The sequence below is a fragment of the Orbicella faveolata genome, unplaced genomic scaffold, assembly GCF_042242905.1.
Source record: "Orbicella faveolata isolate gen_17 unplaced genomic scaffold, um_ofav_v1 contig_3, whole genome shotgun sequence".
In the NCBI taxonomy this organism is placed as follows: Eukaryota; Metazoa; Cnidaria; class Anthozoa; order Scleractinia; family Merulinidae; genus Orbicella; species Orbicella faveolata.
This window is the reverse complement of record NW_028301558.1, coordinates 1,510,866-1,655,044: the sequence shown is the minus strand read 5'-3', so window position 1 is coordinate 1,655,044 and position 144,179 is coordinate 1,510,866. Positions and strand designations below refer to the sequence as shown.

Sequence of the window (144,179 nt, the reverse complement as noted above, 5' to 3'; positions counted from 1 at the left end):
TATCGATATCTTCACTAGTAAGGATATGGAAAATAAGCCACCCTAGTCCTGGATGTGATTTCGTAAGAATTTTACGAGTGGTATATTTTCCAGCAAAACACTCGTGTTTATGTATATAATAAACGGTCGTACTAAAGTACTAAAGGAACGTCAAGTATACGGTCGTACTAACGTTTTGAAGGAACGTAGAATATTTATACGGTCGTACAAACGTACCTAGAAGGAAAGTAAAATATGCAGTCGTACTAACGCTCTGAAGGAATGAAAGTTAGTAAAATATACGGTCGTGCTAACGTAACTATGGGTACCTGACAACAGCCTCTGTTTCAAATTGAGGCTCTTGACAACGTGGACTATTGCGACACTTAACTACCATGCCTGTTTCATTTGAATCACGGGCAAGCTTAATAATTATTTGTAATAGTAAGATTGGAGTACAATTCGTGTAGGTAATCATGCGGCTTCCAGTTTAATTTGGAATTAATTTGCACGAGTGAGCAAAGCACAAAGCTGAAATTGCACGAGCCGCTTCTTGAAACCATTTTTTTCTCTTTCGAGAAAACGTTTTTCAAAGTTTCCGCACAAAATTTTCGTCATCATTTTATGTGATATCATTGGCTTAGAAAATTTGCTATTGTCTTTCAGCCAATCATAATCCAGAATTACGATGTGTAATTGTACTGGTGTTACACTTGAACTGCATTGCTCTCAGCCAATCAGAATCGAAGGAGTAATCGTATCTATAACAAAATTCTCGATCGTGATTGGTTCTCAGCGCGCCTATTTGTCACGTATCAGCGCTTGATCACGTGGGTGTCCAATTTCCTCTAGTATGTTGATTGGACCATACATTTGACTTTCCTCCTTCAGAACGTTAGTACGACAATTTATTATATAAACACAAGCCTTACATACGGTGGCTACGCCCACAGTACGAGCGGCATTAAAAACCAAGCTGTCCTACCGAAACGACACGATAATAGTTTTTCTCTTCACAGCTGACAAAAAAAATTAGATAATTATAATTTGCTTTGGTTTCTTCTAATGCTTAACTCGAGAAATCTGGGTTTAATTTTACGAGGAACAGCAAATTTTGTTCGAAATGACACAACTAATAGACACCCACAAAATCACAGCTGCTGAACACCAGGAGTTTACAAGGTTGCACGAAGACTTGGTAGTTGACAACTGCACCTTGTTATGGTGGAGTTTTCCTTTCATAACACTGTTTAAAAGATACGCCATGGAAGAAACACGTGTCAATTTTGCAGAAGTTTTAAGTTGATTTACATGTGCTATGCTCGCCTGTTGGTTGTTCGTTAATTTCTTGGACAATTTGAAAGATTTTGTTTCTTTGAAACTTGCATTAATATGTTTTTCTAGGCCAAAGTCACCTGGACTGGAGTTTTAGCCCGCACTGATCGGTGTTGGAATTTGCGTCAAGAGGATGCAAGGGAAATTACCCATCAACCTCTCGTGTAAAAATCAGGTTTATTTTCACCTTTTTAAATTTCATATTACATGTTAAATTTATACCAAAATACTTCAAATTATGTCACGAGTTTAACAAGGTTTAAAACATAGTACCTCAAAAAAGATTTATAGATACCGTTACACAAGACAGCTCCGTGTGTTCCTCCTCTGCAACTTACATTGTATTGGACACAAGCGAGCCGCCATTACGAAACAGCAGTATTCTTGCTACATGTGGAGTTTGGGGAGTTTGCAAGGTTGAACGATGTTTGTTGCACTGAGGGATAATTCAGAAGGAAAGAATTGGCAGATAGATACAGGAAGTTTGACAGACAGACAGACAGATTTATTTCCCTCGGTAGAAATTCAAACTTCTATCTACTGTTAGAACTGAAAAGGAAGACTACCAGGACTCGAAAAAATATTTGAATTCTAGCTTTCCCTTCGAAAAGCTCTGAAATTTGGCTTGTCCTGGGCAATGGCAAGCTTGTTTTTGCTCTCCTTTTCATGACTTGACTGACAATCAACTTACCGTAAGTCCTTTAAAAAAAAGGTTAAATGTTGAATGTTTATAGTGGTCGATGTACTTAGCTACAACTAGCTAGTTTTCAGGTATGCCACTTAAATTGAAATATTGCAAATAAACATAATAGGCTTTTAAGTCCCAGCTGGCGGGAGGCAGAGCCAGTTGGTTATTTACAAGCACGACAAAGGAGTTGAATTGCGGTCTACCGAGAAACAACTCCAGCTTCGGAAAGCCGGAGGGCAGTTTTCGTGAGCCTTTTTACGGCTCGGGCGCCAAATGACACACACAATAAAGAATGCTAAACCAAATTGACTGAAATAACTTTAATTATAACTTGTGTCCTCTACTCAGATAATTTATTTCTCAGTAATCAAAGGCGAGCTGGTTTCTTTCTCTTCCTCAGCCCAACTTGGCAGTCCTGTCTTAAACTCCCAGTCTGGGCCCTGCAGTTGACAACAGAAACAGAAATAAAGCGTAAAAAGAATTAGGTGAGCAGTGTCAAAGCTTCTTTATTCTCACTTAATTCCGCGAGTAAATACTTCTTGCGACAGTGATGTTATACCATTTGAATCCATTTTTTCTGAGAAATCGCAGAAGTTTAAAATTCTCGAAATTTACGTACGCGCGATTATTAGTGAGAGAAAGGCATCTAAAGATTGAAGGTCTAATTGAACGAAAGAGCCAGACAAGATGACTGAGCAAGTATGAAGCGAACATTACTTGTGCCATTTCCCCTAAATGTGATCCTAGGCAGAAAAAAAAAATGACCAAAAGACACGTGTTCCAATTCCCCTGTTACTGCTGTTGGTGGACACTTCAGTCTATCATATATAACAGTTTCTGCAAGTGCGTACTTCAACATGAGCCAGCAGCATTTCAGTGACTAACCTTGTATGAGACAGCATGGAGACACATGATGAGTTCAGAACGTGTTGGATCTCTTCTTATGATCTGGCATTCACTACAGTCTTTATCGTAATACTGCTCAGTTGTGTCCGTACAAGATTGACTATCCTGATTTAAACAATCTCCATTGTCACGGCTGTTCATAACTTGGACAACACAAGACTGCTGCTCCACAGATTCGTCTTTGTTGCTGCTGTTTGTTTCCTCAAACTCAGACGATCCTGCTTGATCAATTAAGTCGCAGGTAGATGTTTGTGAATATTGTTCCTTTTGACGCTCAGCGTCATTACAGTTAGTGCTGTTAATGGTCGTGATGGTGGAAGATTTCGCCAGTTCAGAGATCACCTGTACAAAGCAATGCCCAAAAGTCAAAGTGTTTTTTTTTTTTTAACAGATCTGATGGGTCCTACTTGAGACTTGTATGATTTGCTGGGACAGTCTAGGCTAATACTACCAAAGAAAGGTTGATCATTAGTTTTTCAAAACAGAACGGACAACAGAGAGACCACAGAAAGCGTTTGTATTAAAAAGAACACGTGAGCTTGTATCCAAACTGATGGGAGCCAAGTTCACTGGCCTTAATCAGTAGAGTATCGTCAATGTCTCAGCGATAAGCAAGAACAGATAAGAGATTTGTTGAGAGCGTTTAAACAGAGGGCGAGGCACAAATGGTATCTGGAAATCGGTATAATAGGTCTTTTGCAACGGACAGTCACATGGTACAAAATCCGCCATGCTGGAAGGCAAGCTGTGCGCTGGAACAAAAAAAAAAACAAACAAAAAAATTCAAGCTTGACTGGTTGGAATCGCTTTGTTTTGAAGGCTGTCACAATCATTTGTCCTCCAGCATGGTGGACTTTATACCATGTGACCGTTTGTTGCAAAAGGCCAATTGATGTACAATCCTTTCGGTCATTCATGGCAATGTTCCAGAATACGTGTTGTTCCTTTTACACCTTTTCATCGGCAGCCAAAGATATGCTCAACACGTGTCCACTTAATACGGGTTCATATTACAGAAAATAAAGGGAAAACGTTAGAGATTTCCTGAGGTCCTTGTCCGTTTAATAGAAGGTGTCCTCAATATGGATTCCGTTTAAAACAGGTTTCAAGTTACCAGCTAAAGGCCAGTTTAATAAGTGAACTTATTATACATTGAACTCACTATCTCTTTTCTGATTGGCCGAAAGCGTACGGTGAATTTTCGAAATAAGCGCTTGTGACATCATCTAGCTGCAGATTATACAATAATCATGTCAAGGACGCTCAAGGTCACGGGTAATCATGTCATGTATGACCGCGGTGCATGATTTCTAAGGGTAATCATGTCAAGTTCGCGCGCTTTGTGTTGCTTGCCGTCGGTGAAGAAGCAAAAACATGACCTCCATTTTTTTTCGTTGAATGTATAATAAACAATTATTAGACGAGGTTTTTGCCCTGCGGCCTCGTCCAATTTTGGCAGTCCTCGAGTTTTTCTTTTTTTTTTCATCCAATTATTTCCAAATAAGACAACACACAGTCCTGTTACAAATAAGATAAAACAGTCCATTGCTCATACCTTATATACCAATTGGTCTGACACTCCATGTTTACCCCTGAGGGGTCCCCATGACTCATGGTTGTATATGGGATCATTTATGATTGGATAACCGAGCCACTGCAAGTGAACACGGATCTGATGCATTCGTCCAGTGTGTGGAACACCTACAAAACAAAACCAACTCCGCAACATTGCAGGAACGACAGATGAATTAGTGAGCCACATTTTAATGAGGACTGTTTATAACAGCAGATTCCGCCGGCTTCATCTTCTAACACTAAAAGCCGTTTTTAATGGCGTCAGCCATTCAACACTTCATTGCACTCAGACTTTCTGTTTTCAGCATCAGTTCTGAGAAAACTTTCCACGCGCAGAAACGCAGCGCGTCGAGCTCATTTTCTACAATTTAGTATTTCTTTGCAAGTGAATATAAGAAAGATCATATATTTGAACTGCAGAGAAAGATGTGAAGACATCAATGATTATCGCAGTTGTATACACAACCTTAGCTGGGCTGTGAAATTAAAGCCTGGAAAAAATTCAGGGGAACAGGACTAGATCCCATGACCTCTCCGATATCGGCGCAGGGCTCTACCAACTGAGCTATCAAGCCAACTGGGAGCTGATCACATTGTGAGTTCGAAAAAACACAAAATAACACGGAAGTGTCGCACATTTCCAGACGTGTTCTTTTTTTATACCACATGTAAGAATAACGTGTTCTATTTTTTATGCCACATGTACGGATAACGTGTCGAGATATAGGCCATAGCTAGAGTTCAATCATGTACTGTCAAACAGAATGAGTGTTGATCAAGTATTTAGCAATGCAACACCTTTCTGGCATTCTTTATCACAACACAATTTATTGACGGTATACAAAGTTAAAAGACCGTCAACTGATTCTATGTCGAGCACTGACACATTTGCTGTTGCTGTTACAGTGCTGTAAAAATGAATAATTGAAATTTTATGAGCCATTCGATAACTCACTGAATAAAATACATGTAGTACAACTGGTTCCAACTGGGTGTTGTCATCATTTTGTTAGTACTGCCTAGAATAAATGTTCCAATACTATTTGTAACTATTAGCAAATTATTCTTTGCGACTTTCCATCAGTACATGTATTTACACATCATGAAGGCTGGTATTGTTTCCAAAAGCCCCATGAATACTGCGGCGCCCTACACCATCTACAAGGTTCCCCACAATAAGCTGGCTAAACGACACCACAGACACAGAACACAACCAATGCCCCGAGCAAAAAGAGGTACAGATTAAAAAGAACGAATCAAAATAGAGGTTTTATAAGTAGTGCAGACCAACAGGAGGGGCATCGGGAAATATTGATATATTGACTATTGAGTAACAGCTATAATGCAATCACTTACATTTCACAATACTTGAGTTTCCATCGTAGCTAATCTTTTTAAAGAGCGTTTTACATGGCTTTCCGTCTCTACTCACTCGACAAACACCAATCTTGTGGGACACCACGACAATTGGCTCCTCACAGAGAACTTCCTCACTATAATGATAGCATTGAGTCAAAGGTATGGATGGTTAGATCTCCACTACCACGTTAACCTTCAATGGTAACAGATTGAATGTACACTATGTTTGAGCAATGGCTCTCTGGTCATAGTTGTTCACATGTTTTTCACAATGCGCCATGTGCTCCCATAATCCTGATGTTTGGGTTTGTAAGTCAGCTCTAAATGTCTTAGATTAAGAAGTTTTAAGACAGGTTAAAATGTTAACAAGCACAACATGTTTACCTTGGAAATTCCCCTTGTACTTTACAAACATATTCTTTCTCTATTTGTCTGTTTCTCACTTGGCTTTCAAGTTCCTGTGCCTTGGACAGTATTCTGCTGATACACAATGGATTTCATATGTAACTGCTGGCCCTGATGTCAGCCTTACAAATAGATTCCACGTTGCCGTGCGTCTGTTAAGTAATTGATCACAGATGACGTCAAAATGTATTAAGAACAAAAAAGTGGCACAGGAGCCGTTAGGTGAGTGTGTCACAGATGTTTTTACCACATTTTGATGTCTTCTGTAATCTATTACTGAATAGATGCAAGGCAACATTATTTAAGAAGTACTTTATCTCGTTCTGTCATTTCAGCTCAAAAATTAGTATCCAAGGCATAAATCTGTGGACAACTGAGAACATATGAGGACAAGAAAAGAGAGCAAAGGACACCCATAGTCGACTGAGACACATGAAGATAACTGGGGACAACTGACGAGGGAGGTGCTGTTAGTCTTAACAGTGAATCATTCTGATTTACAGGACACAAACCTTGCAAACATTAAAATTCCAGACGTGAGCCGATCTATACGGTGAATTGCTTCAAGGAAGAAAATGGTTATACAGAGTTAGCAATTTCAACAGTGTCAAATTTGTACAATTGTTATCTCTTAGCATAGCTAATCACACGCATGTGACGACAATTAAGGATTTATATTATGAGTGATGTTTGAAAGTTCTCTCAAATTACATTTCCCTCGGAGTGAGTTCAATTTGAATGAATTTTCAGATATCACGAGTAGTGTAAATCTTAATAGTCTCTGATACAGGTGGGGGGGGGGGGGGGGAACTGCAACACAGGCTATGTAAATCCTTAATTATCAATGGAGCTTTCATATTATTACTCGTTTATTATATGACTAAGAAAATTCCGAATGCATCTGCACCACTCACTCCTACTTTCATTCAAGTGATTACCTGTCTAATTGTTGAAGAAAGATTTTACAAACAGCTAAGAGAAATTTTTTGTGACAAAGCTATTTGTTTTCACAGAAGCCGTCACACTGTTGTATGTTAGTGACAAAGTACATGAATCAATAACATTGAGGAATATATACAATAGTAGTACAATTTTTAAACCCCCCAAAATTACATAATGTAGCAGACCTGTAGTAAACTTTGTTTCAAAATAATTTTACAATTTTGAGCAGTTTTCAATGATTCCAGTGTAGTTTTTTTGGAGAAAAATTTATATTATTTTTTATTATGATAATTCTCATCAAAGTATGGTAAAGTGTATAACTTATAGTAGACAACTTGTTTTAGATTTTGTTGTAGAACTATTGTTGGATGTTTCGATGTCATTGGCCTGTTTACAAAAAAGGTTTGCCATCCATTGTTCTCTATTAAGGTTTTGATTGGTTGGCTAGTTGCAATGTAACGTTTTCTCTAGTTGGTAACTTAATTATACAGTGCAAGCTTAATTTGCTTAAGTTTACAAGCACCCCATTAGTATAGACAAATGTTTCAGTCTGAGCAAAAACACAGTTAATTGTTTTTCATGAGACCGTCTGGTGAAAGTGGCCAATAAATACCTTTTGGAGTACATTGTACACACTCTTTATTCCCTCGATTAGAAATTCATGCCTCATCAGGTTTGTAATGAAAAGCAAGTAGAAACTAAATGATATTGTATTCAATTACAACTATAAATTTTGTCAGTTGTGTTTACTTCACTGTGAACAGGAGCCATTGGGGTAGTAAGAGTTAAATTATACTTGTCACAACATCATTTAACAGGGACAGGAATTATGATTCGAACGACTGCCCTCATCAGTTAATACAAGCAAGTGTTCATGTCCCCATTGTAGTTCTTAGCAATGTTTGTCTCTATTGCAGTAAGATGGAATCCACCAGAAGTTCGAGCAGCAAGTGGACAAAAACCTAGTACCAAGATTATTTACATCGTATTGCAAACTTCGGTGTGACTGTTTTAAATATCTTCTCAAAAAAAATCATTTCTAGCGACACCAAACGTGGAAAACGAATGTTGAACTTCATATGAAACACTTGAAAGTACTGGTGAAATGAAACTGATGATGAAATTTTGCCTGTGTTTGCACAAGTTCTCTGAACTTTGAAATTTATTTTCTCTTGTTCCCATGGGAAATTGTTTTTGGTGTTATTTGAGGCAATTATTTATGTATTTAGCTTTAAGAAAATGTAAAAATGCCTGTAAAATACTTAAAATTATTCTGGTACCAGATTTTTGTCCACTAAAACCTGAAATTGCTTGATTTTCTGTCGGATTTCATCTTAAATTGTCACTAGAAACCTTGAGAAACCAATTTAGTACTAAAATTCATTTGAAGGCCTACACTTAAACTCAACTCATTAACATCTGAGATTGATGTTTTTGAGATTGTTTTATGAATTGATTTAATAATCCATAAATACCAAAAGCCACTTTTCTGTGCACAAACTTAATAAAGTTACACTACAAGTGAAATACTCACTAAAGAGATTTGTTAATCCATGTTCTTTTCCAAGAAGGAACACAATAGTATTATGCCTGTATCTTCCACAAGGATGAACCTGACAGTAATACAAAAGATCTTACTGTCAAAATCCATAACGGTTTGGTTTTGTAAGCTGGAATTCAAAAATTTCCTAAATCATCTGGAGTGAAAAGGAGGTTACAACTACTTTCTACTTACAATAAGATTGCAACTTTTAACAACAGTAAATTCCTGGCAGATCTAAGTGGAAGGTGCAGTAGCCTAATGATTAGTGCTCTGGACTCCAGATTCTGTGGTCCAAGTCCTGGCCAGGGTCATTATGTCTTGTTCTCAGGCAAGACACTGTACTCTTACAGGTCTCTTTCCACCCAGGTGTATAGGTTACTGGTCAGCTAATTTAATGTAGGGGGGTAACCCTGCAATGTACTAGAATCCCTTCCAGGGTGGGGGAGGGGGGATTAGAAATACAGAGACAGGCCACTTCATACTACAGATTCAGTACCAGCCTGATAGACCAGTAGTCCTCATGTAGACTTGACCTACCCTAGATCTAAATACACATTCCAATGATTAGTAATAGTAATTGGACCAAGTGCAGTACAATTCAGGGAGTAATCGCGCGAGTAATTTCAAAATCGGACGAGCGTGAAGCACAAGGCCAATTTGAAAGTATGAGCACAATTACTCCCTGAATTGTACGACAAGAGGTCCAATTACTAATTAATTGTATCTATAAAAAATTTCGGAATTAAAATGCCTCGTGAGAACTTCTTTCGAGCGAAAATGTCTGTAGCGCTTTTCCTAAGTTTTGAAAACTGAACGAAACATTGCGAAAAAAGCCATTAAAGCACGCGTAATTGATGTGTGAATCATGTGGGTATCCAATTACAAAAAGTTCAAATCGGACACTGAAATTGGACACCCACGGATCACGCGCCGATTATGTGACAAATAGGCGTGCTGAGAACCAATCATGATCAAGAATTTTGTTATAGATACGATTAGTAATAAAATAATTATTGTAATTGGTAACAATTGAGCCATACTGGTTCACTTGAGGCAGCTGCAGTTCAAGGCAAATGAACACTGCTACCTCTTTCTTTTCAGGAAAAATAAAAAAATTCACATTCCTTCTTGCCATGGTCTGAGAAATTACATTTCTAATGTTACAGTAAGGAGCCCACAAGTGTGAGCACTTTTAATTTCTTCACATTCTTTCATGTGCTCAAGAAAAGCCATCTTTGGCTTGTGATTGCATGGTCCGCACTTAAGCGTACTCTTAAAACCGATCAGGCTCCCAGCCCCAACAATAGACCCTGGTAGGCTATTCCAGTCCCATACAATTTGGATAGGAAAAGAATATTCATATGGATTACACTTTGTTGGCTTAGCATAGAGCTTATACGGGTGGTTAGTGTGGGTTAAATTGCACTTGGTGAATTCAAAGATATTGTCAAAGTTTAGTTTATTTATGACAAAAACAATTTTATAGCACTCAACTAAAGAAAGAAACAGTCTATGTGTTTCGAGTGTAGGCCACATCAGCTTCCTTTAACGATCTTTGAGATCAAGCCAAGAGCTGAACTAAGAAATAATGGCATTTGTAGGGACGGCTTATGTCTTTAAGGTTCTTAAAACATCTTGACTTTTCAGATTTCCTGATTACGATGGGGTGCACTTTTCCACCAGCAGCATTGAGGAAAAACGCCCATGTGTTTGGCTGCTTTGATTTTTTCCCGCCAGTGCAACAACCTCCCTTTTTGTTAAGGCCCGCTTCTGGAAGAGCTTTCCAAAACCAGCCAGTTTCGTCCATATTCCAGATGTTTTCTGGCTTCTAGCCTTGTGATGGCTCTCTGGATCTTTCTTTCCAGCTCTCAAAAGTTTCAGAATATACGTCTCCTGCTTCCCCAGCCATGCTCATTGTGGTTATATTACAGTTTTTCTTGAATGATTCTAGCCAGCCATTTGAAGCTGCGAAATCTTTAATTCCTAATCTATCAGCCATGATCAGAGCCTCTTCTTCATTGTTCCAGAGACCTGCACAGCATGTACCAGTCCCATGGTGACTGATTGACATCTGCAAACTTTCCACAATGTTCTCTTGTCTGTTTTTGGCCTTAACTTAGATTAATATGGTAAGCAGCTAAATTTCCTCTTTCTTCCTGTATCCCACATTTTGATTTTTCTCCGCAAACTTGATAATTTCCACTCTTTTCTCCAGTGTGAGACCTGATCTTGCACTCTGTGAAGAAAGCTTGGAGGCTGAAGTTTTGCCAGATGAGGAGGGTTTGATTGTCAGTGCATCAGCTCTTCTGTCAAGTTAACTGACTGATCTGTATATTAAAATGTGCACTTAACACATGCAACCTATTTTCAGTATACTGGTAGACTAAAAAGTCGTTGCTGATGCGTGACACTTGGTTAAAAATGATTGAAGCAATACTGGATGTATAAATATTGGAAAGTGTCAAAAATGTTCATGAAAACACAGACGTTTTGGGTATATGACCCTTCTTCAGTGTTAAAAAACCGTTAAAATACGCAGTAGATTTGTAACTACGTTAGATGGGTGCGCGCACGTAGAAAAATTGCGTGTGCATTGTTTAAATGTAGCTGAAGTTTATGTTTAGTCCATGCGGCTGCACTGTTCCTAGCTGAAAAATCAGCCTCATCTCCTGTTGTTTTCGCTGGATGTTGGTGCCACTACACAAACGCATACTACGCACCTGGACATCTGTGATACTGTGGCCCGTAGAGTTGAAATGTTGCCACAGGAAATCCAGGAGTGTTCTTGCATATGCTTCGCAAATGCTTGACTTCTGAGGCTTCGCCCGGTTTCACTGATGTAGAGATGGGAGCATCTGTGGCAGGATATGCAATACATGAGATTTTCCGACATACATGTAAAATGTTCTCGGATAGTTAAGGTGCATTTAGGACCTGGTATCATGGTGAGAGGATTGATGTACTCACAGGTGTTGCAATGAGAGCGTTGACATGCACATGACCCAGGCTGCTCAGTCGAGGAGTTGTTGGTGGAGCGTACCAGCATGTTTCGTAGGCTGAGGTTGTGTTTGTATGCCACAAAAGGTGCTCGTGGGAAAATGTCATGCGTTTGCAGATCTGTTGATAGAATGCAAAAGTTCTGAATTAGATACCGTTTAATTTGGGTGTTAAAGGGGTGGTATGTGAGGACCACAGGCACTCTATCAACTGTTCTTTCACCACGTTCGGACCCACTCAGAGCGTCTGGACGACGGATGGTTGTTACCCTACACAGATCATGCTCGAGGGAATTACACGGATAACCACACTGTGTAAAAAATGTAGTCATGTCCCGAGATTTAACCAGGAAGTCATCATCGTCGGAGCAAAGTTGACACCGACAGAGGAACTGGCTGTAAGGGATAGCACGCTTGCAGTGGTCAGGATGAAAAGAAGAGAAATGGAGTATCTGTTTCCTTGTAGAAGACAGAGGTTTGAATCTTATCATCAGAAATGCGTAGGTTGATGACCAGGAAGGGTAGTTCCGTGTCAGTAATACTGGATGTGAATTGAAGTGCTGGGTGGAAGTTAGAAACGAAGTCAATGAAGGCTTCGAGTTCCTCTCTCCGGCATGACGCCGTTCCAACAATGTCATTGATGTACCTTTTGTGCAGCTGAGGTATGAATCCGCTGTACTGCTCACGAATTTGTTGTTCTACATGTCCAATGAACAAGCAGGCATAGTTTGGCCCCATTTTGCTCCCCATTGCAGCTCTACCAAGTTGACGATAGTATTCGTTGTTGAAAGAGAATGAGTTTAAGGTTAGCACCAGCTTGGCTAGTCTTGTGAGGGTGGACGTTGAAGGTTCTTTGACATCACGCTTGTCAAGGAAGTAGGCCAGCGCTTGCAGTCCAGAGTTGTTAGGAATAACCGTGTACAGTGATTTGACGTCCATAGTAAACAGAAAGTGATGATCTGGTGAAGCGGTGTCGAATCTGAATGAATCGAAAATGTGGAGTGCATGGTTAGTGCATGGTTAGTGTCCTTAACATAGGTTGGGAGACTTTTCACATATGGAGCCAAAACTTCATCAAGATAGGCGGAAATGTTCTCCGTAGGACAACTGCAAGCAGACACTATCAGCCGTCAAGGATTGTTGGGTTTATGTATCTTCGGTAGAAGATAAAATCGAGGTGTGCACGGTGTGGTGACGATGAGGTTCTTAGCTGAGGGTGGTAGTGTACACATAGAAATCAATTCATTAACCGTGGTCTTTACTTTGTGTTGGTACTCTTGAAGCGGATCAGCGGTAAGTTCTTCGTAGAATCTTTGGTCAGACAGTTGTTTTTGAGCCTCTTGAATGTAAAGAGGGCATGACCAAACAACAACAGCTCCTCCTTTATCCACTGGCTTTATTTACCACGTCAGTGCGTCGTCTGAGGTCACACAAAGCTTTCTTCTCAGCGTCCGACAGGTTGTCGTAATGGCGTGTAAGGGATCTCTTAAAATCAAGTGTGTTGACAAATCTACGACAGCGGTCAATGTAATGATCGACAGCAGAGAATTGGCCATCGGGAGGTGTCCATTTAGATACCTTGGCATCAAAATTAGCAAAAGGATCCGTCTCTGCAGGTGGTGTATTGGCTATAAGATCATTGTCAGCTTCACCATCAAAGTAAGCCTTTAGTTGAAGGCGGCGGAAGTATTTCTCACAATCGGCCTTGACCTGGTATTCGTCAATCCTTTTGTTCACAGGAACAAACGTTAGGCTTTTACTGAGGACTGAAGTTTCAGCTTCCGTAAGTTCAAGGTCTTCAGGGATGGTGACAACAATCTTTTTGTCCTTCACATTTGCATTTGTTATGGTGGAATGTTGGGTGGATGAAAACTTATTCGGAGAGAATGAAGTTTCCTGTCTTTGAGCAACTTCATTTCAGAATATAAATGAGAGTTCATTTCAGAGATTAATTGTCTAGTCATTTGGTAATGGGCTGTTGTGCAGGTGTCGCATAAATGATTAGAAAAACACGTTAATTCGATGGAAATGTGTCTTTGACTAACCTTCAAGCTCTGGATTGTGGTTTGCATCGAACGTTGAAAGCATGAGTTGGTAATCATGCTTAAACGCTTATTGTGACGGTCGGCACTAGTAGGGTGAAACTTGATTCTGAAACCCTTCGGAATCGATCGTCCACGCAAACAATGGCCAATGAAGACAATGTGGCCTGCGACTTTAGTCCTGGATTTCCTGTGGCCCAACATTTCAACTCTATGGGCCACAGTATCACAGATGTCCAGGTGCGTGGTATGCGTTTGTGTAGTGGCACCAACATCCAGCAAAAACAACAGGAGATGAGGCTGATTTTTCGGCTAGGAACAGTACAGCCACATGGACTAAACATAAACTTCAGTTACATTTAAACAATGCACGCGCATTTTTTCTACGTGCGCCCACCCATCTAACGTAGTTACAAATCTACAGCGTATTTTAATGGTTTTTAAACACTGAAGAAGGGTCACATACCCGAAATGTCTGTGTTTTCATGAACATTTTTGACACTTTCCGAAATTTATACATCCAGTATCGCTTCAACCTATTTTCAGTGTCCATTAATACAGGTTTTTAACAAAAGACATGACCATAAAAGTCAAGTTTAAGGTGTCCACGTCCGCTTTTAAAATAGGTGTCTGTTGAGTACAGGAATTTTTTACAGTGGGTGAGAAAAAAAATGGGACTTGTACTGCTGTCCGCTTACTATGGGGTCCGCTTAAAGCAGGTTTGACGGTAATCTGAAAACAATTTACTTAATTAAGTTTCAACTTACTGGAATTGAAGATGGTTTATTGAGGACAACTAGTTCATCAGTCAATTCAATAATTTCTAGAGGATTTCCCACCACAGGAGGTTCATGTCTGAAAAAAAGATACCAGTAAGTTCTTACTGTATACATGGGTAGAAGAGATAAAAAGGTGAGTTGGAACTTTCCAATATTTGTATGAAGTATGAAATAAGCATATCTGTAGACGTAAATTGAGAGTACAAAAGTGGAGACATCTCATACCATTTGCTGAGTTGTGAAAGTTTGAAAACCTACGATCAACAACCTCTGTAGATTTGATGATGATTGCACAGCACAAAATAAATTTGGGAAAAACAGCATTGATCAGGAATCCACTTCTTACTTCTGTTGAAATCTCCCACACTCAAAAGTCTTTGTCTATATTTACTTGATTTCCACAGTACAAGTTCTTTTTGAGAGGAAATAACTGAACCTGTTTTGGGTTTTGAAGGCAAAGGATAACCCTAACAATTAGCAATTTCATAATTTAATTAATTGATAATTTAGGGCCACCTTTCAAACAGTGCCCCCTGTCAAACAATTGAGTGCCCATATTCAACTGAATATCCCTCCTATAACATAAAATAAGCACCATATATGACACCTTACACTTGTCTCTCCTCTCGTATTAACATAAAGAATCCTGACCTTAGTTTAGTCTTGAGAAGCATGAAGGTACATTGGCAAGTTAAAATAAAAGAAAACACCCAATAATTTTGATTAAGTACTCTCACTGTCTCTTATAAGCATCCTTAAATTACTGTAAGTTCCAGTCATGCTCAATGGCAACTTCAATGATGTAATACTTTTCTGATTTTTTTCAAACAAAAAATAAGCGAAAAAAGAAACCCAAAACCAAGCAATCCCTTTCACCCTAGTATACATTTCTTTGCAAAAAAAAAAAAAACACAAAAAAAAACATGGGGTCCCATATTTCCATGCATTTGCAATGGATTCTTATGAAAGTTCACATATTTGTACATGAAAAATGTGAAAAATTGTTGATATTGTCATTGTGACATCATCAAAGTGGTCCATTGAATCATCAGATGAACTGAGAACTAAAGAGTGTTAATCAAACCTGTGAACTTTATTGCAAATGATGTCATTGTCTTTAAGTATTGTTTTGCAGGAAGCCACATCACCATTCACTGCAAGAAGACAACATCACTGACATTCAGTATGGAATATTCAGTACGAAATTGTTGACACATAAACATGTGTCAAATGTTAGAGCAGTTTTCACTACTTTCATGCCCTTCTCATCCCCAGGATTTTGCATTTTCTTTCTCACAGTTTTCTTTCACGTCACGCATAACAAATTTAGAGAAAAAGGAGTACTCAAGACATATATATAAATATAGTCTCTGGGTTTTCAATCGAGTGTCGTAAAATTAAAATCAAACCAATTACTTACCAATTAGACTACTCAACCAATGTCAAACCATAGTAAAACCAAAACCAAAACCACTTACCTCCCTGATTACTTTTGACACTCAATTGAAAACTGCTCTAACTAACCTTGTTATTCATGTGCATGTTATTTTATCACAAATAAAGTATTGCCATTAGCCACTTATATTCAAAACTTACATTCATTTTTATGTGGTTTTCAGTGAAAAATGTCAGCAGAAAAATGTAATCTATTGTTACATAAACCTTTCAAGTTATTTTCTTTACAATATTGAGTGTCACAAACAATTTCCCTAGAAAGTCTCTGACTACATCCTAATGTTAAAAAAAAAACCATGGTTTATACTACAGAGATCTTGAGTTATTTTGTGATATTCTTATCTTTCATAATTTCTCTTAACTATTCTTCTGTTAGACAGCCATAATACACTGTCCACATGTTAGCATATTTCTGTTGTTTCTTTCTGTGAATTGAAGTCTATTAACAGACTTCTTCAAAAGAACACCAAATGCAAACACTAACTTGATAATTAGGCTAACATGCACCTTAGTCTATCATTTGATTGGCACCTGTTATTTTTCCAGCCGTTATTGCTTTCTCCTGTGGGAAAAATATTTAACAGCAAGTTAGAGCCTAACATTGATCACTAGTAAGATTAGTTTGGAATAGAAGTTATGCATTTGAAAACAAACTCAAACTGTATAACTCGTGCTATTACCAAGCATCTGCTAAAATATATACCACAATTAATTCTTGTCAGTGTTTGGTTTATTAGCATTCATAAAGGTACAGCTGTAAGGTATACAACTAAACTTCATGCAACTTACAAAGGAAGAGATTGAGACCAGGTAGGATTCAAAGCCAAATCTCTATGATGACTAGTTATGTGGGGTGAACAGTATAACATCACATCAGTGAGCAAAGGTTTACAGTTGAAAGCAATATTTAGTTGACTATATTTTTGCAGTTTTAATTTGTTCTCAGAAGCTAGTGAGTGTTGTAAAAAAATATTTAAAATAAACCACTCAAGTGAACTTTGTCAAAAGTCCCTGACTTGTAAGAGGCCATTTAATAGTAAGCTTTTTTACACACTCAGAAGAACCTGAACTTCGACAGGGATGGAACCCCAGATTTAGCAATGCAGTCCCCTTGATATTATATACAAGGAGACTTTGATTTATCTCCAAGACATTCATGTACTGTAGCTAGATACAAGTTAACGCTATAACTATACTGACGTAATACTCCTGTGTCTCAGATTGAAACTCTTCCTTAAACACATCAATCAAGCTGCGTCCCACCCAGCGTCCTTTGCAGTAGGTGGTGAATGTGAAGTAATATGGATGAACACATCGCAAACCTGTAAACATCCAGACACCAAAACTTTAGAAATTGTATGTAAAATTATTGTAATTAAATATCTTAACATTAAAGAAATGACAAATGAAATACATCAAAAAACTTGCCATGCAAAAAAGGTGCACTTTTTTTTTTAGCAGATTATAAAGAAGAGATGTGACATCAGATCATCCCACACTCAACTCAGTTATGTACGGCTGGTTAAATGAATATTTATTTACAGCTTCAATTGTATAACTTACTGACTCATACATTGGAAGTGTAGCAGCTCTCATAAACTTGTAATTCCGTTTGTTGTTATAGTGTAGCAGCTGTCTTGTTTTGCTTCTTTTGTTTGCTTTCTTAAAGGGCTTCAAGCCACTGATGGCAGACTTTGTGAGAGCTGCTACCCAATTACCAAAAATCTAAGATATTGGACAAAGGTTGAGGCATTGGTGGTTTAATAAAAACTAAATAATTTTAAGGTGGAGGAGTTTGATTCATTCCTAACTAGAAAACCTTATCAGCCACATGCGATGTTTTCCAGTGAATAGCTGTGCTCTTACTGAGTAAAGCCAGACTTACAAGCGAATCAGCGTAGCAGTAGCACTGTCTGGGTGAGAAGCTCACCGGACTTTACAGTGTAGCCCTGTTAATCAGGCCACAATGGAGCTGTCAAAATCTAGTTGTATATTAAACAGGTTGGTAGTATTATAAACAAAGTGATTCCTGAGCTTTAATTTGGGCTAAGAAAAGCGGGAACTGGTAAATCAAACTCCCAACCCTTAACTCCAACTTTCACCTACTCACAACTAGTAACTACAATTTGCATTGACATGGTGACCCCAAACTTGGCAATTTTTACATTTCTTTGTAGATTGGAAATTATTGTCAGAAAAAAACTTCCAATGGATCCTTATGAAACCCTACATTTACTAAATTCAGCATGATAAAACGAGACATGAGGCTTTTTCTTGTTTGAATGAAAAGAGAAAAAAAATGGAAAAGCATGGCATCGGTAAAAAGTTCATTGATCACTAACAAGATGGTTCAAATATTGCACATGTTCTCTTTTCTATGATTCAATTGAATGATCTGATTTGAACCTGGTTGCAGCTACTGTACAATGTTTCTTATGTATTATATATTTTATTTTTCATGTATTTTAAAGATCTCTATAAATATTTTTGCTTTTGTATTATTTTATAACTTAGGCTTTGGGAAGAAATACTTTTCCAGTCTTTTAGAAGTAAACTAGTATATCTGAAAAATTCTTGGCTGGTCCACAGTTTTCTTTTTGGATTTCAACAGCTCTTGCTGAAATCTTCTTCATCCACAAAGTCCTAATTTGACTTTAATTTTTACTTGGCAGGCACCATCCTTAAATAGAAAGTTTGGGACAACAATGCTGTGGAAACAACTCCTACAGCTTGTGTGCCCACATCATTACTCATTATCCCAAATTTCAACATGTGTCACTATAACTTGTGATAGTTCACCACTAAATTTTCTCTGATTCTTATTGGTTTCAATCAGTCGTGTGATGTGATAGTGTTCATCAGCAGAGAGACACTATCAGCCCATAGTGGCTGTCTGAAGAAAATATCCAGATGGACAGTACTTGTCCGTAAAATTTTTGCTGTTAACCGACTATATACATGAATAAAAATTTAATTGATCTGCGTTTAGTGGGTTTTTGTCTATTTTCTTTCTCAAATTTTACATTTGGCTTTCCTGCCTTTCATAAAAAAAGTTGAAAACAATGCAATGTATGTAATATGATTTTTGAACTGATGCACAGAAGAAAAATTTAGTGGTTAACAATAAAGAAAATAGAGTGTTTATGTCTCAGAACTATCGGTCTGCTAGTTGCCCCTTGGAAATTTGATGTTCTTAAAGTAGTATATTTGCCCTCGAAGCTTCACTTTTTGGGCAAATATTTGTTAAATTAAGAGCGTCAAATTTCTATGGGAAACTATCAACTGATGGTTCCTCCTCAACAGAGACACTCTATTGATTCAATAGAACCACCAGGAATGTTCTCTGTTTCTTAAATAATATACCATACCCTCACCATTTCTTAGGTAGCATGTGGTTTCTTTTAAAAGTTCATTATCAAATCCTGGGTTTTTGATATTTTTCACCTTTGGAACTTTCTGAAATAATACAAGAAATGCAAACAACATTGACAAGAATTAAATACCTGAACAAATATCTGCAACACTTTAACAATTGAATTAACAATTTCAGTTTGTTTTGTACCAGCACAATCAAATACAGTTGAACCTGTATACAATGGCGACCCTTGGGACTTGAGGAACTGGCTGGTTAATACAGGATCACTAAAAATACTCACTGGGCGTGGTCTAATGATGTAGAACTGTACTTCAGCACATTACAGACATGTGGAAATCGTTAACGATACTAAACGGCTGATTATTAGCTTACAGTAACTTTGTACATGCTATTTCTTTATAGTGATGATGGATAGCATTTTAAATGCAATAAAATACCGCATAAAATGACATGTGGCTTAGTTTCTGTTCAAGGGTGGCTGCTCAACACAGGTGAATATAACAAAGAAAGACAAACATAGGACTGCTACAGGGTAGCTGCGGCCACCTAATAGGGGTGGCCGCCTAATGCAGGTAACAAATACAACGTTGCATGGGCAAAAGATCTGAACTTTGAAAACTGGCCACTTAAGGTAATTCCCCTGAAATAAAACTGCACATAGATTTTTGTCCAATGAATATTTATCATATGAGAACTTTAATTATAAAATAAAAAAGGGGGGTGCCCATGCTCATTAAGGAGCAGTGAGACATTGAAAATGTCCCATTTTAGCGTTATTTAATGTTTATTACAAGAACGCATTCCAAGTTATTGTAAACTCTTTATGAGCCCAGACTCATGAAAACACGCCTCAAACGACAGTCAATACTTGTGTCGGACACAAATAACCTTTTTAAGTTTGATTTTGACAGACAGCTTCAGGAATCCTTGTTAAAATATTGGAACCAAATTGCTTGCTACGGCTATCGAACTGCAAAATAGAAAAGACTACAGTGGAGCTGCTATTTTCCTTATTTATTCAATTTTCAACAATAGAAATCAGATCAGTCTTTTCTCACGCAAAGCTAATGATTAGTTGATTAAAATGACTGGAAAAAAATTTGGGGTGCCTGAGCTCGTTAGTGGGCTATAGCCATTTTTCAACTGACAGAACTCAATATCAAGGCAAATCCACCATGTTTTCAATGTGCGCGTGCACGAACGCAATCCTCAATAGGATGCCCATGAAGATCCTCAAAGGTCCTTGAAGGATTTCACCAGGGCTACATGTTGGTTATATATATGTAGAAATACTAACAATATAGCACACATGATCCTTAAAGGGGGGGAGGTCCATCTTCACTTCCAAATGGTCATGAATTTGTTGCTAAGGAAGGTTTCTAATCCTCGTATTTTGAAAACCAGACCTCCCAACAGTACGCTTTAACGTGCACAGTTTGTTCAATAATTTGAGGAGTCTTGCAAAAGTTCCAAATCACGGCCATATTTGACCAGTCATTATAATAGAAAAAACTTAAAACTAAAAAGGCATCTAAATCTGAAAATATAATCAGAGTCAATAAGTTAAGAATGTCCATGTGCTCAATGCTATGTATGGGTCTTATGGAACTTGCATTATTATAAAAGTTATGAGCTAATAAACACCCGTATTAACAGACTTTCTACAGTAGCTTTCCTCTTTTATGTGCATATGATTAAAAAAAAGGCCAAGTTATTTCTGAGTCATAAAAAAATTGGAACTCTTCCTCTTTTCTTTCAAGTTTTAAGGATTTAAAATTCTAAAGTGCAGCTTAGGACTGGCATTAGTTACGCACGAGAAACCATGTTTTTTTCAAAGCAAACACTCCCTCAAACAAAATTCACCATCTAGCACTACAAAACACTCCAAATTAGCTTTTCCCTAAAGATCGCCTTCAGCAATCTCTTAGCAACTGTTCTTAACTGTGACATCTGCAGTGGCCTCATGGTTAGTGCACTGGACTCTGTATCAAGTGGTCTGGATTCCAGCCCTGCCAGGGATTATTAAGTTGCGTTCTTGAGCAAGACACTTAACTCTCACAGTGCCTCTCTCCATCCAGGTTGATAAATGGGTACCGGTATATTTAATTTTTAACTTAAGGTAATGATGTAAATAGCCATGTATTATTACAGTATTTTTTTAGCCTATTTTTACAAATTGATGTGAGCTGTTGAATTGAAAATAAAGTTGCTGCGGGTAACCCTGCGATGGACTAACATCCCATCCGGGGGGAGTAGAAATACTCGTAGTCTCTTCATACTACAGAAACCAACGCCTGGGTGGAGTATGGGGTTTGGACGTCTGGATGTTGCTTATACAAGGTAGACGTGTTAATAAACCGCTGTACATGTTTACCTTGCTTGCTTGCAGTTAGCACGGTTAGGTTTGCTCGCGGTTAGTGTCACTCCATTTTGCTTGCGGTTAGCGTAACTCCATTTTGCTTGCAGTTAGTGTCATTCAATTTTGCTTGCGGTTAGCTTTCATTTGTATGTTAGGGTCACTCTATATTAATTTATATTACTGTTCATTATATGTAGTTTAAATTTTGGGCATATCGGCAGCTAGCAGCACGGTGGTACAGTGGTAAGAAAGGTCATAGTGGCCCTGGTTCGGCTCCCAGTGAGTGCAAAATTATGTAGTTCTTTTTCGCCATAAAATAGTTACAAGACTTAAAATTTTAAGTCATATTTAGTTGACATAGTGTTTCTTCGTTTAGGAACCCGAGAGGAAGTCACCCTCAATCTACGCCCGTGAGGTAGAAACATCCGAGATAAGCACTAGCATGATGGGCCAGTGGGAGCGAAGGCAGAATTGACTATTTAATGTTAGACATCAGACTCTTGATAAGCTGGTCTATTGTAGAGCCATAGTCAGATGATAAAAAATATAATGCCAACCTCATGTTGTTTTCTTGATTCCGTTTTGGCTTTACGTTTTCTTGCCCGCTTGCTTTCAACGACCTTCTTCCCTTCTATGTCGGCCATCTTGGATATCGTGCGTAGGACGGAGAGGACTGGAGCTGAGAATCAGACATAGCCGTCATGTAAGCAATGCACGAAAGAAATACGTACTAAGCAGAAACATGGCTGAAGAGGTGAAAGAGAGTCAAGCCGTCCTTCTAATTTGGTCAGGAAGTACTCCTCCTAAAAAGATAGAAGAGATGGTGGTTCAACTTAACTCTAAAGTTGGGAGAGCGGGGAAAGTTTCCGTGGAACACGAGGAAAGACTCCAATTGTGTTAGTATGATGTTCAAGCCATATATAAGCTAGTAATTGAGCGAGTAAATTAACGAAGTGACGTAAAAATGTGGCACGAATAAGACATTGATCATGAGAAGAAGTTTACTGGATCGCTAATGTTTGTGCCACATTTTAATGTCCACTGTGCGTCTGTAGCTGAAAAGAAAAAAAGTAAAATGCAATCTATTGGTTTTAGGATTAACCGCACCAAACCTGGCCAGACGTGACATGAGATTACCCTGCCCAAATTTCCAACGGGGTATGACATTTGCCGACTGCAGAATAATTTTTTAGTTAATGTAGTATTACCATTTTCATTACCGAGAGCTAACCATAAAAATGCTAATCTGAACACTGTTTAGGGTGACCTGAGTGATATTCAGGCTAACTGGAGTGCAATTTAGGACGAAATGTTGTCTGCAGTCAGCAAATGTCATACCCCATTGCTTATATGGCACGGGTAATCTCAGTCATTGAGAGGGAATTAACACTTAGTCAATAATATTGTTAGGAGACATCTCTACTGACCAGATAAGCTCCAATAGCAAGTCACTTACCTGATTTGGCCAGATTTATGGCTGCATTGGGTGGGTTCAATTGCACCTTTTTGATCCAGTTCAGTGACATATTAGGCTCATCTGGTCTCACCACAGGTATTTTGACTTGGCAGTTTCTCGCCAAAATACAAACAATGGCTCAGCCAATCTTACCTAGTATGCAGCTAAAATATTTAAAAAAGGTACAATAAGGTTAAATTAAAATTTTGTTGAGGGTATTGATCAAGAGCATAATGGTTGATGAGAGTAAAAGACATGAGAAATTATGATCATGGCTCCCCTAGGTGTACTCCCTTACATGGGCTATATATGTATGTGCGGCCCCAAAGGATAGGATTTTTCAGTGGTTTGGTCAGAAATAGTGTATCGATTTAGTCCATTTTGGTCTCAAATAAGGTATGGTTTTTGTACGCTAGTCTTGAATTGGGCATGTTTTTTAGAAGAAGCTACTTTTTCATTGTTATCGATAAGACCATCAACAAAAACCCTTCACAATGCCTTTATCATCAGTCTGAACTAGGGAACTAATAATTATAAGGCATGTCTGAAACAGGGTATTGATTCGAGGGTAAGGTATTAAACAGGGTATCAAATTTTTTGTCAGCTCATATATAGGGTAGGGAAAGTCACAGAGTTTGTTCTTAAATAGGGTAAGGGTTTTGGTAAGCAGGCAGCACACCCCTACCCAATTTTTTGGGAGTAACCCCTGGTGTCACACATGTATCACGTGACTTAATTTATGCCATGAGGCATTCTGTTGTTGTTATTATGCTGTCCGCCATATTGGACGTGCCAGTTTAACTTACTGACAAGTTGACAATAATAAAGCGTGTTACGCATACTTCAAGGCATCCTGAACAGCTGTAGTCATATCACACCTGGGTCATGGTTTTTGCAGTAAATTAAACTGAAACCACTTTTACCAAGTCCCTGATGATAAAGAACAGCTTTTTAATCAAAGAACATTGCTTCTTGGAGTTTGAAATGAAAAGAGAGTTTGTCCATTTTTGAGATGATTCAACATTACTTACATTTTGATGGTTAAATGCAATATCTAATGTAATTGTAAGTCAAACTGCACCTAAGACAAACTGCCCAAGTCCAAATGCCCCTGTGACTTTTATGTACACTTTTAAACTTTTTTATGGCACAGTTAAAAAACAACAAATTAATATATATAGCCAGAAAAGGGTGTTTTGTCTTGGGAAAGTTTTGACTGGTAACCCTTTTAAGGTATTTCAACCACCTCATTACCTAAGGGAGTCACGGATAACTTAAACAGAAGTGTTTCATTTATTTCACAGCCTCTCATCCTGCCTCATCATTTGATGCTGTGTTATCTGGAGTGATATTGCCATCTCAGCTGGTTCACAGTCTTGATCTTCTGGCAGAAATTGCCAGGATCTTAAAACCAAGGGGAAAATTAACTGTTACAGAACCTACAGGTAAGATTCTAACATTTAATTTCATCAAATTTAGGGAACACACCCAATTTTGTCACTGGGTGTAAATGTTTAAAAGGGACCCTGGTTACTGTAAACTTCCAAAAGTAACAAGCCTCATCACTTTTGGACTTAGCAGCCTTTGGGGCTTGTTACTTTCGGGGGTCCCTACTTTTGAGAAGTCATTACTTTGAGGGAGCAAAAAATGTTATATAAAGTTGGTGCGACTAGGCTGTTCTTCCAGTTTAAGTTTATGTTACTGTCACATGGGTGAGCTCTTCATGTCTAGACCCTGTTGTCAGTGGTCAGTAGGAAAGCTAGTTAGATACCATAAACTGTTTGTACTTCATGACGCACTCCTACATTAGTCTGATGTAACAATATCTCAGCGTGCAGGTCAAGTTTTAAATTAAAATTTGAGGAAATGTTCCTTTTAATATGCTCCTGTCGAAAATGATGTTAATTTGAATCAGAATTTCTTGAATTACATTCCTGTTACTTGATGAAAATTCCACGTGTTTTGTTTTAACATGGCACAACATCGACTGATGAAGCACAAGTTAACATGCATTTCACAACACTTTGTGACATAAGTGATACCTTTCCTTGTTGTAGAGTGCCTTTAATCAAGTTACCATACGTTACTTTCACCTGACTATTGATTGGAAATAAATATACAGTCTATTGAACGTGGGTCTCACTTTTTTGAGGAGTGGTGGGAGGTGGTTGAGGGTGGGTTTGCTGCTTTCAGAGGGCTTGCTACTTTTGAGTTTCACTACTTTCGGGATTTAGTAGCGGCCACTACTTTTTTACCTTTCTCTCAAGGGGTTGCTACTTTCAGGGGGTTCTGAATATCAAATATCAAATTGTGCTTCACATGTAAGCTTACTGAACACAATAAAAGCAAGTAAAAGAATCAGGATATTAACACAAGAGTTACTCTTGGATATTTATATAACGTAGTGTATTATAATCAAATTTCCATTTCTGTCCAGCCATTTCGAAGAAGCTGGCTGAAAGACAATTCAAGCTCATTCTAGCTCTCAACGATATCTGGGGCTCGAATTTTAAGAGTCTGAACGAAAGAGTCAAAATGTCTCGGACTCGCAGAGAAAAACGCTTGTCTCGCCGTCTCACGAAGTCTCGCGTTTACCATTTGCCACCTGATAGAAATCCACACATATGAGGACTTCACAATCTTTATTTCCTTCAATCTGAGGACTGTATATCTTCACAATCTCGGTACAATCTTGAACTATCAAGGTAAACAATCTTTTTGAAACACTCGTGCTTTTCTCTCTCATTCACAATCAACATCTCCCACATTCTCACTCTCAAGCACATGACTCATCTGTCAATTAACTTGAAGCTAAGCATGTGACCAGATACGTAACTCTACGCGTAACGCAACGCGTAACGCCAACTACGGATTTCGGACACTCTCCCCCCTCTTGACTTGTATGAGTCAAGAATACAGCCACAAGGTCAGTCGTTTTCCTGATTTGCCAGGCTGCTTATCCTTCTAGCCGCATCCAAAGCTGCCACTCTGCGAGGCCGACTGCTCCATTGCAAATTTGCTGGTTGCGCTTGATTTGTGTCTTGTCTCTTACCTGCATTTGGCCCAGCATGAACTTCAATCGGATACAATTTCTGAACAGGCCTAGTTATATGAACATCCCTCCCCTTGGTGATTACCCTCACATGTGCCCCTCTTACCTCTTTGTCGCGTCCACAAATCAACCCTTCTACCACTCCCATCTTCCAGAGGCCTCTCTTCACTCCATCTTCATGTACTACCACGACATCTCCTTCCTTAGGCGATCTTCCTTTCCCAGCAGTTTTGCTTTCATGACTCTCCCGTAAGGCAGTTAAATATTCCCGTTGCCACCTCTTCCAAAAATGTTGCAGCTTCTTAGTCAGGTACTTGTGCCTCCTGGTATATGTTGCACTACTTTCTCCAAACTCTTCTTCTGACTCTAGTACCTCTGGCAATGACTGAATCCTTCTTCCATGTATCAAATGGGATGGGGTAAGAACCTCCTCTGATGGGTTGTTGTCATCGTAAGTCAGGGGCCTTGAATTAAGGGTACCTTCAACCTCCACATGGACTGTCAACATCTCGTCAAAGGAAAGTCTTGCATTTCCAATGACCTTTCTCAAGCATCGTTTAACGCTTTTCACCATCCTTTCGAAGAACCCTCCCCACCATGGGGCCTTTGCTACGTTGAAACGCCACTCAATACCTTTGTTTTCTAGTTCTGCTCTTACCTCAGGATGTCGAAAAAGTGTGCGTATCTCTCTCTCTGCTCCTTTGAACGTCTTTGCATTATCAGACACGATCAAGGTGGGAGTTCCTTTTTGCGCGGTGAACTTTCTCAGACACCTCAGAAATGTAGGAGTCGAGAGATCTTCCACTAAGTCCAAGTGCAGTGCCCGAGTAACACAGCATGAGAATAAGCAGACATAAACCTTCTTTAACTGCTTACCTCGTCCTTTGACATACATTGGCCCAGCAAAATCTACCCCAACCTTTGAGAAGGGCGGGGCCGGATTGACCCTAAATTCTGGTAAACTCGCAGTCGCTGGTTGGGCAAATGCTGTACCCTCCCACTTCTTGCATGTCACGCACCGGGACAATATCTTCTTCACAACTTGTCTCCCCTTGGGAACCCAGAATTTGGTGCGCAGTTCTGCAAGAGTACTCTTCACTCCACAGTGAAGGACCTTCTTGTGACATCTTTGAATTTCTAGGAATGTCAGGTGGTGGTCTTTGGGTAAAATTATTGGTTCCTTCGCTTCCGCAGGCAAATCAGCATACTCTAGCCGTCCCTTGCATCTTATCACACCCTTACTGTCTTCAGTAAGACCAAACTTGTTAGAAAGCTGCTTGTAGTTCTCTTGACACTTTAACTCTCTTTGTGCTGCTTTTATCCAGTCAATCTCTGCCTCCGTCAGCTCTTGCAAGGATAGCGGTCCATGCTTCCTCTCTGACTTTGTCTTCTTGGCCACATTGAAGCAAAACCGTTTAAGCCACGCTGTCACTCTCGAAACCATCCTTATGCAACTGTACTTGTCAATTTCAATGACTTTGTCTATCCCCACAACCAGGTCAGTTCGGGTCACAAGGATGCTGGTCGTCCTCTCTTGTTCTTGACTTTCAGTGGTAGGTGACACTGATCCCTCTGAAGGCCAACTCTCTTCTGACTCTGTTAACCAAGCAGGACCTTGCCACCACAATACATTCTGCTTTAAACCGGATGCAGACATTCCTCTCGACCCAATGTCCGCTGGGTTCTCTCGACTTGGACAGTACCTCCAATCTCCATTGTCACTCAGCTTCAAAATTTCGTTCACACGGTGCTTGACAAATTGTTTCCATTCCCCTCTGTTCATAATCCAGAACAAGGCAGTCTGACTGTCCAGCCACAGTTTCGAACGCTTAACACTCTGCTGCAAGGCAAGAGCACCTTCAACATTGACCATAAGTTTCACTAGTATAAGTGCTGCCATAAGCTCTAGCCTTGGAATTGACAGCTCCTTCAAGGGTGCCACTCTTGTCTTTGAAGTCAACATTCGTACATATCTACCTACCTGGGTTCTATAAACAAGGTACACCACACCACAGTAGGCCTTCTTACTTGCATCTGCGAACCCATGCAGTGAGCATTCCTCCACCTCCTCATGAGGGTGGTCATAAACACAGCGTTTTACATCAATCCTATGACAGTCAATGAGGCCCTTAATCCAATCTTCCACGCCCTTCTTGACCCCTCCCTCCAGCTGTTCGTCCCATCCACACTTCTGACGACAGATCTCTTGGAATATAACCTTGACACTCACTGTAACCGGACTAATAAGTCCCAAGGGGTCATAGACTCCTGCTAGTAGCCTTAATGTATTCCACTTAGTGGCAGGTAAGCCTTCGGCACGCTGCGCAATCAACGTCAGATCAAGAGTGATGACATCAGCTTCGTAATCCCACTCGCATCCTAACACCTTCTGGCCCTTGCTTCCCAACTTCATGCCCACAGAAGACTTAGCATAACTGATGTCTTCCTCTGTCACCACATCTTGTTTATCGTCAATCTGGGTTTTTGTTGCCATTTTGGCCCTTACCTGTGAATCATTTGTCAGCCATTTCCTGAGTTTGAAACCTCCTTCGGCCATTCGACTCTGAGTCTTCTGGTACAACTCCATACCTTCCTGTGATGTCGCTCCACCACCAACAAAATCATCAACATAAAACGAATCCAACAACTTAGCTACAAACCTTGGGTCCGAAATTTCATACCTTTTGACATGATGTCGGAGTGTAGCATTCAATAAAAAGGATGATGCATTCAGTCCAAATACAACCCTACAAAACCTGTAGACAACAACTTGCGACAAATCAGGGGGTTTCTCCACCCACAAGAAACGCAGACAATCTCTATCCTCTGGGTCAACTTCCACATTTAAAAAAGCCTTTTCAATATCCCCTACCAGGACCACTCTATTTTCCCTGAATTGAAGTAAAATGTTGTAAAGCAAGGGGGTCAGAGGGGGTCCAACATGCAAACAATCATTCAAACATGCGACACTCTTACTTTCTTTCGAGGAAGCATCATATACCACTCTTACCTTGGTAGTAGCTGACTCTTGGCGAACAACTGCTTGGTGAGGCAAGTAATGAATCCTGGGGGCCTTTTCCAACTCTGCTACCTTTTCTATCACCCCCACTCGTAGCTGGTCTTCTATGATGTTCCCATACTCCTTGAGAATCTCAGGATCCTTCTCTAGTCTTCGCATCTGAGTTTTAAGACGATACAGACTGGTTCCATAATTACTGGGAAGTTCCGGGTGCCCCTCCTTCCAAGGTAAGCGAACAGAGTATCTGGTCCCATTGAATGAGATGCTATTTTCAAATGACTCATGAACCTGGTCAGTAATCTCTCTAATACCCAGTGTCTCCAGATCCCACAATCTTCTAACATCATCTAGACTTTCATGCTCTTCAACAGAGCTTGGAATGAAATTTATCTGGGTGAAGTGTACATCACTACATGTGTCTTGGCCCTTCATGGGCCCTGACAAGACCCACCCCAACTCCGTTTCTACAGCAACGGGCTCGTCAAACTTACCCCTAATTGTGCACCCTTTCTGAAAATGCCACAAGTAGTCTGCCCCAATCAATACATCTATAACCATCTCATCCCTCCCCTTATTTACATCAGAGAACCAAATCCCTTTCAAGTGGGGGTAATCAGATTTTACTAATTCTACATGGGTATTTGGTATACTAGAAATTTCTGGAACTACGTATGCCTCCATGTTAATGAAACTCTCCCCCCCTATAGGACTCACCTTGACTTGGACGACGTCCCTTAGCTTCATATCCCTTGAGCGTTGCCCAAATGTACTTATTGCAAGCCAGTCTTGCCTGGTTACAGGAAGCCGCGCAAGCCGAGCAACTCCAGCTGTGACAAAGGAACGATGACTGCCGGCATCAAACAAAACTCTAACCCTCAGTGGCTGACCCTCCCCGGTGATGACTGCACGGGCAGTCTGTAGGGCTACACGATCTCCTGCATCAACATGAAAACTACTGGGGCTAGTAGTGGTAGGGTTAGCCTCTGGTCTAACTTCAAATTCACTGACTGCTGGCTTATCCTGCTTATCACAAATTGAAATGTGGTGGGACCGCCCACACTTGTTACATAATTCAATCGACTTACAATCTCGGGCTCGGTGCCCCCTGTGCAAACATTTGAAACATCTACCGTACTTAACTAAAATAGTCTTACGTGCATTCACGTCGCTCACTTTCTTACAGTTCGCTGGTGCGTGTCTCCCAAGGCAAAACGCACAGTTCTCAACTTCCTGCTTTGTGTGAAATGTGTTGCTGTCCTTCCTGTTCTGCGTATTTCCACCCGAGGACACTGCATAGTAATGGTCTTCCCTCAGTTCCAACTCCTTTAAAAACGCGCTCAACAATTCCTCCATCGACCAGTTCAGAAAGTCGGCTCCCCTCGTGATGGTCAGGTGAAATGCTTTGGGCAACTTTTGCAAAACGGCGGGGACTACCACTGCTGCGAAGGTAGTTTCATCCACTCCGAGCGCCTTGAGACCTCTAAAATGAGCGCCGCAACTGTCGTATAGTTTCCTCAAACGAGTTGTATCTTTATCTCTGAACACCAGCGCTAAATTTAGCAAGTCATTCACATGAGCACGCTGTATGGCAGTTTCCTTTCTGTACTTCTTCTTCAAAACATCAACAGCGGCCGCATAGTTCGCTGCTGTCAAGGAGAATCCCGCGATGGTTGATCTGGCCGGTTCAGTGACTAAACTTCGCAAGTAGGAGAATTTGTCAACGGCCGTGAGGCCTTCGTTTTGGTCGATGGCGCTTTCGAAAGCGTCCCAAAATTCTTGCCACTCTTGGATCTTCCCGTGAAATTTCCTTACTTCAAGTTTGGGGAGTCTTGCTTTCGCCTTGCTTTGCTGAGGGATTCCTGACGCCATGCTTGAATGAACTTGAGCGGGCGGTGACAAAGCACTCGGCTGAACTATCGGCGGTGGCGGATCAAATTTACTCATCATTTCTTCCATTCTCATCACGATTTCGTTCAACTCTGCTCTCACTCCATCACTGTTCTCAATTTCTTTCTCGATACGCTCTTCGACATCCTCGGCCGTTCCACTTGCAATAAGGTCAATTATTTGGTCATCTAATGTTTTGAGTGACTCTATCTTCAGTCGCATCGACTGAATTGATTCTTTCAACCAGAATTTATCCACTGGATTTTCTTCATCACTCAGCCTGTCTTTCAAACGATTAAGAAGTTTCGTCGCAGATCCTCTATGAGCAGCTCTGATTTTAACTTTCTTCGCTATGGCGTCGGTGACCGACATATTTTCAGTCCACGCACATGGTCAATCTTGTCGACGTCTTCAAGCTCGATAATCCGGCTCGAAGGACCACTGTGATAGAAATCCACACATATGAGGACTTCACAATCTTTATTTCCTTCAATCTGAGGACTGTATATCTTCACAATCTCGGTACAATCTTGAACTATCAAGGTAAACAATCTTTTTGAAACACTCGTGCTTTTCTCTCTCATTCACAATCAACATCTCCCACATTCTCACTCTCAAGCACATGACTCATCTGTCAATTAACTTGAAGCTAAGCACGTGACCAGATACGTAACTCTACGCGTAACGCAACGCGTAACGCCAACTACGGATTTCGGACACCACCCCTAGAAGGCTGGGTTAACACTAGAAAGTTGTTTCTTGTACCTTTCTTTTTCTTTACCTTTAACGTTAGACTTATTTTGCCAAATTTCTTCAAGAGAATCCTTAGCTTTGGGGAAATTATTCTGTCTTAGTTAAATTTGTGTACGGCTACCCAGGACGGCTACAAGTGGGTAGTCCACTCCTTACAAGCGGGTAGATCTACCTGCTACTCAGCTGTTATTGAAACCCCTACAAGTGAGTTGTTATCTTGCGAGTTAAGGTTAGTAGCCATAAGGGTTAATGGTCCTGATATTCCAGGAGCATTGATGACTCAGAACAGAGTATGATGGTGAGACAAGAAGAATGTCTGAAACATTGTTTAGTGTTTTAATAGAGTCAGTGTCAAACAAAACTTCCAATGAACACTACAGTCTATCCCTGACTGCAATTTTAGCATTTTTAATGTTTATTTAGTTTCAATGTTTTGTTTTACTCAGAAGTGAATACTTGCTTTTGTGACTGCAATTTTAGCATTTTTAATGTTTACTTAGTTTCAATGTTTTGTTTTACTCTGAAGTGAATATTTATTTTTGTGGTGTTTGAACAAATAATTATATTAATATTTATGTAATTTATTGTTGATGGATTTTGATGCCCAGCCTAACCAATCAATGAAAATCAATACTGGAAATTAATTAATCAGTCAATATCAACCAATGTTAATCTATATTGATTTGAGTTAACTTCCTTAATTTTATCATGTTTTTAAGAGTTATCCTCTGGCATACATAGTTAAGGAAACAGTATACTGGTTGTATGTGATTACTGATGTTGACATCTGTTATTCCAAAGAAACAAATACCCTCAGATGGCATCTCTCTTTCCTGTGTTTGTAAGCCTTTTCACCATGTCTGGAAAGACCACAGGCAAATAAAGGTCTGCCACAAAGTCGAACAAGACACCTGCTACTTAGACACCTACTTAGACAGGGTTATCAATTTCCAGTTTAATCAATTAATTATCATCAACTGATATTGATTTGTATTGGTTAGTGATACAAAATAGATTTATCAATAACATTAGTCAGGCAGGGTTTGATGTACAGTGTGCCAGATGACCTTCCTGTGTTTGAATGAATATGTAACGTTATATATCAGGAACCACTGGAAATCTAAGGCTTCCTGGTAAAGTGGCTTCTGCACTCAAACTGTCTGGTTTTGTGGACATTTCTGCTGTAAGTATGTGCTAATTGAATTGTATTAACTGTCTACAGTATGTTAGCAATCTCTCTGTTTTTGATACCTTTGTTAATATAATTCCTCAATAAATTATAAGCTGTTTTCAAACTTTAAATGAATGCTCCTTCTTACCAGTACATGTTATTCAGGGAGCTGACTAGAGGTGGACACCTGTCTACCTTCCCTTTGCCTGATTCTGGGGCCAAAAACCTCTGGAACATTCATTTTTGTAATCCCATTTCTGTAGGTCAGATGAATTAATGTTACTGTTACTTTCTCCTTTAACTTCCTACTTTAGCCAAAAGAACTGGAGTTGAATGCGGATGAGAGTAAAACCTTAAAGGAGGAATCAGGAGATGTGACTATGATTCAGGTATATTAAATTACTAGCGGAACTCTCTAATGGCCCTTTGAGTACCTTGCTCATATAGGAAAGAAAAAGAAACCCATGAATAATTATTAATGAAGTTGTGTAACATGGCGGCCTTACTCCAATGAATACATTGCATTGACTGAGACATGCAGCCTTGGTTTGCAGTGTAAATCTTTGACATTGAGCATCCATTTTATGGCCAATTGACACCTGTCAAAACAAGGTATCTGCTGACAAGTATTATGTGACCATATTATGGGCTCAAGTTTAGAGCCCATCAAAGTCACATGTTTTTTTTAATTTGAGGGCTGCCTAGGTACTGGTTTTTGATCAGGTTGCAGGCTCAAGTCAGGCTAACTTATTGCAATCAGGAGCTCTGCTCTTAGGCTTGGCTAAATCTATATATTATAGATGTCAAGTGGTTCTAAATTGCTTTAACTTATTATTATTGTAACTAGTGACTTGTTATACTAACAATTATTCCATGAGCGTGCATTGGATATGAGTTGGCTATAACCATCTCATATCCAACAAGTGTGAGTGGAATAGTTCTTTTATAAAAAACGCCCTCAAAATCTAGAAAACTAATAAAAGTGAATCTATAAAGAGGAATTCATACAGAGGATTTAACTGCCAACTGCTAGGCATCACCTTCGTCAGCCGTTGACCAGGAACTATGGTAGTTTCGGCGGCTAGCAACAGAACTACAGTTCCTGGTGCCGCCAGCGGCAGATGCCACTGGGTGATGCCTGGTCAGGCGTAATAGCAGCAAGTATGTGGTGTATGCACAAGGAGAGTCCAGGCAGCAGAGAGCTTTACTGGATGCAGTTTATTGTGATATTGTGATCAGCGCAGATTTAGGCACTGCGCGATGACTGCCAGATCCAGTTGGATGCTGCCTCTGCTTCTTCTTGAAGAGTCTTGATTGTTGCTCGGAGAGCTTTCGTTGGGAGTCCGATGTTTGACAGGAAGGACCTGGTCGATCTTGCAATGAAGCCGTGGCAACCGACTTCGACGGGTATAACGCTGCAGGCCCAGCCACGATCTTCACAGCTAGCACGGAGAGGCTCGTAACGGGTTCTCTTGCGTTCGTTAGCAAAGTCAAAGTTCCCTTCCCAAGGCACAGTTAGTTCGACCAGATGCACGCATTTATGGGAGTCGGACCAGATTACGATGTCTGGGTGCACAGTTGTGATGGCAATGTGACATGGAAAATGCAGGGCTTTAGATGGATCAGCCAGCATTTGCCAGTCTTGGGCACCCTTAAGTAGCCTCGACTGTTTCGCTCTCTTCACAGTGGCTGGTTGGGGCTGCTCACCTTCCCTGATAAAAATGCACCAAAGAGTTACTCACATGCTTACATGTAGAGCATGGTATAATGGCTCATATACCGTGATGGCTAAACCAATAAAAACTGTTGAATTGCATTATCTAATGATCCAGTTTTTAATACCATCTATTGTATTGTACATTTAAGGTAACTTGGTGGTGCCTGATGGGTGATAAATGAAACTTACAGTAAGATAATCAAAATGGAGTGGGTCTAGTAATCAATCCCCCCCGCCCCCAACCTCCAGCCCAAGCCCAAGTCACCAGAACTCAGAAAGTTTCACCATGGCTCATTTGGCTTTGTGCTGTCAAAACACTGGTATCAATGACATAAAAACATTCAATTACTGATGATTAAAGTCAAGTGTGCTTGAAAATAATATTAGGCATTGGTCAGCCAGCATCACTGAGTGAAAAACATTTCTAGAAAACTGAAACAAAATTACTATGAAAAGATGTCCATAAAAATCATGTTTCATGATTGTGTAAAACAACAGACTGTGTGAAGATACTTGTGATTTTTTTGCAGATCTCTGCTTTCAAGCCGAGTTTTGAGGTGGGAAAAGTTTCACAACTGCCACTTTCTTTTGCACCAAAATCAGGTTAGTTTAGTGATATGCACGGTTAATAAGCTTGCTACATGATGAAGTTTAATTATAAATTGACACATGCTTCTCAAATGCTGGGTTTCATTATCATTTTCAGCAGGAGGGTGACTGGTTTTCACAGGCTGGCAAAACTATGACAACTGCTCAAATGTCTTTGTAAGAAAAACTTTCCACTGCATGGTCAAACTGGCTGGGCAAAATTGTACCCACAGTCAGTCAATTTGCCTGGTGCTTGGCCCTTAATGAAACCCCTGCAAATGGAATTCAGATAATCTCATGGAAAATTGTTCATGACAAACTATATTCACTTTCAAATTGGCAGACAAAATTGAACTGTGAAGCAAGAAAAGTGTGGGCCTGTTTATATATAGGGAAACATTGTCACTGGAAGTAGGCAAGCGCTTTGTAGAAACCATCTGGGGTGAGAAAAGTTTTTAACCACTTGATTTTAAATCACTGGAAACTGTTTCCATAGAAAATCACAAACATGGCATGCACATATTTAATGATCCTCGGAGGAGGGTAGCAGGCTTACTGCAAGGAGTAAGTGCAGAAACAGCCAATTTTGGGGCTTGAGTAATTTATGTGTGCATTGCTAAGATAGTTCAGTTTCACTTCCTGTTAACTGCGTCAGCCTGAGCATGGGGAATTTATTTTAAACAATTTGAACAGACAATAGCTCGCAAAATTGGTTAAGGTTACCGTAAACCTTTGCGGGTGTCCTTAGCGAAAAAAAATATTACCGCGCTGTCTTAAAGACAACCACTATAAATTATATATCAATGCAAAGGTTATAGAATGCTCTATTTGATAAAAATTGTTTTGCCTCAATTTTTTAATCATAAGGCGAGCGCGACCTAAAAACGCGAAACGACCGACGTTCCATTGAGTGAATTTATCAGGTATCAAACTCGACCGCATCAACAAAGCTACTGCATTATATCATTCAGGAGGCATCAATCATCAAAACTGTGTGAGGGTTTGTCGATATTCCTATTGGTTGTTTTGGAAAATTTCTGTCAAGTCTGATGTCCAAAAATAAAGCGACACGTTTTACGATGAAGGCCATTGCAGGAGATCAATTTTGAAAAACGCAAATCCCCCACACGGTTTTGATGATTGATGCCTCGTGAATGATATAATGCAGTAGCTTTGTTGATGCGGTCGAGTTTGATACCCGATAAATTCGCTCAATGGAACGTCGGTCGTTTCGCGCTTTTAGGTTGCGCTCGCCTTATGATTTAAAAAAATTGAGGCAAAACAATTTTTATTGAATAGAGCATTCTATAACCTTTGCATTGATATATAATTTGTAGTGGTTATCTTTAAGACAGCGCGGTAATATTTTTTTCATTAAGAACACCCGCGAAGGTTTACGGTAACCTTAAATTTAAGATGTTTTTCCTTTGTTTTGCAAAATTCGGGGTAAAAAGGTTCAAGCAAAAACAGTATAAGAGAACAAAAAGAAAAACAGGGGCAAAAGGAAAACTATCTTTGTGTGCTTTGTTTGATTTTATTGAAGTGCAGCTGGTCATGTGAACTGCATATTCTCTGATAGGGTAACTTCCCTTACACTGTAGATATTGGGGACACTTCGGGTTTCTTTAAATGCTAGAGTAAATGCGGTTTTTCATTACTTCCAGCTCTTTTCAATGAGACATGATTTAAACCAACATTGGAAGTATAGCTGCTATGCATTCCTTTTTGTGAAATCATGCCATTTTCAGAAATTTACAAACTTTTTGAATATCTCAAAATCAGTGACCTTTGGAAATGAAGCAAAATCTGTGCATAGCAAAATGAGGATTTGGCTTAAAAATTTAATATCAAATCAATGAAAAAATTGTGATATTAAAGTAGGTTATGTAAAATGCCTTAGAGCCTTTAGATTTTTTCAGAATTTGTCACATGACCATGGGCGTGGCCTGATGATGTCATTATTGGGGTTACTGGTCATGAAAAAGCTAAAACTCATGAAATAACTCTGAACCAACGAAATGTGACGGGGTTATATGACAATAAATTTTCCTGCACAACAGCCCTAAACATCTTGGTTTATAATGGTTTGTTCACAGCTTCCAAGCCCACGGTCAAAGATGAAAATGTTGCAAAAATTTGGACATTATCAGCACAGGATATTGACGACGATGAAATTGTAAGAACAATGGATCACAGTCGTTCCACTGTTATGTACATTACATTATGTCCAGTATTTGGTGCTACTCATCACATTCTGTTCTGGTGTTAGTGTGAAATTTGGTCTGAGCTAGACGCAAATCTATTTTAAACAGCAATGTTGTGTATTACTGTTGAACTTTCAGGCATTTCATGATTTTTTGTTCCTGCTGCACTGATCATGTTTCCTCCCAAAATGAGACCCATCAAGTTATTATCAAGACTCTAATCTGTTTGTTTGAAATCTTTCTTGTTTGGTATTTTCTAGAACACTTTGGACATCTGGGTGAAACCATATTGGTGTGCAGTTTTTTCAAAACTGCATTAAATTTTTTATGTATTTCTACATCTTTACAACATTATGAACACATCTACAAGACATTGTGTATAAAAGATGTTTGTCTGCTGGACAGTAATCTCACAAAGCATGGCTTAACAGTGAAACGACTGCTTGTGAACACCAGTCCATAATAAATAAATTACATACATTTTACTTGGTCCCAGAGATACCAAACTCAGGTAAACTCTATCTGGCCTTTGTGGTGACATCCTTTATACCACAATATTCTTATCATGAAGATAACCTACACGTACTAGTATTGTTGATACTATAAATTTCAATTAATTTTTATAGCAATGTGAATTAATTTTGTAGGATATTCTTGACTCAGACACTCTACTTGATGAGGAAGATTTGATAAAACCTGATCCTGCTTCACTAAAAAGTATGTTTTATTGTTAGTAACCACTCAAAACAGAACACAGGCTAATACAAATTCCTTGTTCATGTCACAAGTTTATTGCTCCAAAGTCCAAATATTACTAAGATCCTAATTGCTTCTTGCTCCACAAAAACAAAACAGTCAGTGACTGCATACATTTAACTTTCTTTGCCCAAGAATCCAGCTTTTAAAAAACCTACAATTTTCTGCGTAATTGTTAAGTTGTGCTCCAGTTGGATTTCAGATAAATAATACATGTACATAAGTTTGGTTCACATTATTATCTGTAGCAATTTTTTATTAAAGCAATTTTCATACAGTTTTTGACCACATTGTGCCATTTTTGCCATCTAAATGACAACTTTCAATGATGTTTGCACAAATAACTAATGTATTCTAGCTCTAGAAGCGGAGTCCAGCTCCATTTGACTATTTTGGTGTTGTTTGTGATAATCTCAGGTGACTGTAGCACAAACAAGGCAGGCAAGAAGAAGGCTTGTAAGAATTGGTAAGGGCTAACAGTGAGTCATTTCAATTTGGACCCCCTGCAGTGCTAGAAGTCCAAGTGATTTCATCCATTTTATTTGACTTTGCCAAGTAAATTTCTGATGACTGATAATGAGATAACAGTTATGATATGAATATATCCATAGCTACACTAAACTTTGAAACTAATTTTATTATTATTTGTCCACTGACAGTACATGTGGTTTAGCTGAGGAACTTGATCAAGGAAAGACACCACAAAAGAAGACTGTGACATCATCATGTGGAAGTGTGAGTTATTATCAAGAATTTGTCTCTTAAAGTAAACTTTGATTTGAGTGCTACCGGTAATTGTTTCCAATGCTGATGAGAGTTAGTGCATGGTTTAGGGTTGTACATTTTTGAGGTGAATGAACCTCACAATTCTGTTGTTGTGGGAATTGCTGACAAGCAGGAACAACTGCCTGCTGTTTGCAGTAGTGCGCCTCTCCCAGGCATTTTTGTCAGGTTGAACTGACAATTTGCCTTTAACCACTCATAATGCTGGCTGGAGAGAAGCACTGCAAGACTGAAGACACAACACTTTGACCCTGGCAAAGGCTTAAAAGAGGGTCCAATACAACTGAGAGGTTTTTTATTTGTTGTTTTGTAGTGCTATTTAGGAGATGCATTCCGTTGTGCAAGCTGTCCTTACTTGGGAATGCCGGCCTTTAAACCAGGAGAAAAGGTGGCCCTCACAAGTCGGCAGCTGAAAGGGGATTTGTAGTACAAAGTAGAACAATAACTAAAATTTTCAAGCCCTCAGATCAACTGAAGGGAAGTTTATTTAATTTCAAATATGGGATGAGCTGTAATTACAGGATGTATGTAGGAGAACATCTCTGTTGTCACTGCTGAAAATGAGTTTGGTTATTGCTTCATCACACTTTAGATCCCTATTCCTTATCTTCGATGCCCTAAAAAAATACCTGTGAATGCTCTAGACTGCTGTTAGTGATGCTAGGGAGCTAGGGAGACATCCGTTTTTATACTACATTGTACAATTTGCCTTAAGAAATGCACTTGTAAATAAAAATAAACTGACATAGATTACTGAACTGTTTCTGATTGAAAAAGTGGATGTGAAAAGTCTTCTACAATCACTGAGTTAAACTTCATCATTAAATGGGGCCTGTATGCTCACCAATCACGTGTAGTGAGCTAATGTAGATAACAGTCAGATCTGTTAACACGCAGAGCTAATAAACTGTCCCAGCCATAAGAGAGCAACGTGGCTTGGTATAGAATGAGTCTGTGCCTGAGGACTATTCAGTTCAAGTTGAGTTACATGGGTATTAGCATAAAAGCTAGAAACTGGACATTTCAGTTACTTTCATAAGGAAAAAATACTTTGAAAAAATGGGTGCTTACCGTTTAGCCCAAAAAAGCCTGAATTTTTATTGAAAGGGGTACTCCTCTTTTTTTTTTTCTTGGAACAGAACAGAATAATGGAAGTACATTAAGGGAAAGCAATAATTGGAAACTGAATTGTAAATGGAATGTACCATCTCTTTTGGTTGGTTTGTAGCCTGCTCAAATGCATGGGGAAAAAATCCTTGCTCGGTGCAAGAATCTCTCCACATAATAAATTAGCATATAAAACACAAATCAAGTCCTTCGGTCGATATTTACACTCCAGTCTCTAAGCATACTGTTAGCACAAAATACATACACGTTCTCCAAAAGGAGGCCTTTTATTGTGCTCAGAAGTAGTTGGGTCCCAGTATTATTAGGGCTTGTTGCACAAGCTGGCAAGATGAACCAAGATATAGCCTGCAGAACAGGTGGTTGGTTCTGAAGGCTAGCCAGATGTCGCTATCTTATCCGCTCTTTCCTGATGAAAATCTGGTGTTCTTTATGGTGTTAACAAATCCTCTACCGACCAAGATCACTGGATATTGGTCTAATTTGCGTCTATTAAATCTTGGCCAAGACATTCAAAACACAACTATACCCAGGACTGTAATTAAGTTTTTATTCGACTGTAGCCCTGATCTTCACACCCGTAACGGAATTGTTACCTTTTAGGTGAATTGTATCGACTATAGTTCGGTTCGACCGCAGACATGTTTCGGCAGAAACATCTGCCTTGATCGGTGTGTTGTAATATGTGCAAAGAGCATAGAATGTAAACAATGGAAAATGCTGATGACTGCAATAGTGGGATGAAGAGGAAAAACATTTTACAATAAAGAAAAGCGTGAGAATTAAAACAACAAGTTTAGATTAGCGTATATGATTGTGAGAAGGGCTTTCCCACCGGATGTGCAGAGCTTCTTTGAAGGTGGTGCTAGCTTGATCAATCACGTGAAAGCAATCCTTGGAGCTTAGGGCTTGGCAGCTCTCAGCAGGTATATACCCACGTGTGAGTTTTATCCGTTATGACGTGTTCACGGACACGTGTAGAAAAATATTGGGTAGTTTCCCCGACATAGCAGGCGTTACAGCCTGCACAAGAAAATGTATACACGACACCTGAACGAAATCCTTTGGTGTCGTATACGAAACTGAAGGAGTCCTTAAACACTTATGCCGTCTCTTAACACCCCAGATGCCATCTGAGCCCAGTGCAAAGAACTCCTTCAGGTTCGCATGCGACATCAAAGGATTATCAATGCACAACCAATTCATGGCATCTTTCGATGTTGAAAGCCTTGTCACAGGACAACTTGCATGAGTTTGTAACTTTTATTTCAAATTTTTAAATACCGGTAAATGACGTGTTTGCTGTGATTTTGGGTTTTAATGATTAGGATTTAACGATTGTGGTGTTTCCGCATGTACAGAAATAAGTTAAGAAATTAGGACGTTATTGACAAATTGAATCTCGATAAAAGCCCGCATGAATAATGATTGAGACTGGAATGCAGGTGAAATGCCTGACAATTATATAGTATCTTAGTCTAAAGTATTTTGTCATCTCTCGAGTAAGGTTCTTTGCCTGTGCTTTTTAGTTCAGAATTCTTTAAAAGGTTATTTGACTTCTCGATTCTACATATAAAGTTTCCGGGTTGCTCTAAGAGGAGACGTGATGTCTCCCGGGACTGACAGTATAAGAGATTTGTCCCATCTCCAGATTTTTGTGGAATTGGTATATGGTTTTACTTCCTTGATAATCAGACCTATTCCTTATCAGAGAGAATCAAATTGAATGATTGTAAAACTGATTATTGACGAGAAAACCCCGGAGAAAACATACACAAGTAAACGCTGGAAGAGAGTTTAAATATGAAATCCTAAAGAAATAATTGAAGAAGAGGAAGGAAGCTGAGACTGAAATAAGATGATGTATGTAAAGTAAACTTATTAGTTCAACTGCTCTGGCTGTTGTCGACACGGAGTACCTCGCTCGCTGAACTAGTTCCCCCAAGAGGCGCGCTACACCCGCCGCTCTCTTCTAAAGCCTCTTCACTGACATTCCCCAAGATGAAAGCATTGAACTAGCGATCTCTTATATTAACTTTTAGTATAAATCTTCTAGCGTTCTATCAAGAATGTCCCTCTCTGATTGGCTACGCTACCCACTCTCTATTCTGTGATAGATAGTGAGTAGCGTAGCAGCGTGCCCTTGTTAACAAAATGACGGCCGCTTCTTGGCGTTTTCGACGTGTCTGAAGAAATTTAGATAAAGTTTTGAACGACTAGTAGATTTATACTAAAACAATTAGATTATTCGCTCTCGATTTCTATGCGTGCTAGAAATCTCGAGCTCATAATCTAATTGCTTATTAGAAAACAGTCCTAAGAAAATCACGCGCTGATTGGTTAAAAATCGTGTTTCTATAACTCGATGGAAACAGAACTAGCACTAGCTGTTGACGTAATGATGGCGCGAGGAAAGAGAATTTACATTTTGATGATCAAAGTAAACAAGTTGTTTTCTTTTTCTCGTCGTGGTGTTTTCTAAAAGAAACAGAAAACATGTTTTCCGTGTTTCCATCGAGTTTTATCAGAAGTCTACTAGTATACTAATGTAAATGCTGTAATCTGATTGGCTGAGCCATTTAACACTATTTAAACAATAGTGTTTCTGTCCAGGAACTATCGGTTGATAGTTGCCCCGCGGAAATTTGATGTTCTTAAAACAAATATTTGCCCGAGAAGCGAAGCTTCGAGAGCAAATATGCTAGTTTTAAGAACATCAAATTTCCAAGGGACAACTATCAGACCGATAGTTCCGAGACATAAACACTCTATTGTCTTTATTGTTTACCACTAAATTTTCTTCCGCGCGCCAGTTCAAAATTCATATTGAATTATTTTCAACTTTTTTAGATGAAAGCCGTGAAAGGTCGTTAAAGCCAAATGTAAATTTTGAAAAAGAAAACAGACAAAAACCCACTTAATACATTTCAATTGTTTACTTTCTGTAAGCCCGCTTCCTTACAGAAACATTCACACGGACGAGTACTATCCATCCGGGTATTTTCTTCGGACGGGCACCATGGGCTGATAGTGTCTCTCCACGGATGAACACTATCGCGTCACGTGATCAATTTAAACCAATAAGAATCGGAGAAAACTTAGTGGTGAACTTTTAGCTCTGATAGTGTGTCCGCGGACGAACACCATCGCACCTCGTGATCAATTTAAACCAATAAGAATCGGAGAAAATTTAGTGGTGAACTATAATGGCTGCCAATGAGCTCATTGTTGTTCTAGGCTATTCCATCATAGGCAGTCAGTTATTCTGCTCGCAAATATTAACTACTTACAACTTCAGGTAGTTTTCACTACAAGGTGTTACACGATAATACAGACAGACAGATGGTGACTATCGCTATGAATTTCGGCAAATTCTCCCATCACATAATACAGGTTTGACTGTATCATGAATTCATAAAACGCGTAATTGCTTTCGATCCGACGATTTTCCCGAAGCATGCTAAAATATCCCGAGCTAGCATTACAATAACAACAAAATGTCACACTCTTTTCGCGTTAACGTGGCCACGGCGAGGGGAAGCGTTGAACACAAGCGGAACAGTCACGTCTTGGATATCTTGTTTCTGTTTAGCATAGTGCAAAGCGAGCGGCGCACACTGTTAATGTGCCAAAGAAATGTTGAAGTGCACGCCATTGTGTAAATGTGACTGCCCAGAGAGCAAATCCTAAAGCGAGGGGCATTTGTGGGGGTTTTGCAATGAGCATAAGCATTTCTCATATGATCAGTTTTGATGTATGAAAAGAGGCGGTTAATTCCGCCCCCCTTTTTTTTTGCTTTTCTGCTAAAACGTATTTTGCCCGTGTTACCGAGCGATGACTGGGTACTAGTACTGTGATGTGGCTTTTAAATGCAATCTTTAATAAAATAGCAATATACATGTACATAAATAACTAATTAAATCACAATAAAAATGCAAAATTCTTTTTAAATAGTGGTTAAGTAACTCAGAGGAAAATCACACCACAGGTAGCTCAAATCTTGATTTTGGTCAAAAACTAAGATCTCCTTAAAACGGAAGCGTGAGCATATTGACATGGGCATCCCTTCAAATTTGATCTGGAAGGGTATAAGAAAACTGTGTGCCAAATTTCATGCTTTTATCACCCTTGTTACGATCATTAAACCACCTGACTAAAGCCTGGTTCTCATATCCCGCCGACCTACCTGCGACGTAGTCGCCGGTTGGAACTGACAACGTTCGGCGATCTATTCCAGTGGGTCCCTGGCGCATCTGCCGAATGTAAATCGAATTGCGCAATTTTTAACCATTTTACTTGTAAATATGGATCGAATCGTCTTATTGGAGTACGTTGCACCCCCAGATGATGTTCACATAAAACATTTTCATCGCCGACAACCACCGGCCTGCCTGCGAAGTTGAACTCTGCTCAACTTCGCTGGCAAGCCGGCGGTCAATGCTTAGGAGCCTGGGATAGATTATGATTCGGCGATTGATGTTCACACACACCGTAACGGTGTGCCAGGCCGTGCCGGCGTAACGGTGTCCCAGGTATTTTGGTGGCATATGAGAACCAGGCTTAATGTGCCCAATCCGGGCCCATGCCTCATCATCTTTGAGTGTGTTCGGTTGTGTAGGGAAGGCAAATTAAGGAAAATGAAAAAAGGTCGAAAAGAGAACTCAAACAAAGTACAGTCTCATTAATTTTATTTAAATTGCTTGTCTCGGTCATTTTAACCTAAACATGCTTCTGGAGCAGTTCACTGTAATTTCGTTTTCAATAAAAGATCGTTATCTTTTGTTACATTTACGATAATTATAGACTGCGTCATGTTTCAATCTTTCCCCAATTGAGCCTGTGGCTGTAGCGAGTCACAACCACATTGCAGGTAAACAGTGTTCAAGCAAGTTCAAGTTAAAACATCTACAGATTTGGTCGAGCCATAACAGCCTACACATAGCTGTAATCACCCTGGTCTGCAAATGTATGGCATGAATTGTGTCACGTGATATCATAGGTTCTACATGAAATTATGCAATGGTTTCTTGAACGACTGAAAACCATTAAAAATGATATCGAAAGAATGAGGCATCAAAATTCAATACATTGCAAGGGCTTTCTTGAGATACTTGAAATTATGACAAATGCAAGCTGAATGGAGAAAGGTAATTTCTTTGTGAAAGATGAAATGTTCAACATGCCGCGAATGTGGGACAAAGAAAGATCTGAGCTCCAGAAGGGATTCAAGCGTATGACCTGAGTCTGACCTCCCAGACGCCAGTCAGGTGCTCAAACCACTGAGCTATATTGAGAATCGGGTGCACTCGGCCATTTACTAGGTTCTAATATGTAGCTATCATCCTGCGTACTGCTAGGATCAGCAATATTGAAAAAGTCTTTTGGATGTTGGAGACATTCAAAGAAGATCTGTCTGGCTTTGCATTATTTACTGTGACATGTCAACTCTAGAGACACGCACCTCCCCTCCCTCCCTCCCACAATCTTTGCCCCGGTATGATGGGTATGGCTACCAGCAGATTAAAACATGGACAAAGATTTAAAATGCCAAGTTACCAAGTCAATAACAAGCATGTCAAGAATTACCACGGTACTAACACAATTGCAACACCGTTGTCGATGGAGTTGAGGTGTGATCATTTTGTTGAATTCCATGCAATGATACTGTGATCAAAAAATGCAATGGCGTGTGTTCAGATGAATCCAACATCAAATGACCCTTGAGGAGCTTCCACGTCCAAAATATCACCAACAAAACCCGTTTGTTGTTGGTCGTCATCTGGTTCAGTCACCTCATTATCTTCTCTACACTCTGGTTCTTTTCCTGGTTCCAGATGTCTTTTCTTTCCTATCAATGAGCAACATATGGCCTTAAATATTATATGGGAATTGGCATTTACCAGTGAAGTCTTGAGAGACTAGTTAGCTTTGGAACAAAGACAGTACATTACTTATTGTTACCCACAATCCTTAAGCATGGTCATGGTTATCTATTTCCTCGAAAACCAACCATTTTGATATTTCTTACACATTTGGCTAGGAGGAGTTTTCTCTGATCCTCAAATCAATCCAACACATTTACAGTGAAAATAATCTCCCATTCACAGAGAAAATAAATATTCTCGATTAAGTGTACAAATGGTAAAGCTAGATGGCAAAATTTGAAGTTTTGTGCGGTAAACATCACTATTAACCTCTACATGATCTCCTACAACAAACTTTATAACTACATACACTCCAGAACAAGGATAAAATGTTAACAGCCTCTCTACTTTCTCAGATCAATGAACTTAATAAAGCGGCACAAAAAAAAAAAAAAAAAAATGGAGGCGAGTGCAAATGGGGAGGGAGAAGGAGAGGGTGGAGGGGATGGATAAGAAAAATGTCATCCTATCTTTCCTCTGTCTCACACCTCCAGTGTCTTCACCATATGCACTCCCTTTGACTGAGGTTCTTTTGTATACAACTTTTGCACGGAGAAAATAGCGGTCGTGAATGGCATAAAAGTGTCCCTGACATGGCTAGTTTTCAGTAAAAACCTTAGCACTAGTTACGCAACATTTCTTTTCATTCCTATAGTGTAGTTAGATATTTCTTTCTTGAATACTAGATAAGTTAACAATCACAACAACGTTTTACCCTTCGGCTAAAGATATCACGACCAGAAATTTGGGTATGCAGACTTTGACCAATTAGTGCTGTGATTGGTTGATTTTTGCTGAGCAAATTTGGTTAAAAAGCTGAATGGGCTTGTTGGTATGACAAAAGCATCACAGAATGGACATGATCAGGAAAAAGCACAGTGAAGCTGTAACAAACTGGGCATGATCACGCAAATAGCACAGTCTGGAAACAGTAATCTGAGATGAGTGGCTGAAACACCTGCTGCATCTACGAAATGGCTTCACAAAACCTAGTTAGGTGGCATCAATGACTTTGTAACAGCTGTTGAGATTCATGCAACGATGTCTGTCCTATGATTTTCTACCATAAGAAGTGAGTACCTTTGTCTTTTTCCGCAGGTGGTATGCCACACAGAACTTGGTAGTGTGTCTTGTCAAACTTACTGATCTGTACTCGAGTTGATACTTTAGCTTTCCAGCCACAGAATACAATTCTACAACCAATGGTATCTTCTGGAGTACTAGGAAAGAAGTATAAAGTACTGTCAGTGGAAAGAAACATAGTACTGTCATATTTGAGATTAAGGCAGGTTTTGTTCTCACTGGATGAGTCAAATTAGTCACGCAATTTAGCATTATCTGTCATGGAGTTATGATTATGTGGTTAAAAAACTTGGCTTTTCCTATTAGTATAACAAATAAGAATGTTAACAGAACTTTAAAATTAGCTGGTGATTAGGTAAAAACTTTTCCTCTGGGGTTACTAAGTCGAAATCCTCATCAGCCATATTTGCATAACTGAATCACCACAGTTGGTGACTTGGTTGATCAGCGCGTTTGATCGTCAGTACGTGAATACAGTCCAGCATTGCTAATACAGCCACTTCTCTAGATCAACAAGATTATGAATTGGATGCGGCAATTCTTAAAGTTTGGAAGTGCAAAAAATTATCCTAGGTAAAAGTGCGAGGGTGGTGAACCCTTCAAGTCTCTTTCTGATAGTGATGCCCTCCTCTCAACTAAAAAAGCTCGTTTGATACTAGCAGAAAAGTCTTTGTCTCCTCCATTGTTGAAATCAGTCTAAGCAATTAAGCGTCAAATGTCAAGGACGTCCACGAACTTCCTTTTAAAGTCACCGTTGAAAACGAATTGAGAAGCTTTCAGTTTAAAATTACACATAACGAAATCAAATAAAAAATTTTAATTTAAAATAAAATAATAAAATCTCCCTCTATATAAAATGAACATAAAAGAAACAACAATGCGAACACTGCCTCTTCCAAAATGAAACACTTGTTCATATGTCTCTCGAACGCCCTTTAGTTGAAACCTTTTGGAGAGACGTATAACGTGGTGGAATAAGAAGCGTTTTGACAATATTAATCCTAATTACACTGAAATCCTTTATGGCTACAAGCCTGAAACTAATTAAGAGCTTTTACGCGTTAAATCATTATCTTCTTATTGCTAAATATCACACATATCTCGCAGAAAATCAGTCAGCGACTCCAATCTTAAAAGTCTTTCCTGCCTTACTGGATACGAAGCTCAGTAGACCACTCTCTGCATTTGCGACGCGTGAAGTTTTTTCCTTTTCTTTGTATATAGTCAAGCCTGTTACAATGTTCCAATAATGAAAGCTACGGTGCCGCGTTTCTTACTTTCTTCATGTTGTATTTTTTTTCCTTCTGTGTAGTGTATCCTAAAAGCGCTAGCGATATATAATGGTAATCCTGTAATCAGCATGAGTTTTTAGTGCTAGTTGTGTGTGTGCTCCAAAGAGGGGGAGCGTTGCGTGACATCCCTAAAAACGGCCGCGGAGGAGACTAGTGGTGTGCTTGTAAATTATTTTTTGGTTTGTGCAGTGTACTATCAAGTGTTGAACTAGCCTTAATTTTGCAAGTAAGTACGGTAAATGAAAATATTGTAAGTAATGATAGAACAAAATGGATGGATGGATCATGAACAGATGGGTTAAAACCTAGCGATAAACGTTGGGTTAGTTGTCTTTACATTCTTTGCTGTATCCTATTTGTTAGGTTGTGCTGTCAGATAAGACATGAGATTGTACTCGTAAGACACCAGGGGGCACGTCTCACTGATATTTACACCATCATTTTGGTTACACAAAACAAATATTATTGCAAAAAGAGAGTTGAATATCTCTACAATAGTCCCCTAGGCAACATAATTCATTGGCCATTGTAGAAAGTTTTCTGTTGTAAGGAAGTTTCAGTAATAGTAAAGCATGCTATTGATCAACTAGTCAGGATGAAATATTCTGTCAATCATTACACTTGAGCCTTGGCTGGCTCTTGTTTCGCTGTACTGTAATGGCTGAACAGGGCACTGCAACTCTGGACACAAGAAATAACAGACTTGTTTCAACTTGAACATTCAACCTTGTGATCAGACCGGAATGAAAGAGCAATGTATTCATTTCCACACTGTCTGCAATGCCACATGACTAGTGCTTAATCTTCAAGTTTAATGCACTGTGTTTAGTTATAAAACGACAAGAAAAACAGCTCTAAAAGAAGAGGAAACTAACCAACCTGTATGGTCCATTGGGTTCATAAATGTACACAATACATCCTTGTTCTATAAAGAAACAACAAAGATGATAAGTATTAACACTGGATAGTTTTTATACTCTGCATCGTCTGGGGATATAGCCTGAATTATTTATAAGTCTTCAAAGAAGTTAACTGTAACAGCGACAGCGACAGCGACAGTGACAGCAACAGCGACAGCAACAGTAACAGCAAACAGTGACAGTAATTTTTATTGATGTATAATAAGTTTGTAAGCTTTAGTAGCTCGCAGCTAGCAAAACTATTCTGGGAGAGCTACTGTTACTTTAAGAGTATTATATAGTTTAAAAGAGAGAATAAGAAAAATAAAGAAATTAAAAAAATTTGAGTAAATAAACAAAATTAAACCAAAATATTATACATAACACATAATGTAAAAAGTTATTTTCTCCAAAGTCACCACACTGGACAAAAAAGAATTATAAATCAGAGTCTGGAATTGTTACCAACCAATGAAACAGCACTGCTGCAGTGCAGAATTTAAGGGTGAACAAAATCAAATACTTCTAATACAGCAACTAATACTTGAAATAAAGGTTTTGAGAAGTATCTTCATGATCAGCCAGGTAAGGCTGTGTTAAGTTTAAGAGTAGCCTGATGCAAACATGAAATCATAAGGGTTCCATACAAACATGAAGCTCTTAAGTATTTTTTTTTGGGGGGGAGGGGTGCAAACCTCTGTCAACTTAGCATTGAACAACACACCGCAAGTGGGTCAAAAAAAATTTGTGAGTAGTTCATTATGCTCTTATAAACCAAGTGGCATCAGAAAAGAAAGAATTTCTAAAGAGTATAATTTTCCACATCGTATTCTCATGCAAACATTCCCTTTCTCTAGGAACACCAATATGGATATCTGAACAAAATTAAATTGGTTTTTTATCTTCCTGTGAATTGTTTGCTGCCTTTCAACTTCACTCAATCACTTTTGTTGTACATTTACGGCCATTTTCAATTGATCATTGATTTTTGTATCTAACTCTAATTTGTGTATATTTTACAGAAATGTGTCATATTTTGACAGGCAAAATGATCCAAGTATTTTAGCCACCTGAGAAAATTAGGGATCCTGGCTTGCATGCAAGGCATGCCTTACTGGCTTGCATATTAGCAACATGCAATAGAAGCACTCTCTACTCATTGTTACAATTACTAGTCAAACATAGTCATGTTTATAAACCCTTAGACACCCCATCATTTGTCTTTCCTTGTATCCAAAACACTTGATACAATTTGCAGCACTGAATTGGAATCGTAGTAGGACATGTAGCGCATATTCAGTAGACTTTTACAGAAACAGCATACACTGATAAAGTGTATCCACAGCAGCAAGTAGTAAAGTTAAGCCTGCATATGAGTCAAGTGGCTCATCAGGCCGGATCTTATCCCAGTTTCAGTAGCATGGAGCAACTAGGAGTATTTCTACTCCCCCCTGGATGGTATGCTTATCCATCGCAGGGTTACCCCCAGTATTAAGTTTGCCGGTACCCATTTATACACCTGGGTGGAGAGAGGCACTGTGAAATTAGAAGTGTCTTGCCCAAGAACACAATGCAATGTCTCCGGCCAGGGCTCAAACCCGGACTGCTCGCTTCAGAGTCAAGTGCACTAACCATGACGCCATCACCCCTCCCACACAGCAGCAAGTGATAACAGAGAAATACCAGTGTTTTATCTAGACATTAGAGGATCAAACCTTCAATATTATTCAACTGCTCCTGCGTTCCAGTTGAAAATTCATTACAAAAAGGCCTGTCACTTGTCAACAGGATCACAACATCCTTCTGAGTAATTATCACTTTACGCTTGCTTATGAATGGTAGCATTGCTTCAATACCCTGCCAAATTAAAAGAAAATAAAAACATTCGGAGATAAACATCATTGGAATAACACAAGTACATGGCAATATACATTGGTATCATGTAAATAATGTTAAGTACTATGTACAAGCACATAATCCACATGATACCAATGTATGGCATAATGTCATTGACAAGTGCTTCACATAGCACTTACCGGTTAACATACATAACAAGGTATGTTACCATGTACTTGCTAAAAATAAATGAAACATAACCATCCCAGTGATTTCAGATTAACTATGTACACATGCCATCACATTTGCTTAGCAATTCTTTGAAGACATGGTCACCGCCAAAATCAAATTTCACCACATTTGCAAGCAAAATTAATTTATTCACGAATGGAGAAAGGCACTGTGGGAAAAAGAGAATCTTCCCAAACCACCCCAGTCCACCCTGGTCAGGGTTTGAACCCAGACAAACCATTCAAAGCAACTATCACCTTCCACTCACCCCCTCCCCCATCTCCACCTCCCACAGTTGTAGTTGGATAATGATTTCTGTTGCAAGAAAATTTTCTTTCTTAAATATACTGAATAAAAGCTACTATAACAATCTGTTTGCATACCTCCTGCATCAGCCTGAAATAGCATCCCACATTGTCAGCCTCTGCACGTGCAATGACCTTCATCCCTGTGTTTATAACCTGTCAATACAGTGATAATCATATCCAATCCTGATGACTTATTGTTTCTTTATGCATTTGACATGCGTTTTATTGAACATGTCTATTGTTTCAAACTTTTCAGGCTCCTAATGATCAAATTAACTTAATTAAAATCTTATTACGATCTCAGTATCCATAGAGCCAAAGATAAATTGTGTCTACATGAGCCTGCCAACCTAAGACTCCTACTGACACATGACAGTTCAAGGTAGTGATAACGATGGCTATATAAGGTTACAACTGAATTTTGGTAGAATGGCTTGTGTTGTAATTTGTAAAAGTGAATTTCCATGGCCAAGTGTAATGCAACAAACCTTATGATTGTCATCAATCAATTTCATGACATCTTTCACTGTTTTTGACACAAGATAGATGTTCCTTTTCTTTCCACCAACAGATCTCACCAGAAGTTGATCAGCAGGAAAACTGTCATCAATTCCATAGAATTTCCTTTGAAAGTGATAAAATGAGTAATGTTGATTTCAGAAGCAATGTGCCAACCAGATAATTGGTTGCTTTTTGTGTGGTGAGAAAAACCTAATTAACTTAATTACTACAAAGTGCTCACTCCGGTGTATCATACTGTCCAATTCTGTACAATGTATTTTTATTGCACTCACTTTATTTCAGGCCAATGTTCATCGTCTTCCTTAAGAAAAACAAATGGGTCCTCTTTAAAACCTTTCATTTCGACTTTAGCTTTTTTCCTTGGAGGTTGAATGTTAACCCTACAATAACAGTCAAATAAATCACAGTTAAGTAACTACCAATGAAATTAAACATGCAACATGACAATTAAAAATTATTAAAACCTCCACAGTAAAATTGTAAGTGCAATTGGGACAAAAACCACAACAAATCCCAAGTTGCATTGTAAATAGACTTAATACCATTTGTGAGTTCTTTCATCTTTATTATCCCATCAAGAAATATTACAATATAAAAGCTTCTGACAAAAAAGAATAATAGCAGGTTTACCTGCAGGTATATACATCTAGAAGCCCGTCACAGGGTTCCCATTGATTTAGGCATTAGAGAGCTTGTTTCATGAAGAAAACAGCTGACACCAATTCAAGTGCCAAAAGGACAAGCCTCTAGGGAGGTCTAGGGGCATGCTCACTCACAAAACTTTGAAATTGACAGGCTCTGAAATGCAATTTTACACATTCTATTCCAAGGACCTATTTCTTAAAAAAAAATCAATTTTGAAAAAGGTCAAACTGTTACAAACATTAAGAGATTACAAATATATTTTTTTCAATTTTTATCCTTCATTGCTAGGGTAACTGACAACGTATACCACACCCTGACCACATGCTCTCTCTCTAGCTACATCCTTGACAGACCTGAGACAAGGACAATCAAGGTTCAGTCATGTTCCAAAAAAACCCTGTATTTCCCATATATTACTCTTTACAACTTACACACATATTATTTCATGAAAAGTAGGTGGCTCTCACCGATAAACCAATTCAATACTGTTCAGTGGGCTAAATAGCATATTTTGAGTTTGAAATTGATCAAAGTACTAGACGAATTCTTGAATGAATTAAAGCTCCATTTTTTTAAAACACAAACATCGGAAAGCCAAAGCTACCTTTTGGTAGTTTTTTTTTGGATATAAATGCATGTGTTAATAAGAAAAAACTAAATAAATGAAAATTAAAAGAAAACAACTCCGAGAGAATTGAGGCGACAACCTCCTGCACGTGGAGCAAACACCGTCTCCACTGAACAACATCTACACCTGTTATTATGGTGTAAAAAGTATTATTAATAAAGGTTTGTACAGAAACACTGGGTGATTAGAACGTCAGGCTCAAGTGAGTTCCAAGCATGAATGATTAACCAAGTTGTATGAGTTGCTGAGCTGGCTGGTACGGTTTCAACTGTTCCTGCAAATAAGTTGTTGCTGAGCTTATCCAAGTGAAGGTGACACAATGTACTTGCCAAGTGAATTGTTTGGATGGAAATGTTCAACATTTGTGGATCTGTTATACTCATATAAAACAGACTTTTAACTCTTTTAATGGATCTTTAAACAATGTCACTCTTTTTCAATATTTTCATTCAAACGAAAAACAGGTCTCACTGCTTGATTTAATATTATAGCAAATTTAGTAAATATGTGACATTAAATAAGAATCTGCTGTAAACTCATGAAATAAGGGACCCCAATGTTGAAATTGTTTAAAAATAAATGTATGCCAGGGGCACTTGCCCTTGGTATTACAGTTTTCCACACTATTTTGAAAACTGCTTTACCAGACCAACTATAGTGAAAAGACGAATAAATATTGTAGACTCATGGACAGACTAGTAAAACAATTGAGCTGCTGCAACAACTTACAGCTGCAGCGGTTCATCTGTTTTATCCCCAATGGTGTTATTATCCTCTGCACTCTGACTTGGTGATGAACCACTCTGCTGTTGGCCTGCACGGAACTTGGTAGCTTCATCATCTTCATCATTGTGCTCACTGTCGTATACTGTATCTAGTTCATCACACTCATCATCATCCACATGTGCACTGCTTGTGATCACTGGATTGCTGGTGCCCTCTTTGTATGTTGCATTTCCTTTTGAATTTGCTGCAGCAGATGCATCAACTGCTTTGCTTTCTTCCTCTAATTTGCACTGATTATTGTCCATTTCAGTATTCTCACCTCCTGTCATAAAGCTGACCTCTGTGTCTTGTTTTTCAAACTTGTCGACTTTTCTCCGCTGTTAAATGCAATCAGTTAGTGAGTTAATGTAATTTTGTTAAGTATTACACTAGGCTGCACTGCACTGCACTACAACACAATAAAATAAAATATACTACACTACACTATAAAAAGATCTCATTCTCTTTCTTTCAATAACCTGTTCTGTTCACAGCTAACCTGCATTGCAGACATAAACAGGGAAAAAAATTTAATTTAAGACAAACTTACAAAAAATACTTGATTCTGATTGGCTAGAGGGAGAGCAGTTTTCAAGTAACACCAATAGTGCAAATTTGAAACACAATTGCTAATTTGAAACACCAGTGCAATAACAATGAGGATTTCTGACAGTCATAGGTTTGATTGTACTCTAGGCCCAAATACTGAGTGGAAAATGCTGAAGGGAATTTCCAAGAGTCTAAATTGCAAACTTTCCTGAGGGACCACGCCCCCGGACCCCTGTGAGAAGCTATCAACTTCAGTGCTTGAAAAGTAGCCTACCACTTACTTTAAAATTTGTGACATCTACTTCAAAATTCGTTGACAGCCCTCTCAGAACTCACTTATTATTATTGTTTAGTTTTTAGGGGGGGAAATATGGCTAGAACAGACCACTTCTTTCAAACTTTGATTGATTTTTTTTCTCCTGATGTTTGCCTTCATATTGTCAGTTTTTTTTAAAATAAACAAAGGTGTTACGATGTAGCTCTGTTGCAATCGAACTAGGTCAAATTCGCCGACACAACTCCTCCGAGACAAAATTCCAACAAGCGACATAAGAACCTTGCAAAATACTGACATAGCCGCTTGCGAAATTCAGACAGGGGACATGGGTCCCCCCCCTAACAGGGCCTCAAAACATATCTTGCTGATGTACAGGAAGACTGTTTGATAGCCTGTTTAAAAGAAAACATCTGAGAGAGCACCTGTGTGTTGCAGTTGATAATCACAATCTTTACAAAAATTATCCATGTGTTAAAACCATTTCAGTATCACAACATCTAGCAAGCAGAGACAAGCAGAGACAATAAAGGAACTTGAATGATCTTTCTGTGCGACAACAGTTATGACCTTTAAAGTTTAAAAAAAAAAGACTACTCACGGAATAACTTTGTCGCTAATAAATTTGTTGATCTCACAAGCTTTTAAATGCCAAAATTTTAAATCTAAATTTCAGTCACAGAGTGTAATAAATTGTCATTGTGATTGCTATTATAGCCACCTCTAGAGGGATTTTGTCAGCATGACTGATAGAATACAACATGCTGATTGTGAGTTATTAATAAAGTGCAAACAATAAATGAACCAATCAATATTTCAAAACATTCAAGAAAAAATCATGTGGCCTTGAATACGTTTATCAACGGTAACAAACACATGTTCTCTCCAATTGTTTCTTTGTGGGAGAATACCTGTCACAAAGGTTAACTGTTTGAATATTTTATAAACAAAGAGTAACTACTATGAAATAAGTAACTATTAAACCACAAAATTTCATAACTGAAGACCTCAATATTTATGTCAATAAATGTTCTTCTTTTCATAATTTTTGCAACAGCAGTCATTACCATATAACGACATCAGTATCCTACCTGCAAGTCTGAAACACTTTCCCATGGCAAGAGTCTTGGGTTATCACTGCATCTTTTCCCATTTTCCCAAGGTGCTGGACACTTCTTTTCAAGAACAGCAATAAAAAATCCACCAGTATCCTGCTGATGGGGATATATTCTCATACTGCAGAGTAAACAGTCATCTCTGTGAGTTCAAATCATTGACCTGATCAAACCCAACACTTTTACAAATTTAATGTTTAATTAACCCAACTATAACAAAACCAAGAGACAATATAACACATATTTCCACATATGTTCACGAAAGGTTGGTGTTCTCTTAGGCTTACCCTACCCAGAGAGCTGTGGTAACAGGAATACTCTTCAGTCTAGCACAAGTGATTGATCCATACTACATTTGTCGAGAAAAATTTAATGCGTTCTTATTCATGTGCACAGATGAATATATCAGGGATCAGCCCACACAGCTACATGGGAATTTGTGTGTGTATGCACTGTTGCTGGTCATGGTCAGAGCCACCAATCAGCTTCACAAGTACCACAAGATACCAAGTCATGCCATGAGGTCAGATATAAAACAAAAAGGTCTTTGCCAAAATAATATTGCAGTTTATAATAGCTTGTTCCTTGTTTCTGCTGCTTGACCCTTTTTAAAAGGGCAAGAAATTTTGTATTTTGTTATGCCTGAACTGTCTTAAGAATTCATCAGCCTGTATTTTATTCACTGGTTCTTTCTTAAACGTAGTTAACAGATTTGATGGAAAGTGTACTGATCACCCTCAGCAACAATGAGAAGTAAAAATTGAAAAGCACTAATCAGTCTACAGGAGTTATGACTGCACAGGACTATTAAAATTTACCAGTGTCTAAAAAGTGTGCATGGATAGCTGTGTCAAGCAATACTGACAATACATAAAACATTCACAAGAATAAACATTATAGAAAGTTTTCTGCAACAGTCAATTACAAAAATCTGTTGTGGTGCATTAGCAATTAGGTACCATTAAAATAAATAAATAAATAAATAAATAAATAAAAAATGAATAAAAATAAAAGAGGATAGTTCACAAAAAATTAAATTATTTCTTGTTTATTTTAATAAAGCTTCAAAGAAAATGCTTAGAGCACAGTTCATGGAGAATGATGTTCTAGGCCCCCACTGGGTCGTCACTGTTTACATTATGTGTAATAATTGAATGTAACGCAACAGATCCTTTTGTCTCTCGTCTCCAAAGAACAGTGTACACTAAGCCGTTCATGAATATATGTCGTAAAATAATTATTGTCTACCTGTTGTACACTTATATTTGATACATTTTGTATGATTTTGTACAGTTATTGTTCTCATTTATTATATTAAGTGATTGAAGAATAACACTCTAGGAATGGTAATATTAACAGAAAATTACTGATCCACAAAAAAATATAGCAAATATAATTTCCAAGGAAAAAATAAGACCAATTTATGAATAACTAAAACAACTTATTTGATCACCCTCATGAAATTAAGAGATAAAATTAATCATAAATTGCTTTAAATATATATTCTTATTTTTAGTTTCTCCCTATTTTACTCTTCTATTTGATTCATGTAATTCCAGGTTTCTCGATCCGTTATCCTTGATTTTCCATAATCCCATTCCTAATTTTTCCAAACGTCACGTGACCATCTGTGCGTAGCGTTGCGTGACGAGAAGCGTTTCATACCCTTTGAGGACGCCCTTCATTGCAATAATAGAGTTTTCTTGACGGATCACTGAAGCACAAAATGATGAAGCTGTCATTTCCACGACTCCATGTCGATACTTCGGCCACTAAAGTCCTTATCGATTGGTACTGTCAACGACTGGGAATGAATGTTCTGAAAACAATGCACAACGATACAGAGCTAATACATTGGCTCGGTTATGAAAATATGCCGAGCTCTTCATTTGTAGAGTTTCGGTCTGACATACACCAAGCTAATCCGCCCAAGTCTTACCTACATCAGCCATCCTCGGACGTTTACTGGAAAATAGGATTGTCTTTGATCGATGTGGACACCGCTCGTTCACAGCTTGTGAGGCAAGGTGTAGATGTTACTTCACCGAAGCAGTTCCGTGACATTGGTTACATGTGTCACTTGAAGGATCCATTTGGTTACTCCATAGAATTATTACAGCACGATTTCCAGTCCAACTTCCGCTCGGAGCGAATACAAAGCTCACTGCAACCAAACCTGGCACTTGGTCAGCAAACACATCTGGGGCAAATCACTCTTCGGGTCTCGAACATTGAAAAATCCCTCAGGTTTTACCAGTCTGCACTGGGTATGAAGCTTCTTTCACGACAGACCATTCCAGACATGTTTGACCTATACTTTTTGGCTTGTACAGACGAGAAGCCACCTTCAGATGACTTGAATGCGGTGGAAATTCGGGAGTGGCTCTGGAGAAGACCGTACACAACACTTGAGCTGCAACATTGGCCGCAGGAAGATCGTAAATACACCTCTGCAGATTTGGACCAAGAAAGCGGATTTAGCGCGCTTGCGTTCACAGTCGATGCAAAACGTTTTGAAGGGCTAAAAATAAACCTTAATGTGCAAGACGTAAGCCAAAAATACCCGGAATACGGCACCCGTGTACTGCAATGCAAGGATCCTGATGAAACAAGCGTCCTGTTCATTCAAAAATGACACATTCTTGAAGAACATCAAGTGTTAATATTTGTAAGTCTGGAGTGAATAATTACTAGTCTGTGTGTTTCTCCATTAACAATTTGTTTATACACAAGTACGTATATATTTTTTGGGATGCATAATGTAAATTTAGTTATCAGGTGAAGTCTTGACTATTTTACAGGTCATCCTCGTGGCTTTTTTCTTGTGTTCTCTAAGATAATATGACTTCAGGCGCAGTGTTTATTCATGGCGGGTTTTCAAGTTTACGTGAGAGGAAAAAATATGTGTTATGTGTAAAAGGAATAAAAGATAATGAATCTGAACATCTGTAGATGTCATTCACATAAATAAAAAAAAAACTATGGCTGGGGAAAAATTATTAGCCCTTGGGAACTCTCCCCCTGGGGAGACTGCTTATTGGGAACTTTGAATAAAACCCCTAAGAGACCAACCTGGGCATAGCAAAAGCATTATTTGACCCCTAAATGAAAGACAGCATTTGTTTCTCATTAATTTGAGTGCAACCCCATGACAGATAAAAATAGTGGCATTTTGTCCTGAACATCCTAAGTGAGTCCAAAATCTGTGATTTGCACCTCTAAATGAGACAAGACCATCCCTGGCCTTTTCACAAGGAAGTACCCCCCCCCCCCCCCACTTGGGGCAACTTCACATGGAATTTGTTCTTCGTTTGATGTACTATCACGAAATCTGACCATTTTAACAAAATTAAAAAGTTTGTTTTCTCTGTTAATTTCATTGCATTCATTGACACTGCTGTAAGATGGGCGATATACAGTACCAATCACTAGTTGAACTCTTTTCTACTGTTAGATCATTGGGTTGTTAAATGCAAACATTTCAGCAATGTACATACCTACCACCAAGTTTACTCTTACAATTTGCTGTAACATATATTTGCACAGTTATCTGTTCATGGATGGGGCGTGGCCAAGTGGTTTAGGGTGCTGGATTTGAAATCTGGAGTCCCTGGTTCAAATCCTCCACCCTACCACTATATCGATGTGTTTCTGGTAGTCCCGAGTTCAACTCCTTAACTGTGTTGTGTAAATAGCCAACTGGTCAGCCTACGACCAGTTGGTATTCTTAATTGTTTTACATTGTATTTGAAATATTTGTTTCTTTTTTACTTACAGTGTCCCCAATTAACGCAACAGTGCTAAATACATTTGACACTTAAGGATGTTCATGTTACTGTGCATCCTTTCTGCTCACGAAATTTCTGTAATTTCTGAAAAAAAATTTTGATAAAGGCTAAATATTGGCGGAGAAATGGCGGTTTTACCTTTTCGCTGGAAGTAAAAGTTCACCTCTTGATTGACAGCCCTATGGCGTGTATGCAATCAACCGAGACTATTTTCGCAGTATGGATGTCACAAATTGACTGCTCAGTTGATCAGCATTGTTGTTAACATTTTTGGTATTAGGTGTAACTCTGTTAAGTTATAAGTAAACATAGATCACATTAAAAACATGGACCAGTTCGAAAAAGCAAAAACAGCAAAGAACGAATTTCACCACACGGATGAAGCTATAGCTATTGTATAAGGCGGGAAAAAAATTTGTGGTAAGAGAAAAGAAAGGTTCTGTAAAAATTTCGGAACTTGACAGCAATAACAGGGATGTTGACAGAGACTCTTCTGATGGGTCTGATATCGATGAATCATCGCACTCATTGAGACCATTTGAAATATTATCCATGCGCAGTTGACCACACACAGTTGCTGCGCCACACTTTCTTTCTTTTGTTTGTTTTCTTTGCCCAGCCACTCCAGCGTTTGTATCCTTTTTAGTCTTCCCCATTTTGCTAGAGAAGCTTCAAGAAAAACCCAGCTACAGAAAAATTATCTCTCCGCCTTCAGCGCCTTGAGCACATTACAAAACACAAGGGTTTTTTGGAGATTCGTGCATAAATTTCACCAGGAGGTTAATGGTAGTAAACTTTCCCTGCACTGATTGGCTCTGAGAACCCAGTTGAAGGCATTTGTGGGCGGAGTTTGTTTGCAAAGCAGAAGATTTTCTTAGCGCTGTTTTCTCGAATAAATTTTTCACTTGAAGTAGACACTTTAAAGAGTTATAACTCAAAGGGAATTTGTTCAATTGCCCTCAGATTTGGACAGTAGCTAGTTTAACATATAAACTACAAAAAGGTGTCTGCAAATTATTAATTTCGAAATACTTTTTCTTCGAGAGCGATTTTTGCACGATCACTTCACATTTTTTCAATCCTATATCGAAAATGTTCTGTAACTTTTTACTGCAATTGAATATGCCAAAACGCAGACATATTTTTTAAGCGCATTGGGCCCTGAAACAGAAGAAAAATTTAAATTGGCAAAAAACAAAGTTCGCTTTGACTTGTAGCTTTCGAAAGGTGATTCGGGCACTCGCATTTAGTGGTTGTGAAAAATTGGACAATTCATTTTATTTCAAAATTCTTGGTATAGTTTGATAGCCAGCTCTATAAGCTTTAATTTGATATGGAGGTTAAGGTACCTACATCTTAAACTGCACGTGCCACGTCCCTTGCACACAAGACACCCCTGAAGGTATACTGTAACCTTAACAACTGAGCTATAGCCTATAGTAGCATGGTACAAAAACATGATGCAAATTATTATTTACAATAGACTTTAATGTGCTACTATGACGAAAATCGCATCTTTCCTATCTAGGCCACTTTAAAACATAAACAAGTAGTTTGTATGAGAAGAAAAATGCTGTTTATTATTTTCAAACATCTCTTTTTGTTCCAGAGATTTTAACATAAATATGCAAATTAGCCAAGTGACGATGTCATACACTACCAAATTTTGATCAATATGATGAAGATATCTCAGCCAATTTGTATCAGAAATGCTTGATTCTTTTTTTTTTTGAAAAATGAAATTGATTCTTTGCAGTGAGATTCTACTAAATGTGCTCCACAATACGAGCTGAACAGTTTTGTTACCATGGCAACATACTGGGTTACAGACCTTTCCAATATTAAAGCCCTTTCTGGCCACCTTTGGTGTTCCATTTTGATATTTGCTAAAGGTACCTCATCTGCATGATCCAGCCGGCATATAAATATGTTAGCTGGAGTTTGTGGCCTCATTTAATGTTTTCGAGCTGAAAATCACTAACATATTGAAATCAAGTGGGTCGGGACTGGAAAAGAATGAGTTGCCATGGGAACAGCATTTTTTATAGGACTATTAGCCTACCAAGTTTCAATGGTTTCTGTTGCAAATTGATCGAGATGGCTCTATTTATATACTTGATATAATATTGGGTTGAGTGTATGACGTCATCAGTCATCTCATTTGAATATGTTACACATTTTTCAAACTGAAATATCTCCAGAGCTAACGAGGTCATCTAGCTCACTAACACTGAGGCATGCAAAGCGTGAGGTTCTTCTTTCTTTTGCTTTTTTTCCGCGGGCTCAGAGCCAAATCAAAACCTGGAAAAGTTTTCTTCATTTGAATTCCTTAATATTTGTACTTGAGAGTTAGATTATATCAAGAGTCCTGCAACAGCTTTGAAATGGTTTCAAATTGTGACGTCACAACCATGTTTGCACAGGGTTTGTACCTTTTTCAGAAACAAATTTCCAGGACTTTTCCAGGACTTTTCAAGGACTCAGATTGATTTTTCCAGGACTCTGAAATTCACATTAACCCTTTCACTCCCATTATCTTAATGTTAATTCTCTTTACTGTCAGCCATGCATTTCATGTTTTTTTACTTGAGTTTAACAGATTCCCAGAACTTTCCAGGACCAGTAGCCCTTTTCCAGGACTTTCCAGTCCTGGAAAATGCCACAATAAAATTCCAGGACTTTTCAGGTTTTCCAGGACCCGTATGAACCCTGTTTGCATATTTTCATCTAAACAAACCTATTGAACAATGAGAATGCACGTACTGTCTTAAATATTTTATAATTGTACATAGAGATGCTTTGCAAAACTGCAAATTGCTCAGCTATAAACAATTCAATCCAAAAACAAAAAAAGACAGTTTTAAAGTCAATGATGCAGGGATGATGTTTGTTAAATTACAGATCAGTTCATAGCTTCAATACTCCAGCTAGAAAAAGGTATTTGTTAAATTACAGAGTTTGTATGGGAACAGTATTACAGAGAACGTATGGGCCTGTTCACATAATTGCAAATTACTCAGCTAAAAAATTAAATCCAAAAACTAAATGGACAGATTTAAAGTCAATGATGCAAAGATCATGATGATGTCTGCTACATTTCAGATCTACAGCTTTAATACTCAAGCTCACAAAAAGTAATTGCTTAATTACAGAGCATGTATGGAAATGCCATTACAGAGAATGTATCACATCACATAATTGCGAATCTCTTGGCTATAAATGATTCAATCCAAAAACAAAAATGATAGCTTTAATACCATTCATATAGGAAATCAATACTTTTCACCAAATATCAGGAGAAAAGGTCTGATATTGAAGCTATACAAATAATTTAATAATTTAACGACTTAATTTTATTTATGTTATATCTTGTTTGTACAATAATTATTATTATCTCAGTTACCAGTATACATGCCAATAATCAAAAAGTTATTTTTGAATGCAGTCAACAAGTAGATTAATTCATTATGTTTGTTTGTCATACTTGTCACATTTCACATTTCAACTTTGATTCCTTCACTGCATATCAAATTGTTAAAACAGAGGGGGTGGGCGCATGTGTATGTTTTAAGGAGACCCCAAAAACTAGTTTGAAAAATTTAACCTAGGTTGAAAACAAATTAATTTAGGTTAAAATCATTCTGACCTCAAAATACATTTTAAACTACATATATCTAATCATTAAGTTATGCATACCATCTTTCTACATGTAATCTGTTCACAACCTCTTCTGGTGGAGCCAGCATTTCTGGTTTGAAGTTTTTTGAAAAGTATTCAGTCCCAGGATCACAATTATCAACAATTTTCATATCTCTTGTCATTACCTGCAAAACCAAACATTAATATTATTATTTTTAACAAATATGCAAAAATTTATTTACATGGAGCTCACTCTTGGTAAGCTAATTTGCCAATAACTGGTATGTTATAGCCAAAGCCCCCCATAGTACAGCAGACTTTTTTTCTGATCTTATAGTGTTAAAGTCAGTAGAGTGAGACTGACCCCATCAAGGTCAAAAGAATGTTCCTTTGCCTTAAGGGGTTGGAATTCATTTCAAGGGCTATTAATAATGTTCAGAAGGAATTTTACAAGTTATTAATAACCGAAGAATCAATTCCCTAATTTACAGCTTGTCTTGCAGCTCAGTTGACTTAGAAGATCAATGTCGATCTAACCTTAGGTGGTGGGCTCACATCCTACTGATATCACTCCTTAATACAAGCATTTGACTTAAGGTGATTAACAACAGTTTCCAGGATTTTTTCAGCACTTTTACTTTGACTGATCAATACTACCCTTCCTCTTCAGGTTACAATACTACAATAGGCCATTTGCAACAGCTGGTCATGTGACGTGGTTTTCAAGAATTTAATGATTTATTCACTGGAAATGCATAATGTTATCAGAAATAAATTTACAAATAAGCTTACATGCAAATTTTCAGGTTTATATCGTATAAGAGGGAATTCCTATGGGCCTTAGAAATTAAAAGGATTTGTATGGGAAGACGATGCTTTGCCAGTCATGCTGCAGTTGTTTTCCACTTCCTCTCACCATGATTAACAATGGGAAATGTTTCTGGAGGGCAAAGCTTCCTCGCTACAATACTAAACCTTCTTATTTTTACAATATTCAAATTCTTGTTGAATCTCAACCTCGCACTGCATTGGTCTGGAAATTGGTGTTCTGACTATTTAGAACATGTTCTTTCCAGTTCAGTCTGAAATTCACATAGTTGTAGCAAAAGTTAAGAAATTATTGGTCACTTGACCAACTGCTGCTCACAATGGTTTCCAGCATTTATCAGAACTTCTTCTTTGATGACTCAATACTATCACTCTCTTTAAGTTGATGCCATATTAACTGGCAATATATAGATTTAGCCAAGCCCAAAAGCAGAGTTCCTGATTACAATAAGTTAACAATTATCTTGAGCCTGTGATCCAATCAAAAACTTGTACATGGGCAGTAGCCAACTTCAAAAAAAACACAGGACCACAATGGGCTCTAAAAACATGAGCCTGATGGTCACATGTTACTGGTCAGTGGATACCTTGTTTTGACAGGTGTCAATTGAACATAACATGGATGCTCAATATCACAGATGTACGCTGTAAACCCGCCCTCCCGATCTTTCAGGGAAAAACCCCATGAATGAGGTTGTTGCAGAGTGACATTTTACATTGATTTACATGAAGTGGCATACAGACGGATAGATGGACAATCACATGACAACCAAAATCTTTTAGTGTGATGAGTTACCAAATTTTCTAAGCAACGGGCCTCTGCTCACGACCAGGAGCTGTGCTACCAAACAAATGCCCAATCATTGGTGAACAAATTATGGCCGTTTTATGGCTTTTTTTCTTACGGCCAGGGATGTGCACTAGAGAAGTAAGAACTGTCACTAACACGAAATAGCTCAATGTGTCTTTGGTTTGTAGTTGAAATTATGCCACTATACCCAAACCAGCTGCTGTAATTCATAGTTCATTCCCCTGAAGAATAATCTATACTGTATAGGGCAAGGGTGCCTGCTGGTCACAACAGGTCCACAGGTGCAAAAAGATTTTATTAATTACCTTCCAAGTCTTTAAGCCTGGGGATCTCTTCAAGTTTGGAAGATGTGATGAGATATCAACAAGTTCTACTGCACCTAAAACACACAACAATATATCCTCAATCTCGATCTTTAATCCTCAATTATACAGGACCATATACAAAAGTCAGCACATTTTGTTGAACACTAAGGTCAAATAGAGCTCTACAGACCTAAAGCCATATTTTAGGATCTACATCTAAGGATAGTAATGTGGGCTTACGCCCAAAATTCTGTTTTCTTTCCTAATATTTTTACTGTTTTAACCTTAAAACTATTAATATCTCAATCTTGAATGTAAAAATGGCAAACAAAAACAGCTTTTCAGGACTGACAACTACCAGGACTTTTGAGAAATGGGCTGTTCAAAGGGTAGAAAATACCACCGACATTAATCACTATGCAGTTGATAAATATTAAAAGAATATAATTCATATATATTGCTGCACAGATTTTCCATTTAATATTGACTAAAATCACATATTAATTTTCCTAATGAAGTATTATTTACACTATAATGATATTACATGCTCTGTATCAGGTCTGGGAAAGTCTAAAAATGCACATACATACAAACATACATACATACTTTATTTGCAACTCCCCAAAGGGGCTTTTCAGTTACAAAAGGAATAAAAAAGATAAAAATATGTCAATTAAAATGAATAAACAAAATGGGAAAGGAGTCTAAAATTAATTACAGTATTAAAGATTTAAAAATTTACAAAGTCTAAAATTGAATATTATTTACATTATTAACATTTAAAATATGTTTGATCAAGTGTCCCTTAAAAGCTTTCACAGAGGGTAAACTTTTCAAATCATCACTCAGCTCATTCCAGATTTTTGCTCCGCGATATGCAAATGATCTTTGTCCGGTAGCCAGTCGGCAACGTGGAATGTTTAAGTCATTACTCTGTCTAGTGTTTCTTGCACTAGATAAAAGCTAATGGATATATCTGATCTAGCACTAGATAAAAGCTAATGGATATATCTGATCACAACATCTTACAGACAGAGCAATTATAAGAAATCGTACGAGAGATAAAATTACTAACAGCTGTCCATTACAAAATTATTCTTATTCATAGAGCGATTCCTTGATATTTCTGCACTTCAGTTCTTGCAACATTCTGTAACGTACAGAGGTTCAACCCTGTGGAATACCTTATAGCCTGGGCTGGGTTGTTCAAAGGCCGATTAAGCTAACCCAGGATTAGCACGAAATTTGATGTTAGTTTTTTAGGTACTAAAATAGAATAGGGGCCTGGGAACAAACTTATCACTCTGTGTTGTTCAACATTACACACGTTTAGTTCTCTCATCATTCAGTGATGAGAATTGGAGATTTAAACATGATTGTTCTTGTGAAATGGATGGACTCCTATCTAAACTCAACATTAAAATTAATTTGATGACTATATCAAGCTAATGCATTGACCCAATAACTTGGATCTGGGTATAATTGGAAATATCTTTTTCTCCTACAGAACTTAAGTGTAACTCAGGATTTTCATTAATTTTTCAAGTACAGTCGAACCTCAATTATCTGTACCTCAATTATCCGGATTTCTAGATCATCTGGACTTTTTCTCTAGTCCTAATTTTGTCATGAATGTTTATTAGTCATGATCAAGATCCATAGCAATATTCTTTTTAACACTATAGCATTGAAAAGTACAGTCAAAAGAGAGTTTGTTTTGCTTTTAAAGAGCAAAAGCAGCACTCACATGTGTCATAACTAATGAAGAACACTCGGATGAGTTCTGATTAGCTCAGAGTTGAGTGGTTCAAGATATACAGTAGACCATATTGTTTTCCAAACGATTTGTAAAAGTGTTGTTTCATGATTAAATGTTCCTTTATTTAAACAGTTTTGTTCTTCATTGATATTCATATTTTCAATTATCTGGACCCTCGATTATCCGGACCATTTCGTCTAGTCCCAATGAGTCCGGATAATCGAGGTTCTACTGTAGAAGGGCATCTGGTATAAAGTAGGCAGGTACCTGAATTAGTTGAGGGCCAAAGGCCCAAGTACCTAGGTGGGGTCTGGGTGAAAATTTTGAAAAAGAGAACTCCCAGGAATGCATTTTCCTTGATTCTGAGAGGGAAATTCTCATTTTGTCATTAGTCCTCATTTACACAATTCTACTAGAATTAAACAGTGCTAGACATAAAGCAATCACTCGCTAAAAGTAATGCGTTACGCATTCCATTTTGGTTTTATTCTCTGGCGCTTTTAGTTTTAGCACAGCCCATAAGTCCTGAATTTATGTTTGCCTATTCAGCAGACAGAAAAATGATTTTTAAGCCTGTGTTGAGAAACATTTAGCTCTTTATAGGCTATTCAAATAAAGCAATTGTGTTATGTGTAAATTTCACGTTCAGGTTCAATTTAATGTGCTGTGATCAAATAATTAATGAAAAATAGTGCTTATGTAAGCTACTGTTACTGATATACTGGCATGTAAAACTTCAAATGTATTAAATTACTAAAAACAAACCTTTTGACCTTTTGGACAGAACTGAAAAAATTTATCCAGGATGCCTTGAGATCTGCGTTTGCTCGCCATGTTGAATTTGACCGTTTTAATGCACAGAATTGTGAGAATGCACGTGCTTACAAACATGCGGCATGTCACTTGCAAGAGTTGTGTAACAGCAAAGGCACTTCACAGGAGAAAGACCTGATGAACGCAAAGTGCAACTGCCAAAAGGCACTTTTCTCGCAAAAGAAAAGGATGCAAGGTAATTGACAAAAAAGGGTTTTCAAAGGTAATATTCAACTCACAAAGAACAGTTAATTTTTATTTGAGGCTGACGTGTATTTTTTTTAACTTTCTAAGCCAGGTACTCCTTTCAAAGTAGACAGGTGCCGGTACCCAGGTCCCGGCTTCTAATAACAACCCTGATAACTGATACTAATTTTGGTCAAAGCTGATGATGTCAGAAGTGAAACAAAGGCCAACACTTGTCACAGCCAGTTACAGCAGGCTTTTTTAAACTTCAGAAAATTGATAGCTGATGTTTATGCCACACTAAGTTCCTTATTTTCACATACTATGTTTTAAAATTATAATTAACATGGACTCTTTAACATAGTAAACTAACTGACAAACTAACAGATAATTTATCAGACATCATGTGACTAATTAATGACTGAGTGAATTTTTCAGCAGCTATCTGACAAGACACTTCTGTTACCAATAGTCTCACTTGTTTTACAACTAGCAAGGAAACCTGGACAAGTATACTAAGACATTCTTTCATGTAACAGTAATTGAGTTCACATTATACCTTCAGCTTTCTGAAGTAAAGTACAAATGACTGCCTCATCTTCTACTGGATTAAGAGTACAAGTGGAATAGACTATGCGACCTCCAGTGGCTAACATTTCTACTGCACGTGCTAAAATGCGCAACTGGATCCTGAAAAGAAAACGAAATAGCTGAAAATACAAACCTGCTTAGTTCATTAAAAATAATTAAGATGGATTCCGCTCATAGTTCAAGCAATAAGTGCAAAAATTATTTACTAAAAATCTACTCACAGCACGGTAACTTTTGGAATACTATTTAAAACAACTCACTTTAGTTCATTTCTCTAAGTGACCCCGCACTTAAATTCTCAAGCATTCTTGAGGAAAGTTAATGTCAAACCTCGTAAGAATGCTTAAAGCTTGTGATATTGTGTTTTTAACTAATGCGAAATGTCTGTTTTAATTGAGATATGGATAACTTCAAATTCAATTTCCCCTCGCACAGTCAGCTTGAGAGCTTAAGTCTCAATAAGTTCTTTTCAACTGTATTCAAAATATTACCATGCTATGAGGTTTTTTTGGTAAAGTTTTGTTTTTTAGGTAAATTTTTGCCATTATTGCTTGAATGTTCTGTGGAAATCACCTTAAACAGCAAACTAAAAGTAGAAACCAGCTCAACTGGGCTCTTTACATAATGAGTAAGACCTGAAAGGAGGAAAAATCACACACATTACATATTAGGGTAAAAAAAATATAGAATTATAACCAAATCTGCATTGTCTGGAGAATGTGAACCATGGCCGCTAATTTTTTTATTTTTATTTCAAATGCTTTGCCCTGTCCCAGATTCAGGTTTGTGGTAGTTTTGACACTGAGAAACAAGGGAAAATGACTTTAGTGTATCCCAAGATTCATAGGTAAAATATAAAATCAGTTTTTAAATGACATTGTTGTCAGTGTCACATCCTGGTTTCTTAAACTCCCTATTGGAGAGAGGTGTGCGTCATTCTCACCACCACCAGGCCAGCATCCAATCTAGTTATCAATTGACACAGAATGTCTGAATAAATAAAAGTGGGTCTTCATGCCATGATAATACATGTATTAGCATCAACCTGATCAGTTCTCCACACAAACAAACAAAAGTTAGAGAATGCTGCACTTGTTTAAAACAAAACCAAAGAAGAAATGTTGTTCCATCTATTTTTGTCTGGCCGTCTGTCTGTCAGTCTTTGGGTTACAGTGCATTCCAAATGGTTAGTAGTGACATTACTGGGCCTGGTCACACCATATGTTCATGTGATCCAAGATCTGTTCAACATCTGTTTTCTCTGTCATAACTTTAGCATTAGCTGGGAATGTACCAAAATTATTCTTTGATCAAGAAAGGCAACACACTATACAGTCAATCATCACATTATCATGTTTTCTTTGTGTGACATATATAAAAAATACACAACCTGAATAAACTTAAGCCAAGCTGTGGATTCCACTTCCTCCAGATCACTGGATTCTTTCTAAGGGTACCATCTCCACTACAAAAGAAAGCAATTCCAGGTGCAATGATTGATATCAAAAAATGTTAGTAGTACATTTGCATTACTTGTGTTAAAGCATTGCATTTGGTAAAACAAGATAAACCAATACTTAAGATATTTATCGCAACTGACCTACATGGGACATCACAGAGGATTCTGTCAAATATTAAAGGAATCTTCTTATCATCTTCCTAATTGAAAGAAACATATCACACAAAGCTGTTGCAACTAAATACGAATTGTAAAAAAAGTAACTTTGTGTTCAACATCCAAATGGCAACACCTTCACCTGGGGCATATGTTTCTCAATTTTGTACATGCATTGTATTTGACTGGAAAATTGTTCATTCCATTTTTTACATTCAAAGTTACAGTACAAAAATGCCAAGAGAAGAGAAAAGAGAAACAATAAGATAATGGCAAATTATTACATTGAATTTGCATGTAGAGCTTCATGTATATTAAAGAAAATGTCTATGATCAAAATAGCTTCCCAAGATGTGTCTGGAAATGACACCTTAAGTCAAACTTCACTCTGTGTGTGTTTATAAGCTATAGGATTAACTTTACCCTGATGGCGACATAACAATTTCTCACACACCTCAGAGAGCCATTGTCAAGCTGACAGCCACCAACTGACTCTTTTATTTCTCAAACCAAGTCAGCCTAACATTATACAAAATGTAGGCAAAAACAGAGTAATATGAAAAAACAGATATACATGACTGTAAGCTTAGTAAGACTCTATGCTGACAATCTTAATAAAGAATATCTACCTAGCTTATTGAGAGTGTATGTTATCAGCTCAAACGAAGGGTTGGGTGAGAACTGGGGCTCTGAAATATTCAACAGCAATGGCGAACAGCAAAAAAAAAACAACTGACCAACAACACTGAGCACGTGACTCAAAAAACAATCCCTGGAGCCCAGGCCCCAGCGGTGTGTGAGAAAACATTTTCCACTTATTTCATACCTCAGTCAGTGAAAAATACAACTTATTACAGATATGTAATCATTCGAAGTGTTAACTTGAGCTTGAGATACAGTTCTGACTGGATGAATAAGAATGATCATATGGATTTCATGTCTTTTTGCAGGATTTCACCCAGGGGGTGGGGGTTACTTTAGGAATTTCTGGGTGGGGATGTGCGGCTGGGACCCTGGAACCCTTAGCCTATACCAAAGCTAGTTCAGCTGAATTTTGCTCCCCTATATTAGAGTAATCAGTATTAAAACCACCAATTTCTGTCTGAATCCAGACTTTTGACAGTTATATCCAGTAGGGTTTTATGATAGTCATCTATCGATGCTGTTGAGAATGCGTAGCAAAAATTTAAAGTTGCCGATTTCATTTTTTTATATTTTTGAGTGGCAATTCCTGGTTTCCTTAGTCTAGATAAAATCTTCCACCAACTGGTCAGTTTCGTGAAAAATAATACCCTATTCTAGACCCAAATGCTCTAACTTATATACCCTATCCTAGAGTAAACTGCTTGAAAACCATACCCTTCACAGCGGCACATACCTATATAGCCCATATATGGCAGTACCCCTCCCCTGGGGATTTCACAAGGAATTCATACAGAGGCTTTAACTGCCAACTGCTAGGCATCACCCTTGTCAGCCGTTGACCAGGAACTATGGTAGTTTTGGCAGCTAGCAATGGGACTACAGTTCCTGGTGCCACCAGCGGCAGATGCCACTGGGTGATACCTGGTCAGGCGTAATAGCCGCAAGCGTGTGGTGTATGCACAAGGAGAGTCCAGGCAGCAGAGAGCTTTACTGGATGCAGTTTAATAAGATCAGATTTAGGCACTGCGCGATGACTGCCAGATCCAGTTGGATGCTGCCTCAGCTTCTTCTTGAAGAGCCTTGATTGTTGCTCGGAGAGCTTTCTTTGGGAGTCCGATGTTTGACAGGAAGGACCTGGTTGATCTTGGAATGAAGCCGTGGCAACCGACTTCGACGGGTATAACACTGCAGGCCCAGCCACGATCTTTACAGCTAGCATGGAGAGGCTTGTAACGGGTTCTCTTGCGTTCGTTAGCAAAGTCAAAGTTCCCTTCCCAAGGCACAGTTAGTTCGACCAGATGTACGCATTTACGGGAGTCAGACCAGATTACGATGTCTGGGCGCACAGTTGTGATGGCAATGTGACATGGAAAATGCAGGGCTTTAGATAGATCAGCCAGCATTTGCCAGTCTTGGGCACCCTTAAGTAGCCTCGACTGTTTCGCTCTCTTCACAGTGGCTGGTTGGGGCTGCTCACCTTCCCTGTGGAACTTGATGCCTTGATTTGTTACCTCCTTAACTGGTGCCTTATTAGTGCTGGCGCATTGGTCCTGTGTGGCTTCGGCTATAACCCGCAACACTTTGTTGTGCCTCCAGGTGTACTTCTGAAGTGACTTATTGCAAGCCGTTAACACATGCTCTAGAGTGGCACGCGTTTGGTTGCATGCGCGGCAAATGTCGTCGTCGATAATACCCCACTGTTTGAGGTTTGTAGGCATAGGAAGGAGGTCGTACGTAGACCTCAGTAGGAAGCTGATCCTCAGTGGCTCCATCTGGGCAAGGGTGGGCCAGCTGAGTTTTCTCTGTTCTGCCTCTTCCCAGCACGACCAAGCACACTGTTTAGCGAACCCAGCTGCTGTAGCTGATCTTCTTTCTTTGTCGATGGCGCGTACCTCCTTGATGACCATCTCACGACGGCCTTTTGGACCCTGCGCAGAGAACCAGCGATGTACGTTATTACCCAGACCAGCTCTACTATCTTGCACCGCACCTACGATGTCCTTAGTTCGAAGGCTGGCTTCTGCTTCAGCTATGGCCTGTTCAGCAGTCCATTTCCGGCCAGATTTCATCACGGGTTGTACCTCGCGGAATATTTGGTCAGGCGAATCCCGGAGCATCATGTGGAGATGCACCTTGCCAGCCTTAAATTCATCCACAATGGAAGAAAGTGGTAGCTGTACCTTTGCCGAGCGGCTGTACAGCCTGACAGTTGTAAAGCTGGGAGGGACCCCTAGCCATTTTCTGAGGCATTTGCTGACGTGCCGTTGGATTGCCTCAACATGAGTGAGTGTTACCTCGTAAATCTGTAGTGGCCAAAGCAGACGAGGAAGGAGGCCATGCTGGAAAATCCATGCCTTCAGCTTTCCAGGGAGATCTGTCTCATTGATGGCTATTAAACCTTCCTTTGCCGTTTTCTCAATTTCGGTACCGCGATGGCGGTCAGTAAGTGGGATGCTACACCACCGGCCAAGACTCTTTACGGGTTGCTCTTTAACGGTTGGAATCTGGTCGCCACCAATGGAGAAGTGGATTTCTTTGACTTGTCCTGGCACGATGGAGAGACTGCGGCATTTCTTGGGCTTGGCTTTCATACGGCACCATGCAAAAAGCTCATTCAGGCACTGAAGGAGGAGCTCTGTCTCAGTCCTGGATTCAGTGAGAGTTGTAACATCGTCCATAAACGCTTTCATTGGTGGTAGCACTATGCCTCCATCCACTATCTCCCCCTCAGTTGCATCTTTGGCTCCCCGTAACAGCATCTCCATACACATGATGAACAAGAGTGGAGAGATGACGCAGCCCATCATGTTGCCAATCTCCAACAATTGCCAGTTGGTTGTGTAGCGCTGGGTAGTAAAGCGCATGAAGGCTGAGTCGAAGTACTTTTGCTGGAGCACTTTGATATTAGAATTCTCCATCCCTCTTCTTCTTCACCTACTGCTGGGTAGGAAACTTATCAATTTCATAAACATACTGCAGACATCATACCATGTAATGTGATGGAATAGTGAATGTCTCCAGAATGTTCTATGTTGGGGCCCTTGGTTAGCATGGTATTCTCTTAAAAATGAAAATCAAATTTTGATTTAACTGAACAGCAGATTTCTATGAAATTCCCTCATAGGAAATGGAAAAAAACCCAAGAAACAAACTAAAATTCACTCAATATGAATATATATTTCTGATTCACTAGACAAGACAACTTACTCCTTTTATAAACATGGCAGGGAAGAGAGCAGCATCATGGTTTGTAATCAAACAACAAGGACTGTGAAGCCTTTTGCTTTGATGAACCAGCATATAACATCTTCTGTTCTGAAGTTCATTGGCTACTACAAGCCCATCTAAAAAGAATATTTAAACAATGACGTGAAACAAAAAAAAAACAATGGATGAACTAAGACAAGGAAGCTTTACCTCAAACATGTACAATAAGTTAATCAACAGTTACAATTTCAGGGTATTAGAAAATGGTATTCATACTGGTTCTCAAAGCCATTCAAGTAATCCAATATACAATTTGCTTCTGAACAAGAATATAGCAACTGCTCAAAACTACCTTAATACCAAGAACTATACTTGTATCTACTAGTAGTAATCGTAGATTAAAGAGTGCATTCGAGTTTTGGTAGGCTTGATATGTTAAAAAAAAAAACCAAAAATTCTAGGGACAGCATATTTTTGTGCCTGAGCTGTTAGGTAGGCATGAAATTGGTCTCCCTTCAGCAGGGGCAAAAACAAATGAATTGATCGCAAAGCAGGCTTGGTATGTTAAAAAAAGGAAAATTATAGGGAAAGCATTTTGTGCCTGAGCTGTTAGGTAGGCGTGAAATTGGTCTCCCTTCAGCAGGGGTGAAAACAAATGAATTGATTGCAAAGCAGGCTTGGTATATTAAAAAAAAAAATTCTAGGGACAGCATTTTGTTTCTGAGCTGTTAGGTAGGCGTGAAATTGGTCTCCCTTCAGCAGGGGCAAAAACAAATGAATTGATAAAAAAACAAAAATTCTAGGGAAAGCATTTTGTGCCTGAGCTGTTAGGTAGGCGTGAAATTGGTCTCCCTTCAGCAGGGGCAAAAACAAATGAATTGATCGCAAAGCAACTGCATACGAGAGGGTTTGTTCTTGTTTATACATGTGTTGTGTAATACTAGTTAGGACCGGTCAGTAAAAAACATGGACTGCAGTCACGAGGCTGCATTTAGTCCACAGACCCATTTTATACCTGAGTCCACGCGTGTTTTATGCCCAGTCCAGAATGCTTAGTCCGCATTTTATACCTAGGTCTGTGTTTTATACCCAGTCCATAGTCTGTAGTCTGCAGTGCGCAGTCTGCAGTCCCTAGTGCATGCTTTATTGCTGGTTTTCAGTGTCGTGCCATTCAAAATAGATAAAAATAAAATTCAAAACCATTCAATAGATAAAAGTCCAGAATCTGGAAAATGAAAGACGGTAAATATGCAAAGACTCTCGCCAAGATTCTGGTCACAGCAATTTTTCTTATGCAAGATATGCAGAGAAATTTTTTACCGTCTTGGCTTTGGGGTAACAGCTACAGGGCATTTTCACTTCCGAAACAATGAAACGGAGGACATGTTGGTGTACCAAAGCAACCCTGTGGGAGTTGAACTATTTTCCTATGTAAATACTTTTGTTGCATTTATGTTACATAGTTTGCGCACATAAACTCATTTCCCCCTTTGATTTATTCAGCAGGAAGCAGCGTTGGTTTTGGTCGAAGAGAAGAGGGTACACAACATGCAGCCAAACTACAGCTTTCTGTTGGCACGAAAAGTTGTGCACATTTCGTTAAGACATGTCTGCAAGGTTTTAAATGCCATTAACACTGACTTCGAACTTCAAATAAACGACTTATCTGTTACACTCTTCAATAAGCTACCTCGAAAAGTTGCACACATTTCGTGAAGACATGTCTTCAAGGTTTTTAAATGCCAATAACACTGCCTTCGAACTTTAAATAAACAACTTCAGTATCCGCCACAGTCCACAATAAGCTTCCTCGTCACTCCAAAGTCCGCAATATTGCGCAGCACTCAAAACATGGACATGACGTCATTTGCCTCTTTAGAATTTTTTGGGGGGACCAAATTGGTGGCCCCAGATTAATAGATCTTGAATTTTTCTGCATTATGCGATTAGAACTGCATTCTGTCGGACGCAACAAAAAGTTAGGATCTTTACAGAAGAAATCTTCTCAATTTAAAAGGAGAGGATAGTAGAGCTAACAATCTCATTATTTGACATCTTCTGTAGTCCTGAATATAGCTCTTGTGAACTGCATTTTGTTGCTTTTTCACATGAAGAGAAACACCACCCTTTAAAAGAACTTTAAAGTTGATTTATGGTTGTGTCCAACTCTTGGTGAATGTGATTTTGATATAAAGGTTTACTGTTAGTAGTTCATTTGACACAGAATACAATGTGTAAATCAAAAGTAAGTTACCAGGTATTCCTGATGATTCCTCGCCATGAAGAAGTTCAATAAGTTGAACAGTTTTGGAACCAGGAGCAGCACAAGCATCCAGTATCTATAAACAATACAGTTGTAAATTTACCACTACCCATGTTTGCACATAGAACTGAATTATCTGAAAACCATTTCCATGACTTGTACAGTGTCACGTCATTGGCAAAGTTTAAAAAAATTCTGTAGGTGGGGTTTTTCAAAAATTTAGGTTGGTTTTGAACCCTACCTACAGAAGTTTTTTAAACTTTGCCAAAAGTTGCATCTTATAATGCTTATCAAAAGTTGATAATATAAAAAAATTTCAACATGCCGTTTTTGAATTAAAAGCCCCTAAAGCTGTAATTAATGGTGTTTTTAGGAGGTCATGCCGTTGCTACGGTAACCTATTGTGTCACAAAAATGATAACAACATGTGCATGAATGATTGGGCAGTTTTATGATACCATGATTGTAGCATCAAGTGAAAAAGAGCAGTTATAACAACCCATCAAAATCTAAGCGCTGGAAACTGTTTTGAGCCACCTTAATCACCGACCTTTTGACCTGGTTTGACATCTAAAAGTAAAGGAGGAATCATACTGACAGCCTCTTGACGACTGATGTTTCCCTGTCAGTAAAAACACAACAACAAAAATTACAGCTATGAGTTGTGCAGTAAAGGTGTGACTCATAGTAGTTTTTGACAGGATAACAATAATCTTAACTTATGACCTGAATATGAATTGTGGAAAAAATGGTCCTTGATGGGAGACTTACCCTCCACCAGGGCCCCCGGGCCATTGATAGCCAAGCATATATGTGAAGACAGTTGTCTTTCCTTCCCAGATTCACACATGCTCTTAGTTTATATACCCTTTTAGTAGAATGTCCCTAGTCGATGTGTCAAAAGAATTTCCATTTATTACCAACAAGTACATGCACAACCCACAGTGAACTAAAATTATGCTTATGGACACAAACTTCACAGGGTTCAGCTTGAGTAACTAGATCCACATGAAATAACAGAAATTTTCAAGTTTCTTTCAATACATGTTACCGTTTCTGTTTCCTGAACCAGAAAATTGTGAAACTTGTCCATGCATGAAGATTTTCTGATAAATTTCTTAGTAACATTAATTTGCCAAGCTAACTCATCAGGATACCTGGTGAGATAAAACAACTATGTTTAATAAGTAGTGTTCATTTTATCAAAATGTGTGACATGTGTCAAGAGCACTGACTATGTGATCAAAAAAAAAGATGGCACATTTTAACTGCAATAAATGATCTAGTGCTGGGAGTAGCAGAGCAACCAACCAGTGTATGCTGAATCCCTGGATTAAGAAAAGGTTTCTTATTAACCTCTGACGCCACTTCATGTTAGCATTCACAGACAGAACATTGTTAGAAACAAAACTTTATGTGTACCATAAATCCTTGAATTTGCATCCGGGGCGCTTATTTCAAATTTAGAAGAAGACAGGGGGTGCTTATTCGAGGGGGGCGCTTATTTAATTTTCCCAAATCGTGGCCTAACATGATCATTTTTTTAATACATCATCTGCGTGTTAGCAACAACATAAGCTGTTTATCCACACAAAAAGCTGATCCTAAAGTTTAAATCGCAGCACGGTTAGTTCTTAACGTGTTCAACGTGCTCACTTAATGTGTTCACAAACTGAAACAACGTACAAATCTAATACTACATCATGTAGTATTAGATCCTTTGTTGTCTCATTACTCGTCTACAAAATGGGAGGAGGGGAGAGGAGCGCTTATTGGAGGGGAGCGTTTATTTTAAATTTCGGCCAATAGGAGGGGCACATTCGAAGGGGGCGCTTATTTGAGGGGGGCGCTAATTCAAGGATTTATAGTATGTCTCATAGTGCAAATTCAGTACAACCATGCTTCATTGTTAAAATGTTTCACTACAATTTCTCAACAGGCTTGTCACCGCATAATAACATGCCTAAGAAACTGCGTTTCCTGCTCTGACTAAGAAGGACAATATGGCTGAATATGAAAATAAATTAAAACCACACTCAGTTAACCCATAACCTGCACCTTTCAAGTGTAAACCTCTTAAGCTTCATCAAAGAAAACATTATTATTTACTTCCGAAACAAAAACAGCTGTTGGAGAGGTGCTAAAACCTAGGATTTGCATGAAAACAATACTAAATGTAAGAAAATAATGAGCAGACATGATAACCCAACACACACAAGGTTTTTTACCATGTGAGGGGTCTTGGAGGATCAGCCTTTCCTCCATCAACCTGCACACTCTGTAGATCGTCAAGAAAAAATTTCCTGATAGCATTTAACAGTTCTTGAGCATGACTGTTGATTAAAAGAGTTTGGTTAGATTAACCTGTCAGACAGACTAGCACAAGTTACACTTTACTTATTAAGGACATAAAAGACCCTTGTTCTCATTGTATATTACTTGAGAGACCAAAGCTGCCAATAACAAAATATTAATGAGACTGTAGGTGTGACCCGGGAAAGGACTCCCATATAAAAAGGTCACGGGTGCTTGTCATACTTTTTAGGGGTTAAAAAAAGTGGTTTTAGTACCTCTTAGGGTGTTCAGCCTGAAAAGTTCCACAGCAAGAGCTTTTGTGATACCCTTTAGGGTATTGAACCGAAAAATATATGACAGGAGATATTTGAAAATCAAACGATTTTTAATTTTGTCTCAGAATTGGTACCTCTTAGGGGTGAAAAAAAATTTCAAGCCACACCCGCAATACAGGATCTTGGTACAGTACCTCGTAAGGGTCCTTTTCAAAATTTCTGACAGGTAACCATGTCCTTTTTTTACAGTAGTCTCCCTCCCAGGGGGGGTGAAGGGGGGCAAGTTTGAAGGACTCTTGGAAGATACAGTGTAAGAAAGTACAAAATCTTGGGGGGGAATTAAAGACTCAAACTGTTATCTGTTATAATTCAAAACAATAATTCAAACTAAAGCAAGTGCAAAACTTCATTCAGCACAATCACAAGGCTGAATATAGCCTGTGTTACAGGCTCCGGCTGCAAGGGCCAAGAAGGAACTAGCGGAGAGTGAAGTGGCAAAGGGGGGTTGGGGTGGGGCGATGGGAAGGCAGAAGCTGTGGACAAAGGTTTTACGCTGCCATTTCCAGGCACCTGCTGTACACTAGATTCTAGTACTGGCTCTAATTGGTCAGATCACTGATTGTTGACAGGTTTGATTGACATATGCAGTTTTTTTCAGGGGCCAATGCAATTAAAATTTGCATATAGCAGTCAAAGCCATAATAGAGTGTTTTCATGTAATGTCATCAAATTCTTAAATCCAAAACTAAAGAGCCACCAAAGCATAAGAGGTACTGAAGTTACAACTGTTTACAACTTTCCAGCTCAATGGCGCCCTTCATTTGGAAAGCAGCACATTTTGAATTTCAAAGTCATGGCGGTGCGTGACATAAAGCTACGATCGTGTTTGTCGAAAAATATGTATTTATCTCGTGATTTTTAGCCATTTTAAGACGTCATATTTAGAAAAGTCCCTATTTAAATGTTTACTTATTCAGTGCAGATGATCTTGTCCCAGATAACCAAAGAAAGTTCCAGATGTTAACACTATTTTCCAGCTGCCACATTGGTGTACCACAGAGGAACACCAAAATGATGGCTCCATACTAGGCTCTGTAAATTTGTGCGGAACATTTTCATTGTAATATCACAATTTCTTGACCTTATCCACTGAATGGTTTTTGATTTTATATTTTATTGCGTGACAATGAAAACACTCTATTAAAATCAATTGCAATCTCTGACTGAAATTATGGAAATTTCAGATTTCTTTCCACTCGATTTGGGAAAAGTTTAGTGTACAATGGTGTTGACAGCCTGTACACATACAATCCTTTACTCGCCTTCAATAGTTCATTACATCACAATACATTTTACATGATATACAAGAAATGGCAGGAGATCTAGCAAGCTCCACTGAGCTTTTTTAAAGATCCCCACTACTACACATCTACTACTGTTCATGAAATTTGCACATTAACTGTTTTCTTTTGATTTTGGTCTCACATAATAAAGTAGCTCTCCCTGGCAAAAATCCTCACAGGATCTTTGAGGATCTTTGAAGATCTTCAAGGACCTGCCAAAGATCCTTAAAGATAAGGATCTTTTAAGGATCCTTTAAAGATCTCAAAAAGATATTCAAAGATCTTTGATGTAAAGATCTTTCAAGGATCCTTGGTAAGATCCTAACAGGATCTTTGCTAGGATCCTTCAAGATCCTTGAGGGTTCATTGAGATCTTTGAAAGATCTTTAAGGAAATCTTTTGAAGGATCTTACAAAGATCTTTGCCAAGATCCTTCAAGATCTTCAAGGATTTCATCAAGATCTTGCAAAGATCCTTGGTAAGATTCTGGCTCTGACCCTTGACTCTGAAAAGCCCCGTGGGTACGAGCCAATAAAGTATGTATGCATGTATGTATGTAAGATCCTAACAGGATCTTTGCTAGGATCCTTCAAGATCCTTGAAGATCCAATGAGGATCTTTGAAAGTTCTTCAAGGAATTTTTTTTGAAGGATCCTGCAAAGATTTTTGCTAAAATCCTCCAAGATATTCGAGGGTTTGATCACGATCTTGCAAAGATCTCTGGTAATCTTCACTAGCCAAGTAGGATCCTTGAAAATCCTAGATGAGGATCCTTTACAGATCTTAATAGGATTCTTGGAAGGATCTTGTAAAGTTTGTTAGACTAATTCCAACAGGTGTTCAATGTAAGACTGTACATGCACATGTGATTATCAGCTTGTCAGCTGATAAACATAGGCATGCAAAGCGTGCAAGAGTTATTTTTTGTGAAGTCTCAGAGATAGCAGCATTCATGGAACTGTTTACAGTAATGATTGGGTTAATTTGACAAGTTTTTTCAGTTGCGATGTACAGCAAGAAAGAAACTGGGAATTTATGCTGTACATACGGTAAGATAACTAAATAGTAAGCCATAAAATGTTTCACTGAACAAATGACAGCAATCTGACACTTATCCAGATTAATGTAGATACCATCTTATTTTCTAACAGGCAATTTGATTCTTCTTTGATACAACCCACACTGTGATTTGTGTGACACGTGCACATGCATAACTCACTCACTGATCACACAGCCCTTCCACTCCTCAAGAGTAATTTTTGCTCAAAAATGCTCAAGTTAAGAGAACTTTTCGCATTTTATACAAGTCGTAAGTTTACCCTTTTTACACAACACAACACAACAATACTACCTCACCGAAAATTGAAAGAAAGAGAAAAAAACTCTCTGACACATTGAAAGTCTGATTTAATTAAACTGCACTTTAACTTGGTGCCACGCAGTCTTCAAAGAACATTTGAACAGTTTTCATAATTCTACCTTTAAAAGAATGTCATAAAATGCCCATCAAATAAAAATATTAAACTACTACTGCAGAGACGTAAAAACTGTCCAGAAATGAAAGCTTCTTTTTTGGTTTAATTTCTTGGGAACAATAGCCGATAACTTGTCAGCTCTAACTGAATTTACTCCCATATAAAAAACAAAAGTGTTAAGTTACCATTTGTAACTAAAAATAGCAAACATCTTGTGGGAACAAGTGGTGACGATTCATTAGCTCTAATTGAATTTACTCCCTTGTGAAAAACAAGAGTGTCAAATTACCCTTTGTTACTAAAAAATAAAAATATCTCATTATATTTGCATGCAACAAGAACAAAACAATCGTTACCTGAACTTACCATTGTAAACATTAGAACTCTTTCAAATCTAAATAGTCTCATCTCCTCTAAAACATGTCCTAAGAACTAGACGCAACTATTCGTGACCTCTAATTGAATTTACTCCTTGTGAAAAACAAAAGTATCAAGTTACCTTTGTAACTAAAAATTAAAACATCTTGATCCATTTGCATATTACTAACTCATGAACTGTTTCAAAACTCAAGGCTGATCTCGGTCATAACTAAACTCCTCAGCCTAACCCACTGAAAATGTCGAAGTAAGCCCAATATATGAATACTTCCTCCTCTTTTATAGAAGAATAAATATGGCTGTTCTAAACTGTATCAGGATGAAATCTTCTCACATACTTTTTACCTTTACAACAAGAAATTTGATTGGCTGTTTATAGTAGATCCAATCTGATTGGTGTGACATACATATATCTCTCTCTCACTCACTCATCCACTGACCCGTCCATAACATGACCCGATGCGCCGACTAAGAGGCATTTTTTTTACAAAAAAATAACTCAATTATTTAGAACACCTTAGAACTGTATATAATAATTAATACTACAGTTTGCCCTTATGTTGATTTAATCCATGTCTTTTGCATTGCAAAATATGTAAAAAAATAATCTATTTTAATAATTTAAAAATGGCAAAGTACATCTTAGTGATAAAATATTAAATTTTATTCTGTATTATTTGTCAATTCAAGATTCGCTAAATTGTAACACTGTAAATCATGATTTTACTGCAGCAAAAAACTACAACTTACAATAATCTACAAATTCCATCACCAATGTTCAAACAAGAATAATTTTAAGTTTGATCACGGAAATCTGGATGAGGGAAGCTCAAATCGACTATTCATGTTGACATTCAGTTTTCTTTTAGAAACATACACTACAAAGCAGTTAGTTTACCTTTGGGAATACAGAAGGTTGAATGAGAAAGAGATGACAATCGCATGCCAAAATGAGACTTAAGCTTAAGTTCAAGCTTTAACCTTCAAGCTTTATCTCTTCATCAAGACTTATGCTTCTCACAAGTAGATAGTTTTCCAACTCTTCAAGACAAATGATGTCTGCAAGTGATGTCTTAATACTTTCCAGCCTATGCGTGGCCTCTAGAGTCACTGAAACAGAGTTAAGGTGGCTTATTACAGTTTTGATGGATTATAACAGCCATCTCTCTTGAAAAATGTTCCAAGATGTTTTTCCTTTCTCTATTTACTGTTTGCTCAAGTCTTTTATCATTCTATGTGAAACTTGAACAATTAAACCTTAACAAGGAGCCAAAATGAACAAACGAGTAGCTAAGGAGAGACTGGGCACTAGTTTTTCTCAAAATCTAACCGTATGACCCCACCTCAAACTTTCAGGAATAAGAAATTGGCTCTGATTTAACATTCATCCAAAGTAAAATGAAAATCGGTAAGACATATTTTTTGCAAACTAAGAAAAAATAATGTGAAATCAAAAATAGCTCAAAATCACTCTTACAGATTTTTTTTTTAAATCTTGGCTCTAAACGTGATTCACCCCGACAAATCAACTGAGGAAATTTCATCATGAGTTGTACGGTAGGTTTTCAAGCTATACTTGATCAAAGACTGAATTTTACAACCTTGGACGAGAATTGAATTCCGCATGCCCTTTATTTAAGTGCGCACTCATTTGACACCATGTATCACGTGTGAGAAAGTAAGAGTAAATTACAGCACTTTTACCGGTTGTTTATTGAGCTTTTTTGTCATGTTTTTTAGGCCCTAGGCTTAAACACACATTTGAACGGAGTTTGAAACTATTGCTACGTATACCGAAGTGATTTAACGTCTTTCAAAGGATGAAGTGGTTTTCGTTTCTTCTTAGGGTTACTTGCGTCATTTTTTCCTGTGCGATTAATCCTGAAGTCTGGCAGGCAATCAAAGCACGTACTAGTGAGCCTCCGAAAAACTGTAGTAAGCCACCTTAAAAGCTGAATTTGAACTGATGCTAGGCACGAGACGCCATCTTGGATTTGAATGTTGATAAGAACCTGGGAACGAGTCCCATGACCTATGATGCAATGCTCTAATAATACTAATACTAATACTAATACTAATACTAATAATAATAATAATAATAATAATAATCTCTGCTCTGAGAAAGGAGCGTGTTAATTTCAACAGTTATTCGAACAGAATTGCATCAGGAATGATGTTTATAAGCAACAAAATCTAGTTCTTTTGGCCCTAAAAGAAATTGTAAGCATAAAGAATCATAAGGCCTCTGGATTAAGACTTTAAATGGTGTTTTGATGATCAGCACTGCAAAGAAATTTATCCCTAAACTTGATCTTGGCTGGGGAGGCGCGGTGGCCTCGTGGTTAGTGTGCTCATCTCTGGATCGAGCGGTCCGGGTTCAAGCCCTGGCCGGCGACATTGTATTGTGTACTTGGGCAAGACACTTTACTCTCACAGTGCCTCTCTCTACCCAGGTGTATAAATGGGTACCGACGAACTTAATGCTGGGGGTAACCCTGCAATGGACTAGCATCCCATCCAGGGGGGAGTAGAAATACTCCTAGTCACTTCATGCTACAGAAACCGGGATAAGCTCTGGCCTGACGGGCCACTTGGCTCGTATACAAAATTAACCTTACCTTTACCTTTTTTATCTTGGCAACATGCTGCAGAAATTGTGAGTGTCTTTCTTCTTGTACAATCATAACTTAAATTTAAAGCTTGTCATAGAAGTTGATCTGAAATTGTGTTTCTGTTATGAGCAGTTGCTTTTAACTTACATGTACATGAAACCTTCAGAGGTCAATGTACATTGTACATGTATTTAGCTGATATTAATTTCATGTTGCTGTGTGCTTCTGTTCTAGTTATTCACTGGTTATCAACCCATTGACTCCTGGACCTTTTTGCCAAAAACACATTTTTTGGACATTTTGGAGATTTTCAGGCTGGATATGGGCCAAATTAGCTCCAATCTACTGAAAAAGGCATTTGCAACATGACAGCATGCCTGATCCCTACCTCAATTATCCGGATCTCTTGATTATCTGGACTTTTTCTCTAGTCCCAATTTTGTCATGAATATTTGTTATTCATGATCAAGATCCGTAGCAATATTCGTTTTAAAACTATAGCATTAAAAAGGGCAGTCAAAAGCAAGTTTGTTTTGCTTTTAAAGAGCAAAAGCAGCGCTCGCATGCATCGTAACCAATGAAGAACACTCCAATGAGTTGTGATAGGCTCAGAGTTGAGTGGTTCAAGATATACAGTAGGCCTATATTGTTTTCCAAACGATTTGTAAAAGGGTTGTTCCACGATGAAATGTTGCTTTATTTAAACAGTTTCGGTCTTCATTAATATCCATATTTTCGATTATCTGAACCCTCAATTATCCGGACTATTTCGTCTAGTCCCAACGAGTCTGGATAATTGAGGTTCGACTGTATTAATTTTCAACTTGTTTCATTCAAGCTATTACCTTCTCATCAAGTTGCAGACATTATTTATTTGTTTGAAGATGATTTCCAGTCTGTACTGTGCACTCTTGAGCGTTTGTTTACGTATTTATTTGAGACATCACAAAATGTACTACTTACATGAACTAAATTCAAAGTTTCATGTCAACCTCCACTATGGATACAAAGCTTTATGCTTTGTTCTTTCTCATATCACTTGATGAAACAGCTTCACAGCAGTAAAAATCAATGAAGCTGTTGGAGAAAGAACTTGAAAGGCCTCAAAGATAAGGTACGTGGTTTGTGATGAATAACATCGATTTGCATTCCATCAAGTGAGACACATAAACTTTAGGGTGCTGAGGCAGTACACAGCACAGAATCGAAATAATTTTTAAGGCTTCTTTTTTGTTTTAGTGATATGCGTCTTTTTTTATGAAAAACACAAATAATATGAAGAGAATTTAGGTTCACAACTTCTGAAAAACTTAGTAAGAATTATTACACAAACAAAATTTATGTTCACAAGTATTTTCTTTTTTTTTTTTTTTTCATTTGCAAATTGTGGACATATCCTTTGTTAAAACGCTTAATGTTGGGGCCTGAGTCACCTGAAATCTGGTGACATGTTGTGTGTCCTTAAATCTGATAAAAACTAATGCATGTAATTATTAGAACTGTACAATTTGGACAAAGATCTTTGAGGCTATTGCAAGATCTTAACAAGCTGAGCAAGATCCTTGCCAATGTTCTTAGGGATCTTGCAAAATTCTTTATCAAGATCCTCAAAGATCCTGGTCAAGATTTTCAAGGGTCTTTGAGGATCTTCAAGGATCTTCAAAATTTTTGCCAGGATCTTCAAAGTTCTTCCCAAGATCTTTAAAGATCCTTCAAGATCTTGGCAAGATCTTTGAAGATCTTGTGAAGGTATTGCCAAGATCTTTGAAGATCCTTGAGGATCCTCAAGGATCCTTCAAGATCTTTCGCAAGATCCTTGAAGATCCTGGCAAGAAGTTTTAAGATCCTTGAAGATCCTTGAGGGTCCTTAAAAGTCTTGACCAGTATCTTTAAAGATCTTGATGAAGATCCTCACAAAGATCCTCACAAAGATCCTCATAAAGATCCTCAAGGATCCTTGAAGATAAGATTTTAACCAGGGAGAGTCTTACTGGCTCTCATAGTTATCAAGTACCATATATTAAAATTCTGGGGGCTGACGCTGTAAAATTCTCAATTAGTTTTAAAGCCTCTACCTAAGGATACTGTAATAATTTTATGAAGTTTACTTCAGTGCATGTCTAGTGACCCCAACATGTCAGACATGTTGAGAATTCGATACTGGTTCTACTATTATTTTTTAATTTAATCTTCTTTTTACCTTCTTGTTCCTGTAATACGAAATGTGCTTGGAAGTTCTCTCTGTATTGCTTCAATAAATGAAGGAAACTCTTCTTCAGGAACTATTTGCTGAATCTGTATTAATTAGAGAGACTATCACTGTACAATAATTTGTCAAACATAATTCCCACCAATAAAAAAACCATGTCGATGTGTGTTTCTGATCTTCTAATTTAATTTACACGTAGTTACTAAAACACATTAGCACATGATAGTAAATGGTTTGAGCTGTGGAAGAGTATCAGTAATTCACCTACTGGGATTGTCTGGGTAAGGGTAGAACTTTCTGAAAAGACTATAGAGACGACTTCCACTCAGAATGTTGAAATTAATTGGTTTACAGTGTACATCTTTGATATATTGTCAAAACAAGGTATCCTCTAACCAGTATCACATGACCACATTGCAGGCTCAAGTTTAGAGCTCATGGAGGCCACATGGTTTTTTTTTAAGTTGACCACTGTGCAGGTAATGGTTTTCGATTGGATTGCAAGCTCAAACCAGGTTAACTTGTTATAATCAGGGGCCAGGTTGTTGGGAAGCTGGTCAATGCTAACACAGAATTAAAAGTGAACAAAAGTATAAATTTTCCTTGCATAAAGATGTTTCTCACTGCTTCTGTTTAGTGTAATTTTAGATTATTCAAACTCCAAACAGAAGGCCAAACGATATGAACAGAAAACCTCACTGCAAGGTTACAAAACTAAAATAAAAATTCTTGCTTATCCTGGCTTAGCTTTATTAGACTTTGAACAGCCTGGCGTTCAACAGCCCGGCATTGTGCATGCATCAGATTTTCAAATTTTTAACATATCTTGTTCTTTATGTTAAACATCGATATTCTTGTTAAAATAAGGTATTTTCACAGTAGTTGTAAAATGTAACACATCTCCTAGGTAGGTCTCCTGTAAGAACTCATGTAAAACAAGTTTGCAACAATTGTTGGCAAAAGGCACCAAATGGACTGGGGGATGCTAACAATTTTCCAGATATTCCCTTCAAAGAGAACATCCCAATATGTGACTACTTAAGACTATAACTGATATCATTCATAACAAGCATGTCCTTTCCATTTATCAAACTTTCATTACAATCAAATTGCATTTCCTTACCTTGTAATATTGATCAAACAAATCATTTTTTCTTACAAATTCCACCCACTGCATTGGTGCTTTAGCTCCTGACCTCTTTGCTGGTCTGGATCTCTCCTGAAAAGTTAATACCACAACAATTAAATGAGATTTTGTGTCTGGGCCATGGGTAGGTGTGTGAAAGTACACTATGCTCCTGCACTCAGTGTAAGACCTCTTGTCAACCCCTGTCAACTTGGAAGCTGAATAAGTCAAAGGTGTTTCATTGTGTAGGTGGTAGGAGAGGATCTCTGGTACACATCCTTGCTAGATGTGAGAAGGTTCTCCATTAGTATACCTTGCAACATAACCAGGTGTTAGAAGTCCTAGCCTCTACTACTGAAAACAACACTACTGTAAAATCAAGGTCCCTGACCCATCAATACTGGGGACTTTGTTTGTAAAGAAAGCTGAAAGAGAGCCAAGCAGAGGTCTGCTTTTTTTTTCTGATACAGTATTAACTATGGTGTGAAGCCATGGTGACTAGAAGATACATGTATGCTAGCAGATCTATGCATTCTCCTTTTTTCCACCTACTGTAAGATCACTGTGACCTCTCTTTCCCGTGATAAGTAGGTAATATATCAAACACAAAAGACCGTGTTTGACCACATTTCCAAACACCAAGAAGAGAGTTGAAAATACGGCACATAGCGAAGTATTTTTGATGAATTTCAAGGTGTTTAGAAATGTGGTCAAACTATATCTTGAGTGTTTGACATATCTTCTCAACCGAAACTAAAACTAAGGAGAAAACTGAGAAATAAAATCGTAAAAATCTATGCTAATTAAGATCAGATATCCAAACACCGTCACGGTCATGATTTCCTTTGTTTAAACTTGATGAATTATTAATGAGTTTGAGAAGTAAGTACATGCAACGTTATCTGGTGATCTGCTGCTGTGGGTTTAAACTGGACACTGTTCTTCGAAAATTCAACATAAGCCGCAACTTGTGATGAAAATGTGAGCATTTTTTTTTTTTTCAATATTTAGCTTAGGGCTGGGTCACACTAGTTTTGGAGCAAATTTAAATATTTCCAATTTTTGGCCAGGAAAAAAATTGGCAAAAATTTTGCAAGTTCCAAATTTTGGCAGTGGTTGCTAAACCAACATGTTGGAACCAAAATGTTAGTGATTGAAATATACGTCACAAGATCTACCGATTTCTCAATTAAGTATTTTATAAGATTCCATGCGAGAGTTACATGTAAACTCTTCGCAGATTTTTCTCCATGCTGCATGTTCTTGACTCTCCGTTCTACAGCAACTCGTGATTTTTCGGCCCATAATTAGATGAGCAGATTTTGATTGGCTTGCATTTGTGTTGTTGCCTGTGCCACTTGTGATCTGAGAAGACTGTCTCACTGAAACCGTCTCTTCAAATTGCTGCCAGTAACTGGATTCAGGGTACGAGTCAAGAATTTGAATAAAAAACGCTGCTCATATTCCTTGTTTGCATTGAAATAACTGTAAAAAGCATCAGATGGACCGGGTAATAAAATGATTTTGTCTCGCTGTCGCACGTGCCAAACTGGACTAGCCATCAAAGTTATTTTCTCGCCATAATTTAATCCAGACATGTTTTAAAAAACATGACAGTTAAATGGTTAAAAAAAAAAAACAAAATTGTTTGTTTTGCCAAAATTTGGAAGCCTCCGAGGCAGCACTTTGGCTTCTTTGAAGATTGGCAAAATTTTGGCAATCCACAAAAATTTGGCAAGTTTTGAGAGTTGGGGTCGCACTTATTTTGCGCTACTTGTTGACAAATTTATTACTTAAACAAACAAAATTGGCTCTAGTGCGACCCGGGCCTTAGGTGTCAGAGATCTGTGTAGTCATTATCATACAAGTTTGCCCACAGTCATCAACTGCAGGTTTACAGGCTATATGAAAGTAAGTGTTATATGCTTCACACTAACCTTCATAGCCTGTATAGCCTGCTGTGTACAACTACTCTAAATTTGTCTCTAGGCAACTGAAGAACGACACCAGAGCAAGTCAGTAGAAGACAAGAGTCATAGGTCGAAGACTCGACCGACTCGACTTGGGTCGACAAACGGGTTCTTTCCCCGCCCGTCTTATGAATTTTCCATTCTATCAGACGTTTATACGGAGAGGTCTGAGTGCTACTTTAAGCTTTAAATATAAAACCTTACCCTTCGGCTCCTTTTACCCATATCGAATACCAAAATCCACAAACAAACAGCGCTGAGACCTTCTTCACACACGTGATGGCAAAGGAAACTTTGGCTTACATGACATATCGACTTACATTGCTGACTGTATCCTACTGCTGACCAAGAGAATCTGGGGCTCTATTTCCCTAATTTGTATTTATTTTACATCGAGACAATTCTTATCAACAAGTAGATCGTTTAATGGCCTGTAAAACGAAGTATACAGTGCATAGGGTTCGATTCATAGAGTATGTACCTCAAGCAATTCACTGCATGGCAGTTGAAGACTGTAATGAACCGTGCAGACTTGCTTTATCAAGGTAAGGTGGATACCTCACATCTCGTGGATCCACGTGGTGTTCGCAACAGCTAAGACTGCGATTTGTAGAGAGCAATACTTAACTTGTACTATCTTTCAGTTAATAATACAAGAAGTGTAAATCAAAGATTGTTTTAAACTTAGTTAGCTTCAATTTGATTGGTTTCAGTTGCGGTTAAATACAGGAATTGCACCACGCTAAACTGTACTCCGGCAGCCTAAATACCAGCCTGACAGCACGCAGGTTAGCCTGAGTACAGTAGTGTTTCGGTTAGTGTAAGTTAGCACTGACTTGGGAATGGTTAGCTCTGCCTTTAATAAGGTGCATTTCCTGTATTTAGCTGCAGGTGTGATTTCCTCACTAGGCCATTCCATTCAATATCTGCACCCCCCCCCCCCCCCCCCATCCCGCTGCCCTGTTGAGGAACTTTGAATTCTACCCCCTCAGGAAAGTAAACTTTTTACCCCAAAAAAGTAGAATCAAAGTGCCGACAGACACCTCCCCCTTCACAATTCATTAAAAGATCAATGGTGCCAACACAGTCACTCCCTCAGAAACAGCCTTTAAAGACTCCCCCTCCCCTTCCCCCTCAGATTTCCGGATGCCTCAATAGGGAAGCTGGGGGGTTGCAGATTAAAAACTGGAATGGCCCACTGTACATATGCTTGATATTGTTTCCTTTTAAAACTTTAATTTGGCAGGGTGTCTGGAAAACCCGAATAGCGAATAGTCCTGAATAGTGTGAATAGTCTCAAATAGTGCGAATAGTGGTGAACAGCCACAAAAAGTGGCGAATAGTCATCAATAGTCATCAATAGTCACCGTTTTAGATCTAATATATCCTGTGTTAATTAATTATCCAAATGAGCAACAGAATTTCAGTGAATTTATTACCTTTTCTTCTCCGGACTCAGGCTAGGGCTGTCCATTGCCAACATTACTAAGAAAACAGAAAACACAAGGATAGCCTAATAAAGACGTATTTACGCTTTTGCAGCGGTTAAAACAGAAGAAATTACGTGTAGAAACACCTTTTGTCCTGATAAGCGTTTGTGCTTTCTAGTGGGAAAATCCCATCCTATGTTGCTTCGAGGTTTTGACTGCGAGATACTGGGTACCCTAATTGCTAGGATTTGCCACTATTTATTACTATGCACCACTATTCGAGACTGTTCGCCACTATTCACACTATTCGATGCAACTATTCGCACTACTCATACTATTCGCTATTCACTATTCAGGACGATTCGTTGTTCACTATTCGCGACTATTCGCTATTTACTATTTGGGTTTTCCAGACACCCAATTTGGCGTCCCCGTGAGCTTCACATTGAATGCACTTTAGTACAGTCAACCCAAGTTAATACAGTATTGTAGAAATCTAGCTACTTTGGACATATTTAAGCTCGCATAAGTTAATTGGCTGGACGTGATTTAATTAATGCAGTGTCTAGATGACTCAAAAGCTTCATGCCACCAGCTTCCTTTTGTAGTGATAAACGAAGGAAAAGGTTTCTGAAGGGCAAAGCTTCCTTGCTTCCTTACAAAACCTCCTAATTTTTGCAATAGTGAGAATGACCAAACAGTGATTGAAATGTTGTTCATTTTTACCTGTAATTCTTTTGGTGAATGGTTTTTAAAACACCTATGTTGATAATATTCACATCATCATTAAATCTCAGCCTTACACAGCATTGGTCTGAAAATTGGTATTCTGGCTATTTAAAACTCCAGTAGTTAAATTCATTTAGCTGTAGCTACATGTAAAAGTTCAGTAATTATTGGTCACAAGACCAACCATTGCAAAAGGCATATTGTAATAGTAACACAAAAATTGGAAAATTGCCTGACTTCCAGACCTGAAGTACAGTCGAACCTGTATTAAGCAGCACTGTATAAAGCAGTCAGTTTTCAAAGTCTAATAATATTCACATCATCATTAAATCTCAGCCTTACACAGCATTGGTCTGAAAATTGGTATTCTGGCTATTTAAAACTCCGAAGTCCCGAAAATTGACCTCTATTAAGCGGTCACCTCTTAAGCGGTTGTGGTCACCATTTACGAAGTCCCAACGGGACTTTTACTATTGTCTTGCCTTGATTAAAGGGTCACACAGTGTCAATTACTTGTTCATACAGTTCCTAATAATGTAACACACGAGGTACAACAAATGATTTCCTTGTTTATTTTCGCACATCATTAAAAGTCGGAAATGAATGTTTCTAATTTGAGGTCAACTGTCTTTTCAGCACTGATTGTATTTGAACTGTTTTTCTTGCAACCTGTATTAGGCGGTCCCTGAGGGACTGACCACTTAATACAGGTTCAACTGTATTTTAAAGAGGCTGTCTGGGTGCAAGACATCTAGACACACTGCAATAAGCACTTTAATTTACTGATTCAGAATAATATAATGATCAAGCCCAGTATTTATCATGATAAGGTTAATATATATTCCCGTGAATTTCATAGTTAACTCAAGGTTGTAAGTCCTCTCCGCAAACGTGCTGGTTTAGACTGGAGCTTATAACAAGAATCAAATTAATGTTAATTTTACTATACATTCTTACAATTGATTCAGTAGGTATCACTTTTAATTAGTTTAATTTGAAATTATTCAAGAACTCACTTTATGCTATTGATGTCTGAGAACATCATTTTGTGGTAACTGTGTCTATCAGAAAATACTATTTAATTACAGGATTTCTTCAATTATGTACCTGCACACCATTATGCTGCCATTAAATTTTTATTGAATCCTTTTTTCCCTATCAGGGCAGATAGTAGTATAGAGATATGGAATTTCAAAGAAAATTGGTATCAGGAAACTGTAAGTTAAAAATTATTTATATTTCATTTATTAAGTAAATATTTTGTTGTGTTCTCTGACACCCCTTTGTTACATAGCTTCCGTTTAAAGCACAAGTAGGTTAGTTCAGAGAAATTTCAGAGCAACTACACAATGCATGGCCACTTTTGAAGGTGCATATATTTAGTGGCTCATTTGGCTCAGTAGTGGATAAAAGAACAAGGAATAAATTTTCAATTTATATGCTAAGTCCTAGGTCTATATATTTATATATTTAGTGGCTCGTTTGGCTCGGCAGTGGATGACAAAGGAGCAAACGAGCCAAATGAGCCAGCTCGTTTGGTGGATGATTAAATGTGGCCGTGTATTCTGTAGCTTAGCCGAAATTTCCATTCACAATTGACATGATATACAAGTGACACACATGTCAATAATTTATAATGTAGGTTTCTATTTAAAATAAGTGCAAAGGTCAATATACACTGGAGCCCTGAATTGGATCATGCTTTTCATGCTGAATGATGTATATCACTAGCTTCAGAAATTTAGAGTAGTGTCAAGTGCTGTCACTATGCTTTACCAAAACAAACCTTACTTTTCTTCCTGACTGCAAGGAAATATCCACTGAGATCATGGAGCAATCTTATGATGCCTTAAATAAAATTTTAGAGAGGCAAACCTAGGAAATTTCAAACAAATGGCTATGACACCTCTTGAACAAGTAGTAAAATAATTAGAGCAGCCATTCGACAAAAAAGATTCACTCAATTTTTTTAATGGTTAGTGTTTAGATAGAAGGGAAAATATGTGGAAAGGAATGGGGAATATAAATGATTATGTATTCTGCTCATAAAACAACAATAAATTTGAAAACTAGTGTATTCCATTATTTTGCCAGGAGAAATGTTTTTTCCATTTGCTTTGTCAAATGAATATTAAACCTATGATGTTATAAAAAATGTATGATTTTGTCATCTTGCAAGTAATTAAGGTTCAACTGTAAGTAGTATTGTTCACAATGTATTGCTGTTTTATGTAATGTTAGTATGTTTTTTTTATTTCTTTTTAAAAAAAAAAATTTTTTTACAAAAAATATTAGTAAATTGCTGATTTGACAGAAAAATACGCTCTTTAATGTTAAGTCTCCGCAAGATTTATTGTAGTTAATTCTGACTAGCTAGTCTAAAACAAGAACTCTCTCAGTCTCTCTTTTTATTGAAACTCCTGCAACATTTCCTCTAAGAGCAGAGCACACTCATCAAGATATAGCTTATAATTATCTCATTCACAATAAATATTGTTATTATTAACATTATATTTAACACCTCATGATGTAACAAATTGTAGTCTGGTTTTATTTTGTTTCTTTCTATCAAATTATTATTGCACTACCAATCCCAACTTGTGCAATTTCACCATAACAGTGCCTCAATATCTTGATGATTTTGCAATATTTAGTAAACTTTTACACAATAGTCAGCCCTTAAGCTATATTCAAGCTTTAATGACGATAACTGAGTGGTTAAAACCACTTGATGTTTCATTTATCATTTCTTGATCTCTTGTTCACATGCTAGGTCATTCCTGGTTGTAATGGCACATCAGTAGAATCACTTGAATGGAGTAGAGGGAGATTATTTACAGGAGGTCTTCATGCTGAAATCACTGAATGGGATCTCATCAGCTTACGTCCCAAGGTAATTCATCAACAATATTTTATTGTACATTATATGAAAGATAATATATTTAAACTGCAGTGAAAGATATGAAGACATGATTGATCATCCAAGTTATACACACAGCTTAAGCAGTTGTGAAATTAAAGCCTGAAAAAAATTCAGGTGTGAGAGGGATATAACTGTGATGATCAATCATGTCTTTGACATATCTTTCTCCGCAGTTCAAATATATGATTGTTCATATATATTCACTTTTATACCATGCCATAGAAAATACAGCCAATCAGAATACAGGAAAACCATTGTATATTTGACAGTATTACATCCAACCTTGCCATCATGCACGGCACATATGTTGCATTGACTGTGTTGGTCAATGTATTTTCTAAAAGCTTGTGTGAATACTGTAACGCACGCGGGCGACAACAACTTCCAGTCAAGGAGTCCAACAGCCAACGGTTTAATTACTTGTATCTCAACGTTTAGCTTACTTGTACATGGCAAGTCTACTAACACACACAGGCTACTACACAATGTGAGTCTCTTATATACGCTGTATTACGAGTACATTGCGCATCCCGTACTCGCCATATAACCGTCTCTTAGTCTTAGAACTCTTGCGAGTATACATTCAAATACAACCGTTATATATCTTAGCACGCGCATCATAGCTCATGCAATCACTATATCAGTTTCATTACATTTCCCCCCTTCCAATAAAAGAGATGCGTCCTTGCATCAAGGGTCATCCTAAAGCCAACAACGGTATTTTACATAATCAAAAAAAAACAACGACAACGGAGAAAGCATTAACTTGAAAAAGATCTTTCCCGAAACCTCTAATGTAATTTTGAACTGTTGAGAATTTTCTTGCAATTTTCTTTGCAAACTTAAGCCTTTCAAATAATCAGCAATTTAAAAACGTTTCCTTCATGGGCATTTTAATTCAAGGCTTTTAATAGCAATAGGCAATTCGCATGTAGTGAGTGATTGAGGATGCATGTTAACACTATTAGCAACCTAGTAAATATAATTGCTGTTTCCAAAGATGCCAGAAGCTTTATGCCTGATTTAGAATAGCCATCATCAACCCAAAATACCCCTGGGGAGACCAATCAAACGAGCTAAAACTGCAGCAATTTGAGATCAGTGACTTGATATTGCAGGAAATTAGGGCAAGATTTGGCTTGTGGTTTGCTAATCGCAAATTTGGGTATGGTTGATTCTCATATTGCTCACGTTTAGTAACTGTTTGAAAATGCAGGGCAACAAAGTTAGTAATTCATGATTTGTGGGCTCCATTCCACTGGGTAATGAATGAATGAAGTCTTTATTTCTTATTGAAAAATGTGTGATTCAGCAGATGTGAGTCTGAATAAAAGCAAGATGAATGCAATTTAAAATATAGTAATTAAAATCTACAATTAAACAATAAGATGAGAACAATTTAAATTCTTCACAAGTTTAAACCCGCTTTCAGTGTTACATGCATAGCAGCTATCTTTCAACTTGCCATCTCTCGACATGCTATGTAACCTGGCCTGTGTAAAAAATGTAGGCGCAAGTGACTTCTTTACGGTCGAACTCCACTTTAAGTCATGAAAGATGAATTTATTTGACATCAAACTAAGGCTAGGAGTATCAAGAAGTCATTCTGTGAGAGATAAATTGACTGTTTTGAATGTTTACATCTTCTGAATATTAACTGAGTGGAAGCAGCCCAAATCTAAAATTGTTTGAATTATCCCATAAGTCAGGAAACAATAAAAGTCCACAATCATCTTCATTTAATTTGAGGTTGATAATTATCGTCTACTTGTCATTAATTTTGTTCCGCTAATAACTGGAAAAATTGCCAGTTTCACAGTTAAGCTGTCTTTCAGCTGTTTACATAGCATGTCAAAAGATGGTCGAAAGATGTTGCCTATGCACATAACACTGAAAGCGGGTGTAAAAAGACATCAGTTCATGTACAAGTTTTTTTATCTCAGAGTTCTTATCCGGGGAGTAGGAATTCATGCCCTCTTTTTCTTATTAAGTATTCTTGACCATTTTAGTGCCAGCAAATCTTGAAGTGGGTGGTCTTTTGTGGTGATGATCTTGTTGGACAAAAGTTGATCTTTCCCTTCAGCTAAGGTCAATATTTTGAAATCAGCCTTGGTGGAATATCCATAGTGGTAGGCTTGTTTTGAGACATGATACTTCCGACAAGCAAATCCCCAGACATCTAGGCCATATGTGAATAAGGATAAGATAAGGGAGTCAAATGACTTACTGAGTTGATCTTGAGAATATTATAAACTGTCTTATGTTTCTGAAAATAGTTTACTTTAGGAGTACATGTTGATATTAAATGGTCCAGACAGAACTTCATACTTGAAATATAAAAAGCCAATTGATATGTTTATAGGTGGAGTGCAATTCAGAACAGTTAATCAGTGTCTTTCTTACAATAGTTCATTTGTCAGAACGTTTTTTGATGCTGCTTGTTAGCTCATTTCCAAATGGTATATTTTTATTTGGTTTTAAACAAACCCCCCTCCCTTGATACAACCTCCCTAATGAACCCCACTGGGAACCCCTTAGTTATAAAGTTGGATAAGCCTAAGCAGGGCTTAAAAGTGGCACTTTGCTATTTTCTTTTGAGCTTCATGTACCGGGCAGGCTCTGTTCTGTTTAACTTTTTTTTTCTAATTTGTTCCTAAATGTAACAATTTGTTTGGCCTGATGTAAGCTTCAAATTCATCTTTCAGGTAACAGTGGATTCTTTTGGCGGTGCTGTGTGGTGTTTATCAGCTAATTATGAAAAAACTCACTTGGCAGTAAGTATACAAACAATAGCCTCCATTTCTGGTGAAAAATATGCTAGTAGGGATATTTTTCCACAGACAGTATCTGTTCTGAAAAACAAACAGTTTTCCAAGAACATAGCTCAAGGAAAACTGTGAACTTTGAGGAACAGGCAATGTCCAAGAACAAACATCCTAGCCAATTTTCCCATCAAATGGAGGCTATCATGCTTTTTTTACAACTTGCGCAGTTTGAAAATTGGGGAATATGACTCGGATATTCCCCATTTTTAGCTGGGGCATATTCAGTAACGCGACACGTTTAGACCAATCACGAGTGAGCGAAAATTTGTATATGAACAACAATATCTGCTAAGAAGAATTTTTTTATCAAAGACACAGTCATACATTGAATCTTTGATAAATGTTATAATTATTTTAACTACGTCCATTGGATCCTTTAGGGATTTCATGGCTTACTCTGAAATTATGCTGACTACTATAATATTTTTTCAAATGTTTGAATAATATGGCTTATTTGTTAGTACGGTAACCATAAAATTACATAGCTTCCAATTTGTAAGTCAAATAGTTGAATTTTATTTGAAGCATCATTCGCTTTGTAATTGCAGTGTAAATAGATAATGAAGTTGATTCAAATTAATGTACATGACCTGCGTTAGCATGGTGTAAGCAAGTTACAGTGTATGTGTTTATTAATGACTGTGGGCCTCTCACCTGTGGTGGCCAAAAGAAAGATGAAAGGGTTGAATCTGTACTCAGTCAGGTTTTGAATTGTTCATTAATTATAACACTACAATTTCTGGCAAGTGGTATTGAAATACATATTGTTGTCCTCCAGGCTTGTCATAGTAATTTGGTTTAGTGCTCAGATACTTTATATTCTATTTTGCAAGCTCAAGGGAGGGTGCCTATTAGAGGCAGGGTGCTTATTGATGTCAGAATGCTTATAATAAATTTATTTTTTTGGAAGAAAAGTCTGTGAAATGGAAAAGAACCTTTTCATCTCTAGGGGTAATGCCCTCATGTACCTGTAATACAGTACCAAGAAATCAAATCATTCAGCAAGACTGTCAGACAAGGTTCCTTGTTTACTGCAGCATTTGCTGTCAGTGACTAAACAGTCCATTTGTGATCAAACCATTGTAATGGTTAATGTAGTGAAAATGAATGTGTAACCATAAGCTCCTTCTTGTCAGAATGGATTATTTTGTCTATATTTATGAATTAACAACTTACATGTACCAGTGATACCTTCTATTGAAAGCTATGTTTCTTGATCTTGTTCGATTGTTTTTAACGACTGATATCATAGCTAGAGGGAGTTATAGCAATAGTTATAATAGCAATTGACACCCGCAAATTAAATGTTTGCAGTCTGTTGTAAAATTTACGTTATGTCATGTACATGTAACATACAAACTCCTCAAATTTTTTTTGACCACCCTAAGTTTGTCTTATGTATTAAATGAAACATGTCCATCTTAAATGTAACGAGTTGGCTTAAGGTGGCCGAACACAGTTTTCGCGCGCGCTTTTGCTGATGCAATCGAGCGCGCACACAAGGATTGCAAAGAGCGATCATTTTATTTACTCAACACCCTCACTATCTGTGCTATTTTTTCTCTGTTATTGAACGCAGTGTATTGATGGCTTTAGTCTTTTATTACAAAGATATGTTAGAAAAGGTAACGACGCAAAGAAACCAGCAATTCTCAGCTTTCTCTTTGTTACCGAAAGAACCCAGTTAAATGCAGCGCATGCGCAGTTGTTCGAAAAATTGAGACCGATTGCTTTTGCAGAAACTTGCGGATTTCTGACGATCCAGTCGTTAGAATTTCAAGAAATTTGGCAAAAAAATAGTTCAGAAACCACGTGAATGATCTATCGCAAAAAATCTGAATTTTGACATAGGGAATTTTTAATAATACAGAACATGCGGTGAAAATGATTTATGGCGAATTACGAAAATCGCCTATGTCAAAATTTTATTGGAACAGTGTTGACAGAAGGGATTCAATGTCAATTCGTAGTGAGCAAAAGATGAAAAAAATCTAACGACTGGATTTTTTTTAAATAAACAAAAACCATTTTTTAAGCCTTGTTTTTAACCAGCCCCGTTGCCATGGCAACAGCACAAACCTTAGCCAAAATGCGAGAATAAACTTTTCTGTGGTTAACCTTGACTCTTGCAAAAAACGAGCGCTAAAGCATAAATAGCTTAAAAGTAATGGTGAATTAGGCATAGGCTCTTGAAAACTGTGTTCGGCCACCTTAAAGAGTCTTTTGATTCTCTTTTAATTGTCATATCACAGGTAGGCTGTGAAGATGGCAGAGTGAGACTGTTTGAAATAACAACTCATGACTTGGTATACAACAAATCCTTGGATCAACAAGAAGGTACTTACCTACACTTTCAGTCTCTGTTAATAGGGACTTAAGTTATCATGTTCCTTCAGGGGTGTCTCCATTCCAAAGGAATGTCACGCCTCATGATGATTACCCCACAAATACCATTACATGTATTAAAGCTTAATTAGATCTGGCTGTTTAAAAATTTTATTAAGTTTTCTGAAAATTGAATCATAAAATTTTCTGTGGCATTGAAACTGGAAGGTGTAAAGCATCCTTTTTGAGTTCAAACTCAACACACTCTTTAAGTGTTTTAAAAATTCTTCAAGAACCCAAACATCCATCCCTTCATTTACATGTAGCTGACTTACAAGTATTACTTGTATGTGCCTATATATATAAGTCACACTAGTGACATACATTCATTACATACTGCATTGTCCTGGACAGTCACCTCATGTGAGTCACAGTAGTCACACAGATGTATTACATACTACATTGTCCTGCACAGTCACCTCATGTGCGTCACAGTAATCACACAGTAACTGTTGTGTTAGATACTGCATCGTCTTGCACAATCACCCCATGTGGGTCACAGTAGTCACACAGATGTGTTACATACTGCATTGTCCTGTACAGTCACCTCATGTGAGTCACAGTAGTCACACAGATGTGTTACTGTACATACTGCATTGTCCTGCACAGTCAACTCATGTGAGTCACAGTAGTCACACAGATGTGTTACATACTGCATTGTCCTGCACAGTCACCTCATGTGCGTCACAGTAGTCACACAGATGTGTTACATACTGCATTGTCCTGCACAGTCACCTCATGTGAGTCACAGTAATGACGCAGATGTGTTACATACTGCATTGTTCTACACAGTCAACTCATGCGAGTCACAGTAGTCACACAGATGTGTTACTGTACATACTGCATTGTCCTGCACAGTCACCTCATGTGCGTCACAGTAGTCACACAGATGTGTTACATACTGCATTGTCCTGTACAGTCACCTCATGTGAGTCACAGTAGTTGCACAGATGTGTTAGTTACTGGAGCGCCCTCCGGTCATGTCATGTGAGTCACAGTTAGCATGCATGCACCTTCCACAGTGAGTCACTCTGGTGTTACCTTCTTCCAGGTAGAGTCCTGTGTCTCAGTTGGCATCCAAATAATAATGTGTTGGTGACTGGAGCATCAGACAGTACAGTAAGAGTTTATAACATTAAATCTGGTAAGAACACAACAATCATTGTATTCAAACTTCTTAATATTTTCATTTAACTCTTTGCTAAACATTTTTAATGAGTGTCTTGACTACATTAGAAATAAAACAGTTTTATGCCTAAAATGTTAGCAGTGAGTATGCTTCAAAGTCAGCTTTCTGGTGTACCTAATATCTTGGAAGTATGAGATGAAACAATTAAAAATATAGCCCTGCTATCACTAAAAAAACAAGTAACTAGAAAGTTTCATGGTGTTTTAACTTAAAGTTATTAGTATCACAGCAGAAATTTTAAATGGGAGGATAAAAAAATGGCAGAGGAATGGCAGGGCTCAAAAAAGTGCCATCCACTCATTGGGCACAAGAATATTTTGTTCTGGGCAAATAACTTTTTGTTCTCACTTGCCTGAGGGGCAAGGGCCCAGGCAAGTCTTCTTACAACTAATTGAAATAGAAACTTAAACTCAACTAAAACTTTTCCAGTGTAAGTGACATTTCAGGCTCATCTGAAGGGCAGGCTGGAGTTCAAGTTTTTTCAAGCCCTGAATATGCATTTTCCTTGTCATTCAACCCATCCAGGTCATTGCAATTTAAGGATTACTGTGGAGGAATTTCACTCTAGAAGTACTCTTATATGGGCAATACACATAACAAGGTACATTTACTTTAAACCTTCATGAAGTAACATCATGTTTGCAAGACAAAAAGAAAAAGAGAAGGAAAGAGAAAGAAAAATATTGCTTGCTGTCCATTAGCTTTTGTAGTTTCTCTTTTGTATGTAATTGTTTTGTTGCAAAGTTCAAAAGGTTTACAATATTACAAATACATATTTTAAAGACACTTGGGATTTACTTTGCAAGGGAGTAAAATTCATTTTTTACTCAGTTACTTTAAATTGTTTCGTGCTGAGCCACTACCAAAACTAAATGTTAAAACTGAACAAATGTATGGAAAAACAGCTGGACAAAATGTTTTTGACCACTCTCGTCACATGTGTTATATGAAGATGTCCATTTCAAATGTCACCCAATCATGATAATTTCCTTAAAAGCCAACTGCTGCTCATACTTAAAGTATGGAGATTGCATTGACCAATTTCATGAGTTGGCTTAGAGCTGTTGATTTGTTGTTGTTGTTGTTTTCAGTAATTTTACAATAGTCACAGGAGATTCTCTAGGAAATACTCAGTTCTGGGATGGTTTACAGGGAACACTGATTCAGGTTAGTTAAACCACAGCACATGAATTGTTGTACTTAAGATATGTAGGAACAAAGCTGCAGTAATTAATAACAGCATGCAATTACTGAAAGCATTAATCAACACATCTCACTCCTGGTCCCATTTAAATTTGATTTGTGATTTGTATTTGCTCTACTTCATTAGATAATTTGCTTTTAAGGAATACAAAAAGATCAGAGTAAACAAACACTTCCTTACTGTTTCTATGCCAAACATCTTGTATGGGCACTGAAGAAGAACTATATACTGTGTAGTCTAAGTACTGGTGGTTACTTTTACAGCTTGACAAGGATTATAGATCTTAACTTTGTAAAAGAATAAATTTTGTTTTCCTTTATTGACTAAATAAGTTGCTGCTGCTGCTGCTGTTGTTACCATATATGGCATTCAACATGTTGTGTATGTGGTTGCAAATTCTTTCTTTCAGAGTTTCAAGGGACATGTGGCAGATGTACTTGCAGTTTGTGTAAATAAGGTTTGTACCACACATTTATGACTTTACAAGAGCTCCAGGTTTTGTTCTCTCTGTTGCAAATAATTTTGCTCTCTTTCAAAGTTTGTGTTTTTGCTGAAAAGTTAATATCAAGAACTACAGCGAATCTCAGAGTCAGTCGCATTTGCATTTACATGCAAGTGAACAACAGCAGAATATCTTAAATTGGAGGATTTGAGAATTCATTATTTTTTCCATGGAATATGTCTTATTTCAGGAGGAAAACATGGTTTTCAGTGGAGGAGTAGATAGCAAGATTGTTCAGTTTCGACAGATTACCAGCAAGGTAAACACAAGAATGAACTGGTAATGTTATCTTACCATTATTCCACCATTCAGTTTTAATCTACCAATTTTAAAAGACCTTGTACATATAGTGAGCACCTTTTCCTGTTAAAAAGTAAAACCTGTTAACTAAAGCTGATGTAACTAAAGACTCTAAATAGTCCAAATTTTCAGCTGACACCACATACAGGTATATATGACTTTTTATGCTAACCTGGAAAACTATTAGGTTCTTATAGATTGGTATTCACTGTGTAGTGTATACATGTACTTATTTTATTTTGGCCTTGATTACAGAATGGTATTTCAACCTGGGTAAAAGCTGCCTCTCAGCGTATGTTTTCTCAAGATGTCCGCTCTCTTGTTACTCTGGAAGGAAACCAAAACCTGTTACTCTCTGGAGGTGAACATATCATTAATTATTATTTAATAAAATATAGTGTATTGTAAGTTTCCTTGTCATTGTAGATCTTACTGGTTATGTCAGTTAATGATATAATAGGTCCAGGCTGGTTGTGTAAGCCCAGGTTTGAGTCACCATATTTTTTTTTATTCAGATTGATTTTGTTAAATCAGCTTTTAAATGAATCTAGCAGTTATTCAAGGTCCGACTTCTCAATTTTCTCTTTCTTAAATTTTTACCCAGAAAAAGATGGGAATCATTCAAAATTAAATTAACTCCAAAAAGGAAAAAAACAGAACTTGTGTCAGTTCTTAAACATTATTAATATGTAACAACCACAGAATTTCACAAACAACTACCAGAACTACCCATTATTCTCAGGGACTAGGGTGCGTAACTCGAAACATTGGCAGTAGCTTATCATGATTATATTCAAACCCCTTTGTTGACCCTCTCATTGTGTCTGATATAGAATTTAAAATGTAATCTACAACTTCCAACTAATTTGTATACTTTTATCTTGATATTCTTCCCTTGTCCATATTTTTAGGTTTGCAAGGTGCATGATATCTAAACACTTCAATTCCAACTACTTAAAGTGTTGTTGTTATTGAAATGATTTTTCAGGTTTAGACCCTAGTCTTTTATTGTATTCTACCAAAGAGTTTGGAAGATCAAGCAGTGAGAAAGTCCCACCATTTCCACATGTAAGTAATGTGTCACAGTTTGTGACGGGCTCTTGAATTTTTGGTACTGTGTTTTTGTATGCATAGAGAATTCCCGATTCAAGCTCAGTCTTACAGCACGCATAAAGGACAGGGACAGAAGCATCCATTTGATACTTTCTCAAGTCTGTACACTCTTAGATTTAGTGAGGCAGAATGAGTATGTATTACTTCAAGTTATTGAAGGAGCAAACAAACAATTGTTTAGAAATGGGAAATGGGTGATTGGGACAAATGGAGGTTTTCTTTGAAGAATTCTGTACAATATGCACCTTGTTGTGTACCCATAGAGCTGAAGTGAAAGGGGCCTTAAAAGACTGTAAAAAACAGGAATTTTATTCTTTGCACCTGTGACTTCTACAACTTCTATAAGCTCCATGGTAACTGTACCCTAGAAAAGTGGCAAATTATGCAAATACACGGACTCAAGAGACTTCAACCGTGCCATCCATCATGATGAGCAACTGAAAACATTGGATCCTGTCTACATGGTCCCAATACATTCACAAAACTGGATGCCCACAACAGATGTTGGCAGACAGTCCTGACTGACTTGACTTGAACCCTAACATTCCCATTGGAACATCGGTCATCCACCAGGGATCTCCATCTTCCATTGTGCTTGGCAACTCTTTCCAATTGAAACTAGTTCATTGTGCTTCAGCCTCCTGTCGATCTAGTCCATGTTGTTTTGGGCGGTGCCTGGTTCCTCTTTCCCTGAGGTGTCCACCAAAGGCATGCCTGGTCACATCACGTTGGTAAAAGGTTTTATCAGAGGATAAGCCAGCCAGCACCATTTCCTTTTTCCTGATTTGGAGGTGTAGAGGCCGTTGTTCTGCTTTCTCCCATAGATCTTAATCATTTCTGACTCTGTCTCCAGAGAGAGCTATTGACAAAAGTCTGTGTCTTGTAGTTAGAAGTTTTGGTGATATGCCAGGCTTCACCGCCATATAGACGAAAACTCTTCACTTCGGTATTAAAGGTTTTTATGCTTTGTATTCACTGAGATTGCATGTGATCTCAAAATAGGCCTCTGGATCTGGAATGCAGTTTACATGGCCTTTCTGACTCCTGCTACAATGTCCAGGCCTGTCCCACCTTCACAATGACAAAGTTGCCAAGGTAGCTTAACTGGTTGATGTCTTGGATCTCTGCTTCTCTGATGCCGAAGTTGGTGTTATTCTCGTTGATCACTCATGAATGCTCTTCGTCTTCCAGATGTTGACCTTTAAGCCAATATTTGCAGATGTCTTTCTTATGATTTCAAGCTTCTGTGTCATGTCACCATGTTATTGGGAAGATAGTGCCTCAACATCTGCAAAATCAGTGTTTTCGTAGTCCAGTCTGATCATTTGGTTGATATTCTTTGGCAATCCATAGTGGAGCTGTTTCCTATCCACACTATCCACTGCCTTTTTGTAGTTGATAAAAGCCACATACAGTGAGGACTTCTATTCCAGAGTCAGATAAAGTATCATTTGAAGCATAGCATTCTGTGCAAGAGTGGTCCTCTCCTGGCAATAGCCAGCTCTAAACATTGGCTCCACCTCTCTAGGAGTACCATACTAAGAATGTTCCCAAAAATCGAAAATAACATGATGCCTTGATTCAATCTGTGCACTCTTTCTCGTTCCCATTCTTAGGTAGTTTCACCAGATGGCCATGTTCCCAATCTTATGGTGTTTGTTCTGTGTTCCAGATCATCTAAAACAACTTGTCAAGGGAATCCACAGATGACTTCATGTCCATTTTAAGTGCTCCTGGAGGGACGCCATTCAGGCCCAGGGCTTTGTCTTTTTTTCGTACGTTGCATTCCATTCCTGTTTTTGTTTTTTGAAGGTGGCTTTGTCAAGGCACCCTTTGTTCAAGGGTGATTCTGCAGAAGATGCTGCAGGCAGAGGGGACATGAAGGGAAGCAAGTTTATCATACTACCAAGAAGCTCTCTGGGAAATACAACATCTCCCATCATCAGGTGCCCAACAAAGATGGAAAACGTTTGACATACAAAAGTGAAGAACTCATGAATAGACTGCCACCAACTACCATAACAACAAGCCTTTCAGTGATATTTCTGTTGTCCCTTCTCAATCCATTCTTGACTGCACTGTTGGTGTCTATAAATTTGGCCTACCTTTGAACCTTTTAACAGCTCTGGTTTTAGCTTTGTTTAGTGCCGCTTTCTTTTCCCTTCTTTCTACTGTTTTGTTAGGGTTTTAGCTGGTTTCCTCGTGTTACCTGATTGGGGAGGTTTCTTTCCAAGACATTGTCATATGTCTTGTTCCAAGCTGTCTCTGATTCCTCCTAGATCTTCTCTGCTGAATCAGCTTCTTCAACAAGGGTGCTCATTGCCTGGAATCTGTTAGAGTTTTTTAAGTTTGAACTTGTCTCTTGTGGCTGCATTCATCAAGTGTGAGATGTAATGCACTGTTGACTTGGTTTGAGAGTTAACTTGACAAATTAAACCACTTGAGATTCAGATGGCTGCCTGAAGCAGCGTCACGTCCTCTTCTCACTTGCATGTCGTGCAATGATCTTCTCAAACCTCCCAGAGATAGTGATATGGTCAATTTGATTTTTTTGTGTGGTGATCTGTAGAAATCCATCTGGCTTTTTATATCCACTTGAGCTGAAATAAACTGCCTGCAGTCAGTACCAGCCAACCTTCAAAGTGGCTCCAGTCAGTACCAGCCAGCCTTAAATTAGCAGCTCCTGGCAGTGATATACTGCTCACATATCAGCATTGAGAGGTATTCACAGAGAATGTGATACCTCCCACATCACTGTCCTTACATTATAACTAAGCAGAAAGATAACATTTCAAAGTATAACAAGAAGATCTGTTAGATCTTAAAACCGCGCTTTTAAAATTTAACTGTTTTCTTAGCACTACAGTCGCAACGCAGTGCACATTCGAAAGTAATCCTTGATGATTCATTGATTACTGTAGACATCACATCACTTGATCAACACAGACTGTACTATTGCACCATCAGTCGTAGCCGTTGCGAAATCTCTGATGACGTAATAGTGTTAATCTGGAACTTTCTTTGGGATATGTATGGGCATGAAGATACAAACACTATTAACAACAGCTTTCTTTCTTAAGAGTCAAGTTTAAATTTAATTTTTTCCTTGAGTAAAGGGCTAGCAAAGAAGTCACACGAGTCACATAATTCAAGAATTGTGTTATCGACGGCTATCTTTAGTATGGTGGTTATTTCCCTACCAATGACGTAATCATTGCATGTCCTGACATGTTCTTTGCTTGGCTTGCAAATATTTCGTTTTCCATCCGATCTATGAACTCGCTGCGATGAAAGAGGCAAAGAATTTACTTCATTTGCCTAAAACCACAAGAAATACTCGCAAACTTGCAAATAAATTGATGACCGTCGCTTCTGGCGAAATAAACTTCCAAAGTAAACACGATCTTATTAGTCACGTAGCAAAAGTGAAAGCTGCAACGTCAACGCATTCCATGGCTGACGTAATACCTTTTTTTAGCGTATTTATTATTCTCTTTGAATCCAACGCTTCGATAAAACCAAAAGAAAATATATTTTACCCACAACAAAGGAAACAATGTCCGTAAAATTATCCGTGTATTAATGTTTTAACAGCTTCTGGCGGAAAAAACATCACACGTTGCGTGACTCGGAATTTGGCCGAGCGGAGGTCTGCGTCTGGTCACCGACAAAAAAAAAAATAAATAAACCACAGGTAAACCTAGAACCGCGCTCGGCCCATGGCCGCGCGGTTAATAAGTGCTTGGCAAGCTGTTCTGGGCAAGCCAAAGAACCCCTCTTACAGCATGAAGTGGTTGGTTAACCCTGGTCTAAAGTTGCTGCTGACCTTTGTGAGCTACACAACTGTGCCCTAATGGTCATCTCCACCTACAACAGCAATTTTACAGAAGTTGCTTGTCTCAACACCTTGGCGTCACTTAAAATCAGTATTACCTAGGTATGACATCCCAGACATGCTTATCACAGACAATGGCCTCCAGCTTGCTTCAGGCAAATTCACAGTGTTTGCAAAAGCCTGGGGTATTCCAGCATTTTACATCTTCGTCCTGTCATTCACAGTCCTATGGAAAGGCCAAGTTCCTGGTTCTGGTACATTGGTACAACACTCCAACCAAAAGGAATCAGCATTGGTTCCGCTCAGCTCCTCATGGAATGACCCTATACAACTTTCCTACCTGTTGCTAGTGCCACCTTACAACCGCGACACTTGACAGAAGAAGAAACACACGCACTCATTGGGAAGAAACAGCAACAGCAGTACCACTAGAGCTAACACACAATGCTTCTGCAGGCCACTGAGCATGGAGAAACTGTGCGCTGGAAATTGCTGGGACAGAAATGCTACTTGTATGGGACAAGTTGGTCCTCTCAGCTACAAGTTGAATGCTGGAGTGTGTGTATACAGGCATAACCATGGTAACCACCCATTGTGGACAACAGTCAGACAGTCTTTGCCAACAATCGCAGGAAGCTTAATGTAGCACAAGTGTACTCGAATGTTTTTACGCTGGATTGGGACGAATGGGGGTTTTCTTTGGAGGAAATGTACTTAAAAAAAAAATAGCAGCCTGCCTGGAACTAGCAATTTTTTAATAGCAGTTAATGTAAGAACTGAATGCACATCTGCCAGGAACCAAGGAGCTCTTAAGCTATGCTAATGTAGAAACTCAACTCAGTTTAGTGCATATTCTGTTTCCATGGATGTACCTTTATTAGTATTATCAATACTTATATGTATTGATTTTACTAATAAAGCACGACTTTCAGTCCTGTGGAAAAGGAAACGCAGTCCAACCATCTTCTATGATTATACTTTAAGGCTGATGAGATTCCATTTTGTCATTGTTAATAACTATGATACTGATAGTGCTGACACAACCATCAACACAACATGAAGTATTATAATTACTATTATTATTTTTGGTGACTAGGAATGCTTCCACTGCACCCTGGATGGAATAATTGTTAATTGACCCCCAGCATTAAAGTTGCCAGTATCCATTTATACACCTGGGTGGAGAGAGGCACTGTGACAGACTCCAGTCCAGGTCTAGACTCACCACATCCCCGACTCTAATATATAGATTTAGCCAAGACTAAAAGCGGACCTCCTGACTTTTTAAGTAAACCTGGCTTGACCCTGCAATCCAATGATCTCTTAACTTGAGCCCATGATATGGTCATGTGGTACTGGTCAGCGGATTCCTTGTGTTGACAGGTGTCAATTGACCATAACATGGATGTCCAATATCAAAGATGTATGCTGTTAAGCAAGTCTGCATGTCTCAGTTAACCTATTAACTGGAGTATGGCCACCATGTTACACAACTTCGTTATCGTTGTCGTGTGTATGCGCCCATGAGCAATACCGCTGGCCATGATAACCACAAGAAAATTTCCTTTTCTTTCCTATATGAGTATGGTGCTTGGCTTGGTGGCACTTTGGGATGCCGAAGTTCCACTATCATTAATCACCTAATATCTTAATATCTTTACCTTATCTTTTTAGAGTCCATTGATACATTTGGCATCAAAGGCAAATATTCTCATGTATCAGATGTCAAATGGCTTACAGTTCTGGAGACTCCAAGAAGCAGGTGATCAACAAATAAAATCTGAATCACTTGATTGATTGATTAATCTGCTTTATAGCTGTTTTTATCACCACACATTTGATCATGTTGGCTATTTCTTAAATCTGATGATCACAATTGTGATTGCAATGCCAAGCCGAGATAAGGACGTAAATAATTATTTATCAGGTAACCAACCACAGCAGAGGCTTGATATAACAAAGGGCCTGGTTCTTATGTTACCATTTACCATGCAGTTTAAAGATCTGTATAAATGTGTTGTCTTTTCTATATGCAAAGGAGGATTTTAAGGAAAGCTGTGAAGAAATCTATTTTCCCTCTTATTCAAGGCTAATGATCTCGTAAAAATGCAAGGCTACCCCCAGTTTTCTTTTTGGATTCCATTAGCCCTTGCTAAGATCTACTCTTTCCATATGATCTTAACTTGGTGAAAAGACCTTTTTGTTTCGTAGGCACCATCCTTAAATTTGTGCTGTAGTTGTACATTTCTCACTTGTTTTAAATTGTGTGTACGTGAATTTCCTTGATAGCTGGCCAGAACACAACTGTTCTCAGTAAAACTCCCATACAGCTCTTAGAGATCAAGAAGAAGGTAGGCAGCAAATGGAAAACCTTTTTATTGAAAGTCATCACCTTGGCAAGCGAAATTGATCGTTATGAAAAATTACCAACTCCTCACCACACATTCTTGGCTTGAATATGATCAGCATGGCATTGAAAAGGATTGTTTTTTTCTTGAAGGTCCATAGTTCTAGCATTAGTAGGGTTAGGGTGCAGCTGCAATGTTTATTTTTTTTAAGCGGGTTGTGGTCTTTCCTTACTTAAAACAATGTAGACAATACTCTATAAGAAAGCATACAATAAAAGCAGCACAGAAATGACACAAGTTTTAAGTTAATGATGATACAATTGAGCAATTATAAAAACTCGTAAATTATGATGACCAGAGTAAACAAAACTGATTTTCCTTTCTTATTCTCCCAGTGCTTTCCAATAGAGATAGAAAGCATTTCTTCTGGTTTCTATTGAGTCTCAGTATAAATTTACTAGCATTCTATCATGAATTGCTGTTCTCTTATTGGCAGTGCGACTCACTATTTAACAATTAGACCCGTAGCCCGCAATGGCTATGAGGCAAAGCCGAATGGTCTATTGACCCGTGGCCCTTGAGGGAGAAGAGTCTAATTGTTGTACTATCACCCAACTAATTGGACAGAGAAGGCAAAAATAAAGTTAGCAAATGCAAGTTGAAGAACTATTTATTTGGGAATAAAACGAAAGAAAGGGTCAAGCTCAATTGCGCCAATTTCGCTACTCGAGGACTATTACTAATAGTCCTTTAGTAGGGTAGCCAATTAAAATGCAGGATTTGTATTAGTCCACTAGTTGGGTGAAAGTAGCCTATTGGCAAAATGGTGCACGTTTCTGTAAGAGGATTTAGATAAGTTTGAATGACTTATATTTTTACCAAAACGATAAGATTATTCACTCTCAATTTCAATGCCCAATTACAGTTCAATTCTAACTACAGTTATGATCTTACACAAAACAGCAGGTGTTTGGTACGGTTAATGAACTGGAACAGTAACCTCTAACTTAGAAATGCAAAACGAACTAAAACTAATCTATCTACGTTGGATTTCTATTCTAATCTTTCCGATAGCGAAAGCAAATATGTAAAACATACTAAATTATCTGATTTTCTCTCCTCACACCTGACAGTTGACTTAGGCTGTATTCTCTTCAACTATTTAAGAAATAGAAAATATGTTCGTGTTTCTATCAAGTTATAGAAACTCGAATGGAAGTTTGGGAAATTGAGAAATGCTGTGGGAACACGAACCGAAAGGAGAGTGTTTCCACAGCTTTTTCAAGTTCTCTTTGCTTGTGCCATCATTACATCATCAGCTCGTGTTAGTTCTGTGTCTTTATTTTTTAAAACAACAGCGTCGCCATCTGTATTTTCTTTGGGCTTTTTTCTAAATATATTTAGATTATGAGTTTAAGGTAGTTAATGAGGCCACAGGCCAAATCAACTATTGCTTCATAGAAATCAAAAGTGAACAATCCCATTGTTTTATTTCCTGAATTCTACCTTAATTTGGTTCATCAAACCATTTTCTAGTTTTCACAACAAAGTAAGGGCTATTAGACTTGCTTTAGCAAAATTGTGAAGGTCCTTAAAAGACATGACTGACCATAGGTCATAGGTTTGAATCCTGTTCAAGCGTGATTTTTTTTTGTAGGCTTTAATTTCACAAATCAAAACTGCTTAAGTTGTGTAGTTTACATAACTGTCAGTGATAATCAATCATGTCTTTACATCTCTCTCCACAGTTAAAAAGAAATACAATGAAACCTGTATCAAGCAGACCCCATATTAAGCCGCCACCCTCTATTAAGGACATTTGCACTAATTGTTTCTGTACATCCTTACTGCGCAGGCAAATTCAGACGTTACGTCATGCATCGATGCGCGTGCTAAGTAATAAAATGAAAAATGATAGGGCAGATGGCCATTGCTATAGCTTTGCTGGATTTAACGATCTTGGACGTTCGGTGACCCCTATATTTCTTTTGATGGACCATTTTCTCTACTGACTTTCTACGTTTAGTGAAAAAATGAAGAAAATCTATCGATTAAAAGTTTGAATTTTTTGCAAAATGCACCATCAAATTCCATTATTTTAGCTATTGGTTTATCTGTGCAGCGGTTTCAAATGCCTCTTGAAGGGTTAAGTTTTGTGAAAATGCTGGTAACATTTGCTATCTCTGGAAAACTTTAGCGTGAACGTTCCTAAGTGTACAGCAGCTTGAATCCCTAAATTTTCTTCCCACACTTACTATAAAATAAAATCTGCATTCAGCAGACACCTTTGTTAAGCGGACGTGGACACTAATATTAAGCCATTTTGTTGCACAAACCTGCAACAAGCAGACACTTCAAGGGCGTTTTACTTCTAAAAGCTTAGCGATTTTGTTTTAAAGCTAAGTAGACAAGTTATTCCAGATTAATGCATTGACTGACTGGACATTGTGCTATAAGCAGTGTTTGATTTCACACTGTGTTATAACCTGTCTAGAGCAGACACCCTGTATTCAGCGGACACTAGTGAATGTCCCAAGGGTGTCCGCTTGATACAGTTTTCACTGTATGATCTTTCATATAATTTATTCACTTGCATTGTGAAGGCTTGAAGGCTTGCAGACATGGGTGCTTATAATTTTTTTTTCTGTTGACAACTTCAACTTTTTAAAGTCAATTAACAGCGAATGCCATTCTTTCAGTCTTCTCGGGAATTTATATAACCAGTTATGTTTCCAAAGCTTTCTTGAAAACTGCAGATAAAAAGAGAAAATGTCAGAAAACATCATCATTTCAAGGCACACAAGGTTATTGGCTATTTGTAGTATTCTACTAGGATGATTAGTAATGCAAGTAATGTTATTTGATTGGCTGAGCTACTCATACATTATCAGCCATTAGTATGCAGTGGCTGGAGTTTGTCCACATAATTACGATGTTGAAAGGTTTCTTTGATGTTGTGAGGGAGATATCTGATTTAGAAATATTATTGAATAATTCAATTCCCAAGGATACAAAAGAAAGGAAATTGACCATAACACTTCTTATAAAACACAAAATTTAGTCGCAGGCGACTGCATGTTTTTAATGAAAATTCAGTCCACGTGATTTTGCTAAACTGTGAAGTTTAATACTACGTTGAAAAATGATTGGAAACCGCTATTTGAAGGAAATTTAGTCAGAATTCTAATAAAACAATTAGATAACTTGCTTTCAATTTCATTGAGGTGATAATCAAACTCAATAGAAACATGGAAAATTTTGGTTATTTCTTAAATGTAGTCAAAGTGAGTTTTTGATGCTTCTCAATCTCTGTAGCCTGTTGCCTTGTCAACGCGTTGCTCTGTATATTGTATGGAGTAGTACTGCTAACGACCAGTTTTTGTTTTTTTCCAGGGTGATTATCACATTGTGTGCAGTGCTGTTTCATCATGTGCTAGTTGGGCAGCCTTTTCAGATGTTTATCATATTAGTTTATTTAAGCTGAATTTGGTAAGTTTTGGATGTTGTTAATGGAATATGCCTTATTGCTAATTGTTCAAAATCTCAAAATAGTATGACAGATGAACCCTTGTTTCTGAAACTATCAAGGGAAATGAAAGGGGTCGACATGACTGATAGTAAATGACTCACAAAACATTATAGGGTTCACCAATGATTTGATTTGGACATAACCTAAGCAAGACAGTTAGTGAATTAACTCAGTTAGGATCATTCATACATTCATTATATCTTAATAGGCCTGAAATGGATTCTTTTGTTCATGAACTATTAATTATTGCTAGTGTTGTTTAATCAGTTTTATTTTAAAATCATTGCAAAAAAAAATGTTCACCGAAGTTTTCTATGCCTAAACCCTTGAACAATACAAGAGGTGTTGTAGAAAAAATCTGAACTAGAAATGTATAATGTGCACAAGATATTTAACATGACATATAATTCAGTATTTAAAAGCATTTGACCATTATCCAACCGAACCTTTAATAGTGTATGATGTACAAATTGGAACATGTTCTCTTACCTCTTTTATCTAGGAATTTCTAAATACCTTAGCATACAGTTATCATCCTGTTAACCAGCTTTATAATGTCATGCTAACATGGCATTTTGTACCTTGCTAGAGAAAATTCAGCCAATCAGAATACTAGAAAGCTGTTGTATAAGCGGGGTTAAGTGCTTTTTAAACGTAATAAGTCCACTGGACATGTTGTATTTGAGATGCTGCTTGGTTCTGCAGTCCTTGTTCACTGTCAATTGTAGTATTTCTTTATCATTAACTGGCAATTTTTCTAACGATCAAATACTTCCGAACACTTTAAGTAAGTTTTTTGATAGGGCAGTGAACTACAGAAAAGTGTTACCAGAAGTGTGAAATGCTGTTTATTTCTCGTTATTTTTCTAGAAGAAAGAAGGCAATTCTCAAGGAACAGTAACAAGAGTAAGTGTCTGCTGGTATTGTGATTGTTTTCAACAACTAGAATTTCAAGGGGTTGGAAGTTCCATGAAAGAGAACATTTGCTAATATAGCACGCGTACTGGTCCTATCTAATTCCTATCGAGCCATCGTGGTTGAAATCTCTATATACACACCGCCGTGCGTATATATAACATGACGTGTGCAGTTTCATTTTAGCTGCAAAATTTCCGTCGAGTTTAGCTGCCAGCCGTTCCTTTTATTAAAGTTTCAAAAGTGTGAACATCATTCTGAACAATCCAAACGCTACTTCAAGCATTTGACTTTTGCCAATCTAAGATGTTTACTAAAACTTGAGTATTTTGACTTTGTTTTTCTACATTTTAATTGTAATTCAGTTGAAGAAGCGAATTTTTCATTGACAATTTTCAAATGAAGCGTTTTCGTTCAACTGTTGCTTAAATGGTTGTGACGTGTTTTTTCAGCAGGCAATAGGATCCTTTGTTTTCCTTCACCGTGCATCGTGAGAACATTGTTGTCAATCACAAATAAAACATGTTTTAGCGTCCAAGTTGTTGTCGATATATTATAAAAGAACAGACCAATTTCGTATTCTCGGCATTGGACTGGAACGAGCTTGTAATGGAGGCTTATGCGGGGAATATCGTTAAAAAGATATTAATGTCATTTGAATTTAAAAACAAGAAGAAGAAGCAGCAGCAGCAGCAGAAGAAGAAGAAGAAGAAGAAGAGTAGAAGAATGACTTTATTATCGTGTCAATTACATCTAGCATTGGAGAATACCCACTGCTAATAGAGGACACCTAACTAGAACTATCTAAAAATAATATACAGAAAAGTCCTATACGAGAAATTGAAATTATAAGTTACAAAGATGGCAGCCAGTACATCCATCTAGGATGTTGCCTAGATCTAGCCTCCGTACGTGGGTTTTGAACTGCTTGAGATTTACATTTGAAAAGACTCCCCGTGTTAGCCTCAGTTTCAAGCTGCGCCTCGAGCAACTCTTCAAAACTTCTTCTCGATATACGTACGCTAAGTATGAACAATCTCTTTAGTTGATTATGTTCATTACAACATTTTAATAACTTTTATTTTATTGATGTAGGTTTTGCCTTTGCCTGTTGATTTATTACCAGCTCGTCGACTAGTTTTTTCTCCTGACAGTTCAAAGCTAGTTTGTGCAACAAGTGAGGACTCAATTCAGGTGAGTGTTGATCAGTTTGCTAACGAGCTGCAGTGAGGGTGAATTGAACAACACTAAAATGTATTGTATCTGTTTGGTACCTTCTAATTGGCTTGAGAAAGATGTTAATAAAATACGGGGACCCACATTTTTTTAATTTCAAAATTTAAGTTCTCTTAATATGAGCAACAAACAGGCCAAATTTGCATGAAATTCTTTGTTGCATTCTATTTCAAGTACGTCTACCCTGGATTACTTCATGACTGTGTAAATGTAATTTTGATTGTTCCTACTTGTGAACTTACTCCCCACCCCACTCCCCACCTTTTTCCTTATGCCCCCATAATGATAGAACACACTCAAAAATATTGTGCCCCTGCTCTGGAATCATGATTAGAATATAAAATAGTTTCCTCTACTCGGAGCGTATTCGTGAATTTTGGTTTTCGTGTATTGGAAACCAGAGTGAGGGGGGTGAACAGGGGTATGCAAATCCGCCGATCCGTGCCTTTTTTTGCCAAATCCGTCGATCCGCAAATATTTTTGTTCAAATCCAAAACCACAACCACATCCGGAAACCGAAGTGTAAACGTTCAAAGGTAAACTGCTAAATTTGAATGCCACCGTTGATTTCGCACAAATAGTAAAGAATAAATAATTGGGATGAATTTAACATACCGACCAAGGCTGAAGAAAGATCTACGATCCAAATTTCGTTTAGAACCCAAGATCCGAACATTAAGACAGGCACAATCCGGAATCCGCGCCAAAATTCACAGCTGATCCACGATCCACTGTGTTTTCAAAATCCACGAATCCGCTCGATATACCGCAAAAATCCGCAATCCGTGCGCTTTTTTAGGCCAAATCCGTCGATCCGAAAACCTATTCACCCCCCTCCAGAGTAAAGGAACATATTTCGAGGAATTCATCAGCTGTTTATGAACAATGCCAGCTCACGGAACATTCCGTGGATTCCCTTGGATTCCAGCAGAACAAAAGATCTTGCCACGGGAAGCAACACGTTCGAAGTCCACATAAGGGAGACAACTGAATAGAGACCATGGCTTCGAATTAGGTAACATCTATGACACTAATTTAGATCCCTTGAGACCCTTATAAACATGATATAACCCTAATTCTTAACATTTACATTTTTATTGTGGCTGATGAAGTTCAGTTGAGCCGAACGAAACATTCCACCTTTTAAAAAGACTTTTATTGCGCTCTGAGTACAAGAAACTATTTTATGTTTTAATGATAGAACACTTACACAGTGTAACAGAAAGCCGGTAAAAATATGTAAATTGCAAGTCTGTGCCAATTAAAGTTATTTTTTACAGCACCAGAAACCATAAGATAATGTAGTTAAAGAGACAGCTTATTATTCACCGACAGTGAATAATTGTTCACTGTACCTTCTGTTAATGGTACCCCCGTGGGGAACCAATCTCTCCAGTTACTTACCTATGTTTGATCTTTGTAAGTGACAACATTCCTTAATGAAGGGATTCCCAATGCAGCTGGTCTTTCTATGAATTTCACTGTGCTGAGAGAGTAATAAGCACATGTGAAGTGGTTTGGTCTACTTATGACTGATAAACAATAATTAATGTTACAAGTTCCACAGTTGTTATGGATTCTTATTGTCAATGACAAGATGCAAGTGACATCTTGTTCACAAGTCACATCAGTTAAAAGATCGATGTCTTATTGTCTTGTCTTACAGCTCAATGTTGAGTTCATTGTGTTTTTAAGTATGTCTTCTGTAGACAATGCCCCGGGTAAAGCTGATTACAATTGTAACTTTTCGATCAACAAGTAACATCTTAACTTAATGCAGTTAGATTGCTTGTCTCATTTAAAATTCAATGATTATGTCTTTAATAAAAAAGATTTTGGATCTTGGTGATGTGCCACACTTGAGTAACACATTAAACATTGCACAGCATAACAAAGGTAAGTGGAACATTGCTTATAATCTACTATTGTGTCATGTGCTCTGGCTAGTTTACAAAATTAATAATACTCTGTCTTGAAAAAATTACTCAATTCTGATTGGTTCAAATGTAACACCAGTGCAAATTACAACCAAGATATGCAAAGTTAGTACAGACACTCTAAGACTAGCAATGGTCATCCGAGGTATTTCAAAAGTGATCGAAGTTCATCTGAAGCTTTCCGAAGGTCGCCGAAGATAATTAGACATTTTTAAGCTCTTCCGAAGACCTCCCGAACCCTTCCAGAAATTAGCGGTTATCACCCGAACATTTTCAAGCACCTCTGACAATCGCCTGGATTTCTGAAGAGTTCTAAAGATCATCCGAAGGTTACCGAAAATCACCCTAAGATTGGCGAAGATTTTCGAGCATTGTTGGAAGTTTTGCACAAATTTTCGGAAATTTTCCAAGATACTTGGAATACCAAGGACAGCCAGCGTAAGGAAACAAATGTGTAGATAAAGCCCTTAGGGTTACTGTATACCTGAAGAAACTATACCAAGAATGTTGAAATAAAATGAATTGTCAAATTTTTCATGACGTCCCATGACCTCTGAATGTGAGTGTCTGAATTACCCTTTGAAAGCTACAAGTGTAAGGGAATTTGTTCGTTCGCCTTCTTACGTGGACACCCGGGTGTGGACAGTGGCTAGTTTAACATATAAACAACAAAAACATGTCTGCGAATTGTTTATTCGAGATATTTTTTCTCCGAGAGTGATTTTTGCATCATCCCTCCATATTTGTGTAATTCTAGCTCGAAAATGTTCTGTAACTCTTCACTGCAAGTTACACTTTTTAGTGCTTTTGATCATAGGCGTACCACTAGTTGCGGTAATTATGTAATTTTTCGGGCAGAACGCTCATGATCCGGGCAACGATGCTTGAGAGAAAACATTAGCAAATAATGCTATTGGCGTAATTTTCAAAACTCGTAGATATATGAAGTTGCTAGTTAGTTACTTTTTCTAAATCTCTGTGTGATTAGACGCCCGATTAGGAGTCTTTAGACTGTCAAGTGGTTCTTCAGAGCGTTAGCACTTTATTCAAGTGGTATCGTGTAAAGAGTAAAATTTATATTTGCTGCTGATCTGAAGTATCGTTGGCGCACCGAAGACCCCACTGCTCCGGAAAAAGAACGAACCCTCTGTTTTGTTTTTTAGGTTTCAAGGCTTGTAAGCTACTTTGTACGACTTTGGCCTTGCTAAAAAGGAGTTAGACTGAAATGATATGAGGGACCTTGAGTTTTCTGTTAGCTATAAAAGAATCAAAGCGAACGAAGACCTAGACTTTTGTTTTTGTGGTGACTCTGAAAGGGCCCGGGGTTTGTAATGTCTTAACAAAGGAGTGTTATAATTTTTCTGATATTGTATAGGTGTTCCTCGTTTACGTCCATGTTGTTCGAATTCACCATCGTATTTACGCTGCATCTGAATTCAAAGAAGGGTAGGCTTGTAGTGTACGCCGCAAGTCTCCTATGGCCAAAACAAGACTAAGGCGTCTTGTACTGCCTCATGTTGTTCTTTGAACGTCTCGAGTATATCGAGAAGTTTGTCTCGAATAGATCAGAGTCCAGGTTCTGTAACACGTCTAAATGGCCCATCTTGAAACACAAATATCTGTTGCTGATCTACCGATCGCTGAACGCGCGCCATGAAAGGAAGAACTTTTTCTTTTAATAACTTTTAGATTTTACTAGATTGAGACTGTTGATGTAAGTCATTGAGTAGGCAAGCTTTCAATACAACTATTTTTGGGACTATAGCAGTTTCGTTAGATATGAGAACTGTAAAAGTTTTTGTTTTTCATGCAATCTGAGTGGGTTTGCATCCCAATTTCAACACTCACACATTAGGGCATTGCGTAATTTTTTGGGGCAAGAAGGTCACCGCCGCCGCCGCCGCCGCCGCCCCCCCCCCCCCCGCCCCCCCTCTCTCTCTCTCTCTCCATGCCTGAAGGTGTCCGTACGCCTATGCTTTGGATCAGGAAATTGAGGAACAAATTAAATCAGCGAAAAACAAAATTTGGAATAAAAAAGCAAAGTATTTTTTCCAGAGGCTAACAAAACTGCACGACCCTGTAGTGCTTATTTACTCCAAATAGCACAAGAATAATCATGTGATTACCTATACTTACTTATCCGCATGAGAGATAATCAGTAGCATTGAGTTAGCCATATCCAAACATGGAAAAAGTATTTCATAATTTAGGAATCCACATTAAATGACAAATTACTTGTTGTGGAAGTGGTAGGCTTGTAAGTTGCTTTTTACCATGGCAACCATATTACTATTTGGAAGAGTTTTAAGCTTTGGAGCCCTTTGAGTTCCACGTCCAAGACAGTTCATCCTAATACAACATAACATGTGTTCCTTATAGTTTGATATTGTTCAGTGTTCAATTGTACAGTGTACAGATTCAAACAAAAAGAGAAGAACTTACTTACTTTTTTTGACTTGACTTTCCAGATCCTTCCGCATACATGCGATAACTTAAAACAAGGACACAGTGTTAATATCTTGATGTCAAAATATGAATATAGCAACATTATTAATTTTGCAAAAATGTTCAGTAGCATTGATTATTCCTTCAGATTCAAGTGCAATTCATGAGCTTGCTGTAAGCAGTGACCTCCACTGGTTAGCATGTGTGGATTGTAACAATACTTTGAACATATTCAGCTTGACCAAACTGAAGGTACTGTCATTCTTTCTTTTTAATTCTTTCTTCCTTGGTACACTTGCTGTCATCTTTGCTAAATTCTGTTTTATTTAACAGTTACAGAGCACCTTACCTCAGTTGGAATCTCCTGTAACCGCAATAGCTTTTCAGCCCAAAACAAACTATCTGGCTGCGATCTGCTGCAATAATCAGGTTAGTTTATTTTGATGCAGATTTTTTTTCCACCAGCACCAGTGAAACATGCCAAAAGTTGAAACTCAAGAGATGTTTATTTCAGAAACACAGACTTTATGTTTTTGTTGATCGGTAAATTTTTTAATAATCAAAATTATCTACAATGATGTGATTGCTATCGTGACTCCAGTGCCGACACATTGGGTTTTTTTCACTGCACGGCTTGCGGCATTGCTGACGTAAAAAGTGATTGGCATTGTTTGGAATCAGATCAAAAGATAACAAACTCTGTTAAATTGCGGAAGCTTTCTTATTAAGGTGGCTCAAAATAGTTTCCAGCACTTTCCAAGAACTAGATTTTGATGAGTCATCTTAGCTTTAAGGACGTTCGCGCACATTGTTACTGCGCAAGTAATTCAGGTCGCAACGACGAAACATCTGTACAAATAAATGAATGATTAGTTTTCTTGCAACTGATAAAGGCGATATACGATCCAGCTTCGAAAGTCAAAAGGCGACCTTGCAGTTATTAAATCGTCAAATACAAAAATGTCTTCGTCTTCCACATTTAAGGCAAAGGACATTGGACTGTGAGTTGAGAAAAGAAATCCTGACACTTTCAAAACAACGGTATTTCGCAAAACTGGTTTTCTCTGAATGAGTGACAAAAATCGGGAAAACACGACGCATGAAATCACAGGCGGACCACCCTATGTGTTCGTGGCTAATAATTGTTTATATGAAACGATCAGAATCTATCAGGGTTATGAATAAAGCTCTGAAAATTGCATATCTAAATTACATCTTGGTCTGAATATCCTAATAAAGTTAAATGAAAAGTTTATCGACTTGTGTGGTGTTTTGTCGCCTTCCTGGGCCGTCTGAAGCGTTTTTTTTTTACGAAATTACTTTTGGTCGGCCCAGGAAAGCGAAAAAACACCACACGAGTCGATTAACTTTTCATTTAACTTTATTAGGATATTCAGACCAAGATGTAATTTAGATATGCAATTTTCAGAGCTTTATTCAGAACCCTCATAGATTCTGTTCGTTTCATATAAACAGTTGTTAACCACGAACACATAGAGTGGTCCCCCTGTGATGAAATAAGTCAAAGAGAAAACGTTCATTGACCAGAAAATAATATCTGAATCACATATCTGAATAAATTCACATAAATCACATGTCATATATCATACCACATATTCATATAAATCACATATTACATAACTCAATAAATTTAACAACATTGTTGATTAGGCAAATCAAGCACGGACCAAAGGACGGTTATTTTACAAAGACTAATCGATGTTGTCGATAGGTGTACATGTTCAAGCCATCAAGTGGAAAGTTAACAAATTGGTCAAGACAAGCTGCAGAACACGGTCTACCAAAACAGTGGACTGAACGTCGTTCTAAAGTCATCAACATCCAGTTTAATCCGTCCTGCCATGAGCTTATGATGCTACAAGATCATTCCATGTTTACCATTCTGGATCTGAGAGAGGTAGCATTCACACTGTATCGTCATTTCGAATTTGTGAAGACGCTGGACGTTTCCATCCTCAGAAGGGAAAATAGAATCATGCAATTAACTCTAAATAATAACGCAATATGAACAGTATGTTTACCTGTGTTTTACAACACGCATATTAGCTTATATCTAATTCTTCAGGGCATGCTCACTAGTTTACTAGTTTGAGCACTCTGGCATGGCTTAGACGATACCACAAGTGTTGGATCGTTTGGGGTGACCATATGGCTTCTCCTCCAGTCTAGCGTCAGCACTGCACTGATGAGGCCCAGAAGGCCGAAACAGTACTGTCTGATTAGAAATTAGAAATTACCAGTTGTCAGTAATTTTACAAACCAAACCAATGTGCAAGGACAAGAATGCAATCACTGGCTTTAAGCCGAACGTTACATCATGACACTAACTTTTAGAGTTTACTCAGCGCTTCCAGGTCCTTACAACATCAACGTTAAATTATACTAACTTATTAAAACGACTGTCCTCTGCTCATCCTGTGTTGTCAGTTGAAGCTCTCTCAAACAGTTGCTAGCAGCCGCTTGTCATACTCACTTTGCTATCTATTTTGTAGCCTTTGCCAGACACGGAGGTAGTCCTTTATGAGTCAAGATTAGTACAACGACAGAAAAGAACTATGAATCAAGAAGATTTAGTTGAGTCTGATCAAGAAGAAACAGCATTTAGAGTTTGTAGGAGATATGGGGTGAGTAGTGCACACATGAATGGTGTCATTGTCTCACTGCCACGTTATCGATATTTTCTAAATAATACAACACAATTACCTCACTTAGACACGAGGAATTCAAAACTTTTTAGCTTTGGGATAATTGATAGCAGGTTTAATAGCAGAGACTACAGACTAAACCGAATAAATATATAAATATTTTTTCTGGATTCCCAGAGGTACACACGTACTGATTCGATAATTGATAGCTTGCAGATGTTTTAAGATCCTTGGCCAGTGTATTCCACGCACACAAGTATTTTTGCCAAAATTACTTCTTTCAATAGAGGATAATGTGTGAGGTTATAATATATCGATCTTTACAGCAGATAACGATGTTCATCACATTTCATGTTTTGTCTTACCATTTCAGCCACTGCTTTATGCCGGTTTCACAGAAGACAGCTCGTTAGTTGTGGTGGAGAGGCCTTGGCGAGCTATCCTGGATATGCTGCCTCCGCCACTTTATCGAAAGAAATATGGAATGTAACAAGAGTTGGATCAAGCACTGATCTGTAATGTGACTGAGCACCCTGAATTGTTGACAAGATGTTAGTTGAAAAAAAAACAGTGCCTTAATTTATAGCAAAAACTATGTTCGGGAGAACTGCAAACGGCAAACGCTAGTGATTTTTGAAAAGTGTTCCTCGTCGAAGGTGATCGTCCTTAGCGATCAAGGATTCACCCATGGTGCTTAAAGAGCATTCCTTCACACCAGTAAACTATGGACCTTCGAGGTAAAGACTTAAACTTCGATTTCCAAACAGTTGTGTTTCGTGAATGATATAATAAAAATGCCGTCTTGACCTTGTGGTCGCACAACGTGTTAACTTTGTTCTTTTTATTTCCAACCTGTTTCCTAAATCAAAATCAAAGAGAACTCAGGCTTTTGCCTTCCAGGTGGATTTCTAAACTTAATTGAAAAAAAACATTTGGAAAGTTAAATTATAGGCCGGATTAATTTTAAGACCAGGAGAGAGTCTCTTTACAACTGAACAGATTGACGTCAGTTTTTCATGCGTCTGTCCTGTTATTGATCATGAATTTCGTCATAACATTGTCCAAGTAGCTGTGGATCACCAGGCGATAGCCAAGTGGATCCGCAGACTACTTTGACAATGTTACGAAGAAATTCATTGTCAATAACAGGACAGACGCATGAAAACTGACGTTAATTTGTTTTTTACAATAAAAAATTGTCAAAATGTCCGCTCATCGCATAAATCATAAATTCAGGTGTCTGTCCGCGTATTGACAATGAAAATTAGCCAATGAGCGCGCGAGAATTTCTACATTCATCGTAATAAATGCTATTTCGTGTAGGTAATTGAAGTATTTGAAGTTTGGGTGTTGTTACGCCTTTTGCCGCATACATACCAGTCTCTGCATTTTATTTGATAGATATCATTCGTGGACACAACCTCGTTCCCAGAGTGTCTCTTCTCTCCTCCCCTCGCTTGTTCAAGGGGGGGGGGGGGGGGGCAAGAATAGTATTACACTCCCATTCACACTCAATTGAAATACGATATGGGAATAACTAATCAGCGGACTAAGCCAAGATGGGACAGTTTGGCTTAGGGGAGGTCGAGTCTAGAGGTACGACCCACGCAATGAGGGTGGGAGAGTGGGCCGTTCCCTGATACGCGCTCCGCTGGAAAACCGAGCGTAAATGGAGTAAACAAGTCGTGTCGGTATTTATTACAGAGCTCTTATGTTACTAATGCCAAGAGATAACTGCAATGTTGTTACGTATTTCAACTTTCCGTATCATTATGAGTGTTGTGAACAGAGACCGCAATGATTTCAGATCTAGTTGTATGGTATAAATGAGATTTTACTGTCACGCCAGTAAAATATAGTTAATGGAGCGTGACGTACGTTCTGAATGAGCCGTTCATGGCGGCATCACTTTCTATAGAGCTATTGAGCAGTTATATTCCAAAGGTCAGCAAACTGTAAGCCTTATTGTAGCTAAACCTAAAACATTGTACCTTTGTTACCTTCTGAACGTTATAACGTACCATAGCATTGGTGCAAAGCATTAGAGCACTATTCATGTTTAAGATGTTACACGTGTTAGGGTAAGCTGTTCGGTAGTACAGCCTTTTCTACTGGCTTACAAGCAGACGAACGTCTCCATATAAAAGTTCGGAAAACTGCTCAGAGTCCATTCTGAGTTCGTCTAAGCAACGTAGCTATTACTTATTGTAAATCTATCGTTTAATTTTCCCTCCCTCCCTCCCTTTGGAGACGAGGTTGGTCATGTATTCCTGCATAATAAACAAAGGGTCACTCCTGTGTGGTGCGGTTAAGTCTGCGCAGCGACTTCCCCCAAGCTTGTTGTTTTTTCATCGCCTTTGAACATCGCTTGCCAACCGATACTCTTGTCCGATCCAGCATGTGCTGTCTGTCATTCAGCTCGTAGTGCTGGGAGATAAGTGAGGTTGTTTTGTCACGCTATCGCCGGAAGTCGCATGGAACAATCAACAACAACAACAATCTTTATTGCATGGGCTAACCAAACGCAAGGTAGTGTTCCCCCATTAACGCCATCACGAGTTGTTTGTATTTGAGTAATAGCTCTGGTTCAATTGCAAGTCGCCACGGTTAACTTACTTTCGCTAGGAACAACGACATTAATAGTCCTTATAACTTAAGAGGTCATAACAAGGCCGTCGTTCCACGATTTTCCACTTATTTCATGAAAAATTCTGTTTGTTACAGAGGAGCTGTACTGTGGAACTGTGTTTCAGAATATTTTAATGATGCTTGTAATTTTAAACAATTTTATTCAAAGGCAAAATCTAGTCCGATATTTAGGGAAATCAGATTTGCGATAAAGTAAGTTAATTTCTTATATTTTATTCCTTTTATCAGTAGGTAATTAGATAATTAGATAATCAGATGTACGACCGCTCAAGTATGTAGTGCTTATACAATAATCGTGTTTCAAATAAAGAATTTTACTTTACTTTACTTTACTTTACTTTTACTTTGCTTTGCTTTGCTTTGCTTTACTTTTACTTTTACTTTTACTTTTACTTTTACCTTCCTTTTCCTTTTCCTTTTCCTTTTCCTTTTCCTTTTCCTTTTCCTTTTCCTTTTCCTTTTCCTTTTCCTTTACTCTACTCTACTCGACTCGACTCGACTCGACTCGACTCGACTCGACTCGACTCGACTCGACTCGACTCGACTCTACTCTACTCTACTCTGCTCTACTTTACTTTACTTTACTTTACACCTCTAGTTAGCGACGGCGACCACTTTTAGAGCTGGAAGTTTGAAATTTTCTCTTGTTTCTAACCTCCCCTAAGCGACCACTCGACAGATATCAGAGAGGAAATTGGATAATAACGTATAACATCGCATTCCTGCGTAGTACAAGAGATGGGCATTTCTCAATGGGAAGTACCGGATTTTTTCTCGAAACTGACTTTTAAAAATGCATATACACTGTCCTCCATCCGTTTTAAAGCAGACGACCATAAATGTCGTAAATAATAACAGAAAACTTGATTAAAACTGATCTCCTGATTCACTGTTCTCTCAAGAACAGTCAACTGTCAGGGTCCCAAAGGAGCTCGTTTGGAGCCCAGAGCCCCATCATTGAACTGCCTGGAGTCCAGATCTTATTTAGCTGCGGAGCCCGGAGCCTTAAATGGTTTGCAGTGGAGCCCGGATCCCAAAGTATTAAAACTCCATCAGTACGGACCCTAGCGAGGAGAAGGTGCAACAGATAAGAGAAATTCCGGGAGGGGACCCTCATGTGCAAATGACGGGGGTGCTCATCGTACCTTTTAGGAGTTAAAAAAGCAGTTTTGGTTCCTCTTGAGTGTAAAGCCTCTAAAGGTCCACAGCGGGAAGTTTTGCGGGTACAGTCAACTCCCTCTTAACGGACACCTCTATAAGACGGACACCTGGTGCTGGTCCCGGTCGTTTCTCAGTCATTTTACCATAACCAAACTCTCTGTAAGACGGACACCTCCATAAGACGGACAACGGACACTGAAATCGTCAACGGACACTTGTTAGGTGCTGAATGTGACCGCAAACTACGACTTAGGGAAGAAAAATTCTTAAATTACCAAGTAGGTGACTCTTCTTAACACCAGACCTTTAATTGACAGCTCTCTTCACTGTTTAACCCGTTAACTATTGATTGTAATATGACAAGAGATTCAATTTCATAACTATGTTCTTGCTCCAGTTTGCAGGTTTCGTTCAAGTAAATAACTTAAAACAAACTTTAAACAGATGCGTATTCACTGTGCACAGGTTCAGCATTATTATCTTAAAATTCCTGGGGTCATGAAACGTCGACTCTCTACAAGCCGGACACCTCTCTAAGACGGACAGCTGAGGCCGGTCCCTATGGTGTCCGTCTTAGAGAGAGTTGACTGTATTGAGCTGAAAACAATATTAGAGGAAATAATACGTTGTTTTAGAATTGGTACCTCTTAGGATGAAAAACAATTTCAATACACGCGCACAAAAGAGGATCTTGGTATTTATTAAGGGTGTTTTTTTTTTCAAGATTTTCCAGGAGTACCTCTCTTGCTTTTTACATGGGAGTCCCCTCCCCCGGGAGAGGAACATTTTTTTTGCCATTTGTCGTGTGTGTAAAGCAGTTATCACATTCCGATTGTGTATCTTTGTTTTCTTAAGTCAAGTTGGTTAGCCTTGTATTTAAATAAGGAAGTCGAAACGTTTGACATTCCAAATGTTACACTACTATTACTGTGCATGGAAATCACAAGGAGGCGCAATTGTTTGTTTTTACAATAACTGTCTAATTTCTCGCGTGCTGATTGACTCATTTGACTCATAAGAGTACAGACGGATGAAATTTTAATTTATGCAAGCTTTCAAGTTCAACTTTCAGCTGTCAAACTGTCAACTTTTTAACCAATGAGATTTTATGGACTATTTCAAGTAACCGATCAAAAAGCGAGAAAAGCTATTGACAATGGTCTCGTCATTTTGAATAAATTCACTTATGTTTGTTTACAGCAAGTTTACTTCGTCTTTTCCCCTTATTTATTCCCGGCATTTGACCATTTTGGGGTCTTGTTATTGTAAAAAACAAATTGACGTCAGTTTTTTATGCGTCTGTCCTTATAGACGATAAATTTCGTCATAACATTGTCAAAGTTTACTGCGGAACCACTCGCCTGCGGCTCGTGGTTCCATAGCCACTTTCACAATGTTGTGATGCAATTTGTCACCAATAAGAGGAGAGACGCATAAAAACTGACGTCAATTTGTTAAATGCAACACGCATGCGATACGGAAGAATTTCGTCTTAAAAATAGTCAATCATCGATCGCGTTATATCGGCAACAAACACCAGCCATATGAAAAGTAGCCTGTAAGTAGGCTCTCTTTGAAGGGTCCTTGTAGGTATCCGATTTAACAGGTCATCATATCATGTGTTTTTAACTTTTCAAAAAATCTCTCAGTAGGCTATTTGTTTTCTTTTAAAAATATAAAAATTATTCATTTTGATTAGTTCTTGTAGGAGTTATCTTTTCTCAATTGCGCCCTGGCATTCCTCAGTTAGTGGCAGATTTAATCAGCTGGTGTCAGATTACAATACAGTTCTAGAGTACAAAAGTATTTTTTTCATAATCTTTGGTCTTCAGGCTTTCTAAAAATGTATAAATAAATGTAAGGGCGTTTGGAATTAAATCTCACTACGAGAAAAATTTGAAAAAATGGTGTGTTAACCCGCGTTTTAAATCCCTGAAGAAAACCAGTCTGGGCGTGGCTCGAGATTTTTTGAACGTTAAAAGAAAAAAAGGAAAAGGCTCGATTGCAGGCCCTGTTCAGGAAAGGAGCTCGAGAGAATGGCGGAAATCGAGTCCAAATAAGAGTGACGGTAATAAGAGAAACGGAACGGAGAGTAACGGAAAGGGTAACGGAAATAAGAGTGCCTTTTATCATTTTTTTTTCTTCAAGTGCACCTTAAAAGATACTTTGGCAGCTAAAATAGTGGTGTTTGGTCATGAACACCCTAAGTGAGACCAGAATCTTTGATTTATACCCCTTATTGAGGATTTACACATGAAATAAACTCAATCGATATTTCCCCGATACGGATTTAACGTTAGTTCAAAAACATACACTGACCAGTATGCTATTTGACTTGGGCTTGAACAGCCATGCTCAACTACTGTAATGAGTCTATTTAGCGCCCGTGGCGCTTATTACCTTTTGGTACCTCAAAGAAGGGCGCTTATTCAGGACAGGGGCCAGTTTCTCGAAGGTCCCGAAAAGTTTTCGCACTCAGAAAGCCGTAGCAAACTCTCAAATTTTATGATTATAGAACTGTTTTATTCACATATTCTTAACATGAAAAGAGGTTCTCTTCATACAAAATGTTTTAGGCTTTTACACCTCTTTCCGGGAATTTCGCGAAACGGGCCACAGGGTGCTTATTTCTAATTTGAGAAACAACCGAATGTTCAAGGATCAAGGAGACTGGAAAACGGACTTGCTGTCCTTGGATCCTTCCAGAACGACCAGCCCAGAGCAATCGCCACAAAATTTGAAGGAGATGTCATTCATTTGAAGGAATTATGCATTCACATGGACATAATAGTTGGGAAAATGACTCAGTCCACATTTTTGAAAGGAGGCTTTTAGACTTTTATGATAACAAATCTCTTTCTTATAATCTTCCAAGTAGTGGGGATGTAAGTAAGTATGTAAACTTATTTTTAAATTAACTAATTATTAAATATAAGCAGGCGATTTTAACGTTAATATTCGCCTGCTTATGTTTTAAGAGATCGTTAATGATCAAGAATTATTAAATAATAATTATTACTATTTTACTACTACGATTATAATTATTACTACCATTTTGTTATTATTTTAAATTCTTTTTATTGAAGCTGAATATCAATTGGCGCATCGTCCAGTTTTCTGCTTGCTGACGCCTATGACTTATTTATTATTAATATTTTATTATTTTATTACTTTGGTTTCATATGTATCAGTATGCAACGAATTCCATAGTTTAAAGTTTAAAATGAGACGAAGACAACTGTTTATTCTTTTTGTAATGCACCATACACCTTATTCCAAAATGGCAGCCAATTTATTATTCTTTTGTTTACATGGTAATTAGCCCTCTTTGCCTCGTCAGCATGTACAAAATACAAAAGAATTTTGAAGTGAAAATGAGGCAAAGAGGGCTAATAAACATGCAAACAAAAGAATAATAAATTGGCCGCCATTTTGGAATAAGGTGTATTACAAAAGGAAGCATAAAAGGAAGATCAGATGAATCTCGGCTGATACGTACTCTGATCTGACGGCGCGTAGAATGGGGGCGCTTATTGGGCAATAAAGACACATTCGAAGGGGGCCCTAGAGGGCGCTTATTCGGGCGCTAAACTGAATAAAGAATAGTGACCCTGTGACCGAATAATGACGTCATCTGGTGATGGTCACGTGGTATGTACATCGAAGGCCTTCTTGGTGTTGGTGACTTGGCTCTTTTCAATTTAGGAAGCAATTTTTTTTGTTTTTGTGTAGTTTTTTCATATTATGGGCTTATGACCAGAAGGTAAGAGTTTTGAAAAATGCTGTGTTTCGTTTCTGCAACGATCTGTTTGAATTAGCGCTCAATAATGAAGTTGAGTATGGGTAGCCATGTTGTTACGAGGTCATGTTAACTTCGGAAACTAACTATAATAGTGGGAGATGTTTAAATTTATAGCCGGCAATAAGCTAACGCTTAGAGTGAGATTTTTAAATCGTTCTTCTTTGAGCCGTTTACTATTTTACTAAAAGTTTGATTAAACGTTTTCTAACTTTGAAAAAGGAAATGCAGTGAGGTAAGAGTACGTTGCATTCAATATGTTTAGATTTCATGGCAAGTTTACATATTTCGTTGTTACTCACCTAGGATATGATAAATATAACGAACGATCCTTCAAAATTTTATCTCTCCGTGGTGTGATAAAAAGAATTAGTAGTTATAGTGATGGTGAACTTATAATAGCTGTTAAATATCCTTTAGGGCTTCAGATGGCCTAGATGCCAGTTCAAGCCGATGGGAACAACTAGATCATAATCGTGATTTGCAAGTTTCATCCGTAAGGTAATTAACGATTGCTTAGATTTCCTCATTTTTACAGTACAGTATAACTTCCAGAGCAAGGAACTTTCTACCAACTTGAGAATTTGATCCGGTACAATAACATGAGGAAGTACACATAGAAAATATTTAGATGAAACCTCTTTGAATGTTGACGTGATGATACATGCAGACACCAGTTTGATAGTTTGTCGTCGTTCTCGAGTTTAAAGTTACCACTGCTTGGTATTATTCGAAATGTTCAAAATACCCAGTCAGTTTTGATAATCACTGTGATAGGAACGTTAAAATATTCTTTTCCTACCAAGTATATTTCAATCGCCATGGTTGCGTCGTGTTACTTCCTTGTCTGTTAAACATTCGTAATAGTTTATCATCCTGCTCAATATTAATATTCTGTCACTTTGCTTTTTCCTAATTCTCTATACATAGTTATACCTATAACAACAGTAACTCTTTAATGGCTTGAAACAAGGTTAATGTTCATTTACTTCTACAGTAAAGTAAAAGTCAGGGACATCTAGTGCTTGTCACATTTCTGATCAGTGTATTAATATCTATAAGGTTATCCATAAATCATACACTTAACTATAAACATACTACTGTTACCTTTGAAATATTGATAAAAAGTGTGTATGCTGATTGACTCATTCATTATTCCATTGTGCATAGGCTTGGAGTTTGTGTTGGGTGTCTGTAACTCATTTTATAAAATTGCTTTCAAGCGGCAAATTTTCATGCCTTGATGATTCTCAGCTTATCACACCCATTGTATAAAAGAAGTCAGCGACCTTTGGAAATTTGAGTGAGTGAATGAAAAGGTTTAAAAATGCAAGTTGTGGGTTGGAGTAAACAAGATAGAACATTATAACGAAAATTTTCTTGCACAGGATTGTCAGCTGGTGACAATTTTCTGTGTCTGTGATAGTGAGTAAGACAGATAATTATGACATTTGTGCTTGTAAACCAATAAAATACAATTGCCTTTTGGAGTTAGTGAGCTAAAATATAAAGTGGTTACATTTTTCAATGATATTGTTATAATGTGTAGTTCCAGAAAATATCTGTAAGCCCCCTCCCCCCACCTCACGGAATGGATTTTTTCTAAGATCTCCCACCCCTCTGAAAATTCCAGTTAAGCTTCTTACATTTCTTTAAATGATTTGGTCTTACAGAATCCCCTTCCCCCAGGAAATTCTAATCCCTTCTGTAGGGAGAGTGTGGATATTTTCTGGAACTGCACAATTGAACAAAATACAAGAGCTGTCCTTGGTTAATTCTACAAGCAAAAAAAGAAGGTACAAACCATACATTAGATGCCTTTTACACTGGTCAGCAATTTGATGTTACTAAGGGATTACTTGTAAAGTTTTTGTGCTTGACTGTCAGCAAACATTGATGGGGAATTGTTACCAGTTAGTGCACTCCTGTTTTTCTGTGCTTCAAAGACTTCATGTGCATTGCTCGAAATTAGCGGTTGCCCAGTTGTAGAGCTCAGTCAGGCATTTTGTTACTTACAGATTTGGGTGGCCTGTTAGACAGATTAACAGGGTTTCAATATACATGTACTGATATTTAGTTAGTACCGTAATGATTCGATTTAGTGCCCGGGGTGCTTATTTGCTTTCGTTACCTCAAGGGAGGGTGCTTATTTGAGACAGGGTGCTTATTCGGGGCAGGGCGCTCATTTCTTTTTTGCAAAATAATCAAATGTTCAAAACAAAACTCGAAAATGAGGTCATTCGTTTGACAAAATATGCACTAACATGGACCTAACAGTTAAGAAATTCAGACGAAAACCACTGTTTTTGTAATGCAGCATTACGTATGTGAGCAATTAAGGAAGATGAACCTCTGTTGATACATTCTCTGATGGTACTGTAATATTATAATGTTAGAATAGGAGCAGTTATTAGGATGGGGGCGATTATTGGAATAGGGGCGCTTATTAATAAAAACACATTCGAAGGGGGGCGCTTATTCAAAAGGGGCGCTTATTGGAAGGAAGGCACTAAATCAAATCATTATCATAAATGGTATATTCCACACAAATTAATCATGGTTTTCATGGGTGCGATCCGTTCAACCAAATCTGCTGGAAATTTTGGTCTAAAACTGAATGGATGGGTTTGGTCCAACCGAAAAAGTTTCAAAAAAGCCAGTCCACCTTTTGAGGTGGACCATTTTTCTCACATGATGGGTTATTTTGAGAAAACTGTTCCCAGATATTTGTCGGTTGAGTTCAAACACCATGTTTAAATGAAAAAAAGAACATCAAAATTCTCTCAGGAAATAAACCATTTTTAAACAGCAAAACCTCGAACTCAACTGGGAACGGTGTGCTCAAAATAACCTGTTATCTGAGATAAATTTCTATGGATAAAACACCTTGTACAATATCATTAATTAAGATGAAATTGTCCTCTAACTCTAACACAAGCAACAGTCATCCACCAACCGCCATTTTAAGTAAGAGTGCAGAACTCTTTTTGCAAGTGGAATGGAACAAGACCGTCTGTACGTGTCGTGATCCATTCACCCCCAAGAAATTTTTGAACCTGACAGCTTGGAAATTTTGGTTGAATAGATTGGGCCCCATAAATTCTAATAGGTTAACTCAGAGATGAATACCCCAAGCAGAAGCAAAATGACTTCCTGGCCATTTCATTTCCAGGTTAAATAATTTTTGGTCTGCTTATTATTCAGCTTGTAAGGTGAATATAATTAATGTAACTTCAATTGTAATTTTTATTCTTTTTTAGGGGAGTTTTATTAATAGGGTTAACCTACATGCATAAACTCCCTTTTCAAATTTATGTACATTTTTTGTAAATATTGTGAATTTGAATTAAACATGTATGTAATATGTAAACAATAATTATTCACCTCAATGTCTGTGAAAGTGGTGGATATTTATCTCCTTTGTTGAATAATTGTTAACTATCACATCATTAAATGACATTTTCATTCATTTTGATGCTTTCCTTAGATTTTCCCCAGAATTGTCATGGTTGACTCCCCTACTCAACCAAGTTCTGCAAGGTAACACATATGTAGTGGAACCCAGCTCTATGGACATTTACTTGATACAGACACACACTTAGCACAGAAAATTTAGCAGTAAACATCTTCTGGTTACTGTCAATTTGTGTGCTTTGGTCTTTGTAACCTTTCTTCCTTAGGTGTCTTAACTGGGTTGAGTAGTTGTATGGAAATTTTTGCATTTATTTACACTTACCAAAGGCCAAGTAGGTTGAGTTGTTCGTGTGCAGGGATGGTTGACTGAATGAATGATTGAATGAATGGTGAATAATCTAAATAACCTGACTAGCAATCAAGCAAAGATCACAAGCAGTTGACCAACAGGCTGGATTGACTGGTTGACCAACCAACCCATACATATATTACAGAATGAATGTTCAAAGAAAATGTAGATGCTATGATGATAATATTAAACTTACTGTACATTTTTAACTTTTGTAATTATGTGTTTCTTTTTGCTCATTTTACAGCCAGCTATCACAACTGAAATTCACAAGTAAGTGCCGGGTACACGTGTCTGAAACCCACTTTCTCAATGCTTTAATCGTGTTATTCTCGTACTCAGCTGTTATATTTTTTGAACATTGTTTTTTTTTCTGTAGTCCTTAAAGCCTCGCTTAAAGAACAGTCAGGATGGTTCAGTAAGTGCAATGCTTTATGCTTAACTCGTTAAATTTTGTGCCATAGTGTGAAATGACACAAACACAGTGGAACCCTGTTAATACGGTCACCAATGAGCCATGAAAATTTGACCATATTAATGGGGTAGGGTCAAACCCCATGGCTGGTCTGAGTTGAAAGTGACGTCTTAACAGATATATCACAATTGCACTTCCACACAACTGTTCTTTAATGAGCATCGTGAATGCAGATATAATTTTAAAAACATCAAAACTTGAATCCATTGATAAAATATTAACAATGGAAAGATGAACATAACTGGTTTGAGTGGCTGTATAAATGGGGTAATATTATAAAGGATTATACAGGCTTGGATTTCAGAATGTGGCCATTAGCTGTATTAATGGAATGGCCGCATTAATGGGGTTTTATTGTAGAAAATGTATCGGCATTTCACCGGGACAAAAAAGGGGGCCTTAACAACAAGGTGACCTTATTAACAAGGTGACCATAAGATGGAGCTCTGCTGTAAAAGTCATGTAAGATGTTATATTACAAATTTTGTGGATGAGCTACTCTTCAAATAGACTAAAAACCAACTGCTAAAAATCAGCCTGGAGGTAGCTTGATTCCTTACACTGCTTGTGACGTTATTACCTTTTCTACCAGAAGATATCTTTGGTCATCAGTTGATTAACTGGGGAAAGTCTTTTAATTCATGAATTTGGCAAGTGGTAGAGCCAAATAAGCCTACAGTTTTTCTTTCCAAACTGGACACTTTCCTTAACTTTCTGTTGGACAGCTGAAAGGCCAACAAAACCTCAAAAGAAAGAAAAAGAAGGAGAACCCCCACCCCTCCCCCCCCCCAAAAAAATGAAACCATGGAAAGACTAAAGGGATGCATCATGAAAAACACAGTTAACTATAATAGCCTTCTGGCAGTGAGAGGTCTGGTCTCACAGTTAATTATAAGATGATGTGAGGAAACTGCTTGTTATAAGTAGCCTTTCAAAAGTATTGCCATTTGAGAAAATGGTAAATAGTTTTATAATACACAGTAGCTGATTTTAAGTATTTGAATTAGTTTAGCTGTCATCTAATTTAGTGAGTGCACTGATTTTGAATGTTATTGTAAGCCACGCCTATATTTTGTAAGCTTACTGATTTAACTATTTCTTAATATTCATAATTTTTGGTAAGCACATTAAAAACCGTTAAATGTGTTCAAAAAATTATATTTTTATCATTATAATAGCGAAAGGAGACCCTTATGTCAAACTTGTTGTTGATGGAAAACAGCCGTCAAAGAAAACAGAGGCAGCTCGTAAGACATGGGAACCAGTGTGGGACGAGGAGTTTACGATGTAAGCAACACAATTAGTAATATACATGTGTCTTAATTTGATTGATAGAAACAATGATCAGAATCACGTTTAGAATCACAATGTAATGCTCAAGCAATATTTAGACTTGTACCATGAGTTTATCAAATAACTTTGACATAATCTTCTTCTTCAAAAACATGACCTGTACTAACTGTTACTCTTTTCTGAAAGGAGGAATTATGAAGTATGTGCAATGTAGATTTCATTTTATTTTGCAGAATGTATGTTTATTTTTCTTACACTTTGCAACAAATATACAATGCATATTATAGTTGTCAAAGAATGTTCCATTTTAATTATGTTTTATATTTGTTTTTGCGTTGTCCACCGACCCAGCTACAGTGTAAGCTCTCTTAACCAACACTCTTGAAGCGGACTACTCTACATGTACAACCGCCTTCACAAAATCCTGTTTGAACTCCCATACAAACTGTGTTTATTCATTCCCATAAATGGACATTCCGGTAAACAGTCGCAGACACTTTGAGGGTTTATAATTTAGACTTTTCCTTTGTTTTTAAGCTCCCATAAGCAGCCATCTGAAAGGAAATCTCATGTATATTACATAGTACTGCAGTAAGTACTGCAGTTAGAATCTGTATATTGCATAATACACCAGTTTTCTATACACAGTTATCGCCATTATCAAAATGAAAAAAATTAATTTGGAACGGGGTACATTGTACTTTTTGCATTCCCAATGTTTATTGTTAGCTGGGCAAGTTACCATAAGTGGCCATATACACCTTACAGTTCTAGTGGCCACTAACAAAACCATTCTCGTAAGCACCAGCTCCAGCTAGGGACACCTTTTTTGCATGGCAAAGGTGTCTGCTTACAAGAGCTTCCACTATATTGTTCCTAGAATTAACCGGCATTCAAAAATTTTAAAATTATAATTGAAGGGGTGAGTGCAAAACCATGCTAAGTGACGATTTGGGTGAAAAAAAAAATTTTCGCGAAAGGGCTTGAATTTTTGCATGCGGTCTTCAATGTAATAGAAAAACGCGGCCCTGTATTTTTGTCGCTGGTTTTTGCTTCGTTTTCGAGTTATAACGTATGCAAAAATACTTGGCTTTTCCTAGCCATGTCTTTAGGAGTTTATTTGTTGAACAGCAAACAGGCAGACTGTTTATAGTGTATGAAGTCAAAATCAAATCTCACAGCATATATAGAGCGGAAACCTGGGAACAGATTGTTTACATCGGCTATTGTGACGTGAGCACAACACGTGAATCGATCGAGCGGCAAACGAAATACCATCGAACTAAAAAGAGATGTGCCGCATTAGAGCTCTGTCAACTAATATCTTAAGCATTGTGTTAAAGTACCTTGTGTGCCTGCCTGGTGGTTGAGAGGCATCATAAAGCCTCGATAAACCCGTAAGTCATCAGCACGTTTTAAAGAATCAAAATGTATTCTGAAACTTCGAAGGTAGCTGATATACCGTAATCGTGTTATCGGCGTTTGAAGTCAGATCGAGCCAGGCAGCAAAGTCCAAGAGCAGTTCTTGCCCAAGAAAAATACCCTCTCGTGAGTTGTGGCCCATTTGCCAAGCGTTGCTAGTGTCAAAGTTTGGAAAGCGAGAACTGGTTTTTGACTTATAAAATTTGTCTTGTATCGACCGCCATGTTTTCCCGCGCACGAGGTGTAAAGACCCTTCCCGGCATGCATTGCGATCACGTTCTGCTCGCGTTTCTCGAACTGGTAACTAGATTGTTTCGGCTTTTTTCATTTAAAGATAATAATGGCCAACAAGTAGCGATCGATTGTAACATAGATCTGTGATCCAGGTTGCTTTGATTTTATTTCATATCAGCATGATTTGTAGTGTTTTGAACTTCTGGGATCAGCGGACATGCAGATGTATGGAGACCCGTACATTGCGCAGAAGGGTTAATTTGTTAAACTGTTAGGCGGTGCGTGACATAAAGCTACGATCGCGTTTGTCGAAAAATATGTATTTATCTCGTGATTTTTAGCCATTTAAGACGTTGCTGTATTTGGAAAAGTGCTTATTTGATGTTTATTTGTTTAGTGCAGATAGTCATTGTCCCAGATAACCAAAGTAAGTTCCAGATGTTAACACTATTTTCCGGCCGCCATATTTTACCTATTTAAACCTGAAATCAACATTTTTGAGCTTATACGTTGCGTGAAATTAACATTTTGCTGTTTTCTAAGTGAAATCAACACTAAAAAAAAAAAAAAAAAAGTGAAATCAACATCCTTGCCGTCACGCGTTACGTGAAATCAACATTTTTACCTATTTAGACCTGAAATCGACATTTTTGAGCTTATACGCTGCGTTAAATCAACATTTTTCTGTTTTCTAAGTGAAATCAACATCCTTGCCGTCAAGCGCTAACGTGAAATCAGCATTTTGACCTATTTAGACCTGAAATCAACATTTTTGAGCTTATACGCTGCGTGAAATTAACATTTTGCTGTTTTCTAAGTGAAATCAACATCCTTGCCGTCACGCGTTAACGTGAAATCAGCATTTTGACCTATTTAGACCTGAAATCAACATTTTTGAGCTTATACGCTGCGTGAAATTAACATTTTGCTGTTTTCTAAGTGAAATCAACATCCTTGCCGTCACACGTTAACGTGAAATCAGCATTTTGACCTATTTAGACCTGAAATCGACATTTTTGAGCTTATACGTTGCGTGAAATCAACATTTTGCTGTTTTCTAAGTGAAATCAACAACCTTCCCGTCACGGGTTAACATGAAATCAACATTTAAACCTTTTTTGACCTGAAATCGACATTTTTGAGCTTTTACGTTACGTGAAATTGACATTTTGCTGCTCTCTAAGAGAAATCAACATCCTTGCCATCGCGCGTTAACATGAGTCAACGTTTTAACCACTTTTGACCTGAAATCAATAAATTTGAGCTTATATAAGTTGCGTGAAATTGACATTTTGCTGGTTTCTAAGTAAAATCAAAGTCCTTGTGGTCGCGGCGGGCCGATCCTTTGTTATAATAAACTGAGGCGAGACTTCGACTTATAACAAAGGCTTGGCTTGGCTATTATAACAAAGGGTCGGCTCTGTTTATCATAACAAAGGCCCGGCTTCGTTTATTTGAAGACCTCGGCGGGAAAAGGGCGCTAGGTATTTTAATCAAAAGTGAACTTTGTCGAAAACGCTCCAAATTTCCCATACAGTTTTGTTAAGGTATGTTTAACAATGTCCCGTAGTTTTTCCGCTAAGCTTCGCTTCGCTTTCGAGATATTGCGTATGCAGAAAAACCACTCGGTTTTCCTAGTGGCGTCTTTATAAACGAAGCAAAAACCAGCGACAAAAATACAGGACCATGTTTTTCTATTACATTAAAGACCGCATGCAAAAATTCAAGCCCTTTCGCGAAAATTTTTTTTTTCACCCAAATCGTCACTTAGCATGGTTTTGCACTCACCCCTTCAATTACTTGCAGTGGACATTTCCTGTGCTTTCTCACACTTTTCTATGGTCTTTGCAGCCTGGTGACACCATATAGTGTTATGGATCTGGAAGTTAATAATAAATTTTCTCTCAAGAGCGATGTCCCATTGGGATGTGCAAAGATTCAACTGAATGATGTCCTGCATTCAAGCCATGGCAAATGTAAGTTATGTATTTTGGTTTAGAATACAGTTTGATATTTACAGTTTTACAGCAGTACTTTAAGGTCCTGCATGACCCTTGTGCATTTAATATATTCAAGAGCCAACGGAGTAGGTAGGATGATATATGGACTTTGAAAGTGGATTCTGTGAAAACTTAACAAGGGTACTGAAGCAGGATTATCACAGGAAGTAAATCAAAAAGGGAAAAAACCTTTGTTTGAATAAGTTTTTGGGAGTTTCCAATTTAGTATGAAAAACAGGAATTGGAAGCCAGGTGAGCAAAGTTGAACCTCTTTATTCTTACTAAACTGAATGTGTTACTTTTTGTTGTTGGTGGCACAGTGAACAATCATAATTTAAAAGTGAATATTATCCTGGACAAGAATGGCACTCCTTGTCAGACAGGAGTCCTGGAGGTTGTACTTGATGGGATGAGTGTGAATATGAGACACTTTCCTCGAAGGCCACCTTCACTAACACCAACTCCTCAACCTAATGGACCAGTGGCTGCAGCCCCTCGCACAACAAATGGCAACACACCATCCCGACAGTCACAGCAGTAAGAAATTTTTCCCTTCTAGTATACCTCAATTTCTCCCAGAAATGCAAATTTGCTTTTTTAATCACTGGCTAGGAAATGTTATGTTTTTTTCGTGGTCATGTGTTCCCCCTCGCTAAGGCTGCTGAATTCACAGCAAATGATCATGGCCATGTGACCTAATATCTCTGAGCATCTGCTCACTGAATTTTTTCGCCACATTATGGCGTTTAGCTTGTTGCAATTCATTTTCTTGGTAATTTACGGCCAGTACGTAATACGCACAAACATGAGAGAGTGCAAAGCGGTCATTTGAGGTATGTTGTATACTGATACCTTAATTGACTGCCTTGCAACATTAACTTTTAAACATAATTCCTTGTACCAAGTTTACAAACTGAAAGCTACTCCTGAATACTCGGTTATAAGGTGCCTACTGAATTAAGAAGACGCCATTGACAAAGAATTCAAGATGGAAAGCAAAGGGGAGGATGAGTAGTAGCTGAGCTGAGCAGGGCTGATAAATACAATGGTTCTTTTCAGAAGTTTTTGAGTCCTTTGACAGGTTTAATCATCAGGGAAATTTGGCAAAGTTATACTTTGTGGCGTGAACATATTCAGCCATACGGCATACCCTGTGTGCAGAACAGATTTTGATTGAACAGGTATATTTTCTTTGAAAAATGTGTGCACCTTATAACCAAAAAATATGGTGGCTTTTTATGAGCTTTATCAACCAAGTGAATCAGTTCGCTGGTGTGCTTGTTACTGGACACAGGTAGTTTTGTATTACAGGAGGCCAAATGATGGGGATGTACAAAGACGGCACAGTAGACAAACATCAGCAAGACAGAGACCTGTCAGCACTGGAGCATTAGCTACTACTACAGCAGCAGCAGCTGCTAATACGTCTCAAAATTCCTCTCCTGGCATTAATACCAGAAGTAATGTTTCTGCCTCCACTCCATCAGTTCCTCCTCCACCACCTCATGGACAGCCACCCCAACAAGGTGCAGTTACTGATCCAATGATATCATAACCAGTGTTAAGCAATTATAATTCATTGATCACTGTTCAAACATTAAGTCCTTGTCAGTGGACCAAACTTAAATGTGACTGTGAACGGGAAAACGTACCTTAACGCTTATCCGTTAGACAGGCTAAAGCGTTAAGTATCCGTTAGTCATCCGTTAGAAAGTTTTCTTAAAAACGTTAGAGGCGTTAGCCCAACCGTTAGACGTTAGCATCAGGCCGTTAGAACAGAGTGTGCAACCGTTAGCAAGAGACATGTATCCGTTAGCCGTTAGCATCAGACCGTTACACGGGACAGCATAACCGTTAGCAAAAACTCTGTATCCGTTAGCACGGCTAGAGAAGCCGTTAGGATCCGTTAGAATAAACTAGCATATGTTAAATGGGTAACGATTCCGTTAGAATGGCATGACGCGTTGAAGTAGCATGTGGTACGTAGCCTAACACAGTGTGAAACAAGGGCAGCTCTTGGCTTCCATTTAGTTCAAAACAATCGTGAGAGATAGCTATCTTTCGACAAGAAGTTTGGCGATTATTATTTTTTGATGCCCTGATGATTGATAAATACAACTCAAGTGAAGTTCAATAAAGCCTTCATACTATAATTATTATACACGATCCAAAACAAAACACGTTTGCCGCTTTCGAAAACAGAAATGACATGTAAAATCATAACAACGATCGTCATTATATGAACTGTTTTATTTATTTGGCAAAGCCTGGTTGTTTCGAGAGCTTGTAATTTGTTATTGTAAGTCGTGAACAAACGAAAGTTAAAAATACCTTACAAGTGCCATAAACGAACGAACCAAACACGGAGAAAACTCAACCAAAATGGCCATGCGATGAACAAAGATCTTCTGCGAAGTAATCACTGATCACGTGTCAAGAACTTGTGCTTGTGTGTCAATGTCACAAATTGTGGGTTCAAATATTTGCATAAAGTTGTTTACATCTTCCAAGATGTGAGAAACAGCCATATTCCGGCGGAAAGTTTCTAAATATTTTGATACACTGTTGTCTGACTCTGAATCAGAAGAAACCAATTTAACTATATGTATGTGACAAAACAACTTTATCTTATGAAACCAGCGCCAACAAAACGCCCGTTGCTTCGAGACTAGCTTCGTGACTTCAGAAGGTACCGCTTTTCACATGCTCTGTCAAGAAAGCGTAATCTTTCATGAATCCACAGCTGGATCAAACAGTTACTTTTAAAAAACTCTAGACAAAGTCATCGTGTAAAAATAAGTACAAGCGACAAATCCATTTGAGTAAAACATTAAAAAATGTTCACCCTGATCAACTGGCGAGTCAAATTGTTTACACACGGGTTTAGCGACGTTTCGCGTCCCACACGATAAGAAAGGACTCGAATTCTGAGTTTGTCTGTCTCGATGAGGAAGTGATAGTTTATATCACTGAGTTCTGCTTTCAATGCTCACCGTGGAAATAATTTTTTAAATGTTTGTCCCATCAATGACTGATGAAATCGGCACTTTGTGATTCATTTTTTTTCAGAAATCGTGAGTGTAAGACCGTGGTGTAAGACTGATAATGGATTGGCACAGTTATGTGTTTATAACATTGGACTGAAAGCTATGCTGTTCGTTCGTTAAAAGTCCTTAGATGTAAACCGTTAGACAACCGTTAAACGTCCTTAGATGTAGGCCGTTAGACAACCGTTAAACGGCTTCAGTTATCCGTTAGAACAAATTGTGCAACCGTTAGAACGTGTTCTTCATCCATTAGGCATACTTAGTTAGCCGTTAGAACATTAGGAGAGAGCGTTAGAACGCTTTAATCATCCGTTAGGCACAATTAGATAACCGTTGGGACGTTAGGACAAAACATTAGAATGCTGTGAAGG

The 144,179-nt window shown here is 38.1% G+C and overlaps 7 protein-coding genes, 1 long non-coding RNA gene and 1 pseudogene across 9 annotated transcripts in view; 4 read left to right on the top strand and 5 right to left on the bottom strand.

Annotated features, from left to right (window-relative positions):
- Nucleotides 1–2,307: 2,307 nt before the first annotated feature.
- LOC110048745 (pseudouridylate synthase RPUSD2-like) lies at nucleotides 2,308–22,398 on the bottom strand. The gene is made up of 13 exons (XM_020754523.2): nucleotides 22,297–22,398; nucleotides 19,379–19,460; nucleotides 17,205–17,326; nucleotides 16,536–16,566; nucleotides 15,634–15,703; nucleotides 14,538–14,625; nucleotides 8,724–8,802; nucleotides 6,760–6,808; nucleotides 6,227–6,319; nucleotides 5,840–5,976; nucleotides 4,464–4,609; nucleotides 2,888–3,250; nucleotides 2,308–2,442 (listed from the first exon to the last, which is right to left on the bottom strand). The coding sequence occupies exons 1-13, from the start codon at nucleotides 22,381–22,383 to the stop codon at nucleotides 2,356–2,358; spliced, it is 1,434 nt and encodes a 477-aa protein (XP_020610182.2). The 5' UTR covers nucleotides 22,384–22,398; the 3' UTR covers nucleotides 2,308–2,355.
- Nucleotides 11,066–14,082, bottom strand: LOC149106037 (uncharacterized; annotated as a pseudogene).
- Nucleotides 22,399–22,449: 51 nt separating the features above from the next.
- LOC110048764 (anamorsin homolog) lies at nucleotides 22,450–39,883 on the top strand. Its single transcript, XM_089297281.1, has 10 exons — nucleotides 22,450–22,635; nucleotides 24,500–24,640; nucleotides 33,013–33,089; nucleotides 33,392–33,466; nucleotides 35,325–35,397; nucleotides 37,479–37,558; nucleotides 38,234–38,303; nucleotides 38,760–38,808; nucleotides 39,002–39,077; nucleotides 39,439–39,883. Exons 1-10 carry the CDS (start codon nucleotides 22,482–22,484, stop codon nucleotides 39,550–39,552), a joined length of 909 nt encoding a protein of 302 aa, XP_089153407.1. The 5' UTR covers nucleotides 22,450–22,481; the 3' UTR covers nucleotides 39,553–39,883.
- Nucleotides 25,821–31,869, bottom strand: LOC149106036 (uncharacterized). Its single transcript, XM_089297282.1, has 2 exons — nucleotides 27,167–31,869; nucleotides 25,821–26,905 (listed from the first exon to the last, which is right to left on the bottom strand). The coding sequence occupies exons 1-2, from the start codon at nucleotides 31,523–31,525 to the stop codon at nucleotides 26,123–26,125; spliced, it is 5,142 nt and encodes a 1,713-aa protein (XP_089153408.1). The 5' UTR covers nucleotides 31,526–31,869; the 3' UTR covers nucleotides 25,821–26,122.
- Nucleotides 39,884–44,921: 5,038 nt separating the features above from the next.
- LOC110048763 (RNA cytosine-C(5)-methyltransferase NSUN2-like) lies at nucleotides 44,922–90,777 on the bottom strand. The gene is made up of 22 exons (XM_089298509.1): nucleotides 90,659–90,777; nucleotides 88,482–88,577; nucleotides 87,350–87,444; nucleotides 79,000–79,104; nucleotides 77,823–77,928; nucleotides 77,322–77,393; nucleotides 76,763–76,847; nucleotides 74,509–74,645; nucleotides 70,642–70,700; nucleotides 70,432–70,506; nucleotides 69,010–69,140; nucleotides 65,693–65,766; nucleotides 63,806–63,933; nucleotides 56,298–56,442; nucleotides 54,348–54,721; nucleotides 52,618–52,725; nucleotides 52,312–52,447; nucleotides 51,899–51,976; nucleotides 51,164–51,305; nucleotides 49,429–49,474; nucleotides 47,255–47,394; nucleotides 44,922–46,098 (listed from the first exon to the last, which is right to left on the bottom strand). Exons 1-22 carry the CDS (start codon nucleotides 90,677–90,679, stop codon nucleotides 45,944–45,946), a joined length of 2,508 nt encoding a protein of 835 aa, XP_089154635.1. The 5' UTR covers nucleotides 90,680–90,777; the 3' UTR covers nucleotides 44,922–45,943.
- LOC110048743 (uncharacterized) lies at nucleotides 57,877–59,264 on the top strand. The gene has a single exon (XM_020754520.2). The coding sequence runs from the start codon at nucleotides 58,048–58,050 to the stop codon at nucleotides 58,954–58,956; it is 909 nt and encodes a 302-aa protein (XP_020610179.2). The 5' UTR covers nucleotides 57,877–58,047; the 3' UTR covers nucleotides 58,957–59,264.
- Nucleotides 69,559–70,403, bottom strand: LOC149106035 (uncharacterized). Its single transcript, XR_016209951.1, has 2 exons — nucleotides 70,087–70,403; nucleotides 69,559–70,051 (listed from the first exon to the last, which is right to left on the bottom strand). It is a non-coding gene; the product is annotated as an uncharacterized LOC149106035 (long non-coding RNA).
- A 19-nt stretch (nucleotides 90,778–90,796) lies between the features above and the next one.
- LOC110048762 (U3 small nucleolar RNA-associated protein 4 homolog) lies at nucleotides 90,797–124,787 on the top strand. The gene is made up of 23 exons (XM_089298510.1): nucleotides 90,797–90,999; nucleotides 93,776–93,830; nucleotides 95,387–95,506; nucleotides 98,242–98,310; nucleotides 100,614–100,698; nucleotides 101,798–101,890; nucleotides 102,461–102,536; nucleotides 103,027–103,102; nucleotides 103,549–103,596; nucleotides 103,832–103,900; nucleotides 104,197–104,302; nucleotides 104,930–105,009; nucleotides 110,564–110,651; nucleotides 111,179–111,240; nucleotides 114,631–114,726; nucleotides 115,637–115,672; nucleotides 116,777–116,875; nucleotides 118,750–118,813; nucleotides 121,448–121,551; nucleotides 121,633–121,728; nucleotides 123,032–123,217; nucleotides 123,813–123,944; nucleotides 124,339–124,787. The coding sequence occupies exons 1-23, from the start codon at nucleotides 90,881–90,883 to the stop codon at nucleotides 124,453–124,455; spliced, it is 2,076 nt and encodes a 691-aa protein (XP_089154636.1). The 5' UTR covers nucleotides 90,797–90,880; the 3' UTR covers nucleotides 124,456–124,787.
- A 6,625-nt stretch (nucleotides 124,788–131,412) lies between these two features.
- LOC110048761 (NEDD4-like E3 ubiquitin-protein ligase WWP1) overlaps nucleotides 131,413–144,179 on the top strand; it is a 42,640-nt gene continuing 29,873 nt past the window's right edge. The window contains exons 1-10 of one of the 2 annotated variants that reach the window (XM_089297264.1): nucleotides 131,413–131,538; nucleotides 131,995–132,075; nucleotides 132,798–132,877; nucleotides 135,062–135,114; nucleotides 135,585–135,610; nucleotides 135,717–135,755; nucleotides 136,991–137,099; nucleotides 140,613–140,737; nucleotides 141,082–141,298; nucleotides 142,073–142,287. In XM_089297264.1, the coding sequence (XP_089153390.1) occupies nucleotides 135,080–135,114; nucleotides 135,585–135,610; nucleotides 135,717–135,755; nucleotides 136,991–137,099; nucleotides 140,613–140,737; nucleotides 141,082–141,298; nucleotides 142,073–142,287 (766 nt within the window). In that variant the 5' untranslated portion in view covers nucleotides 131,413–131,538; nucleotides 131,995–132,075; nucleotides 132,798–132,877; nucleotides 135,062–135,079. The remainder of the gene's footprint in view (nucleotides 131,539–131,994; nucleotides 132,076–132,797; nucleotides 132,878–135,061; nucleotides 135,115–135,584; nucleotides 135,611–135,716; nucleotides 135,756–136,990; nucleotides 137,100–140,612; nucleotides 140,738–141,081; nucleotides 141,299–142,072; nucleotides 142,288–144,179) is intronic. The other variant, XM_089297263.1, reaches the window with a different exon arrangement.

Bases quoted from the DNA above. Each gene is read 5' to 3' on its own strand.
- LOC149106036 (XM_089297282.1), bottom strand. From the start codon at position 31,525: ATGTCGGTCACCGACGCCATAGCGAAGAAAGTTAAAATCAGAGCTGCT. The intron at 26,906-27,166 runs GTTGGGGTAGAT...CGACATCCTGAG, and splicing joins CGGCCCCGCCCTTCTCAAAG to GTAAGAGCAGAACTAGAAAA.
- LOC110048743 (XM_020754520.2), top strand. From the start codon at position 58,048: ATGATGAAGCTGTCATTTCCACGACTCCATGTCGATACTTCGGCCACT.
- LOC110048763 (XM_089298509.1), bottom strand. From the start codon at position 90,679: ATGGGTAAAAGGAGCCGAAGG. The intron at 77,394-77,822 runs GTAACATGTATT...TTTTACTGACAG, and splicing joins TGGTTCAGGAAACAGAAACG to GGAAACATCAGTCGTCAAGA. The intron at 70,507-70,641 runs GTCAGTTGCGAT...TTTCTTTTGTAG, and splicing joins CTCTGTGATGTCCCATGTAG to TGGAGATGGTACCCTTAGAA.
- LOC110048745 (XM_020754523.2), bottom strand. From the start codon at position 22,383: ATGGCCGACATAGAAGGGAAGAAGGTCGTTGAAAGCAAGCGGGCAAGA. The intron at 15,704-16,535 runs GTGCCAATCAAA...GTCTTCTTGCAG, and splicing joins AACGGCTGGAAAAATAACAG to TGAATGGTGATGTGGCTTCC. The intron at 2,443-2,887 runs GTTAGTCACTGA...TGTCAACTGCAG, and splicing joins TCCATGCTGTCTCATACAAG to GGCCCAGACTGGGAGTTTAA.
- LOC110048762 (XM_089298510.1), top strand. From the start codon at position 90,881: ATGGCCTGTAAAACGAAGTATACAGTGCATAGGGTTCGATTCATAGAG. The intron at 91,000-93,775 runs GTAAGGTGGATA...TTTCCCTATCAG, and splicing joins TGCAGACTTGCTTTATCAAG to GGCAGATAGTAGTATAGAGA. The intron at 115,673-116,776 runs GTAAGTGTCTGC...TTATTGATGTAG, and splicing joins CTCAAGGAACAGTAACAAGA to GTTTTGCCTTTGCCTGTTGA.
- LOC110048764 (XM_089297281.1), top strand. From the start codon at position 22,482: ATGGCTGAAGAGGTGAAAGAGAGTCAAGCCGTCCTTCTAATTTGGTCA. The intron at 22,636-24,499 runs GTTAGTATGATG...TTTATTTCACAG, and splicing joins CGAGGAAAGACTCCAATTGT to CCTCTCATCCTGCCTCATCA. The intron at 35,398-37,478 runs GTTAGTTTAGTG...GTTTGTTCACAG, and splicing joins TTCTTTTGCACCAAAATCAG to CTTCCAAGCCCACGGTCAAA.